The sequence below is a fragment of the Erinaceus europaeus genome, chromosome 15, assembly GCF_950295315.1.
Source record: "Erinaceus europaeus chromosome 15, mEriEur2.1, whole genome shotgun sequence".
In the NCBI taxonomy this organism is placed as follows: Eukaryota; Metazoa; Chordata; class Mammalia; order Eulipotyphla; family Erinaceidae; genus Erinaceus; species Erinaceus europaeus.
The window spans coordinates 20,770,841-20,878,928 of record NC_080176.1 but is presented as its reverse complement, the minus strand read 5'-3'; the positions used below and the strand labels follow the sequence as shown (position 1 = coordinate 20,878,928).

At 43.1% G+C, this 108,088-nt stretch overlaps 1 protein-coding gene across 8 annotated transcripts; it reads right to left on the bottom strand.

Annotated features, from left to right (window-relative positions):
- Positions 1-6,133: 6,133 nt before the first annotated feature.
- On the bottom strand, positions 6,134-95,892 carry LOC103119735 (BTB/POZ domain-containing protein KCTD7). Of its 8 annotated transcripts, none has more exons than XM_060173145.1 (12): positions 95,508-95,879; positions 92,755-92,924; positions 86,198-86,376; positions 85,033-85,432; positions 43,677-43,865; positions 38,512-38,678; positions 36,189-36,355; positions 25,864-25,945; positions 23,991-24,123; positions 22,460-22,551; positions 9,914-10,170; positions 6,134-8,318 (listed from the first exon to the last, which is right to left on the bottom strand). In XM_060173145.1, the coding sequence occupies exons 1-12, from the start codon at positions 95,649-95,651 to the stop codon at positions 7,920-7,922; spliced, it is 2,379 nt and encodes a 792-aa protein (XP_060029128.1). In that variant the 5' UTR covers positions 95,652-95,879; the 3' UTR covers positions 6,134-7,919. The 8 variants fall into 8 exon arrangements, with proteins under 8 accessions (XP_060029128.1, XP_060029129.1, XP_060029130.1 ...); XM_060173146.1 differs by having other exon boundaries at positions 85,033-85,405; positions 95,508-95,878; XM_060173147.1 differs by lacking the exon at positions 95,508-95,879 and adding an exon at positions 95,189-95,334.
- Between the last annotated feature and the right edge of the window lie 12,196 nt (positions 95,893-108,088).

Here is a 108,088-nt window from a genome sequence, read left to right as displayed (position 1 = left end):
ACTCATCTGTTGTTGGACACCTGGGTTGCTTCCAGGTTTTGGCTATTACAAATTGTGCTGCCAAGAACATATGTGTACACAGATCTTTTTGGATGGGTGTGTTGGGTTCCTTAGGATAGCAATTGGAGGATTTTCCCAGGAAAGCAATTGCAGGATCATAGGGTAGGTCCATTTCTAGCCTTCTGCGAGTTCTCCAGACTGTTTGCCACAGAGGTTGGATCAATTTGCATTCCCACCAGCAGTGTAGGAGGGTTCCTTTGACCCCACACCCTCTCCAGCATTTGCTGCTGTTACCTTTTCTGATGTATGACATTCTCACAGGAGTGAAGTGGTATCTCATTGTTGTCTTTATTTGCATTTCTCTGACATTCAGAGACTTGGAGCATTTTTTCATGTGTTTCTCGGCCTTTTGAAATTTAGTCATTTTTCTATGTGCACGTCTTGTTTCTGATGTTGACCAGAAGGTGGAGTTGTACCCCTCTCATCCTATGGTTTTTGTCAGTGTTTCCTTTTCACAAATAAAAATTATATATATATATAAATATATATATAGTCAGAGCGCTGCTCAGCTCTGGCTTATTGTGGTGCTGGGGATTGAGCCTCATGTATGAAAGTCTTTTGCAGAACCATTATGCTGTCTTTCCAGCCCCAATAGTTCCTTTTCAAATATATTTTTTAAAAAACTGTAAACATTTTTAAATGTACATTTGAAGTGTAAACATTTTGAAATACAGACAACTCAATATTTAGATTTAAAACGACCAAAAATAGATTACACGATTTCACCCTCATTCATAATCAAAGACATGAAGATAATGCAAGGACTTCTCTGGTGGAACTGTGGTCCGTAGTCACGGGCAGACTGTGCTCCCTTGACGCAGTATTAAAATAATACCACAACCAACTTCATGCAGCTGAGATTGCTGTGAAAAGTTGGAGAAACCCAGCACTGTGGACATCGCGCCACCTTCTGACGCTGTTGACTGGCTACGGAAGAAGGGCAAACGCTAGAAGAAGAAGAATTTGTATATAGCTGTGTCTTATAGAGTAATGCCACCGGTTGCTTCTGTTCTCCCTGGTATAAGCTTTTAAGAGAGTCAACATTTCAAAGACTCGGCCTATGGTATGTGCATTAAAAAGTTTGAGACATTCGTTGAAAAAAAGATCAGAAAAGAAAACACAAATAGAACCTGAAATGGAATTGGCGTATCGCACCAAAGTAAAAGACTCTGGGGTGGGTGGGTGGGGAGAATACATGTCCATGAAGGATGATAGATGACCTAGTGGGGGTTGTATTGTTAAATGGGAAACTGGGGAATGTTATGCATGTACAAACTATTGTATTTACTGTTGAATGTAAAACATTAATTCCCCAATAAAGAAATAAATTTTAAAAAAAGTTTGAGACATTCAATCAATTTTTCCCCTCATATTAATTAAATAGTGCTATATGACTAGAAGTTAATAGGAGTGTACATAAACACCATTCCCACCACCAAGACTGTGTCCCTTCCCATCCCCCCCCCAACCCCCAGTGAAACAGAACATCCACCCTTGTTGGGGACTGGGCCCACTGTTCGGGAAGTCCAGGCCATTGTTTCCATGAGAGTCCGAGCGGGTAGACCCCAGACCCTTTTGGATTGAGATATGGCAGATCCCCCCCTGACCTCTGGAATTTATGGTGGTTGGACCCCCGGACATGGACATCTCTCTACACATGCCACTCCTCCCCTGCCTTTTAAACAAAGACCATAAATTACTGTGTATGGCTAACTTGAAAACCGCCAGCAAACATCCCTTCCCTTCCTTGCCCTGCCCTGAAGTGCCTGCAATTTACCTCCAGAGAAATATGCACTGTGAAGCTTATGATCAAACCTTGTATGGTAACCTTTTACTTGTGATCAAATAGTTTGTAGGTCAAAATGTGACTGCATTGTGTTGCTTTGTTTGCGTTAATGATTATCTCAACCTTCTCCGCCCACCCCTGCCCCTGAAGCTATGAGTATATCTACTTGCTTTTATTCCCACAATAAATGAGATAACCCTCTGAGGCTTCTCCCGGAGCTGGTTGAGTCTGGCGTGGCTTCTTTCTCTCAGGGCACGCTACCCCGACACACAGAGTCACCCCAGGACTCCCAGGGGGCAGCTCTGACCCTTCCCCGCCAGTGGCTAGAGAGGTGGAGGACCCCAGCGACTGCCCACACACTCTCACCTAAACCCAGAGATTTTTACTTTGGTGCCCTACTCTGTGCTCTGGCCTTAATCTTTGTGTCTTACACTCTGTATTTCTCTCTCATTAAAATAAGTAAACAGAAAGAAAGAACGAAAGAAAGAAAGGAAGAAAGAAAGGGAAAAAGAAAAGGCCTTTTTTTTAGGAAGTTCGAAGTGATAAAGATTTCTACCCAAGCTTTTTTTTTTTTTTTTCCCCTCATGTTTTATTTGTGATTAATAGTGAGCTACAGGACTGTAAGTTTACAGCTATAATTCCACTGCCAAAGTTCTGTCTCCACCCTCCGCCTCCCCAAGATAACTACCAGATTTCTCACAGTCTTAGTAACTGTTTGTTTGCCTCTGTTGTATTTTGTTTTTGTTTCCTTGTCAGTTCATGTGTCAGTTCTTTAGATTCCACAGAGGTGAAACCATCCAGGAGGTAGCTGTCTTTCACCTATTGAAAAGGCACTTTGGGTGTTAACCCGAGACCCTCAAGCATGAGGTCCCAAGGTTGATCCCTGGCAGCACATGTACCAGAGTGACGGGTGATTCTTCCTCTCCTCCTATCTTTCTCATAAACAAATAAATTCTTTAAAAAGAAAGAAAGAAAGAAAGAAACAAAGAAAGAAAGAAAGAGAGAAAGAAAGAAAGAAAGACTTCACTGTGTTTGTAAGAGATGTCCCCACTCTGGAAAAACTGTAGCATCTGCAACTATTGAGACCTGAGTCAGCAAAAAAGAAAAAGCAACAGCTTAGCTCTGAAGAAGCCACACATCTGAACTGCACATAGGAACCCACCACCCACCACCAAATCTACCCCTTGTCCGTCACATTACAATTTCTGGAGGAAGGAACCAGAGATGAGTATCTGACTGTACATTCTGGCCCTTACGCCTGAAGAAGCACTGTCTGGTATAGAAAGAAATCTTTATAAGCTTTAGATCATGTGGTTTAACACCAAATGTGAAAGACATAAAAGCGACACAAGCCCCTTTATGTTCATAGCTGCATTATTCAAAATAACTAAGTTATGGAAGCGATTTTTTTTTTTTACCAGAGCACTGCTCAGCTCTGGTTTATGGTGGTGCGAGGGATTGAACCTGGGACTTCAGTGCCTCAGGCATGAGTCTCTTTGCATAACCACTATGCTATCTACCCCCACTGGAAGCAATCTTAATGCCTGTTGAAGGATGACTGGATAAAGTAGTTATGAGATATATGTCCAGGGGAATATTATTCTGCAATTAAAAAAATGATAGTTATGATACTGTTATGGAAATATTTGTTGCAGAAATTATCCTCAAACATGAGACCAGAGCCAGCTGCGGTGAAAAGAGAGGGGTTTTAATACACTGGTGGGTGAGAGAGCTGGATAGTTCTAGGAAGTTCTCTGCGCCCAACAAAGGCAGCACAGGCTTATACAGGACTCTGCATTCTGGTTATAGAGAATGCAGACACTGGCACACTGCAGGCACAGGATCTTCAGCCTTGGCCTTGGTGCTACTTATGGGGATCTTTTTTTTTTAAAAAAAGATTTTTAATATTTATTTATTTATTCCCTTTTGTTGTCCTTGTTTTATTGTAGTTATTATTGATGTCATTGTTTTTGGATAGGACAGAGAGAAAGGGAAGACAGAGAGGGGGAGAGAGAGACACCTGCAGACCTGCTTTACCGCCTGTGAAGTGACTCCCCTGCAGGTGGGGAGCCGGGGGCTCAAACCGGGATCCTTATGCAGGTCCTTGCGCCTTGCGCCACCCGGGCGTTACCGCCCGGCTCCGTTATGGGGGTCTTATTTCTTCTGGCGCGGCTGGATTCTTCCGTCTTGCTCAGGAATGTAGAGGGAGGAGGTACGGCAGCTGCAGTCCCTAACTTGCTATAAGGCATATTAGACATTAGGGAATCATAAGCTTATATTCATCTATTTTCCTACTTCATATTCATATTTCAGCTCAAATGTAGCCAAAGAACCGAGGCAGCCTGGAGGGCAGGGAGGTACGTTTCTTTCATCCCCCCCCCCCATTGTTGTTGTTGGATAGGGCAGAGAAATTGAGAGAAAGGTATCTCCAGACCTGCTTCACCGCTTGGGAAGCAACTCCCCCCTGCAGGTAGGGAGCTGGGGGCTTGAACTGGGATCCTTGAGCTTCCGCAGCATGTGTGCTTATTAACCCAGTGTGCTACTGCCTGGCCCCATGCTTATCTCTTGTTGGCAGGGTCTACAGCTGCAGAGACCTGTGGATCTTACTGTCTTTCTTACTGAATTTTGTATTTTTTCCCACATAAATCCCCCAACTTTTAATTATTTCAAGGAGATTTAATTCTGTTGTAGAAAAGGGTTTCGCATTTTTATTGCTAATAAGCTAGTAATGAGATCTAAAAGCCATTCTGGGGCCTGGGTGGTGATGCACCTGGTTGAGCACACAAGTTATAATGTGCAAGGACTCAGGTTTGAGCCCCCGGTCCCCACATGCAGTGGAAAGCTTTGTGAGTGGTGAAGTAGTGTTGCAGGTGTCTATCTCCCCCAACCCTATCAATTTCTGACTGTCTCTATTCAGTAAAAAGATGAAATTTTTTTTTAAAAAAAGCCATTTTGTACAGTTACTTTTTGTGACTAGTTTGGGATCTTGTCACCATTTTAGTGAAATGCAGTAAGTTGATTTATTTAAAATTTTAAAATATTTTATTTATTATTGGAGAGAGAGAGAGAAATTGAGAGGGGGAGGGGTGATAGGGAAAGAGACAGAGACACCTGCAGCTCTACTTCACCACTTATGAAGCTTTCCCCCTGCAGGCAGGGACCAGGGGCTTGAACCTGTGTTTTTGTGCATTGTGAGTGCTTATTTAAGCAGGTGCACCACTGCCTGGCCCGTTTATTTAATTTTTAATGCAGCATCAGGGAATGAGCCCAAAGTCTTACATATGTGTGACAATGCTGAGTTGCCTCACTGACCCCAATTTTTCATAATTTATTTGAGAGTAAGAGAGTAGGGAGAGAGGGAAAGAGGGAGGGGGAAAGATGGAGGGAAAGAGAGAGAGGAGAAAAGGAAAGACAGACGGAGGAAAAGACACTATAGCAAATCCTGCGAACTCCAGAGCTTTCTTTCCCAGTGCTCTCATCTGGTGCGGGGGGTCAGAACCCACAGCCTCAGTCATGGGAGGCACGTGCTGTTGGACAGGTCATCTTTCATCCCCCTAATCACAGTTTTCACAATAACTCTCTTGGGCTCTCTACATACAGGCATCACAAATACTAGCTACTACTTGTGCACTGAGCATTGCTAGTGACTGTTTTAAATTGTTTAATCCTTACAACCCTTTGAAGCAAGAACTGCTATTCTCCCCGTATCTTAGGTGAGGTATATGAAATACACATCGGATTTGCCCCAAGCTCAAAGAACGAGTAATAAGAGCCAAACTTCAAAACCAAATCCAAGACTTCCAGTTTGAGTTCATGTTCTGTTCTTAATTTTAATGGACTGTCTTGAATGTTTGTTTTCAAGTCTGATGATGGCTATGGCTTAAAAAGAAAACCCTCAAGTACAAGGATACTAATAATGTTATCTTTTTCTTAGAAATAGAACCAACAATCTAGTTGGAAGAAGGGGAAGTCATGAGGCTGTAGATAAGAACTTCTGTTCTAAAGATTTCTTCCAATCGTATTTACAAAACAAACTTTCAGTACTCTCCCTGAGAAAAAAAGCAGCTCTGCTCATGGTGTTATGCTGGTTTAAATGGGTGCTTGGTGTTACCATACATACACTAGAGCTGAGTCTGTTTCACAGCACAGCATTAGTAAAGTAAAATAAAAAAGAAAAGCAGCTTTTGCTAAAGCAAGGAAGCATACTTGTGAAATATGACTACCGGGGGTACAAAAAAAAATGATTTCAGCACCTGCTTTAAAGTAAGTAAATCAAAAGAAGCCAGCTTTTGTAGGGGCTGATATGCACATTTTATTTAACAAACATATACATTGAGTAAAAGAATTATAAATTCCCAGAATTAAGAGTGTACATACCTGGATTAGCACCTAGAATGTACATAGAAAAGGAAGAAAAAAAAAAAAAGGAGTAAGCTATTCACTCAAATCATCTGGGCTCAGGTTGCTAAAGAGTACATTCTCATGGGCTTTTGCTAGTAGTTAACTCACGTGTGGTCTTGCTGATCAGCTGTCCCAGTTAATTGCTTCATATCTTTGGTGGTTTGTGACAATGTGCATGTCAACTTGATGAGTTTATAGCTCACTTGGGAGAGGTAAAAGGTTTTTCCTTACCCTATTTTTATTCCAAAATTACTGCATGACAAAATTGGTGGTGTTTCACTAGAAAGCTACCAGAAAGGCAAAGGAAGTCTAACCAGTAGTGTCATGTAACCTTGTTCAAGAATGGTGCTCTGGGCTGGACTAGTGTTCCACTGACTCTGTTGAAATGGCCGAGTGAGAGAAGATCACAGTAGCATATGTAGATTCTGAAGAGTTTCATAAGGACTAGAAAAGGTCCCCTGCTGCCGGTGGCTGAGTCGATCTGAATGAGGTATCAGTTAACATTATACTGCACACCGAATAACACTCTGTGGTTGCATCACATTAACCACCAGGGGGATTCCCTTGCTTACAAAGTAAGTCAGTGGTTCTTAATGGGTAGCATTTGATGTCTGGAGATACTTCTTTGCATCTGCAGAGGACGCTACTAGTGTCTAGTGAGTAGAGGCCAGGGCTGCAGCTGAATCAACCCTCCACAACAGAAAGTTGTTGGGTCCCAAATGTTGTCAGTACTGAGGCCAGGAAACCCTGAAAGAGGTCCATAAAATCAAAATACACTAGGGAGGCAGAAAGGTATCCTTGTGCTTTCTGGCTATGGGAGTCCCTGCCAGCTGTCATCCACAGGGGCCTGTTCCTTCCTGGGCCAGCTCCTTGCTGTTAATGAGCTCAATAAATATTTGCCGTGTGGAGCAGAGAGGTGCAAGGACCATAGTTTAGAGTCATCAACTGACTATTCAATAGTAACTTTATGTGACCTAAAAAAAAATTAATCTGAGTCTTAATAGTGTCACAGTCTGACTATATAGGACCTCAAAGTTAGGGGTAGCATACTGTTCGAGGTGAATTCAACATTTTTAAGGGGAATATGTCTAAATACTTCCAGATTCATTTTAATGGGGCAAGTAGAAAAAGATGGTGTTAAAGGTAAACATTCAATGTACGTTCATTTTAAACTAAAAATCAGCATATGAAATGCCATGCAGGGTAGACATTCTTTTTTTTTTAAACATATTTACAATTTTACATATTTATCAATATATCATCTATCTTTACAACTATAAAATTACTTCAAACTGTAGAAGCAGTACCTTTTAATTTCCTAAAACATATATTCCTAGCATTCATCTGTCTCATCTTTTAAGAGGCAATTATCAATTATTTAGCCAAACTGAGACTATAGTGAATGCCACCAAGGAAGCATGTCAGAAAATTAAGAATAAAAAAGACTGACAAAAATTTTTACTTAAGCCATAAGTCAATGTTTTAGTAACTCAAATAAATAGTATTTTATTATTTACCAAGCTTCCCCTGCCAGGGAAAATGGAACAACCCCCATAAACTGTACCTTTAAAGATGCTCTGACATTTGTAAGCAATTAAGTTAGAGTCTGGATCCCAATCAGAAGGGCTAGCTACAAGTTAGGCCCCAGTAAATATGGCGTGTGTATATCTTATCATCCCGCATAAACTTGAGGTTGCAGTGGTGGAGGAAGTTTATCATTTTCAACATTTTCAGAGTCAATAGCTGCTAAAGATTGGTTTGGAGGTTTAATTTCAAGTGGGTATTTCTCTACAATGTCCTGGACTTCTTTTGCAATTCCATCTGTCCAATCTATTAGGTCTTTTTCAAGTTTTTTGGCTTCATTCATGATCCTTTCCTGTCGTTCATTCAGCTGTGACAGGAGATCCAAGTTCTTATACATTTGCTTCACACCCAAACATGCATCAGGAGACCAATTCTCTGATTCTTGCTTCCTGGGAGAAGTCTGGCCAGACATATACCGATCAAAATCTTCCTGACTTAAATTCAAAGACTGAGCATCTAATTTCTCAATGAAAGCCACAGCACAGCACTGGGGGATGGAGGGAGAGAGAGAGAGAAGATATCATTTACTAATATGACAAAACTGCAGATATTGAAGTAGATTTTTAAAATTCCCTTATTATGGAGAATTTAAAACAGTAAGAATAGTCTAGTGACCCTCCATGAACTTTAGTTTCAAAAATTACCAATTTATAATCAATAAAGCTTTTTAAATACTCTCATTTGAAATACATTTCTTCCTTTAAAAAAATCACTGTCATTTCATTGTCAACTCCCAGTGTCATAAACTTAATTCTCTCCTTGGTCTGCTTGAAGGTCCTCAAGTCTTGTACAGAAAGAAATAGTTGAAGAGGGACGTTCCCTATTTGTTCAATGCTTGTTGCTACAGAGTTTCCTGTGAATAAAAACTGAATGATTTCTCTCTCCTTCCCAGACTCCCGACTCCCCATGACTCGAACCTAGGTCCTTGCACATTATAACATGGGCGCTCTGGGAGTCGGGCAGTAGCACAGCAGGTTAAGCGCACATGGCACAAAGTGCAAGGACCAGCGTAAGGATACCAGTTCGAGCCCCTGGCTCCCCACATGCAGAGGAGTCACTTCACAAGCAGTGAAGCAGGTCTGCAGGTGTCTGTCTTTCTCTCCCCCTCTCTGTCTTCCCCTCTTCTCTCCATTTCTCTCTGTCCTATCCAACAATGATGACGTCAGTAACGGTAATTACAACAATAAAAAAAAAGGGCAACAAAAGGAAAAATAAACAAATATAAAAAAAGGCAAAAGGGAATAAAACTAAAACTAAATATGGAGGGCCAGGTGGTGCACATGGTTGAGTGCCCATGTTATCATTATTTTTTAATATTTATTTAAGAGATGCCTTGTAAAACAACATAAAATATTAATTCTCTTAATAAAGGAATAAAAAGAACCCAAGGCTGACTGATTCTTGGTTGAATCAATCTATGAGTGAGTGATTCTCTTTTTCATTTTTTAAAATTTGTCATCAGTAGTAGGTCACACAACTGACAAGATTACAGTGTGTAGTCCCACACCACACCCACCTCCAAAATTCTGTGTCTCCACCCTCCCACCTCCCAAAGATCGCCACCAGAGTTCGAATGAGTGACTCTCACACACAGAGCCTCACAGGGTGACAGCCAACAGCAGGGGAGACTCATCAGTATGGAGTTTTATTTAAAATTTATTAAAAAATTATTATTTATTTATTGGATAGAGACATCCAGAAATTGAGGAGGAAGGGGGAGGTAGAGAGGTAGAGAGACAGAGAGACAACTGCAGCCCTGCTTCACCACTCATAAAGCTTTTCCCCTGCAGGTGGGGCCTGAGGGCTTGAACCTGGGTCCTTGCGTATTGTGTGCACTTAACCAGGTGCGCCACCACCTGGCCCCATGGAATCTTATTTTTATGTTTTCCATAAATGTATCATAATACCTGGCCAAGTACAGAAAGGCGGGGTGCTCTGTATCATCAAGCAGTCACTCAGCTATGCTGACTCCTCAGCTTAGGAACTTATCACAAGCCTGTCAAGTTACCTGTCACACCCCCCCCCCCCCCAAGATAAATTACTTCACGGTTCTTGTCCATAACTAGGAAACTAAACACTTACCAGATTGGTGAAGTAGTAGCCATCCTCTCCAGTCATCAACCGACTTGGGTTGCAGAAGCGGGTGATATACTGGATGTTGGACTGAAGGCGTGGGGGGTTGCCCTTCAAGACAATATAGATGAGGGTGGGTAAGAAGTCGTCGGCTGAGGCTGGCTCGTTCTTAGTGATCTTGATGGCGTTGAAGATATGCTTGCTGCACTTGGTGATGCAGGCCAGCTTATCTCGAGGCACACGCTTTGAGTCCATTTCAATGATATCTGTAAGGCAGAAAAGGCACTGCTTCCAATGAGGAAATAATCACATCAATTATATCAGAATCTTTCTTTTTTAAAAAAATTTTTATTCCCTTTTGTTGCCCTTGTTGTTTTATTGTTGTAGTTATTAATGTTGTTGCTATTGGATAGGACAGAGAGAAATGGAGAGAGAAGGGGAGACAGAGAGGGAGAAGGAAGGAAAGACACCTGCAGACCTGCTTCACCGCCTGTGAAGCGACTCCCTCTGCAGGTGGGGAGCCGGGGCTGGAACCAGGATCCTTATGCTGGTTCTTGTGCTTTGTGCCACGTGCGCTTAACCTGCTGCGCTACTGCCTGACTCCCAGAATAATCTTTCTTAACCTAACAGGTTTACAGAGGTTTCCCTAAGCCTCGTTCCATTAGTTAACTTAATGTATGAAAGACAGAGTACGAGGAGTAAATATTAGTTTATACTTAAGGGACACCTGACAACGTGGCAGGTACTACAGTGTGCTCTACAAGCACACCCTTTTTTTTTTTTTTCTTTTCATCCTTCCATTAAGCAACTATTACTACTAATATTATGAGAACTGAGGTTGACATGACTTGTCCAGGATCCCACAGGACATGATGGAGTCCAACAGGAGGGCTGAGACAAGGCCTCTGTGGCTGGTGGCCTGGAAGTGACCCCATCCACAGCTAACAGCACTGGGCCACACATCAAGGTCTACACTCTTGAGCTAATCTGGATGGTTCAGGCACCATGTCCTCACGCCCTGTTTCTGTAGCCAATGCTGCTGTTTTTCTGTCTGTCTCTATATCCCCCTCTCCCTGCCTCTGGTCCATAGGCAATAAACCTCACACACATTCTGCTATGCCCTCTGAGTTAGCCTTTTCTTTTTTCAATATCCAAATCTTCCTTTATCAACTTATGAGGTAGGATTCATGCAGCACTGAAATTAGAGAGAAGAGAAAATTCAGGAACAGAAAACCAACCAAAAGCCCTGGAAAGTTTCCAAATAAAGTCGAGCTAGCTTCAATACTGGCAAACCCCTGAGAGAGGCCTTGCAGCTAACTAGTGTAGACAGCAGGCTATCAAAAGCCCACTTGCTGAGCTGCCCAGAGCTGACATGATGTCTGAAGGGGAAAAGGCTGTTGTGTATTGTGTGGCTGACCTCACAGACAGCTGGGCCCACAGTGTGAGTGTGGGGGTGCTCAGGAAACACCAGCAGGACTGCTAGAGTTAGCAGAGCCCGCAGAGAAGCAGTTGCCAATGCAATTTGTTTGGCTGTCACTACCAGCCTTCCCGTTGGCCCTAGAGGTGGCATCAAAAGCACAGGATGAAATAAGCAGGCCAGGGGAGGGACTCTGGTTGGAGCAATGCCTGCCTCAGTGTAAGGTGTTACTTCCTGGCCTCTTCACCTGTGTCTTCTCAAAAGCTGCTTGAAAAACACAGTATTCTTAAAAGTATATTTGTAATATTTTATTTTAACTAGTTGTTCTGTTTAAATTGGATAAATACATTGGGAAAAATAATTGAAACTTTGAAGGTTAATTTTTCCACTTTGTAAAGGATCACCAATTAGCCTACAACTGTGCTTTTATCAGAGGGTGAAATGTCAACACCCAGCAAGGGAAAAAAAGAAGAGCTGGGTCACTTTAAATTACCAGTGGCTCAGGGGTGGCGGTGGTGCACATGATAGAAGGCAAACAGTATTACGCAGGACTTGGGTTCAAGCCCCTGTCCACACTTGCAGGAGGTGGCAGCAAAACTTCATGAGCAGTAAGGCAGTGCTGCAGTCCCTATTTTCCCCTGTCTCTATTACATTAAAAAAAAAAAAAGGAAAGAAAAAAGGAGAAGAATGGCCAAAAGAGGAATAGGTTCATCCTGTAGGAACCAAGCAAGAGAAAAACCCTGGTGGCAATAAAATAGAATAAAGGGGCCGGGTGGTAGTGCACACAGCGCAAAGCACAAGGATCCGTGTAAGAAGCCTGGTTCGAGCCCCCGGCTCCCCACCTGCAGGGGAGTCCCTTCACAAGCGGTGAAGCAGGTCTGCAGGTGTCTGTCTTTCTCTCCCCCTCTCTGTCTTTCCCTCCTTTCTCCATTTCTCTGTCCTATCCATCATCAACAACAGCAGCAACAACAACAACAAAATAGGAAAAAATGGTCATCAGGAGCAGTGGATTTGTAGTACAGGCACTGAGTCCAAGGAATAACCCTGGAGGCAAATAAAATAAAATAAAATTCAAGTGGCTAGGGCAAAAATTGTCTTGAGGTCCTAATGTCACTGGAAATAAAAGTGGATGTGTGAGAAAAAAAAAATGAATGTATATAATGAGAATAAAAGAACTGTGTTTTCTGGATACATAAGGAAAAGAAACTTGAGTGGATGTGTTATTATTAGTTATTGCCATTTTATTGCAGGGGTCGTTTCCCACCTCCCTGTAACAGGTATTGCAGAACACCCCCTCAAGTTTGGTCCTTTTCCATCACCACAAACTAGGACCCCAAAGCCCTCCCTTCCCCTCCTTCTTCAGCCTTTCTGTATTCTCATGGTAGCTTATTTGGTGTAGTTGGCTTTACTACATAGGGCCTCCCTCTCCTGAATTAACTGTACTTTCTCCTCCTGCATATACAGTGTACGACCCAAGTCCTCAGTTTCACTGTTTAATCAACTCACCTACATTGGAAGCTGTTTTGTCTTTTAGTTATCAATTAAGGGCACACCGATGAGTTTCAAACCACTTGGAGGTGGTGAGCAGAACGCATCAGAATGGAACTCTTCTCACAACTGGACCCACTATTCAGTGGTGTCCTCCCCTAGCGACATGGTGGAAATCACTTTCCTTGTGCATGTTAGCTGCTGGGGTCTCCAATCCTAGTCTCGGCTGCAGCCTCTACTGGCACTGCTAAAGAGTTGACTGGCTCTCAGCCCTGAGGTCAGCTCCTTAGGAAATTCTCCCATGACCGTCAACCCCAGATAATGTGTGGGAGGGATAGGCGTGCTGGTAGCGCAAAGGTCTTATCTCAATTTAAGTAATGTTTTTTATTCCTATATAACACATCCATTGTGTGAACTATACTTTTTTTTTTGCTTATCTTATTGTTAAATTCCTTTAATCTGTTAATTCTGGGTTGTAATTACTGCTATCATGTCTCAGACTATTTTTCTTTTTTTATTTAGACAAAACTTCTTACAAAGGACTTGAGGGAAAGGTTGTTCTTTTTGTTTGACAATTATTATTTTTTCTTTTCTTCTTTTTTTACACACACACACACAGAGAGAGAGTGAGAGAGAAAGAGAGAAAGAGCCCACAGCACTAAAGGTTCCTGTAATGTGGTGGGGGCTGGGATTGAACCTGGGTTGTGTGCATGGCAAACAGTGCACTATCCAAGTGAGTTATTTTGCCAGCCCAGTCTGATAATTATTACTTTTATTTACCCTAGTTCATCTTCTGCCCTTCATTGTTGATTTTTATTGTCAAACTTTTAAATATTTTCTCATTAATGTTTATTCTTTAAAAATTTTAAAGTTTTTAGTTATTTATTTTTATTATTGGATAGACAGAATTTGAGAGGGGAGGGGGGAATAGAGAAGAAGAGAGATAGGGAGACACCAGCAGCCCTGCTTCACCACTTGTGAAGCTTTCTCCCTGCAGGTGGGGACTAGGAGCTTGAATCCTGGTATGTGTACTTAATATGTGCACTTAACCAGGCGCACCACCACCTGGTCCCTTAATTTTTATTCTTTTGTAAATTCTAAAGTTGGATGAGGGAGACAGCATAATGGCTATGCAAAAAAACTTTTATGTATGTCTGAGGCTCCAAAGTCCCAAGTTCAATCCCTCATACCACACCATAACCCAGAGCTAAACAATACTGGGGGGTGGGGAGAGTGGAGTTGGCAATGGTGCACCTGGTTAAGTACACGTTACCATGCATAAAGACCTGGGTTCAAGTCCTCATCCCCACTTGAATTGGGGGAAGCTTCATAAATAGTGAAGCAAGTACTTCAGGTGTTTCTCTCTCCCTCCCCTTTGAATTTCAAAACAAAACAAAATACTTTTTTAAAAAAAATTTAAATATTTATTTTTCCCTTTTGTTGCCCTTGTTGTTGGACAGGACAGAGAGAAATGGAGAGAGGAGGGGAAGACAGAGAAAGGGAGAGAAAGATAGACACCTGCAGATCTGCTTCACCACCTGTGAAGGGAACCCCCTGGAGGTGGGGAGCCGGGGGCTCGAACCGTCATCCTTGTGCTGGTCCTTGTGCTTCGCGCCACGTGCACTTAACCCACTGCGCTACCGCCTGACTTCCAAAATACTTTTTATCTAGATCCACGTGAGACTATCACTGCCAAGGTGCAGGGCCAGGAAAATAAGAGAGAAAAGAATGGAAGAAAGCTAAAGGAGTGGGGGAAAGGCCCAAGGGATTAATCCCATGCTCTTCATCATGCACCCTGCCTTACAGCCTCCACAGGCAAGTTTTCTTTCAGACACCACAGGCAGTGTGCCATGATTTGACTGTCCAGGTGCCTAAACTAGAAGGAATGAGAGGAAAGGTTAAAAAAAAACAACAAGCAACTCAACTCTCCCTTGCTTGATTAGAACTTCCAGTGACGATGTTCCTCTCCAGTTTTCCTGCTATCATTTGCTTTTCAGAATCCTCAGATAATTGTTCTGTGTTTTCTGTCTAGAGCTATCACTTGGAAAGATACAGCTGAGTGTGTACTGTACTTCTATTCTCAGCAGATTGTAAGACATATCTTTTTTTTTTTTTTTTTTTTTTTTGTGCTTCCAGGGTTATTGCTGGGGCTTGGTGCTGGCACTATTAATCCACTGCCCCTGGCAATCATTTTTTCCATTTTATTGGATAGGACAGAAATAAACCGAGAGAGAAGGGAAAGAGGGAGAGGAGAAAGAGAAACACCTGCAGACCTGCTTCACTGCTTGTGAAGGGACCCTCCTGCAGGGAGGGAGCCAGGGCTCGAACTGGGATCCTTGTGCGGGGTCCTTGCACTTCATACTATGTGTGTTTTACCCAGTGTGCCACCACCTGGCATATCTTTAAAGGGAGCTTGAAAATGAAATAAACTACAGGTCATGACTTTTCCATCTTGGCACTTCTGACAGTTTGGGAAGGACAATTTTTTGTTGACATGGGCATTGCAGAATGTTTAGTGGCATCCCCATTTATATGACATACAGCAATGCCTCGAGGCGAAGCCAAATGCCCCTACAGGGTAAAGGGAGGTGGGGTAGGAAGCTGACACCTGGCTGAGGATCACTGCTCTGTGCAGGTGGCTCCTAAAGCTGAGCCAAACTGTGCAAGTGGGTCCAGTGAGAAAGAAAAGCATTCACCAGTCAGTGTCCACAGGCCTTTCCAGCTTCCTCACACCCACACTCTTTATGTCAAGGCAAAGGTTTATCTGACCTCGTGTCTTCCCAAAGGCAGTATTCTCTTCCTTCAGTAATCCTGCAGATGGCAGTGGCACGCCTTGTTGAGCAGACACGTTACCTATTCAAGGACCCAGGTTCAAGCCCTAGTTCTTACCTGCAAGTGAAAAGCTTCACAAACCATGTAGAAGTGCTGCAGGTGTCTCTGTCTCTCTCCTCTATCTTTCCCTTCCCTCTCAATTACTCTCTGTCCTATCAAATTAAATAAAGTTCTTTTAAAAACTGTAATTCTAGGGCTGGGGAGACAGCAAAATGGTTATGCAAAGAGATTTTCATGCCTAAGGCTCCAAGGTCCCAGGTTCAATCTCCAGCACCATATGCCACAGCTGAGCAGTGTTCTGGTCTCTCTCTATCCTCTCTCATTAGAATAAATAAATAAAATGTTTTTAAAAAGTAATTCTAAGAAGAGAAAACACAAGTAGAACCTGAATTGGATTTGGCATGTTGCACCAAAGTAAAAGTCTCTGGGGTGGGTACGGAGGAGAGTACAGGTCCAAAAAGGATGACAGAGGACCTAGTGGGGGTTGTATTGTTATACAGAAAACTGGGAAATGTTATGCATGTACAAACTATTATATTTACTGTTGAATGTAAAACATTAATTCCCCAATAAATTAAAAAAAAAAAGTAAATTTAAATAGTATTATAACTGAACCTCATTACTGAGGGCCAGGAAGGTGGTTACAGCAGAATACATGTCTTACATATGCAGTGCCTCAAGTTTGAATGGCAGCACCACGTAAAAATAAAGGCAAAAATAAAACAACATAAATGGTAAAATGGGGGGCCTGGTGGTGGCACACCTGGTTAAGTGAACACATTACAGTGTTCGAGGACCCAGGTTCAAGCCCCTGGTCCCCACCTGCAGGGGGAAAGCTTCATGAGTGATGAAGCAGGGCTGCAGGTATCTCCTACCTCTTTCCCTCATTATCTCCCCTCCTGTCTCAATTTCTCTGTCTCCATCCAATAATAAATAAAGAGAAAAACAAATGGTAAACTGGTGCTTTTGTCTCTTGCTCATTAAAAAAAGGAAAAGAAAAAAGAAAAAGAAAAACTCAATTATTCCCCTAATCATTATTGTTCCTCCTTTTTAAAAAAAAAAAAAAAACACTTCTTTTTTTTTTTTAAATCAGAGCATTGCTCAGCTCTAGTTTATGGTGGTAACGGGGAATTAAACCTGGGCTTTTGGACTTTTTACATCACCATTATGCTATCTTCTCCAACCTTCTGTTCTCATTTGATAGCCTCCTTCTCAGACCAGAAAATCAGTCCTTTACCCTATAAGAACCTAATCTACCTGAGATAAGCTGACAGGCAGTATTTCCTTCCTGGTCCCGATATTCACTAAGCACAATCATGTTTTGCTACATTACTCACAACCTACACCTCAGCTTAGCACTGATGATTAGGTAGCACTGGTGACTATCCAAACATTCACTACCATGAACCATAGAAGATGAGAGTCCAGAAAGCTTAGAGACTCCTTTATTACCAACAACTAGTCATATAAAGACCGTCTTGGCTGAGATCAAATTAGTTTTTGATATTCAAGGCTGGTGGCTTCTAAATTTGGTAAGGAAAGGGTTCTCCTATGGAACAAGGCACTGTGTGTGTGTGTGTGTGTGTGTGTGTGTGTGTGTGTGTGTGTGTGTGTGTGTGTGTGTGTGTTTGATTAAAAGGTAAAACATAGTGATTTGCCACTTGCTAAGGATTTTAAAGAACCAAGATTGTGTAGAATTGTACCTCTCTTATCCTATGGTCTTGTCAGTGTTTCCATTTTATAAATTAAAAAAAAATTTTTTTAAATGAAGAACTAAGATTTAAAAAAATGTTTTTCCCCTGGAGGTGAGACAGTGGTTCATTGGTAAAGTACCTGCCTGACAAGCCTGGGGCTCAGGGTTCAATCCACAGCACCACATGGCAGTAGCAAGGAGAACTCCATGGACTCCTTATTATCTGTCTGTCTGTCTGTCTGTCTGTATCATTACATTGGGCCAGGTAGATGCACATGCATGGAACCGTAGACTCAATCTCTCATTAAGAGTGTGTGTGGGCCTAGATGGCTTTACTAATGAATTCTATATGACTTTCAATGAAGAACTAACACTGATACCAAACTATTCTAGAAAAATTGAAGGAGGGCAAACATGACCAAGCACATTCTATGAGGCGAACATCACTTTGATCCCCAAAGCAGAAAAGGACTCTACCAGGAAAGAAAATTATAGACCTATATCCCTGATAAACATTGATGTAAAGATCCTGAAAAAGACCTTGGCAAATAAAATCCAACCACATATCAAGAGAATAATGTACCAAAAACAAGTGGGAGTCATCCCTGGGAAACAGGAATGGTTCAACATCTGCAAGTCAATCAATGTAATCCATCACATCAACAAAAAGATAAGAATTACATGGTTGTATCAATCGATGGAGAAAAGATATTTAACAAGATCTAATACCCATTTATGATAAAGATCCTCCAGAAACTGGGAATAGAAGGGCCATTCCTCAACATAATAAAGACCATTTATGATAAACCTACAGCTAACAACATTCTCAATGGGGAAAAGCTTTTTGCCCCTAAAATAGGGAAACAGACAAGGATGTCCACTATCTCCACTGTTAATTCAACATAGTTCTCGAGGTTCTCACCACCATAATCAGACAAGAAAGAGATATCAAAGGCAAGCAGATTGCAAAAGAAGAAATCAAAGTATCACTATTTGCTGATGGCATATTATACAGTAAAGTAGCAGGATACAAAATAAATACACATAAATTGGTGGCATTTCTTTAAACAAACAAGAAATCAGAGGAAAGGGAAATAAAAGACTTGATCCCACATACAATGAACCCAAAAAGATAAAACACCTTGGGGTGAATCAACTATAAGACATTGCTAAAAGATATAGAGAAGGATACACAGAAGTGGAAGAACATTCTCTGTTCTTGTATTGGGAGAAAAAAATTATAAAAATGGCCATTCTACCAAAAGCAATCTACAGTTTTCAATCCCTGTAAAAATCCCAATGGCATTTTCCAAACAAATCTAACAGCTTGTTCAAAAATTTTGGGGAAACCACAAAAGGCCATGAATTGCCAAAGCACTTCTGAGAAAAAAGGAAAATATAGAGGTATCACACTTCCCAACTTCAGCTTATACTACAAAGCAATAGTAATCAAAACAGCATGGTATTGGGATAAAAATGGACACTTGGATCAATGGAGTAGAATCAAAAGCCCAGAAATGAGCCCACACATATACAATCACCTAAAATATGACAAAGGGGCAAAAACTATTTAATGGGGTAGAGTAGGTCTCTTCAACAAATGGTGCTGGGAAAACTGGACAGCCAATATAGAAAAATGAATATAGACCACCACCTAGCACCTTATACTAAGGTCAAATCAAAATGGATTAAAGATCTAGATATTAGACCAGAAACTCTTAAAATTTATAGAAGAGGGAGTTGGGCGGTAGCGCAGCGGGTTAAGCGCAGGTGGCGCTAAGCACAAGGACCAGCGGAAGGATCCCAGTTCGAGCCCCCGGCTCTCCACCTGCAGGGGAGTCACTTCACAGGCGGTGAAGCAGGTCTGCAGGTGTCTGTCTTTCTCTCCCCCCCTCTGTCTTCCCCTCCTCTCTCCATTTCTCTCTGTCCTATCCAACAACAATGACATCAATAATAACTACAACAATAAAACAACAAGGGCAACAAAAGGAATAAATAAATAAATAAAAATTTTAAAAAAATTTATAGAAGAAAATGTCAATGACACTTTGCAGGACCTTCACATCAAAAATGAATTTGGAGACTCAACTCTCTGGGCATGGAAAATGAAGACAAGAGTAAATAGATGAGATTACATGAAACTAAAAAGCAAACTACACAAAGATAACCAGACAACCCAGTAAATGGGAGAAGACATTTGCATACCACACATCAGACTGGTATCAAACATCTATACAGAATTGGTACAGATTCTACAAAAGAAGCAAAAATAACCCAATAAAAAAGTGGGCCAAAGAACTGAACAGTTTTCTTTTCTTTTCTTCTTATTTTTTAAGACACTATTCCTGAGAGAGATAGGAGGAGAGAAAGAACCAGACATCACTCTAGTACTGTGCTGCCGAGGATCGAACTTGAGACCTCATAGTTAAGAATCCACTTTATCCACTGTGCCACCTCCCAGACCACAGACAGTTTTCTAAAGAAGAGATACACATGCCCCACAGACACATTAAGAATGCTCCACTTCACATATCATTAGAAAAAAGCAAATTAGAACTACCACTTCACAACTGAATGGCTTACACATCAACAAACTGGGAAATGACAGGTGTTGGAGAGGCCGTGGAGAAAAAAGAACTCTGTTACACTGCTGGTGGGAATTCAAACTGATGCAGCACCTTTGGAAGACTGTATGGACAGTCCTTAAACAATAAAAGTGGAATTACCTTATGATACAGTGATACCACTCTTAGGTAATTACCCAAAGGACATTCAAACACTAATTTGAAGGGACATAGCTGCATTATTCAAAACAGCCAAAGAATGGAAGCAGCCTAAATGCCCATCATTAGATGACTGGCTAAAGAAGTTATGAGATATATATTCCATGGGATACGACTCTGCAATCAAAAAGATGACATGTTGTCCTTTGGGACAAAATGGATGGATCTGGAGGTAATTGTATTTAGGGAAAAAAGTGAAGAGATGGAAGACAACTACCAGATGGTTTCAACTCATATGTAGAATCTAGAAGCTGATTCACATGAACTTACCCAAAAAACAAACAACAACAAACAAAAGAACAGAAGCTGTTTCTAGGACTTGTGAGAACTATGGTTATCTTTTGGAGGTAGGAGGGAAACAGAACTTTGGTGGTGGGTGTGGTGTGGAACTATACATTGTAATCTTACAATCTTATACAATTAAGAACAAATAAAAAGTGTGTGTGTGTGTGTGTGTGTGTACATACACATTTTCTACATTTAAGATTTAAGACTTTTTTCCTTCTGGCCTCAGAGAAAAAAAATATCAGGTAGACTTCAGGCACCCCTCAACCTCCTCCAGTGGGAATTTGATTATGCTTTCATTCCACCCTACATGGGTGAAATGCAATCTGCTTTAATTCCTGTGATAATCTCTGTCAGTTTAACTGTCTTAAAATCTTTGTTCACTATATATTCAATATTCCCTAAAGCAGATATCACCATCTTTGATGCTCCAAATGCAAGGATATTTTTTTGGGGGGAGAGGGCTGCAATTGAACCAAGAAGAAAAAGAACAACTATTTTCCCATGAATTTTTTTTTTTCCTGGAGAAAAACATCAGCTGAAATGGAGAAACAAATATCAATTTGTTTATCAACAAAACTGATAGTGCAGACTAGTCACAGCTAAGTCACATTTAAGACCACTGTTATCAAGTGTCCTGATTTTTTCTATACTTGGATAATTTACATTAGGAAGAATGTGATTATGTAACCTTTGGTTCTCACAGAAGATGACTGTCTTTGCATAGATTTGTAAGATGAGAGGACCAAGATAAGAGTAAGAAGGCTTATATTTTCAACTCAAAAGATCTCTTGAAGCTCTGCTTCACATCTTAAGGGAAAAGTTTCACTTCTCAAATTATATTAATGAACTGTTGAATGTACTGAAATAATCTCTTTTAGTTCTATTTTTAAGTAAACATGGTCTAGCACATATAATGGCTGGTTTTCCAAGGTCTTTCTTGTGACTTTTCAGGAAAAAAAGTTGTCAACAAATTTCAATGAAGTACTTTTTTTTTTCTAACATAATTTTTATTTCCTCAGATCCCCTGTGAAGTACTTTTAAGTAGGTCAATTAGACTTTCCCTCCACAACTTACATGGGGAATTACAGAGAAAACTTCACTTAAGAACAAGTTAAAGTACAAAGATATATAAAAAGAAGCAGAACCTGAGAAAATGGAAGAATTAATGTTAACAGCAGTTAACCCAACCTTAGAAGGGTCTTAGAGTTTTCTGCAACTTCAGTCTTTGCTTCTTAAAAACAAAACAAGCCTTCTAAATGGTCTGCCTCCAACACAGTTAACATTAGCAGGTCACTTTCCTTTCTAGTAAACTTTCAGAACTACCTCTAAATGAGCAAATCTCGCCAAATTCTCTACTTAATTGAGGGGAAGCTGGCCAAAGTTGAATGCATTTTCCATTAGTAGTTGTTTTAATTTTTCTGTATTATATTTCTACCTCAATAATTTCCTTCTTCCTTAAAAAGATTTTTTTGAACATAGTTTTTTTTTTTTTTAATTTAAAAGTTATTTTAATTCCCTCCCCCCTTGTGGTCCAGGAGGTGGCACAGTGGATAAAGCATCAGACTCTGAAGCATGAGGTCCTGAGTTCAATCCCTGGCAGTACATGTACCAGAGTAATGTCTGGTTCTTTCTCTCTCTCTCTCTCTCTCTCTCTCTCTCTCTCTCTCCCCTTCTCTCTTCATGAATAAATAAATAAAATCTTTAAAAAAAAAATTCCCTCCCCTCCTGGGACTTGGAAAAGCAAAACCAAACTGACCTGAAAGCAAATGAGTTTTAAGACATCAACCCTAGCTATACTGGACCTTAGTTCAGGTCACTGTCTAAGAAATAAGAGACCTTAGTCACAAAGTGAAGGGGGAAAACAGTTTATCTGATACTTTGAGTGCTCCTAGTTTAAAAAATTAATACTCTTAAACACATTACAATATATCTTAAGTCTGAATCTTACAAATATTTTACTGTCTTTATGCTCACTAAAAAAGTAAGGATTTATGGGAGTAAAATGTTTACTTCAAAGGAAAAGCATTCAGATGTGAAAGTTCTGTTTCACTAACCTGTAATTGCTTTCACCACCATATCAGACACTTCTGAAATTTCTTCATTAACAGGGACACAGAGCATCTGAGGTGTAACCCAGTGCAGGGCTCTACAAAGAGAGAAAGAGAGAGTGAAAAAAATTTTTTTTCTAAGAATAGACTGCACTAATTTCCTCTAGTTAATGGAAAATATGGGGCACCGCTAACTAATCAGACAAACCTAGGGACAACTTCATACCCTGCACATACTAGAAGCACAGGTGATGTGCCCAAGTTCCTAAAATACTAGAGTGAGGTTTCTCTTCTGGATTGATCTCAAGAAAAGTAGCAAACAGTTTTACTGGCTAAAATGAGATTATACTGAAACTGAAAAGCACCTGGAATTTGAGAAGAGAGACCTGAGAAGAATGTGCTGCCCTGACGTCCTTAGGCTCTGCTCTGACTTCCAAGAAACATGGAAGCCTGTGGAGGAGGTCAACAAGAATGTGTTTCCTTAGTGTAAATCAGTCAGTTTCTTAGCCATAACCTAACTTCACCCCCAGAGACTCTACCGCTGACGTAATGCTTTCACCATTCTTCTTCCTTCTAACCTCTGATCCCATTTTCCCACGATCAATCTTTTCTTCTTGTGTGACACCATCCAATACAGATCTGCCAGTCTGAGAACTTCATTTGGAATTCCTTAGCCTATTTCTCCAGAAACACTTCTTCGTGGTCAGTTCGGAAGCTACTCCCACATCTTAGAGGGCCTATTTCTTAGGCGTTTCACTGAGATTACAACTCAGAGCACCCACTCTACTGACTAAGGTAGATGCTATATTCTCAATCCAGTGCTGATTGAAAGATAAACAACCCAAAAGAGATGAGTAAATATCCCAGTTGCCTTGACAGAAGTATTCATAGCTTCCTGCCTTATAGAGCAGTAAAAATAAAATGAGAAAATAATGAAATTTCCTCTTGTTCTTTGGAAAATTTTGAGATTTGAAATAATCTCAAATATGATTCTTATCAAAAGCAATTTAGAGACAGATAAATAAGATGATGGATTAAGCCCTTGCTTCCTATTAATGTATCATATTCCTTTAACACCACACACAAAACAAACAAAAAACAACTTTTATACTAGGGACCACAGGTACCCCAGTTGCTATTTGCTACCAAGGTTTAAAATGCAAGTGCTATGTTCCTCCATATTTTTCTTTTTTTAAGAAAATATTTTATTTTATTTATTTTTAAATATTTATTTATTCCCTTTTGTTGTCATTACTGTTTTATTGTTGTAGTTATTATTCATGTTGTTGGATAGGACAGAGAGAAATGGAGAGAGGAGGGGAAGACAGAGAGGGGGAGAGAAAGAGAGACACTGCAGACCTACTTCACCACTTGTGAAGTGACTCCCTGGCAGGTGGGGAGCCGGGGGCTCGAACCAGGATCCTTACACCAGTCCTTGCGCTTTGCGCCACGTGTGTTTAACCCACTGTACTACCGCCCGACTCCACATTTTTTCAATAGTGTGTAGTAAACACAAGAACAAAGCAGAATCAACTACCTGATTCTTTTTTGAATAGCAAGATCTTTCTTCTCATCGTCAGTAGTTTCTGGACAGAACACATATTTATAAAGCCGAGTCATAATGTACTTTTCAATTTGATCCATTATCTTCTCAACTCTTTCTGAAGGCACTGAAATACCCAACAAGATAAAGCAGCTTGAGACATATGGATATTTTTAATTAACAGTATGTTCTCAAATTTATTAGGAATACATAGCATACTCAAAAACAAAATTGTGACATGTCACATTAAAAAACACCCTTTTGGACCAGGGAGGTAGCTTAGTGGTACAGCATTTGTCTTATATGTGTGAGGTCCTGGGTTTAATCTCTGGCACCTCATAAAAACAAGAAGGAAAAGAACCTTACAGAACCTCATAAAATGGGAAAGCAATGCTTTAGTGTATCCACATTAAGCAAATACTCTTTAAGGAGGTCAGGTACACCTAGTTGAGCACACACATTACAATGTGCAAGGAATTGGGTTCAAGCCCCTGGTCCCTAGCTGGAGAGGGGAAGTTTCACAAGCAGTGAAATAATGCTGTAGGTATCTCTCTCCCTCTCTATCTCCTTCTCTTTCAAGTTCTGTATCTAATAATAATTATAATAATAAATACTCTTTAAAAATTACCTTATGACTGGGAAGAGGAATAGCTTACTGGGTGGGGTGCCTGTCTTGCCATGACCATGGCCAGGTTATAGTCCCAGTACAGAGGGAGTGTCATACCATCAGGTATCTATCTCTCTTTTTCTTCCTCTTCTGTCTATCTGAATAGACACAATTTCTACTAGGAGCAGTGAAATTATGCATGCATAAGAACCTGACTCATAAAAAAAAAATACTTCAAACTTTTGGGACAGCATTTTACAAAATCCCCACTTCTAGTTTAGGCTATGTTGGCAGTACCTCAGGTGTACTCCCAGAAGATGGGAAGACCTCAGCATGGGTCACTATTGTTACACTAGGGAAGCACCTGAAATTCCCCCAAACTGATGAGTACTAGCAAGACACATGCTTTCGTTTTTCTAAAGTTTACTATGGAATCTTACAGATCTGACCGAGGTACACATTAAGGGGCAGAATTCTCAAGTATGCATGTACCGTAGAATGCAAAAGTCACTGAAAGTCAAATTCAGTGAAAATCTCTAAAAACACAGGCATTAAAAAAGTGATTCTCAAATCCCACTCCACACCCCTCAACTCACCTATGGAATACATAATTATGAGCAGTCAGTCACCAAAACAGTGATTTTTAAGATGGGGAAGGTTCATTTAGAAGTCTCTTATGGGGGCCAAGAGGGTGGTTCACCCAGTAGAGCACACACATTACCATGCCCAAGGACCTGGGTTCAAGCCCCCAGTCCTCACCTGCAAAGGAGAAGCTTCACAAGTGGTGGAGCAGGGCTGCAAGTATCTTCCCTCTCCCTCCCTCTTTCTCTGTGTCCATCACCTCTATTAAAAAGAAAGAGAAGGAAGGAAGGAGGAAAGGAAGGAAGGAAGGTAGGGTAGGAGGGAAATGGCAACCAGGAATGGTGGAGCCATATAAGTGCTGAACTCCAGGGAGGGGAAAAAAAAAGGTTTCCCATGGTTTTTTTTTTTTTTTTTTTTTTAATTCATTCTGGCCCTTTATGGGTTGGAGTTGTGAAATGTTGCTCAATTAATTTTGATTGCTCTGATCACTTCGGAATGAAATATATGATGGCGCTGCTAAGTATGCTGACCAGGTACCAGAGTGTCAGAATACAAGATTATTAGATGGAGTGAGCCAACCAAGAGGTCATCAGAGGAAGAGAAAAATCACCAAGAAACTCAACAGCCAGACTTTGCAACTACCTACAACCCCATGATGGCTAACTTTCAAAGCATTACCTTTTCCACGAGTCTGCATTCTTTCAGCCACATTCTGGTAAAAATCCTGAGTACACTCCGACTGTTCCTCAATGCTTAACTCCTAAATAAAAAGGACAAAGAGGATGCTTGGTAGCTGAATGAAAATGCTGAGTAAAGCTCTACATTTCATGAAGTTTTTAAGAATCCACTTTTTAAAAAAAATTTCATTTTATGTTTAAAATATTATTATTACTATTATTATATTTTACTAGAGCACTGCTCAGCTCTGGCTCATGGTGGCGTGGGGGATTGAACCTGGGACATTGGAGCCACATGCATGGGAGTCTGTTTGCATAACCATTATGCTATCTACTCCCACCCTAAAACCCACTTTTTTGAGCTGGGTGTTAAAAATATTTATAGAAATTACAGTGGTCCAGGAGGTGGCGCAGTGGATAAAGTGTTGGACTCTCAAGTATGAAGTCCTGAGTTCAATCTCCAGCAGCACATGTACCAGGGTGATGTCTGGTTCTTTCTCTCTTCCTATCTTTCTCACTAATAAATAAAAAAAATTTTTTTTTAAAAAAAGAACTTACATTAGCTCTGCAGATGAGAAAAATGATCTTGTTTTTCACTTTTTGTACAAAATTTTAATAAGGCTATAATGCATATTTGGTAACTTACATATTTATCCAATCTATCTACTTAAGCAATATTTGATAATTTTACAATATTTCACAATATTAACCCATTTGTTTAATATACTTTACCACTTCTGTCACTGGTAGATACGGCAGGTACAAGCAATTTCTCATACATTTCCCAAAGGTGACACCAACAATCCTTTTTTAAACATTTTATTTTAATGAAAGATACAGAGAGAAGAATAGAGCACTGCTCAGCTTGGGCTTATGGTGGTTCTGGGGATTGAAAGTCTTTTGCAGAACCATTATGAGGTCACTCCAGCCCAATTCTTTTTCTTCTTCTTTTTTTTTTTTTTTAATTGGATAGAGACAAAAGAAACTGAAAGGGAAAGGGGAGATCAGAGAGGGACAGAAAGAGAGGCACTAGGTCCTTGCCCAGGCCCTAGCACTAACAATTTTATAAATATCAACAGCTTCCTAGGTCTCAATATCTATTGTTAGATACAGCCTTCAGAAAGATATTTCATCACCAGTCATGTATGCTTATTTCTCCATGGCACCTACAACATTAAGCCTTATAACTTTAATTTGGCTTTACTGATTTTATAGATGTAATATATGCATTTTCATTTGAATTTTTTTATTATTAGATATTTTCACCAGAACACTGCTCAGTTCTGGCTAATGAAAGTAATAGGGGTTGAACCTGGGACATTGAAGCCTCAGCCACTGTTTTTATTTTTATTTATTATTATTATTTGCTTCCAGGGTCATGGCTGGGGCTCGGTGTCTGCAATATGAATCCCCTGCTCCTGGAGGCTATTTTTTCCCTTTTGTTGCCCTTGTTGTTTATCACTGTTATTATTATTGTTGTTATTGCTGTCATTGTTGGATAGGACAGAGATAAATCGAGAGAGGAGGAGAAGACAGGGGGAGAGAAAGACACCTGCAGACCTGCTTCACCGCTTGTGAAGTGATCCCCCTGTAGGTGAGGAGCTGGGGACTCTACCGGGATCCTTACACCGGTCCTTGTGGTTCGCATCAAGTGCACTTAACCCGCTGCGCTACTGCCTGGGCCCCTATTATTATTTTTGTTGCATAACCATTATGCTATCTCCTCAGCCCTGTATTTTCTTTTTTTTGTCTCCAGGGTTACTGCCGGGGCTCGGTGCCTGCACTACGAATCCACTGCTCCTGGAGGCCTTTTCTTTTTTTTTCCCTTCCATTTTGTTGCCCTTGTTTTTGTCATTATTGTTATTGTTGCCTTGATGTCATTCTTCTTGGATAGGACAGAGAGAAATCGAGAGAGGAGGGAAGACAGAGAAGGGGAGAGAAAGATAGACACCTGTAGACCTGTTTCACCGCCTGTGAAGCAAACTGCCTGCAGGTGGGGAGACGGGGGCCGAACCAGGATCCTAACGCTGATCCTTGCGCTTTGCGCCACGTGTGCTTAAACCGCTGCGCTACTTTTGTTTTATATTTATTTATTTTCCCTTTTCCATGGCTGCCAGTTCTTAGCAACATCGCCCCGCCAGATATTCGTCGGGATGCGGCATCATCTAAGTTCATTTCCCACATCTACGCTCGACCGGACCTGCCAATATACACGGATATTTTTGCCCACCCTGTCCAACGCTTGACGTCTCGTCACCCAATCTGGTCCCCTACGCCTACACTGAACTTCTCTGTTCCAGTCTCTTGGAAACAGAGTTGGCAGTCAGCTGAGGTAAAGAACAAACACCTCATCACAGACCCCTGCAAGCGTCAACCCGGCTTTGACCTAGCACGTTATGATTGGGCCCTCCTCAATGGCTATCGAACAGGCCATGGCCCGTGCGCCGCTATGTTCCATCGCTGGGGAGCCAGAGACGACCCGAATTGCCCCTTCGGCTACAGACAGACTATGACCCACATAGTTAACGACTGCCACCTCTCCAGATTCAAAGGAGGTCTCGAAACTTTACATCAGGCTCAACCTGACGCTGTTGACTGGCTACGGAAGAAGGGCAAACGCTAGAAGAAGAAGATTTTCCCTTTTGTTGCCTTTGTTTTATCGTTGTTGTAGTTATTGTTGTTGTTGATGTCATCGTTGTTGGATAGGACAGAGAGATATGGAGAGAGGAGGGTAAGACAGAGAGGGGGAGAGAAAGACACCTGCAGACCTGCTTCATCACCTGTGAAGCGACTACCCTGGAGGTGGGGAGCCAAGAGCTTGAACAGGGATCCTTAAGCCGACCTTAAGCCGGTCGCGCATCGCGGGACCCCCCTATATTTTCCTTTTTAAACAAATTTGTATTCACTATTAGCCAATAAAATTACAGTGTAATAAAATTTAAGAGTATAGCTTCACACATACTACTCCCTACTTTCTTCCAAAGACTCAAGTATAGGCTCATGGAAGTGGCTTAATGGTAAAGCATTTATCTTGTATATGAGGACCTCAGTTTTGATAGTTGTTTTCATACGAAAACATCAGAAGCAAAATGAGTAGAACTGCCTCACTGCAGATAGACCAATGCTATGTCTCTGTCTTTATCTCTTGCATGCTCTCATAAAAATTTTTAATTAGGGAGTGGGCGGTAGCGCAGCGGGTTAAGCGCATGTGGCGCGAACCGCAAGGATTGGTGAGAGGATTTGGGTTCGAGCCCCAGGCTCCCCACCTGCAGGGGAGTCGCTTCACAAGCAGTGAAGCAGGTCGGCAGATGTCTATCTTTCTCTCCCCTTCTCTGTCCTCCCCTCCTCTTTCCATTTCTCTCTGTCCTATCCAACAACGACGACATCAATAACTACAATAAAACAACAACGGCAACAAAAGGGAATAAATAAATATTTTAAAAATTTTAATTAAAAGTGGGCTAGGAAGAAGACCCTGGGTTTGGTCTCTGGTATCATGTTAAATTTTTTTTCAACTCTATAATGAAATAAAAACACATTACAACACATTAAACTAGATGGTAACTTTAAAAATTCAAACATGGAGATAAACAGAAAGACTCAGGAATGATAGCACACAGATGTATTCCTTAAACATATAGGAGTTAGTCAAGAGTCAGCCTATAAAACTGTCTCTAATTAAACTTTCTAGCAATCATAACTAAAATGAAGATAATCACACCTAATCCAGTGTCTAAAATGTAAAGCAAATTTATGCTACTGGTGAAGTTCTTATACCTAAATCACAGATTTCTCCAAAGGGTTCTCATAAAGATGTCGTGGTCCAGGAGGTGGCACAGTGGGTAAAGCATTGGACTCTCAAGCATGAGGTCCAAGTGCCATCCCTGGCAGCACATGTACCGGAGTGATGTCTGGCTCTTTCTCTCTCCTATCTTTCTCATTGATAAATAAACTAAAATTTTTTTTAAGTATTAAAAAAACTGTCAAGGAAAAGCATGAAAGAGTAGCAGCCGAGTAGAATTCCATTGTGTGTATTTAAGCATTATTATTATAACTCATATCTGTTACCAAATGACCTGAGTTTCTCTGCAATACAACTACCAGATGGTTTCATTCATATGTGAAATATAAAGAACTGAAACATAAGAACTTGTAAAGGGGGGGAAAAAAAGTATCCCAACTGTCTCTAAGATTTTCTGTAAACTATGATGGTTATCATGGAGAGGATAGACATAGAACTTTGGAGTTAGGTGTGGTATGGAACTATATCCCTTTACCAGTTCAATTCTAGATGTTTTTCATGGTTGAAATATGTATCCTAAGAGCCTTTATTTTTTCTTTCTTATTTAGCACTTTCATCTATTTGAAATATCATGCATGTATATCATGTATATACCTAAGATGGAGGAAGAACACTGACAGGTTAATCTTAAGAAAGAAGGAAGGAAAGGCAACACACAGGATGCAACTAGTGCTGGGCATGGTCTGCTGCAGCAAGGCCAAGTGCTCTGTGTGTGGGGGGAAGGTGGTGAAGGGACTGAGTTGCCACTGGAGTCCCAATGCACAAAGGTGGAGGAGGACTTAAATTCGCAGGGTGAGAGGCATGAATTCAGCTATTACAGAAAGATGAGAAACGGTACTTATGTGGCGACAACTGTCTTATAAATCATTATTTCCCTAATAAAACAAAAGATAAACAAAAACTGAAATGACAATTATATATATGTTTGTTTGTTTGTTTGACCCTGCAGCAATTAGTAAAAAGTGATCCTATCCCCCCTTGTTTTCCCTGTTGTATAATCTGCTCCTGATAAACTGACCACATTTCTGGAATCTCTAGTTTCTTACACTGATAGTTTTTTTTTTTTTTTCAACTTCCAGGGCTATAGCTGGGGCTTGATGCCAGCACTACAAATCCACCACTCCTAGTGGCCATTTTTTTTTTCCTTTTTTAATTGGAAAGGACAGAGAGAAACTGAGAGGGGGAGAAGGGGAGACAGAGAAGGAGAGTGAAAGAGAGACAGACACCTACAGACCTGCTTCACCACTTGTGAAGCTTCCCCCTGCAGGAGAGCAGCAGCTCAAACCAGGATCCTTGCACATGCTTATTAACCCAGTGCGCCACCACCCAGCCCTGTTATATTGATCTTTAAATCAAAATCCCCCCTAGTTGTGATAAGACTCATTTTACAATATATTTTGAAGCCTGCTAGATTTAGAAAAACCTACCTCCCAAATCCCCCCTCCAAACAAACAAAGAAACCCATATAATGTGGTATATCTGCTCCCTTGCTTTAGGAAACAATAATGCCAGCTAAGTTTCATTTTAAGTGTTCATATTGACCTACAAGGTTAACTGTAAACCTGTTATTTTATCTTTTCAGCTAGATTCAGCATACAATTTTGTCTTTTATTTCTGAGTGAATGTCTAATTTTTCAATGTATTACACTATTGGCATTTTTAATTTTTATCTCTTAAAGTTGCTATTTTAAAAACTGTGCGGGAGTCGGGCGGTGGTGCAGTGGGTTAAGCGCACGTGGCGCAAAGCGCAGGGACCGGCGTAAGGATCCCGGTTCGAGCCCCCGGCTCCCCACCTGCAGGGGAGTCGCTTCACGGGCGGTGAAGCAGGTCTGCAGGTGTCTATCTTTCTCTCCCCTCTTTCTCTGTCTTCCCCTCCTCTCTCCATTTCTCTCTGTCCTATCCAACAACAAAGCAACGTCAACAATGGCAATAAAAACCGCAACGAGGCTGCAACAACTAGGGCAACAAAAAGGGGGGAAAAAAGGCCTCCAGGAGCGGTGGATTCATGGTGCAGGCACCGAGCCCAGCAATAACCCTGGAGGAAAAAAAAAAAATTGTGCTATGCTCTTGCTTTTTATGTGGTATCATAAAGAGTCTGCGGATTTACTGTGTTATGCTGCTAAATTTACAACTCTATTACTATTGTTTTTTCTTAGATTTTTTTTATTATTTTTCCTAATTTTCTTAGGATTACATTGCTATCCATTCATATTTATTTATTTTCCCTTTTGTTGCCTTTTTTATTGTTGTAGTTATTGTTACTGATGTCATTGTTGGATAGGGCAGAGAGAAGTCGAGAGAAATCGAGAGAGGAGGGGAAAGACAGAGAGAGGGAGAGAAAGACACTTGTAGACCTGCTTCACTGCTTGTGAAGTGACTCCCCTGCAGGTGGGAAGCTGGGGGCTCGAACTGGGATCTTTAAGGCGGTCCTTGTGCTTTGCACCATGTGCACTTAACCCACTGCACCACCGCCCGACCCTCCTCATTCTATCTATTCTTAAGACACTTATTAGATAATTAGTACAACCACCCAACTACTATAGCAGGTAATATAAAAGGATTAACAAAATGCTCAGACTCTCATATTGATGAGGATTTAAGAGCTCCAAGAAAGTAAATCCAAACTTAAGCTCATGAAGGTAGGTAATAATTACAATGGCAGGCAGCAGGTTAAGCACAGGTGGTACAAAGTGCAAGGACCAGAGTTAAGGATCCCGGTTTAAGCTCCCCAGCTCCCCACCTGCGGGGGTCGCTTCACAGGTAGTGAAGCAGGTCTGCAGGTATCTTTCTCTCCCTCTCTCTGTCTTCCCCTCCTCTCTCCATTTCTCTCTGTTCTTTCTAACAATGACAACATCAACAACAACAATAATTAAAAAAAAACAAGGGCAACAAAGCGGAATAAATAAATATTAAAAAATAATTACAATGGCAAAGGTAAAAGTTAAAGAAAGACTATTAAAAGCAGCAAGAGAAAGGCAGAAAGTCTTTTAGAGGGGAACTACTGTAAGATTATCAGCTGACTGGGACATGGGAAATATGCAACTTGTATGCCTGAGGCCCCACAGACCACAGATTCAATCCCCAGCACCACCTTATGCTAGTTCTGGGCAGTGCTCAGGTCTCCCCTCCCATGATAAATAAATATTTTTGAAAGACTGCCAGATTATTTCTCAACAGAAACTTTAAAGGATAGAAAGGAATGGCAGGGGAGTCGGGCGGTAGCGCAGCCAGTTAAGTACAGGTGGTGCAAAGTGCAAGGACCTGCTTAAGGATCCTGGTTTGAGCCCCCGGCTCCCCACCTGCAGGGGAGTCGCTTCACAAGCGATGAAGCAGGTCTGCAGGTGTCTATCTTTTTTTTCCCCTCTCTGTCTTCCCCTCCTCTCTTGATTTCTCTCTGTCTTATCCAACAACAACATCAATAACAACAACAACAAAAAACAAACAAGGACAACAAAAGGGAATAAAGAAAATTAAAAAAAAAGAGAGAGAAAGAACTGGCAGTTCTGACTTCAACTTGGTTATCAATCAGGTTTGAAGAAGCAATAAAGAACTTTTCAGATCAGCAACAGTTAAATGCTTTTTCTTCCAGTACAAAAAATACTAACAGGAATTAGCAACTTGAGAGGTGGCATACGAGCTTGAGCACTGGGCTTAAAAACTTGAGATTCAAAGTCCCAGGTTCAATCCCCTGCACCACCGTAAACCAGAGCTGATCAGTGCTCTGGTTAAAACAAATAAACAAACAAACAAACAAATAAATAAATGAGATTCTGAGTTTGATCAATGGCATAGCACATGCAAAAACAGTAGAGGGGATTATATAAAAGGAAAATACTAAATATTCCATCTCATATGGTAAATTAAAGAAACAAAGCAAGGGAACAAGCAAAGTCAAATGAAGACAAGATTTTGGTCTCACATATGCAGAACTGAGCTCATCGAGGGGTGTGGGGAGGATGGGTGGAATACGTTGCAAAGGTCTATCTGGTCTAGTGGACACTGGTGGAGGGATTTTGGTGCTCTGGGGAGGGGCTGGGAGAGTGTTATGGTAACGTATTTTGAAGAGGTGGGAAATTATATCTCTGAAATACAGTCTTGTAAGTCAAGATTAACTCAAACAGAAAAAACTAAAAAAACAAAATATGATGGCAAAAGTATTAGTATTCAAAGGAAGTCAATTATGTTTACTGCTTTTATCTTATTTTGATTTTTTTGTTTAAAGATTTTATTTATTAATGAGAGAACCAGACATCATCCTGGTACATGTGCTGCTGGGGACATCCTGCTTAAGAATCCAATGCCTTATCCACTGTGTGCCACTTCCAAGACCACCATGCTTCTTACTTTTTTTTTTTCCTTTCATGTTTCCTACTTTTAAACTACAAAGGAAAAAAATAATAATGGCCACACACATGTATAAACAAAGGGGATGGTTAGAGAATACTTAAGGACATAGATTCACATATATTGCCATACTTTGTTTTTCCTTGTAAAACTAAACATAAAAACTTTTCAGTTTTTGTATAACTTAAAATAATTTACCAGTACAAAGCTGCTACCTCTTAGCTCCTTTGACATGACCAGAGATTTGTGATGGGTCAGAGATTTGTCCTACTTATAAACTAACAAATTAGCTTGAGATAGTTTTTTAGATACTCTCAAAAACATTATGGGTCAAAAACAAAGGCCAGTTCACTACGCATAGCAAGAGCAGTAACCAGAATATTTTCGGATTTGTATTAGGGTAATACCTGTGCTTGAAGCAAGTTACATTATAAGAGGGGGAATGATTTTGTTTGACTCTGGCTCCACAGGGAAGGAATACTATACTAGACAATAAATAATTCACCCCTCTGTCACTTGAGGGAGGCACTTTCTCTAAGATTGTTTGCTATACAGTATTTTGAAAAGATAGTGGAGAACAAAGGGAGCCAGTGATTCTCATAAATTGTGCAGCAACATGAGAAATTTACATGGAAATGTCTTACAGTACCTTCATGGTATTTAAATGGAGAAAACAATAAATGACCATACTTATTTCTTCTTTCAACTCTACTGTCGAGCAACTGATGTGTCTAGTTTGTTTTGTTGTAGGCCCTGAAGATATGGTGAGGAACAGTGCCTCATGGAGCTAACAGTATAATGGAGAATATAAATAGTATAAGTTAAGTGCACATAGTACAAATCATAAATACCTACACAAGGATCCTGATTCAAGCTGCTGGCTTCCCACCTGTACGGGGTTGCTTCGCAAGCAGTGAAGTATGTCTATCTTTCTCTCCTCCATACTTTCTTTTTTTAATATTTATTTATTTTCCCTATGTTGCCCTTGTTTTTTAATTGTTGTTGTAGTTATTGTTCTTGTTACTGATGTCGTCGCTGTTAGATAAAACAGAGAGAAATGGAGAAAAGAGGGAAAGACGGGGAGAGAAAGACACTTGCAGACCTGCTTCACTACCTGTGAGGTGACTCCCCTGCAAGTGGGGAGCCAGGGGCTCAAACTGGGATCCCTGCGCTTTGTGCCACATGTGCTTAACTCCTTTCTTTCTTTCTTTCTCCCTCTCCCCTCTCAATTTCTCTCTGTCCTATCCAAGAAAATGGAAAAAAATAGCCACCAGGAACAGTGGATTTGTAGTACAGGCACCGCGCCACAGTAATAACCATGGAGGTAAATATATATAGATCTGTGATATAACATGGTGTTAAATTCTACAAAAAAAAATGTAAAATAGAATGAGGACAGAATGGTAAGAGAGCTGTGTTATCTCCTTAAATAATCAGTAATCTCTCTAACACGACCTTCATACCAGGAAGCTTTAGAGCTCATTCTAGGTACAATGGTATAGACTGTTACAACAAACTATTTACAAAATGGGCCCTTTTATAGATAGTCTTATAATTATTCCAACTGATATTAGAAGCTAAATATTACAGGTTAATCACATACATAGAAGGAAACATAAGTTCTTGTTCGACACTGGCAGAATCAAGCTGTGTAACCTTGGACACTTAACCTCTCTGGCTTTCACCTCCCCTATCTATAAAATAAAGGAACTGACCTTAAGGTCATTTTCAGTATCTAAATTCTAGCCTTCCTTTCTCTATCTGAGCAAGAAGAGAAAAATTAAAGGCTAAAACACAAAATGAAAAATGTTTTAAATCTAAAATGACGACTACTGGTCTAACAATTATTTGCTTTAGGTTCAAGGTCTAGAATAGTTCTTTTGCCATTTCATACAAGGTGACATGTTAGGAAAGCTTACTATATGCACACATAATACGAATGGCTTCCCTATCAGACTTTCCACACAAAGATTAACTAAACACTATAGTACTGCAGTGGAACACTACTAGCCTGGGAGTCAGGTTTTAACACGGTTCAGTGGTATTTCTTAGGTGAGGACATTAACACTTCTGCATCTTGAGTTTCTCAGGTGTGAAATGACAGAACTGTACAAAATTACCATTAAGACCTTCCCTAATATTTAAACTCTGTATTTTTTAAGTATTCAATGCCAACCTACCCTTTTGTAATGCATTGCTTCCAAAAACAGCTTGGTTTGCTTATAGATTTCTTGGCCCGTCTTATGAAAGGTCTTGAGAAATTCTATAAACTCTTTAGACACTCTATCTGTTTCAATGCTGGCTTGCCGGTGTATGGAAGGACTAGGAGCTTTTGTTTCCTGAATTTCTGTTGGAAAAATTAAACACAATTACTTTCATTATAGACGAGATCCACACATGAAATTACTTTAAGAACCTAACTTAAAACAAATCTAACTTAAAAAGTATTTAAATTTTGCTTAATGAGATAATGAAATCAGCCACTAAGTAAAATGGCAATCAGTAGAAGCAGCAAATATTAGATAACTTATAAAATGCTTTTCTCATTTGCCAAGAAGTCAAGGCCAATTTGCTTATAAAATTATCACCATTCAGTCCTAAAGTCATACTGTTCAAAGTGAAAGGCTGTATCCAAAATAACATAATGGCCATGGTCTGGGAGGTGGCGCAGTGGATAAACTATTGGACTCTCAAGCATGAGGTCCGGAGTTTGATCCCTGACTGCACATGTACCAGAGTGATGTCTGGCTCTTTCTTTTCCTATCCCTCTCATTGATAAATAAATAAGATATTAAAAAAATAATAACATAATGACTAAGACAGAACCTATATTTAGCTCAGGAGCCTGTAGAACCTCTAAGTCCCTATCAGTCTGAGCCCTTTGCACCCCATAAAGCATTCTGGTCCATACTCCCAGAGTGGAAGAAAAGTTAGGGGAAGATGACCCGAGGGCTCTGAACTCCCAATTCCATCAGGACCCAAAGAGAGAAGAGGAATAAAAAGGACATTTGGAAGTAGTAATAGGTGGAGGTGTGACTTAACAAGGAAGAGAAGGCAGGGCCATAGGGAGAAAAAAAGGGCAATATATATGAATATAGACAGACAGTTGTAGAAACAATAATCAACTGTGATTCTGGGAGAACTACAGCAGTGTCCAATGGAGGGAAAGGGGACATAGAACTCGGGTGGTGGGAACGGTATGGATTGTACCCGTTATCTTATAATTCTGTAAATCAGTATTAAATTACCAATTTTTAAAAAATACAGAACCTACAGCAAAGAGGCAGTGTAAACAAATAAAACACTATCCAATGAGTTGTGAATCAATTAACCCTTTCCCCTCTTGAAGTAAATACAGTAAAACAGAAATGAGACTTTCACAAACATGACATGAAACAACTGAAATAGAGTTGTCTGAAAATACAAACTATCAGTTTCTGATCACATCCTAAGTCTTTTGATAAAACATGATAGAGGACTTAAAGTACTTTATAACTATGACTAACTTTTATACATAAGATAGCAAGAATAAAAATCATTTTTGAAGGTATTAAAATAAAGCTTTATATATGCTTTCTCAGAGTACTTTACTTTTTCTTTTATTCTTTCTGCTGGGGCTTTATACATCTGCACAATTCCACCACTCCCAGCAGATGCCTTTTTTTCCCTTTCACTCACAGACAGCATGACCGAAAGGGCCTCTCCAAGACAATCACAACACCTTAGCCTGAGCAAAACATCTTAGGACAGAAGGGCTCACCCAACTAGAACCCACCCCTGCTGAGTTCCAATAAAGCGAAGGATCCTAGTACAGACCACTGAAAATAAGCAAATAAAATGTGGATACAGAAGAAACTGCCTTCATCAGGAGGTCAAGACACTAGCCCTGAAAAAGCTCCGAATACTCCAGAGATATGTAAGCCCACTGAAGAAGACTTCAGCACATTAGTCCTCACCATGCTCACTTGAATATTCTCATTTATTCAAGGAAAGTGTCATGTTTAGTTATAAGCAGTCTTTTATTTTAATGAAATAAAACAGGGCCCAGGAGATGGCTTACTCAGTAGTGGGCACACTGCCATGCATAGGGACCCAGGTTCAAGCCCCTAGAACCATCTGGGAACACCTCACAATGTGGAAGTTTCACCAGCGGTGAAGTGATACTGTGGTATCTCCTGTTTTTCTCTCCTCCTCTGTTCCTGAAAGGAGAGAGAGAAAAAAAAAAAAGTCCACTGGAAGTGGTGAAAGCCCCCAGAAGGAAGCCCTGTGAAGTCCCAGCAACAACTACAATAAAAAAAAAAAAATCCAACAATGGTAACTAAAGCCAAAATGGCTAACAAAAGCTTTAAGGAATGCTTTCTCAGGCCCTCTGTTCTTTCTCCTCTCTCTCTCAAGTAAATATATATACAAAAATAACGGTGGGTTTATATTCCCGGGAAGGCTACAGAAATTTAAAATGTGGACTGACTTTCATGTGTGCATAAAAGTAAAGAAGAAGCTCACCCTTCTTGGATCCAACCCTAGAAGAAGCACTGAAGAATTTCTTCACTGTGGTGACCTTGCGGGTCTTCTCATTGGTTTTCTTTTCTTCAAATTTAGAAAATGTGAGGGACTGGGCACCTTGGCTACTCTGACTGCTAGCAAAGGCCTCTTCTTCTTCGCGTTGAAGCCTGTAATTCAAGAGAGAAATAAGAATGACCCAAAGTGCATTCTCCAAATTCACGTATAGAAAAGCTTACTATTAAGAGAGGTCTAAAAGTTTGAGAACTAGATGGTGGCAGAGATAGCACAGCACTTGCATGCCAGAGACCCCAGCGATTGCAGTTCAGTACGTGGCACCATCTTATTCCAGATTAGACAGTAATCAGGTCTGTTTCATTCTCATTCTCTCTCCCCCTCACTCATAGTAAATCGATCTATCTTTGGACAAACTAACGAATTAAAAACATTTTATTTTTATTTATTTATTTTAAAAATATTTTTATATATTTATTTATTTTCCATTTTGTTGTCCTTGTTTTTCATTGTTGTTGTAGTTATTACTGTTGTTATTGATGTTGTCGTTGTTGGATAGGACAGAGAGAAATGGAGAGCGGAGGGGAAGACAGAGAGGAGGAGAGAAAGATAAGACACCTGCAGGCCTGCTTCACTGCCTGTGAAGTGACTCCCCTGCAGGTGGGGAGCCGGGGGCTTGAACCAAGATCCTTACGCAGGTTCTTGCGCTTTGCACCATGTGCGCTTAACCCGCTGTGCTACCGCCCGACTCCCTAAAAACATTTTAGAACTAGCAGTTAACTATAGCAAACAAGTCTGAAGTCTCTGATAAGTAACTACCCTAGTGTGTTACTTTGGTTTTTGAAAGGGACTTCTTCAGGGATAACATTCAGTCAGCAACTGTACTTGGACTGCATAAACTAAGTAAAGTCTAGTTCTTTTCTCTAATAAGCTCAAGGGTGAAAGGGAGAAAGAATTAAGCAAATAATGATCATATAATCTAGTAATCCCTATAGTAAAAAGTAAAATTTAGGTACTATAAGAATACAGGAACGAATAACTATTCTACTAAAAGAGTCCAAAATTTTATAAAGATGATAGGCAGGTATGAAGAGATGAAAAGGATTCCACTATGTTCCCCCCCCTTTTTTGTTGCCCTTTTTGTTTTATTGTTGTTGTTGTCATCATTGTTGGATAGGACAAAGAGAAATGGAGCGAGGAGGGAAGACAGAGAGGGGGAGAGAAAGACAGACACCTGCAGACCTGCTTCACCGGTTGTAAAGCGACTCCCCTACAGGTGGGGAGCCAGTGCTTGAAACGGGATCCTTAAGTCGGTCCTTACGCTTCGTGCCACATGCGCTTAACCTGCTGCTCTACCACCCGGCCCCCGGATTCCACTATGTTAGAGGGCATTCTAGAAGAGAAAACTCTTGGGTTGTCAGAAAAGTCATGACATAGTTTTTGCTATGTTCCTCTATGCAGAACTTTCCAACAACCCAGTATAAATGTGAAGGTACTAGAACAGGCTCAATGTACTCCAAGCAATGATGGTGTGAGGGACTGTGGTCAGATGTACAGACAGGTACCAGACAGTAAGAAACCTAGACCTCCAACTCCACTACAATCCTGGATTTCATCATGTGTGTGGGAACTAAGAAAGCCTATAAATCCAATAAGTTAGCATTATCAGAGGTATGCTTTAGGAAGACAACACAAGTAGCTGCAGAAGGACAAAGAAACCAGAAATTGGGACAACAATTAAGAATATATTAAGAAAACAGAGGGTTAAACGTTAATAATCATGGTGTCCTGGAGGTGGGCTGGCTAGTAGCACACCTAGGAGGGTACCTGGTTTGACATATGTGAAACTTGGGTTTGAGTCTGGGTTTTATCAAGAGCACCTTCAGTGCGCTGGTCAATCGTTTTCCTCTTTCTCTATCACTCTGTAGAGACGATCTCTATCTAAAGAGTCAGCTCAGAGCAGTGGAGTCCCCAAACAAGGGAGTGGGGTGGGATGAGTGTGAGCAGCAAGTCATTGAAAGGGGCTTGGGGACCCAGTGTCCTACAGTGGAAGAAGATGACAATTTGGAGGAGGATATGATGTCACCTGTATACCCTGGCTACAACAGATTTTTTTTTTTTGCCTCCAGTCACTAGGGCTCAGGGCCAGTACCATGAGTCCATCGCTCCTCATGGCTATTTTTTATTTTAATTGAACAGGACAGAGAGAAATGGGGGGGGAGGATAGAGAAGGAGAGAGACAGACACCTGAAGACCTACTTTACTGCTTGTGAAACATCCCTGCTTCAGGTGGGAACTGGGGGCTCGAACCAGGTTCTTTGTATGAGTCCTTGCACATGTGTACTTAACTGGTGTGCCACCACCCAGACCCTCAACAACAGTTTTGTTAATCAATATTTTACCAATAAAGTAATTAATAAAAAGGAAAGAATATAGTACATGGGTTGGAAGACAGAGCACTCAGCAGAGCACATGCCTTGCTGTGTACGCAGCCCTGGGTTCAAGCCCTAGCATCACCTGGGAACACATTGGGTGGCATTAGTGAAGTTATATGGCTGGTGCAAGATATCTCTCCTCTCTGGCTGTCTCCTTCTCTCTCCCTCTCCCCCTCCACCCTTAAAAATAAAGAATGGGGAGTTGGGCGGTAGCACAGCAAGTTAAGCGCACATGGCGCAAAGCGCAAGGACCACTTAAGGATCCCGGTTCGAGCCCCCAGCTCCCCACCTGCAGGGGAGTCGCTTCACAGGCGGTGAAGCAGGTCTGCAGGTGTTTATCTCTGTCTTCCCCTCCTTTCTCCATTTCTCTCTGTCCTATCTAACAATGACGACATCAACAACTACAACAATAACTACAACAACAATAAAAAAGCAAGGGCAACAAAAGGGAAAATAAATAAATAAATAAAAAAGAAAAATAAAGAATGAGGGGAAGCAACTACAAAAGCCAGAACTTCCACCTTCTGCACCCCATAATGACCCTGGGTCCATACTCCCCAAGGGATAAAGAATAGGAAAGCTATCAGGGGAGGGGATGGGATACGGAGTTCTGGGGGTGGGAATTGTGTGGCGTTGTACCCCTCTTGTCCTATGTTTTTTTGTCAGTGTTTCCTTTTCATAAATAAAAATAAAAAACATTAAAAAATAATAATAAAGAATGAGCAAGTTGAGTCGGGCCACTCAGCAGTACTGCACATGCATGACACCACTGGCTCATTCCCACACCAAATAAAGAGAGAGGGGAAGGGGGGAGGGGGAGAGGGAGAACATTATAGAGAGAAGATAAAGAACTGGCAAAGGGGGGGGGGGCTTAGACAGCATAATGGTTATGCAAAGAGATTTATGCCTGAGGCTCCAAAGTCCCAGGTTCAATCCCCGCACCACTATAAACTAGAGTTGAACAGTGCTCTGGTAGGAAGAAAAAAAGAAACCCGGCAAATGGGAATATGAAATTCAAAATATTTCTCTGAGTTAGAATATGCAGAACTTGCTCAATTAGTGTAGATTGTGAGAGACAGAGTGAATCATTAATTGATACAGGAAGAAGAAATGTTGGGAGTAGGGATTAGAGTAAATAAAAGCCATAAATTGGTCTTGGACAGTTGAGATCTTTTAAATGTCAAAGTTTATCTATAAAACATTGGTTTTCAAAGGCAAACAGAAACAGCATTACTTACAAGAAATATAGTACAGTACAGCTTGCAAATTTCCAGGCTGCACCCCTAGTCTACTAAAGTCAAAGATTCTGAGAGTGAGGCCAAGCAATCATTGTTCTTATAAGATTTCCAGGTAATTCTCAGACCTGGTCAAATCTGCAAAAGAGTACTGTAGGAAAGCCCAGGCAAGGCAGGAAGCAGTAGTAAAGTGCAACAGGTAGAGAGATGTTGTTAGTCTGAGAATGAAACCGGAACACACCTTTCACTGCAATAAGTGGAAGTTACTAATATGGAGAATATATATATATATATATATATACACACACACACACACACTTTATGCAGTAAGAGAAGAAAACTAAAAAGAACCTGTGCTCAGTTGCCTCTACTCTCTATGAAAAAAGGCTATTTCAACCACTGAGAATATCGCAGTACAAAGAGAAATTGGAACATTTAGTATTGTATATTTTTTTCTCCTTAATGGGTCATGAAATCACTAACAGTGGTATGCGTCACAAATGTTAGCAAAGTAGTCATTCAACAAATAGAGCTGATTACGTATAAAAACTATCAAGAACTGCCAGAGCTCAGTTTGACTTTTTTTTTAAAGATTTGTTTTATTAATGTGTGGGGGGGATGTATATAGGTGTACAAGAACCAAAGATCACTCTGACATATGAGATGCTGGACACTGAACGCATGGTGTCATGCTGGAAAAGATCTATACTCCATCACTATGCCACCTCCTGGACCACTTTTACTAAAAAAAAAAAAAAAAAAAAAAAAAAAAAAATTCTCTTTTAGTGAGAAATTTTATAGTTTATAGGATGGCCTGGCAAATAATCAGCACTACCCATGGCATTTTATCAATAAATTCCTAGGTTTGGTTTTTTATCAAAATCATATTTTTAGACAACACAAACTACTTTTGACTTACAAACACTATTTTTTTTTAAAGTCTTTATTGGGGGATTAATGGTTTACAGTCAACAATAAAAGAGCACAATAGCTGTACATGTGAAACATTTCTCAGTTTTCCACATTTCCATAAACACTACTTTTCAAGGAAAGTTAAATTTCTAAAATGTTAAAACTATGTATATAAAGCAACAGGCCTCATCATCACATGCTCATCAGTGTCCTGAGTGTAGGCTGGATGTGTCCTAAGATGAGGAGAATGACGCTTGACTAGAGCTGCGTTATGGCCTATGCCTGTCCATCACATGCATTAGTCCATTTAATCTCCACCATGAAGTAACGCTTATCTTCATTCTTGTTCTCCAAAGAATATGTCAAGAATATACCCCAGACACAAAATACTTGAAAGTTAAGACAAAATGAAAAATGGATTTAGGTCCAGTAAATTTTAACTGAGAAAAAAGAGGACCAGGAGTCCACCTTTCTTGATGTTAAGCTTAAAAGAGAAAATCTATTTTGACGATGATTGACCTAAGCATTCAGTTTTATCAGTGCTAAACTGGCCCTGGTACAATCCTCTTACCGCTCTGCCAGTTCCCAATCCTCCTGAATCTGCTTCTGCCTGGCTTTGTGGTACTCCTCTCTCCAGCACTTGGAGCAGAAACCCTGCCAGGCAGGGTTGCCATAGTAACCACATCCTTTCTTGCATAGGAGTTCCGACTGATCCACATGAATTCCTCGTCGTTCAGATTTAAGACTCATTTTCTTCCTGCTAACGAGGAGACAAAATGCAAAGTGTTATTGAAAATTCACTGTAATTCTACTGACATTATAGCAAACGCTAGAAGAAGAATAACAATTAAAAAAAAGAAAGAAAGAAAGAAAGTGAACCCACAATCTCCAAGCTATAAGAGGGGAAAAGAGGGAGTCGGGCAGTAGCACAGCGGGTTAAGCATAGGTGGTACAGCAAAGACTGGCGTAAGGATCCCAGTTCTCACCCCTGGCTCCCCACCTGTAAGTGAGTCACTTCACAAGCAGTGAAGCAGGTCTGCAGGTGTCTATGTTTCTCTTCCCACCCTGTCTTCCCCTTCTCTCTCCATTTCTCGCTATCCTATGCAACAACAACAATTACAACAATAAAACAATAAGGACAACAAAAGGGAATAAACAAACAAATATTTTTTTAAAAAGAGGGAAAAAAGAGAAAGGGGGAGCAGAGGAAAAGAAAACTTTAAGTACTAAGTAAGCAAAGCAATTTCTTTGCCCAATAAAACAAAGAACATATTGTGGTCTGGGAGGTCGCACAGTGGATAAAGCATTTGACTCTCAAGCGTGAGGTCCTGAGTCCAAGCCCCAGTAGCACATGTACCAGAGTGATGTCTGGTTCTTTCTCTCCTCCTATCTTTCTCATCAATAAATAAAATCTTAATAAAAAAAAAGAGAACATATTAAGGAAGAACATGTACTCAGTATTCATTTGTATGGCGACTAGGTTCCCTTTTAAAATTTTATACAAATGTATGGACTTATGTAAGATATAAAGTCAGAAAACTGATAAGGAGCACTTCCTTGCCAAAAATATGTCTTGAGCTGATTATGCAACCTAGGAACTTTTATCATTTTTCTTCTTAGACAATCAGCAAAATAATTTGGATATTCTGCAAAGCTACTTCCTAGCAAGAATCCTGAGTTTGCATGTTAACACAGTATTCAACTTTGGCAATCTTAGCAATATTGTTGACTCATTTTACCAATCCTAATTTTCTCCTTCTCCTCTTACTCTTGCCATGCCATGAGATGTATTTATTCTTTTTTCACTAATCATACTAATAATTGTCTATGATATCCCAAGGCAACGGGGAACACTAGGCAGGGACCAAGACCCAGTGTATGAGCACAGAGTGGCCTGGCTCACAATGCAGCTTGTCACTTCATGCAGGTGGTGCTCCCTCCACATCTCATGACTGGGGGCTTAAAGATGCTAGGGATGGGGAACCCCTCAGGTTCTTAGGAAATTCCATCTACTCAGTGGTCTCTTTGGTTGGCAGGTCTCCAGTTTGATCCCTGGCATCACATGATGCTCTGGTTCTCTGTCCTCTCTGTGATGGGGGGGGAGGGTAACTCTTTAGAAGGGCAGAGGGGAGGGGAGGTGGTGTACCTGATTGAATGCACATGTTACAATGTGCAAAGACCTGGGTTCAAGCCCCCAGTTCCCACCTGCAAGAGGAAAGTTTCACAAGGAGTGAAGCAGTGCTGCAGGTGTCTCTCTCCTCTCTCCTTCTCTATATCCCCCAATCTCTCGATTTTTGGCTGTCTCTATCAGATAAAGAAAATTAAAAAAAAATTAAAAGACAAAGTTTATCTTTTAGAACAAAATGAGAAATAAGAGTCTTTTCAACAAATGATACTGAGGCAACTGAAAAGTCATATGCAAAGGAACAAAATCTGGCTATTACCTCATACCATAGATTTAAAAAAAAAAAAGACTTCCAATGTATCAAAGACATAGAATAAAAACAAAAACTCTTGTAAGAAATAGAAGTAGATTTTTATGATCTTGGACACAGAAAATGATTCTTAGATATGACAGTAGGAACATGAATAATAAAAGATATAAATTATACTTCATCAGGTTTAAAACTTTTGTATTATCAAAGATCTCATCAAGAATGTGGCAAGACGGATGTGAGGGCGATCTAGCTGCGACATCTGTCACCCCACTGATCATCAGGGTTGGTTTGTTGATCTGGCTGGCTAGGTGGGTGTCCCCTCCCTCCGTCACCTCTCCATGTGCATCCCTCCCGAAGCTGCGCACAAAGTCAAAGAGGATGGTGGCCTTCCCTGAATTGAGAGGGACCGGTCTTCGGTCTTGGGTATATAAGTAGCTGTGCTTCCCTGCTAGAACCTCCAAACAAGTTCTCAAGAGTAAGGCAAGAGGGTTGGGGGTGGTGTAACTAGTGGCAGGTGAAGTGTGCTCAAACGTACTTTGAGGAAGTGTAAAACTATACCCGTGAGACAACAACAGACTTCTTCAATACAAATTTTTTTTTTAATTTTGTTTTGTTTTTAAGAAAGTGAAGAGAGTGAGAGAATGGGTAGAAGGGCAGGACTTGGATGCATGAGGCCCCAGCTCGGATCCCCAGCAATGCATGGACCAATTTGGTGGGGGGAGGGAAGGAAGTAAAGACACAATGAGAGAAAATATTTACAAAATGTACATCTGATAAAGAACCTGTTCCTTATAAATCTTTCTTAATATTTATTTATTTATTCCTTTTTATTGCCCTTTGTTTTTTATTGTTGTAGTTATTGTTGTTATTGATGTCATCACTGGATAGGACAGAAAGAAATGGAGAGAGGAGGGGAAGATAGAGGGGGGAGAGAAAGATAGACACCTGCAGACCTGCTTCACTTTACCACCTGTAAAGTGACTCCCCTGCAGGTGGGGAGCCGGGGGGGGGTGTGGGGGGGGCCTCGAACCGGGATCCTTCTGCCAGTCCTTGCGCTTTGCACCACGTGCACTTAACCTGCTGCGCTACCCGCTCGACTCCCCCTTATAAATCTTATTGACTGTAAAGATAACCCTATTTTTTAAAAGGGTAAAAGAAGTTTTCCTTTACATCCTCAACAAAAGCTAAGCCACAAAATATATACAAAATCCTGCAGATAGAGGCTTGATCTCAGACAAATTTCTATAGCAAAGGATTAAGGTAGTGAGGGCATAGATACACTCACCAAAAAGCCACCTGGTAGCACTGCAGAGTGTCATGCCACATTCAGCTACAAGCAGAGAGAGACCTAAAGAACTTTAACTGGTTGGGAGGTAGCACACATAGCACCAAGTGCAAGGACCGGTGTAAGGATGTAAGGATGGGGTTCAGTGCCTGCAAGATGAATCCACTGCTCCTGGAGGCCACTCTTTCTTTCTCTCTTTCTTTCCATTATAAAATTATAAAATCAATCAATAAATTTTTTTAAGTCTATTTTCCTAGTTATATGTATTTATTACCATGTGCTAAGATCCAGGTTCAAGCCTTCCTATGCCCCACCAGCAGGGGGATGTTTCATGTGTGGTGAAGTAGGTCTGTAGGTATCTACCTTTCTCACTCCCACTCTCTTCTCAATTTCTGTCTTGTGAAATTAAAAAAGAAAGAGAAGGAAGGAAGGAAGGAAGGAAGGAAGGAAGGAAGGAAGGAAGGAAGGAGGGAAGGGAGGAAGGAGAAGTGGCAGGGCCAAGGTGGTGGCACACCTGGTTAAGCTCACATGCTACCCATATGCAAGGACCCAGGTTCAAACCCTTGGTTCCCACCTGCAGGGGGGAAGCTTCACAAGTGGTGAAGCAGGGCTGTAGATGTCTCTCTGTCTCTTTCCTTTTCTATCTCCCTATTCTCAATTTCTGTCTCTATCCAATAATAAATAAAAATATTCAGAAAAATAAGAGGCCAGGCAGTGGTGCACCTGGTTAACTGCACACATTCCAGTGCACAAGGACCCAGGTTCAAGGCCCCTGGTCCCCACCTACAGGGGGAAAAGCTTCACAAGTGGTCAAGCATGGCTGGAGATGTTTTTCTGTCTCTTTCCCTATCTCCCCTTCTGCTCTCAATTCCTCTCTGTCTCCAATAGTAAATAAGTAATTTAAAAAACTTTAAAAAATTCAGAAAAAAAAACTAAAAACATACTCTCCCAAGCTCTTTTAAAAAGGAAAGAAGGAGGGAGGAAGGGAGGAAGAAAGGATACTGGAAGTGGTAGATGTGTAGTCCTGGCATGGAGCCCCTATGATAACCCTGCTGTCAATTAAAAAAAAAAAATCATACATACTATAATAGCATTCTTTAATTTTTGCTAATCTGAGAAACAAAATCATCCAGAAAAACATACACCTTGGGTCAGAACCTGGTACCACGTTACAGCACCATGCAAAGCATTTGAGACCTCCAAAGATGGTGCTTTAGTGTCTCTCCTTTCTGATCCTTGCTCTCTCTCTCTCTCAAAATTAAAAAAAAAAAACTCTTGTTTTAGTATGTATTTCCTTAAGGAGGTTCATCATCTTCATAGATATGTACTGGCCATTAGCATATTTTCTTAGAATAAATTAGCTTTTCAAATTCTTCATTTTTCTGTCATATTTTTTCTTTTTAGATGCCCTTTTAACAACATGTTTTACTTCTTGACTTTATATACATTAAAGACACCATAATTTAAATCAAAGACTATCTTTTAAATTCACATCCAAACTTCACCCATTTTCATGACATCTAATACAGTACTTCTAAAATGAATGCCACTGAGAATCAATGTTAGAGTCCCAGTGTTAAATATAACAAAAAATATAACAAGTATTCAAAAACAGCCTACTCAGAAAATTCCCAATGACATTCAAATTCATGGGATAATAGTTTGTTACCAGAATGAACAAAGCAAGAATAGCAACATTCTTAAGGAATGAAGTCTAGACAACAATCTATTGTACTAAGCCACTCCTTCAGTAAAGTGAAATTATGACTCCAATCTGAGCATGCCAGTCCCCAGGCTAACAGCTCCAAATCCCACGCCAAATTATCTGGCTGCTCTGACCTACTTCCCACCATGCTCTACCCTCTATTCCCTCAAATCAGTCAATTCCCCAACTGGTTAATCTATTTGATAAATAATTGACCAAGAATTATCTTTCTTAGCAGCCCAGGAGGTAGCACAGTGGATTCAAGCACTGGAATCCGAAACTTGAGGTCCCAAATTCAATCCCTAGTAATGAATGTGCCAGAGTTACATTCTAGCCCTCCTTCTTTCCCAATAAATAAATACATAAATCTTTAAAAATTACCTCTTAATTCCAACTAAATTAATAGCAAATCATAATATATACAAACCATTACAGGTTTCCTTTTCAGCTATATCTTAATTTTAGTTTGGATTGTTATGGTCAGGGGAAAATGACATACACTCATATTTCTTTTCTTTTCCTTTTTATTTTATTTATTCTCTTTTGTTGCCCTTGTTTTATTGTTGTTGTTATTGATGTTGTTGTTGGATAGGACAGAGAGAAATGGAGAGAGATGGGGGAAGACAAAGTGGGGGAGAGAAAGACACCTGCAGACCTGCTTTGCCGCTTGTGAAGCAACTCCCCTGAAGGTGGGGAGTGGGGGCTCGAACCAAGATCCTTAAGCCTGTCCTTGTGCTTTGTGCCATCTGTGCTTAACCTGCTGCACTACTGCCTGACTTCCCTTCTTTTTCTTTCTTACCAGAGCACTACTCAGCTCTGGCTTATGGTGGTGCAGGGGATTAAACCTGGGACTTCGAAGCCTCAGGCATGAAAATCTCTTTGCATAACCATTATACTATCGACCCCCCCACCTCTATTTCTATGAAATAAGAGAAATGTGAAATGCAGTGGCCTAGACTGAAAGTAGATTTATTCAATTATACTAGATGTCTCTATCAAATAATTATTTGTAATTTTTTTTTTTTAGGTTTTTGAGAAGAAGCTACTTGGTCATGGAAGCAGAGCCTGGAATGGCAGAGCAGCAAACAAGGAATTCGAAGGACTGTCAGCAACCATCTTTCTTAAAGCATTCAGAAAACATACACCTGCTGACACCCTGATTTCAGACTTCCAGCCTCTCCCAAACTGTGAAATAATAAATTCCTGCTGTTTCTAGCCACCCCGTCTGTGATCATTATAGCAGCCCTTTGAAATGAATAAGCCATGTGATGAGAATTGTTATTACACTTTCACAAAAATATTATAAAATGCTATCAATTTTATAAATAATTGCTTTCCACAATTTGACAGATCTGTGGGTTTGAAGACTCACCAATCCATTACAAACAGTATAACCACACATCCCAGTTAGCAAGAACCTGCTTGAGCCTGTTATCCTGACATAAAAGCCCTGGATAATAAATTATATGAGCCAATCTAGAATAGCCAGTTTTTCCACCTTGGAAGCCCTCCCTATTCAATAATATCTGATTCTCTTCTTTTCACTGATAGAATAATTCTGTCTCACTGGTTCCTACTGCATTTTATAAATACAGCTATTGTACTGTGCTTGTACTACAAGTCTGTTACTTGCTTACATGTTTACATCATGTTCTCAGGCACATAGCATAGTGCCAGGAGCAGACTAAGTCCTTAATATATGTTTTCAGATTTACTAGATGATTTATTGGGAGTTTAATAAAGTACCCACACATGGTTTTCTTATACTCTCCAGGCAGTGAAGGTAAGAGCGGAAAACTAAAAGCAAACAACTAACTTACAAAGCAATAGTTCTTAAGCTTTGGCATGTTTCAGTACCATTTGAAGGACTTGTTAAAACACAAGAGTGCTGGGACCTGAGGCCCAGGATTCCTCCATTTCTAACAAGTTCCCAGGGATACAGCTGGAAATTATTCTAGAAGAACCACTGTTATAAAGCACCACAATCATTAAAAGATTAATTTCTTCTCACTTTTCTGAATATGTAGTAGTTCTGTAGCAAACAAGTCAATATAATATATCTAAACAGAAACAGAAAAAAAAAAATCTAATAAGGGAGTTGGGCAGTAGCGCAGCAGGTTAAGTGCAGGTGGTGCAAAGCCCAGCGTAAGGATCCCGGTTAGAGCCCCCGGCTCCCCACCTGCAGGGGAGTCGCTTCACAGGCGGTGAAGCAGGTCTGCAGGTGTCTATCTTTCTCTCCCCCTCTGTCTTCCCCTTCTCTCTCCATTTCTCTCTGTTCTATCCAACAACGACAACATCAGTAACAATATCAACAATAACTACAACAGTAAAACAACAAGGGCAACAAAAGGGAATAAATAAATATTTAATTTTTTTTAATTTAATAAAATTACGAGGGGGATGTAAAGACAATTAGGAACACTGAGAAAAAGTTTATCAGAGTAGGAATACCGATAAAAAGTCTATCAGATTGTAACTGCAAGCTCAAAAGGAGAAAGTAAGTGGGTTAGAAGCAGTCAATATGATGAAAGAATGAAAACTTTAACTACAGAAATACCATATGGCCCATAAATACAACTCCTAAGTATTGATATTTACCCAAATACTATGAAAACACTTAACTTGAAATACTAAACACAGTCCTGTGTTTATAGGAGCATTATTCACAACAGCCAAAACATGAAAGCAACCTTAAGGCTGAACCACAGATGACTGGTGAAATATGTTGTGGTGGTTATACTACTTAAATATTTTAAAAGATGAATCCTTATCTTGTGGAAATGTGCTCCTGTGATAGTAACAATCCTACAAATCAATATTTCCTCAATTAAGTGATAAAGATATAAAAAAAGAAAGTCTCAAAAATGACTAAACGAACCCACAAATTTAAGAACCGCTGAGTCCCAAACAGAACACAGAGAAAACACACACAGTATAATGAAACTTTTAATAACTAAAAACAAAAACATACTCTTAAAGGTGACCAGAGGGGAAAAGACATATTATAGTGAAAATTATTTAGCAACAATAAAATTAATAGCTAAATTCTCAAAATAATGAAAACCAGACAACAGAAAAATATGCGTATCGCACTAAAGTAAAAGACTCTGGGGTGGGTGGGTGGGGAGAATACAGGTCCAAGAAGGATTCAGAGGACCTAGTGGGGATTGTATTGTTATATGGGAAACTGGGAAATGTTATACGTGTACAGATTATTGTACTTACTGTTGAATGTAAAACATTAATTCCCCAATAAAAAAAAAAATCAGAAAAAGAGAAAAAAAAGAGAAAAATACCATGATAGTACTAAAGTAAAATGCCTACCTAGAACAAAGAATTCAGTGACTATTTCCTTTAAAAATTAAGGTAAAATAGAGATTTGCAACAGATAAAGACTGGCTTAAGAATCCCGGTTTGAGCCCCCGGTTCCCCTCCTGCAGGGGGGTCGCTTCACTGGCAGTGAAACAGGTCTGCAGGTGTCTATTTCTCTCTTCTTCTCTTCTCTCCATTTCTCTCTGTCCTATCCAACAATAACAACAACAACGATAAACAACAAGGGCAACAAAAGGGAAAAAATAGCCTCCAGGAGCAGTGGGTTCACAGCAGCAACAACCCTGGACAGAAAAAAATGATTTAAATAGTTTATTATGAGCTTATGTTCATTAGAAGAAATATCACAGGGAACTCTTCGGACAGAAAACAAAATTACTATATCACAAACAGAAATATAGGAAGAGGGGCTGGGGAAATGGCATAGTGATTATGCAAAATGACTCCAGTGACTGAGTTTCTAAGGTCCCAAGTTTAATCCCTAGCTCCACCACAAGCAAGAGCTAAACACTGCTCTGGCAAAATAAATAAATCAATATAGGAGATGAAGTGTGGTCCGGGAGGTGGCGCAGTGATAAAGCTTTGGACTCTCAAGCATGAGGTCCCGAGTTCGATCCCCGGCAGCACATGTGCCAGAGTGATGTCTGGTTGTTTCTCTCTCCTTCTATCTTTCTCATAAATAAAAAAAATCTTTTAAAAAAAAAAAGAGATGAAGTGCTGTGGAAGGAATAAAAATGTAAGTACATATTATGTAGAGGATATAATACATATGAATATTGGTTATACAAAATATTAATTTCTGATGGTCTTTAAAGAGAAATAAAATGGTGAGGGTTATACTCATTCTTTTTGTTTCTTTTTTTTTTAACTTTTTATTTATTTTATAGAACAGAGAGAAACTGAGCGGGAGGGGAGACAGAAAGGGAGAGGGAGGGGGGGAGAGAGAGAGACAGAGAGACACTTGCAGCACTGCTTTACCATTCATGCAGCTTTCCCCCTGCAGGGGCTCAAACCCAGGTTCTTGTGCATGGTAATAGGTGAATTGGGAGCTCCATGTTCAGGACATCTAGTCATAGTTTGTAAAGATGGCGGGGAAATGCATCTTCTCAGCATCCATCAGGATTGGAGAAGTGGAAATATTATTTTATGTGTTTGCATCAATAATATATGCTTCTATTTCCTACTAATCTAGGTCATGACTTGAGTATTTTTTGCTTAAGCTTGATAACTAATATTCAGGTGGACTAAAAATATCTGGGAAGATGGTGTCAGAATAGAGAATAGAACCAGAAAGCTGGGTTAGGGAAGAGAGTAGCTCCCAAGCTTGAAGAAAGTATATAAATACAACTATTTACTCCATCGATATGACCGAGGGCCCATATATATATTCATATTTAGTTCAAGAGCCTGTATAACCTGTCAGTCTTTTTTTTTATTTGATAAGATAGACAAAATTTGAGAGGTACAGGGAGGTAGAAAGAGAGAAACCTGGGGGTTGGGCGGTAGCGCAGTGGGGTAAGTGCACATGGCGCTAAGTGCAAGGACCAGCTAAGGATCCCAGTTGAGCCACCCACTCCCCTCCCGCAGGGGGGTTGCCTTACAAGCGGTGAAGCAGGTCTGCAGGTGTCTTTCTTTTCCCCTCTCTTGTCTTCCCTTCCTCTCTCCATTTCCATCTGTCTTATCTAACAACAACGATAGCAATAACAACAATAATAATAACCACAACAAGGGCAACAAAAGGGGAAAAATGGCTTCCAGGAGCAGTGGATTCATGGTGCAGGCACTGAGCCCCAGCAATAACCCTGAAGGCAAAAAAAAAAAAAAAAGGAAGGAAGGAAGGAGGGAAGGAAGGAAAGACAGAAAGAATGAGAGAGAAAGAAAGGAAAAAGGAAGGAAGGAAGGAAGGAAGGAAAGAAGGAAGAAAGAAAGAAAGAAAGAAAGAAAGAAAGAAAGAAAGAAAGAAAGAAAGAGAGAAAGAGGAAAAGAAAGACAAACCTATAGTATTGTTTCACCACTTGTGAAGCCTTGCCCCTAACAGGTAGGGACCAGGGGCTTGAACCTGGGTCCTTGCACATGGTAATACGTGCCCTTAATTGGCTGCTCCACTGCCTGGCCCCTATCTGTTTATTTTTATGTGTTAACTGGGAAATGAACCCAGGTCTCACACATGCTTAATACTGCCCAGTGCTTTTCCTGGCCCATGTCCATCCATTCCTTCTACGTTTCCTTTCTTCCTCCCTCCCTCCCTTCCCTCTTAAAGATCTGTTTATTTATGGGTGATAAAGAACTACAGCATCAATATGGAACATGTAGTTTGGAGATAGAATTCAAGGCCTCAAGCTCTTCTGCTGTACCATCTCGTGGCTGCTTTTTTTTTTTTTTTTTTTTTTTGAGGGAGAGAGAGATACAGATAAGGGAGACACACCAAAGCACCACTCCACCGTCAGTGACGCTCACCTGTTGTCATCTGTAGTGCTCCCATGTGCTAGGTTTAAAACCCAGAGCCTCACCCACTGGAAAGTATATACTCTACCTGGTGATTTATGCCCCAGGCCTGTTGAAGTATTAATGATAAAATAGAGTTCCTACAGAATGTTACATATTGTAACCTAGGCTATGAAACTAGAGAATAAAGGACATCCGATTCACCTTTAATTAGTAAACAATGGATGGAACCCAGCCCGCCTAAATATAGTTATGTAGTGGAATGTTTCTTAATTGTATTTCCATCAAGCTTTGACATTGTTTTCTAAGTACGAATTGGGCTAGAGACCAAAGTTTTAATACGGTATTGCGAGGAGAGTGCAAATAAAAATTCAAAACAGATGTGCACATGTATATGTACACAAATAATTGTGTTTGAGAAGTATAATTCTTTTGAAGTTTAACGTTCTTAGATTCTGACAGAAACATTAATCAGGAGGTTGGATCCCCCCCCCATTTTTGTTGCCCTGGTTGGTGCCATTATTGTTATTGTTGCCATTGATGTTGTTAAGATAGGAAAGAAAGAAATCAAGAGAGGAGGGGAGACAGAAAGGGGAAAAGAAAGATAGATACCTGCAGACCTGCTGCACCATTTGTGCGGTGACCCCCCTGCAGGTGGGGAGCCCAGATCTCGAACCGGGATCCTTATACCAGTCCTTGCACTTTGTGCCATGTGCGCTTAACCCACTATGCTACCCCTTAGGAGGTTGGATTTTAAAAGCTTCCCCCGACCAAGCACAATTTCAGCAAGTCTAGTTTTATAGTTATGAATTTTAGCAATTTTATCAAAACTACCCAGTCCAGTAATGTATTACCCCAGAATTTCTTTTTAAAAATATTTTTATTATCTTTATTTATTGGATACAGTCAGTAATTGAGAGGGACAGGGAAGATAGGGAGAGAGACAGAGAGACACCTGCAGACCTGCTTCACCACTTGTGAAGCCTTAACCTCCTGAAGGTGGGGATAAACCTAGGTCCTTATGCACCGTAGTGTGTGTGCTTAACCAGGTGTGCAACCACACAACCACCCAGCCCCAAAATATCTTCTAATGGTTGTTTTTTGTTTTTGTTGTCTAGACTGTACTTCTTATTTGGTAGTGAAAACATTTTTGCACTTACATGAGCATTTAGTATAACCGCAGGGCATCTGTGAGCCATGAAGTATATGTGTTTTATAATAAGTACTGCACCAATGCTCAGTGTTTATGCTCTGTGTTGTCATATTCTACCCTCCTTTGTGTTGCCATAGGTTATCTGAATAAAATTTACAACCACTGTTTGCAAGGCCATTAGTAAAATTCTTCTTACTTAGCTTCCAGTGATGACTAATTCTTAATCATTTGGCTCACACTACAATTCTTCTGGCAGATTAACACCCTTACTCTTTCCTTCTGCAGGTGGGGACCAGGGGCTCGAACCTGGGTCCTTGCTCATTGTAACATGTGCACTCAACCAGTTGTGCCACCACCTGGCCTCAGACCCTTACTCTTTAATCACTAGTGTTTTGTGCCTTTAAGTCTACTTTGCATAATACCAGTATTGCTTGCTCTAAATATATACTGCAAGCTTTAACTTTTTCTGTCCTTATACCAACAAAATTGTCTTAGTTTTTTTTCTGTAGTGATAATTTTAGTCTTTAAATTAGAATATTTAGTCCATTTTCAATTAATGTAAATGTTACTATATTTGATATTACTTCCTTTTTTATGTTTTCTTTTTGACTCACTTGTTGCTTTTCTCTTGCTTCCTTTGAAACTATTTATAATTTAGTTTTCCCCATCTAGTGACTTCTTAGCTGTACACTCTTCTTTTATTCTTTTGTAATGGTTAGAGATTGTAATATGTACTCTTTATCATGACTTAACACAAATAATAACTTTTACTACTTCTCTAATCTAGAATTTTAAGCATTAATTAATAGCAAATATAAACTAATATTACTTAAAAGAGCATAATACAGATATACTAATCTACTAGACATTGCATTTAAGGTGAGTGTATCTGTTCTTTTCTTAAAAGTAAATTATGAGTCTGGGCTTTATGCTCTGTGTGCTGAATGTAACACCCCAAACCTACTTCAGAACACGAACCTAAACTGTATAGAATTGTACCACTGCTATCTTACAATCTTGTTAGTCATTACATCATTAGTAACAATTAAAAAAAAAATAAAACCTTGGTGGGGGTAGATAGCATAATGGTTATGCAAAGAGACTCTCAAGCCTGAGGAACAAAAGCCCCAGGTTTAACATCCCCCCTCCCCCATAAACCAGAACTGAGCAGTGCTCTGGTTAAAAAAAAAAAAATGAGCCTGCTCCTGCTGTTCACACACGACAGCACTATTTGCAATAGATCCCCGGTAGAGCATATGCCTTACCACCCTGGGTTCAAGCCCCACCACCAGAAGAGAGAATCATGGACAGCATAGGGAAACTCCTTCAGGACTCCCATCTCTGTCTCTAAATAAAAATAATGGAAAAGAGATCCAGAGAGGCCACTTAGTTCCAAAAGAGATCCTGAGAGGCCCCAAGTTCCAAAAAAATAAAGTAAAATATAAACAACAGCACAGAAAAAAATTATATAGCACTGCAATTAAAAAAATAGCGTAAGGGCAGGGAAGATAGCATAATGGTTATGCAAACACTGTCATGCCTGAGGCTCCCAGGTCCCAGCTTCAATCTCCTGAACCACCATAAACCAGAGCTGAGCAGTGCTCTGGTTTAAAAAAAAAAAAAAAAGTGTAAATTAGATATACTGGAGGAATTTGTCAAGAAACACACATTCAGTGTCCAACACTGATAAATTCAAAATGAATACACCACTGAGAAACAAAATTAAAATGTTTATGGGGAGCCAGGCAGTAAGTAGCCAGCAGATTAAGTGCACATGGGGCGAAGCACAAGAACCGGCTTAAGGATCCCAGTTCAATTCCTCCGGCTCCCCACCTTCGGGGGTGAGGGGGTAGGGGGTGGGGGGTGGGGGGGGTGGGGGGGGTGTTGCTTCACAAGTGGTGAAGCAGATCTGCAGGTATCTATATAACCCTCTCTCAATTTCTCTCTGTCCTATCCAACAACAACAGTAACAACAATAACAACAACAACAAGGCAACAAAAATGGGGAAAATGGCCTCCAGGAGCAGTGGCTTCATAGAGCAGGTACCGAACCCTAGCGGTAACTCTGGAGGCAAAAAAAAAAAAAAAAAAAAAGGAAGGTGACACGAAGAATGTGCAATTCATCTACTTATGTAGCTAATGTGAAACAGTCTAGAAAGCTAAGCACTTAGCTTGTTTTATTATGCTTGCAACACAACTGGTTTCCCTGTACTGTGTTCTGATTAACCTACACAATGAGGCAGTGAATAACTTTACTAAAGGGCAAATTAAAACACAACAGAGTCCTTTGAAATGCACACTGTATTTCTTTAAGGGTGTATCTGAGAAGTTTCTCAATACAAGGAGTCTTTGGGAACCCAAAGGAGAAACTGTTCTTTCATCTTATGGTCAGTGAACGATGTGACTGATAATGCTTTTCTCTGAACTGCCCACTTAAAAAAAAAAAAGTTAAACTATGCTCTTCTAACAAATAGATAAGACTTCAGTCCAAGTATCTTGTGTACAGATCTCATTCCTATTTCTAGCTCAATTTTCCCCCAGTTCTAAATCCACCACCCCCTTATTTCTATGCTACCAATAGTATGGGGTGTGTAAACTTGCAAGCCATTATGAATTTTCTTCTGGAACAAGATGTCATATAAGTATGTAAGTAAATAATGTGGCCCATTTACAAAAACAACTATACCATTCTCACTTCTAAGTGGGATTTATGAAACAAAGAGGAAACAGGATAAAACATTAATAAACATGGTCTATGTTGGCAACTCAAAGATTTCAAAAATGAGGGGGAGCGAGCTAAGAGGGGCTAAAGACCAAAAAAAAAAAAAAAAAAAAAAAAACCACCACAGCACAATAACAAAACATTGCTCTTCCATTAGTGAACATCTTATGAGTTCAGTTTCTTCTTTTCAATTTTTTTAATATTTATTTATTCCCTTTTGTTGCACTTGTTTTATTGTTATAGTTATTACTGTTGCCTGATGTTACTGTTGTTGGATAGGACAGAGAGAAATGGAGAGAGAAGGGGAAGACAGAGGGGGAGAGAAAGATAAGACACCTGCAGACCTGCTTCACCGCCTGTGAAGCGACTCCTCTGCAGGTGGGGAGCCGGGGGCTAGAACTGGGATCCTTACGTGGTCCTTGCACTTTGTGCCACCTGTGCTTAACCCGCTGCGCTACCGCCCAACTCCCTTGAGTTCAGTTTCTATCTTTTATATGTATCAGTTTCTATCTTTTATATGCTCCAAAGGGGAGGAGGGTACTTTAGCAAATATTATATCTAAAATCAGGAAAATATGGAGCCAGAGACAGCTCTGCAGGTAGGAAATCTGCAAAGCTGGTTCAAGCACCAAAGCCACATGGAATATGCTGGCAACAGGAGAAGCTTCAGTGCTTTGCTGTCTTTTCCTCTCCATCTTAACAAAAAGTGAACTGTAGTTTTTAAAAAGAGAAGAAAGGAGGGGAGTGAACTGAACATCTATAAATGGATCAGGCCCCAGTTCCACACACACAAAACTCACAATAAATTAATTAAAATTGGGAAAATCTAAGAACAGAGGACCTACAAAAAGTATATATTTTTAATTTTTTATATTTATTTATTTTCCCTTTTGTTGCCCTTGTTTTTCATTGTTGTTGTAGTTACTGTTGTTGTTACTGATGTTGTCATTGTTGGATAGGACAGAAAGAAATGGAGACAGAAGGGGAAGACAGAGAGGGGGAGAGAATGATAGACACCTGCAGACCTGCTTCACCACTTGTGAAGCGACTCTCCTGCAGGTGGGGAGCTGGGGGCTCGAACCAGGATCCTTACTCAGGTCCTTGGCTTTGCACCACAAGCACTTAACCTGCTGTGCTACCTACCGCCTGACTCCCTTACAAAAAGTATTTTTAACCTTAAAGCACATATAGAATTAAAAGATGTTTCTATGTGTAAAAAAAAAAAAAAACCCTCAGAAGGCATTTTAATTTTTAAAATACTGATCAAATCACCACAAATAAAGTTGGCTATTCAGAATGAAAACTTAAAAGACTAACTTCAAAAATAATTCACTGTCAACAGCACACGACAGTACACAAAAGTCCAGGTTCAAGACCCCAGACCTCACCTGCAGGAGAAAACTTCATGAGCAGTGAAACAGTGCTGCAGCTATCTACCTATCTCCCCACTTCCTTCTAAATTTCTGTCTCTATTCAAAATATATAAATAAACATTTATTTATTTTTATCTGAGCACTACTCAGCTCTGTCTTATCTGTAGGTATGGGGGATTGAACCTGGGACTTTGGAGCCTCAAGCATGAGTCTTTGCATAATCATTATGTTATCTACCCCCATAAATATGTAAATTTAAAAGACATAATAATAATAATAATAATAACAACAACTTCCAGCATATAATCTGATTGATTATACACATTACCAGGCTGAAGGGCCCTGGTTTGTGCACCCTCTCCCCACCTGCATGGGGACACTTCACAAGCAGTGAAGTAGGTTTGCAGGTGTCTCTCTTTCTCTCTCCCTCCCCTCTCAATTTCTCTTTGTCCTGTCTAATAAAAATAGAAGGAAAAAAAGAAGAAGAAGAAATGGCCACTGGGAGTGGAGGATTCATAGTGCAGGCACCAAGCCCCAGTAATAACCCTGATGGAAAAAAAAAAAAGAAATAGAAAAAGTCATAGATTTACCAATAGTTACCCCGTACAAAACTTAGAGGCCCAAAGAGGTTTGATATGTTCCCACTTCAGGAATCAGAAATCCCCTCGACATCATTTGAAAATAAATTAATAAACACCTTGAATACTCTCCCAGTTTGCAATTTTGGACCCATTTATGACTTCATACTTATCATTCCAATCATAACTTCCAGCTTTTAAATACATATTTATCTGATTGATTATACTAGTAGTTCTTTGCCCTTGCAGCAACTGTAAAAAGTTGCTCCCAAAAAAAAATATATGCTCCCAGAAAAAAAAATATATGCTCCCAGAAAAAAATATATACTGAACAATAGAAAAATATATACTGAACAATAGAAACTACATTTCCTACCTTCCAGACAATAATGTCATCAAAACAGGAATCTCAGAGGGGACTTGAAAGCAGCATCAATAGCCATGGGCCAGGGAGATATGCAGCATTAGCATACCAGACAAGGCCCCAGAGGTATCAGGTTCAAGCTCAGGTCATAAAGCTTTGTAGAGCTTTGTCCAAATATCAAATATAGAACCAGGAGATAGAACAAGTCTTACGCAAGGACTTTCGTTCAAGCCCCAGCACCACATGGGAGCAACATGGATGGCACCTGAGGAGCCACAGGTTGTAGTGTCTCTGCTCTGTCTCCTCTTTCTAAATAAAAAGTGAAAAAAGGGGGCCCCGGGGCCACTTCGCAGTACTAAACATACATGAGGCCTAGACTGAGTTCTCAGTGCTGTCCTAAAAAAATATATGCCAGAGGCAGAACTTTACAAAAATAAGACTTCTACTCTGAAACCCTTATTTTTAGTCTTTATTTTTAGTTGAGGGGTTAAGTTACTTCAAGGGGCCAGAAATAGATCATCTGAGAGATCATGCACTTTACCAAGCACAAGACTCTGTTTTAATCCTAACGCCATGTGGGAGCACCATGAACTGCACCAGAGGCAGCATTATGGATGGTGGACTGGTGTTGAGGTGTCCCTCTTGCCCTCTAAAGAAAAAGAGTGAAAAACCGGGGCAGGAAGGCTGCTCAGCAGTACACTGCAAGATCCTAAGATCATTCCCCAGCATTAAGGGGAAAAAAAGACCCAGGTTCAAGCCCTGTCTCCACCTGCAGCGGGGAGCTCACAAGCAGCGTGGCAGTGCTGCACCTGCCTCTGTCTCTCTCCCACTCTATTTCCCCCTTCCCTCTCGACTTGCGTCTATCCAATAAATAAAATATTATGAGTAAATTTGTTGGTATGCTTCTAAAAACCCCTTCTGTTTCATTAGTTTAATCCCCCTGCTTAACACTATTCTATTTATATAACCGCTGTGAACAAGCACCACCCTTCCCTCCAGGGCATTGGTGGTTCAGTGGTAGAATTCTTGCCTGCTCCGCCCCCTCTCCTCGTCATACCCTGATTTTCACCAGTCACTTTTCTCTCTACCCTCTCTGCGTTGCATCCTTTTCCCACCCTACTGGGCTAGTATATTTATAAGGACAAGATTGTTTGTAGTTTTAGTTTAGCTTAGCTTGGTATAGATTGCCCTGCGTCCTGCATGAATAAAGAGATACTGCGTACAACCCAGCCATGAGTCCCGGGTCGTCTGTTACCCGCCCGTGAAGGCAGCGCGGCGAAAACAACATAAATTGAACAAATAGTTAGCAGCATTTCTACTCTGAGTAACAGGACAGACAGGTATTAAGCTACACAGGTATCTCCCACATATTAGGAATGGACCACCTGTGCCAGAGATGTTTACTCTGCAACCAATAAATATCCAAATGCCAAGGCTGGGAAGACAGCTCAACTGGTAATGCCCTAGATTTATATGCCTGAAGGGCCTGGTCCAAGCCCTGCAAGCCCAGCACTGCACACACCAAATTGGTGCTCTCTCCCTTCTCCCTTACGTAAGGAATGAAACAGGATCCTAGTGTTTGTTTTTGTTGCTGGGCCTTCACACCTGTATAAATTTCACTGCTCCAAAACTTTTTTTCTTCCTTTCCTTTTCAATTTCAGATACGGAGACAGGGAGAGGCAATGCCATGGGCTCAACCTCAAGTCCTCACAAATTGTAAAATGTGTGCTCTACCGGGTGAGCTATCTCCTGGCAGTAGCTCCTTCTTACCTGCAGGGACCCCAGTGGATGCCTGAAACCAGATAGTATGGAATTATGTATACAATGTGCATATTATTTTTCCCATTTTTGTATACCTATGATAGCTTAATTTATGAAATTAGGTGTGCTAAGTGATTAACAATAATTACTTTTTTAATTTTATTTATTTACTTATTCCCTTTTATAGCTCTTGTTTTATTGTGGTAGTTACTGATGTCGTCATTGTTGGATAGGATAGAGAGAAATGGAGAGAGGAGGGGAAGACAGAGGGGGAGAGAAAGATAGACACCTGCAGACCTGCTTCACCGTCTGTGAAGCGACTCCCCTACAGGTGGGGAACCAGGGTCTGGAACCGGGATCCTTCCGCCGGTTCCTGTGCTTTGCACCACATGCACTTAACCCACTACACTACCACCCGACTCCCAATAATTATTAATAAAATAGAGCAACTGTGACAATATACTGCATTAAAAGTTATGTAAATGTGGTCTTTCTTAAACTTTCCCATACATATTCTCAAATTTCTGTTTATAAGAGCCCACAAATCACTCTTACAGAAAGAAACAATAAATAAGTATACAATTCAAATCAAGCACAGAATGAACAGAATAACTGAGAACACAAGCTAGCACATAATAAAGCACTATACTGGACATTAATGGCACAATGGCCCTACGTGCAGTCCTTACCGGGTTCTGTCACCATCAACGAAAAGCCCAAACTCCTGCACCTCAGCATCACCCTGTATCGCTTCTGCATCCTCTCTGCATCACCCTCTGCCCTGCATTTGTTAATTTTTTTAATATCTTGGACAGACAGAGAAATTGAGAAGGAATGGGGATAGAGAGGGCGAGAGACACCTGCAGCCCTGTTCACCACTTGTTAAGCTTTTGCCCTGTAGGTGGGGAGCAGGGGTGTGAACCTGGGTTCTTGCGCACTGTAATGTGTGTGCTCAACCATGTGCACCACCACCTGGCCTCTGTCCTGCATTTCATATATATATGTTCACTGGCTTAACAAGAGAGAACACACCAGAGCATCACTCTCGCATACATGATGCCCGGGTCCAAAGTCAGGAGCCTGAGAGCCCAGTGCTCTGCCCACTGTGAACCCCCCACCAGGCTACACTTCATTTCTCAGTTCCCACGTCCTCTTGTCCCACCCTCACATTATCACCTACCCCTAAAACTCCCACCCCACCTCGCTATTCTGACAGTAGTTCACTCTTCAAGATACTTCTAGAAAATGCTCCTGTACACCCAGACCTGGGCAGTGGGAGCTGGCTGGCCAGTCGGCACTGACTCAGTCAGTGCCTTCTGCCCAGCTTTCCCGGTTCAACTATTTCAACGAGCAGACTTTCCAAAACGACTTGGTGACCGGCCGGGGGGTGGCGCACCCGGTTGTGCACACCTGTGAACAGTGTTGCGCAAGGCCCCGGGTTCGAGCCCCCGGTTCCCACCTGCAGGGGGAAAGCTTTGCGAGTGGGGAAGCAGGGCTGCAATGGTTTGTCTCTCTCCCTATCTCCCCCTTCCCATTTCTGGCTGTGTCTATCCAATAAATAAAATTAAAACAAAAAAAATACTGGGTGACACCAGAGCACTGCTCCGGGCAGGCTTGTGGCGATGGCAGGGCTTGAACCCGGGGCCTCAGGCATGAAAGTCTGGTGCCCTTTCAACGACTATAACTCGCCAGCCCTAGTTAGTTTTTAGTTAGTTTTTTTTTTTTTTTAAGTGATGTTTATATCTTCACAGGGGAAATCAAGGATGGCTTTGTTTTGTTTTGTTTTGTTTTCTAACCTGGAAAAACAACAAGGAGAGAGAATGACAACAACTGACTGGCCGTGAGATAGTTCTCATCCTACCTGCTCTGATTTTGGACTTGTTCCATGATCACTTCTCAATAAGCGTTTTTGCTTTTCATTTAATGTGGCTACTGACTCAGGTCATCAGTTTACAGTTTAAATCTGTCGTTAGTTCGACCACGTCAACATAAACTGACAAAACAAAAATAAAAAAGAAAAGAAAGAAAAACAACGCCAACGCCGCCGCCGCCGCCAACTCGCCCCGGCGACTCCTCACAGTCGCCGCCTCAACTTCCGCGCGGGCACCGCCTCCGCGGTCCTGGGTCCGAGTCCCCGCGCCCGACGGCGGCGACCCGGGCTCCCGACCCCCGGCCCACACCCGCCGGCCATGAGGTGCGGCGCAGCCTCCCGGTCCCGGGTCCGAGCCCCCAGCCCGACGCCCCCCGCTCTACTGACAGGAGGCCCCGAGGCCCCGGCTCCGCCTGCCCCGCCGCCACCACAGGTGTCGCCCCTTCGGACTCCGCGGAGCGGCCGGCGGACAGGGCGGGGAGGGGCGACAAGCGCCAGCCGGTCGCGGCCCGGCCTGGCCGTGGTCCGAGGGGGCGGCAGGCCGAGCACTGAGGGGATCAGGGATCCCGGCGACACCCCGGGCTGGACAGGGGCCCGCGGCCCGGCCCGGCTCGGGAGCCGACCCGGCAGGGCGCATCGAAGCGAAACGGCCCGACGCGGGGGACCGCACGGGCCACCGGCCAGAAGCCCCGGGTCGGGACAGAGCCGCCGCCCCGCTCCCCGGAGCCGAGAGCCGCGTCGCCGTCCGTCAGTACCTGGTCGGCGGCTTCCCCGGCGTCAGCAGCGCCGCTCCCCAGTCAGCCGAGTCGCTCCCGGCTCCGCCGAGTCCACAACCCGCCTCACGCAGGCCCGCCCTCCTCACGCCCCGCCCCCGGAGCCGCACGTCACGCACGCATGGCGTCACTTCCTGTGCCCCAGCCCTCGGGGCGGACGAGCTGGGCAGCTGCTTCCGGCCGGGTTGCGGCGGAGCGGGGGTGACCTGACAGGTGGCACAGACGTCGCGGGAGGAACTGGGGACGGAGCGGCGCGCACTGGGAGCCGGTGGGGATGCTGGTGCCTCCTGGGCTCCCTGAGGACGACGCTGCCCGCTCGGGGCCACCGGCCGCCTTAGTGGCGCAGGGCGGGACCCCGGGTGGGCGCGAGGGGAGGCGGCGCTGTGGACCGTTGCCCACCCTTCGCGGAGCTTGGATTGGTCAAGGGTTTGGGCTAACGAAGTGCAGAGATACTAGTTGACCCAGAAGCCTGAGCATGATTTCATTTAGCCCCAAAGTTAGATAAGTGTGCCATGGTAAGCGCAATATTGACTAATGGGCGTGTGGTAAATGGAATCCAGCTGTGGTGACTCGTCTTTCAGGAATGTGGCGAACAGCTGCTTCTGCATCCTGGGCGCTGTCTGCGGTGCAAGGTGCAGCCGCCGTGGTCGGCGATCTCAACAAGGAAGGAAGATAACTTTAAAAAATAAAAAATAAGCTACTGTATCTGGGAGAAAGTTCCTGGATTGGGACACAGAATTTTTTTTTTTTTTTTTTTGCGTCCAGTTGCTGGGGCTTGGTGCAACAAATCCACCGCTGCTGGCAGCCTTTTTTTTTTTTTTTTTTTTCCCAATAGTACAGAGAGAAACTGAAAGGGGAGGGGGAAATAGAGAAAGGAAGAGAAAAATAGACACCTACAGACCTGCTTCACCACTTGTGAAGCGACCCTACCTGCAGGCGGGGAGCGAGGGCTCGAACCCGGGTCCTTGAGTGTATTCTTGCCAGTAGTACTATTTGAGCTTAACTGGGTGCACCACTGCCTGGCCCCCGACACATCTTTTTTTTTTTTTCTTTCTTTCTTTCTTTCTATTTTATTGGCTAGGATAGAAATTGAGAGGAGAGAGGGAGATAAAGCTAGGCACCTGCTTCTCGCCCTGCAGGTGGAAGCGGGTGCTTGAACCCCGGTCCTTCAGCATGGTAATGTGTGTGCTCAGCCGGGTGCACCATGGTCCAGCCCCCGGAATACCGTCCTTACTAAGTGCTTCCTCTCATAATCATAATCACGTCACCTACCTGCTCCGTGACTGGTTTGATTTGCAGGTTTTTCCTAAGTGTGAAAGGGTAGAATACGCAACCCCACCCCAGATACGCCTGTTATGATTTTGTGCTGACTAGCTGAAAAAGCTGTAGACACAAGAGAAACTGAAACAAACTGGGAAGTGGCATTTATAGAGGAAATGTTTTGCAAGAGACCTTTCTCTCTCACTCTAGCAGAAGGGAAAAGTTTAATAACAGAATCCTACCTCCCGGAGAAGACAGCAGAGTAGATTTAAATTAATTGTTTACCATTATTTTCCTCATCATAATTGGTCTCCTCACTACACATACCTTTCTTTTTTGTCACTACCTAGAGATGCTATTTATGTTGGTATTTTTTTAAAAAAATATTTATTCCCATTTGTTGCCCTTGTTGTTTCACTGTTGTAGATATTATTGTTTCTGTTATTGATGTCTTCATTGTTGTCTATGACAGAGAGAAATGGAGAGAGGAGGGGAAGACAGAGAGGGGGAAAGAAAGACACTTGCAGACCTGCTTCACCGCTTGTGAAGCGACTCCCCTGCAGGTGGGGAGCCAGGGGTGGAACCGGGATTCTACACCGGTTTGTGCAACCTGTGCTTAACCCACTGCACTACCGCCCGACTCCCCAGTATTCTTTCTTTTTAATACTCTTTTAAAAAATGTTTTATTATCTTTATTTATTGGCTAGAGACAGCCAGCAGTTGAGAGGGGAGGGGAACATAGGCAGAGAGAGAGAGAGAGAGACACCTGCAGACCTGCCTCACCACTTATGAAGCTTCCTTCTTGCAGGTGGGGGCTGGGGAGGGGGGCTTGAATCCTGCTCCTTGTGCACTGGAGCATATGCACTCAGTCAAGTGCACCAGAACCCGGCCCTGTATTGATGTTTTAAGCCCGGGTATCTCCCATCTCTATATGAGGGATACCAGTTTATATCATTTATATTGTGTTAATACATCATTTTATGGGGTTCTTGTGCAAGAACTCGTAGGATGAGAGAGTAGATTACACTCACAAGCACCTTTGCTGAGTTTACTGTAGAGGAGAGGTGAAGGAAGCAATAGTAATAATAAAAATTACAGGAGAGCCAGTGAAATAACTCACTTGAGTGGCATGCTCCTTTGCCACGCACACCACCCAGGTTCATTCTCTCTGCTTCTCAGTCTGTGCCTAAAAATAAATAAGTAGCAGGAGGAGATGTGCAAGGACCCAGGCTCAAGCTTCCACTCTCCACCTGCAGCAGGGATGTCTCAAAAGCAGTGAAGCAGATCTGCAGATTTCTATCTTCTTCTTTCTCTTTCTCTCTCTCTGTCTCCCCCTCCTCTCTCAATTCTCTTTGTCCTATTGAATGTAAAGGAGAAAGACCAAAAAAAAAAAAAAAAGGCCATCAGAAGTGGTGGATTTACAGAAGAGATCCAAAAGGCTGAGAAACACATGAAAAAATGCTCCAAGTCTCTGAATGTCAGAGAAATACAAATCAAGACAACAATGAGATATCACTCCACTCCTGTGAGAATGTCATACATCAGAAAAGGTCACAGCAGCAAATGCTGGAGAGGGTGTGGGGTCAAAGGAATCCTCCTGCACTGCTGGTGGGAATGTCAATTGGCCCAACCTCTGTGGAGAACAGTCTGGAGAACTCTCAGAAGGCTAGAAATGGACCTACCCTATGACCCTGCAATTCCTGTCCTGGGGATATATCCTAAGGAACCCAACACATCCATCCAAAAAGATCTGTGTACACATATGTTCTTGGCAGCACAATTTGTAATAGCCAAAACCTGGAAGCAACCCAGGTGTCCAACAACAGATGAGTGGCTGAGCAAGTTGTGGTATATATACACAATGGAATACTACTCAGCTGTAAAAAATGGTGACTTCACCGTTTTCAGCCGATCTTGGATGGACCTTGAAAAAATCATGTTGAGTGAAATAAGTCAGAAACAGAAGGATGAATATGGGATGATCTCACTCTCAGCCCGAAGTTGAAAAACAAGATCAGAAAAGAAAACACAAGTACAACCTGAAATGGAATTGGCGTATTGCCCCCAAGTAAAAGACTCTGGGGTGGGTGGGTGGGGAGAATACAGGTCCATGAAGGATGATAAATGACCTAGTGGGGGTTGTATTGTTAAATGGGAAACTGAGGAATGTTATGCATGTACAAACTATTGTATTTACTGTTGAATGTAAAACATTAATTCCCCAATAAAGAAATAAATTGAAAAAAAAAAAGAAGTGGTGGATTTAAAGTGCCAGCACCAAGCCCCAGCTACCAGAGGCCAAAATAAAATAAGTATACTTTTTTAAAACTCACTATACTGCATGAAATTGTGGTCATAGTTATGAAGAAAAATCAAGCAGTGATGGCGATAGAAGTTTATTTATGATAGAGTAGGAGAGAGAGAACCAGAGCATCACAAAGTACTTCTGGAGTACTTCCGGAACCTCATGTTTGATAACACTGCTACACCCAAATCACAGAGGGTAGAAGTTGTGATTGTGACATAAAACTGGGAGCTAGGAGGATGGATCTGCAGAGGTTTGGGGTTAGCCAAAAAATGTGGATATAGGGAGTCGGGTGGTAGCGCAGCAGGTTAAGCGCACGTGGTTCGAAGTGCAAGGACCCTCGTAAGGATCCTGGTTCAAGCCCCCCGGCTCCCCACCTGCAGGGGAGTCGCTTCACAGGCGGTGAAGCAGGTCTGCAGGTGTCTCTCTTCCTCTCTGTCTCTCAATTTCTCTCTGTCTCTATCCAATGACAAATAAAAAAATGTGGATATAGGGGGTTGGACGGTAGTACAGCTGGTTAAGTGCACGTGGTACAAAATGCAAGGACCAGCATAAGAATCCGGTTTGAGCCCTCGGCTCCCCATCTACAGGGGAGTCGCTTCACAGGCAATGAAGCAGGTCTGCAGGTGTCTGTCTTTCTCTCTCCCTCTCTGTCTTCCCCTCCTCTCTCCATTTCTCTCTGTCCTATCCAATAACGAACAACATCAACAACAATAATAACCACAACAAGGCTACAACAACAAGGGCAACAAAAGGGGAAAAAAAAAAAAAAAGGCCTCCAGGAGCAGTGGATTCATGGTGCAGGCACTGAGCCCCAGCAAGAACCCTGGAGGCAAAAAGAAAAAAATGTGTATATAATTTTTTTCTCTTAAGATTTTATTTATTAATGAGAAAAATAGGAGGACAGAGAGAAAGAACTAGACCATTCTGATGCATGTGCTGCTGGAAATTGAACTTGGGAACTCATGCTTGGGAGCCCAATGCTTTATCCACTGTGTCACCTCCCGGACCATACAGGACATAAATTTTTGTGAAATCAAGCAGGCCGTGCAGGAGTTTGCTTTCCTCCTCCCAACTGTAGTCCTTCCTCCCACAGTAATAGGAGGATGGAAGATTAGAAGAGATCATTCACATAAGTAAAAATACTGAGTCAAAAAGGAAATGACTGCAAGTGGGCATTAAGAATCTTTTGGGGGAGTCGGGCGGTAGCGTAGCAGGTTAAGTGCATGTGGCGCAAAGCACAAGGACCGGCAGAAGGATCCTGGTTCGAGCCCCTGGCTCCCCACCTGCAGGGTGTTCACTTCACAGGCGGTGAAGCAGGTCTGCAGGTGTCTCTCTATCTCTCCCCCTCTGTCTTCCCCTCCTCTCTCCATTTCTCTCTGTCCTATCTAACCACGACATCAATAGCAACAGCAATAACTACAATAAACCAACAAAGGCAACAAAAAGGGAAAATAAATAAATATAAAAAGAATTTAAAGAAAAAGAATCTTTTGGGGATCAGGCTATGTCATACCTGGCCTAGCATACATGTTAAAATGTGCAAGGATGCGAGTCAGGCGGTAGTGCAGTGGGTTTAGCGCATGAGGCACAAAGTACAAAAACTGGTAACGATGGTGCAAGCACCGGTTCAAGCCCCCGGCTCCCCACCTGCAGGGGAGTCGCTTCACAAGTGTTGAAGCAGGTCTGCAAGTGTCTCTCTGTCTTTCTTTCTCTCTACCCCCTCCTCAGTTTCTCTGTCTTTATCCATTAACAAACAAACAAAAAAATGTGCAAGGACCCAAGTTTAATCCCTGGTCCCCACCTGTAGGGCAAAAGCTTTGGCTGCAGGTGTCTCTTTTTTCTCTACAGCTATCTCCTCCTTTTTGATTTCTCTCTGTCTCTATCCAATAAGTAAATATTAGAGACCCGCCCACCTAGCTGCAGCCCGTGAGAGACGAATGGATGGATGGGTGTACATGCGTGTGAAAGCCTTGGGAGTGACAGAAATGTTTTTAAATTGAACTGTAGTGATGACTAGACTGCTGCATTCACTGAAAACATCAAAATGTAAACACAGCAAATGTGGATTGTCTTTCATTTTTAATATTTTATTTACTTACTTGACAAAGACAGAAATCAAGAGGGAAGGGGGAGACAAAGAGGGAGAAAGAGACACCTGCAGCACTGCTTTGTCACTTGTGAACAGACCTTGCTCAAGGGGGCTTGAACCTGAGCCTTTCCATATCATATGTGCTCTACTGGGTATGCCACCACCTGCCCCCATGGGTTGTCTTTTTTCACCTTTATGGTAAGTATTCTTTGCATAAAAATTTAATTTTAGGGAGTTGGGCGGTAGCGCAGCGGGTTAAGCGCACGTGGCACGCACAAGGACCTGCAAGGATCCGGATTCGAGCTCCCGGCTCCCCACCTGCAGGGGAGTCGCTTCACAGACGGTGAAGCAGGTCTGCAGGTGTCTGTCTTTCTCTCCCCCTCTCTGTCTTCCCCTCCTCTCTCCATTTCTCTTTGTCCTATCTAACAATGATGACATCAATAACAACAACAATAAAAAGAAAAACAAGGGCAACAAAAGGGAAAATAAATAAGTAAAAAAAAAAAAAAAAAAGGAGCAGGGAGTCAGACGGTAGCGCAGTAAGTTAAACGCAGGTGGCGCAAAGCGCAAGGACTGGCGTAAGGATCCTGGTTCGAGCCCCGGTTCCTCACCTGCAGGGGACTCGCTTCACAAGCGGTGAAGCAGGTCTGCAGGTGTCTATCTTTCTCTCTCTCTCTCTCTCTCCATTTCTCTGTCCTGTCTAACAACGACGACATCAGTAACAACAGCAATAATAACTACAACAACAATAAAAAGACAAGGACAACAAAAGAGAAAATAAATAAAATTACAAAAAAATTTTTAAAAACCAAGAGCAGCAAAAAGGGAAAATAAATATTAAAGTTTTATTTATTAATAAATTAATAAATTTATTATTAATTAATAACAGCCAACACATGGCTGACCTAGGAAAGCACACACTTCGTCAAGCACAGGGTGTTGGGTTTGGGCCCAAAACCAGCACATGAAAGCATCTCCTACAATGGCGAAGCAGTGCTATATTGGCTTTCAGCCTCTATCTAAAGGGAAATAAAGGTGCTGGAAGTGGTGGGCTCATGGCAGGTGTAGAACTCCATCGATAAGCATAGTGGTAAAAAAATATAATTTGGGGCCGAGTGGTGGCACATCTGGTTAAGTGCACAGAATATCATGCACATGGACTGGAGTTCAAGCCCCCAAACCCCACCTGCAGGGGGAGAGTTTCACATGGTGAAGCATCAGTGCTGGAAGTGTCTGTCTCTTTCCCTCTCTATCTCTCCCTCTCTTTCAACTTCTATCAATTAACAAAAATGAAGTTAAAAAAATAAAATATATAATTTAATAAAGTTCAATTTAAATTTTATTTCACTTTGCCTGGTTTTTTTTTTTTTTTTTTGGTCCCATATTTAAGAAACAGTTGCCAAACCTACAAATACAAAGATTTACCTGTACTTTTCCCTAAAAGCTTTATGATTTTAGGTTTTACACTTGGGTATCTGACCTAGTTTTAAATAATTGTTTGCATATGGCATCAGGTAAACTTTGAACTTCATTCATTTGATATGGATGACCAGCACCATTTGTTATAGAGGAATTCTTTCCTGTTGAGTAAAATATTAATTACCATAGCCATTGGATTTTACTTCTGGACACACAATCTTAATACATTGGCCTATATGAACAGCCTTAAGCAATGCCATACTGTTTTGACAATAGTAGCTCAATAGTAAAGTTTGATATTATAAAACTGGAATTCTTGACCTTTTTTTCCACTTTTTTTCTATTCTCCTTTTCTATCTCCCCCGTCTTCTTTTCTCACCCCTACCTTCCCTCTCACATGACTTAACCACTCCAGGCCAGCTTTTTCATATAGGTAGACTGAGACAGAGAGGAGAAACACGGTAACAGCTTTTTCATATAGGTAGACTGACTCAGAGAGGAGAAACACTGTAACAGCTTTTTCCTATAGGTAGACTAAGACAGGAGAAACACTGTAACAGTGGAAGTTCACCTGGGGTTGTGGCAGTTCCGTGTTATGTGCCTTGTCTTGAGCGTGGGTTGCACACATCACAAAGCAGGTACCCCCACCTGGTAAGTTATTTCTGATAGTTGGTTTGTTGTTGTAATTTAAGATTTTTATTTTTAATGTATTATAGAGGAGAGAGGGTTTCCCTTGAAGCAGAGAAAAGAGAGGCCAGAGAACCACTCCAGAGCACTACTTATGGTAGTGCTGAGGATTAAACCTGGGACCTTAGAGCCTCATGCATGAAAGTCTTTTTGCATAACCATTGTGCTATCTCTCCAGCCCCCAAACAAAATATACTCCAGCATTTGTGCCAAGGATTAGCTAGGAACCTCGGGTGTGAAAACTGTTCTCCGTCACTTAAGCTATTTCCTAGCTACTTGGCCCCTGGTGGGGCTTTTTCTTTTATTGTACTTGATTACTTTTTTTTTTTTCACCAGAGCTATCACTGGGGCCACACATATGTGTGATATCATAACTCCTGACAGATTTTTGTTCTCTCATAAAGGCAGAGATGAAGAGAGAGAGGAGATATAGCACTGCCCCACCTCTAGTGAAACATGTCCTGTGCAGGTGTTCCCATTTGATGTGCAGGGGCTCGACCCTGGGTCTGCATGCATGGTGAGCTGTGTGCCCTGACCCTGGCAGTGGCACTACAGGGTAGAACACCTAATTAGCCTGCATGAGTTTCAAGTTTGATCTTCGGTGTTGCCTGTGTTAGAGTGATGCACTGTTCTCCCTCCCCTCCGTTAATAAATAAATGATGAAGTCATCTCCTTGGTCTCATCTGGGATGGATTTTTGAAGGAATCATGTTAAGGGAAATAAACCAAAGGGAGAAAGATGAATAACATGATCTTGCTTATCATTGGAACTTAAGAACCAAGGAAAGAAAGGGAAAACATAAGATGAAATGTAGTTGGGACATACTGTATTGCACTGAAGCAAAGAACTCTGAGGTTGGGGGAGGTAACTAAACAGGGTGGAGAAGGTGCTGGGGACCTGCTGCTTGATGGTGGAGAAGAGCTAGTTGGGGGTGGGGACTACGTGCAGACACCTGTCATTGGGAGATGAGAAATTTATTCATGTGTCAGCGGTTATACTGGAAACCATTATTCCTCCAATAAAATAAGTTGGAGGGGGAAGGGGGACTTGGGCTAACAACAACAATGATTATTTAACATTTTAATGAGAGAGAGAGAGAGAGATAGGAAGAAAAATACAGACACCAGAGCACTGCATAGCTCTGGCTTATGATGGTGTTGGGGATTCAACCTGAGACCTTAGAGCCTCAGGCATGAAAAATCTTTTTCCATAACCATTGTGCTATTTCCCCAGCCCAACAACAAAATATTTAAGTATGAATTCTATTGTCTAAGCTATCTCCCAGCCCCTATTTCCTCTCTCTCTTTCTCTCTCTCTCTCTTTCATAAGAGATAGGTAGATTGAAAGATATCAGAGTCGCACTGTGGCATACCCAATACTAGGGAATCAAATTCAAGACCTCATGCTTATGAGTCCAGAGCTGTACTGCTGTACCACCTACTGGGTGTGTCCCCTATTTTATTAAAAGCTTATAGTTGGGGAGTCGGGCTGTAGCACAGCGGGTTAAACGCAGGTGGCGCAAAGCACAAGGACCGGCATAAGGATCCCGGTTCGAACCCCGGCTCCCCACCTGCAGGGGAGTCACTTCACAGGCGGTGAAGCAGGTCTGCAGGTGTCTATCTTTCTCTCCACCTCTCTGTCTTCCCCTCCTCTCTCCATTTCTCTCTGTCCTATCCAACAACGACGACAACAACAATAATTACAACAATAAGACAACAAGGGCAACAAAAGGGAATAAATAAAATAAATATTTTTAAAAAAAGGTTATAGTTGAGCAAGAGGGCCAGCTCACTGGGTAGGAAGCATGCCTTGTCATGAGCTGGCCCAGGTTTGAGTCCCAGAACTACATGGGAGTACCACATGCTACTTACCCTTACGCACCCTACCCCCACCCCCGTCTCTAGCTGAATGAAAAAGGAGCCTTTCAGGGCTAGGCAATGGTACACCTGGTTAAGTACACACTACAGTACACAAGGATCTGATCCCCACCTGCAAGGAGAAAACTGCACGAGTGGTGACATAGAGCTACAGGTATATTTTGCCTCTTCTCTTTCCTTCTCTCTTTCCCCCCTCCCCTCTCAAGTCCACTCTGTCTCTATCCAATAATAAATTTAAGAGTTTTTATAAGGGTGGATGTTCGGCTTCACTGGGTTGGGGGGAGGAGGGGATGGGATACAGTCTTTTGGTGGTAGGAATGGTGTTTATGTATACTCCTATTAGCTTCTAGTCATATATAGCACTATTTAATTAATATGAGAGGGGAAAAATTGATTGAATGTCTCAAACTTTTTAATGCACCATAAGCTAAGTATTTGATATGTTGACTCTCTTAAAAACTTAGACCAGGGAGGACAGAAGCAACCGGTGGCACAACTATATACAAATAATGTCAAAGGACATAAATTATGGTGATGTTGTGTATGATACAGCAAATCCTAACAAAGGGATTTTTCAAAGTTAACCCAATTACCAAATAATGTGATTACAGCAATAACTATCTATTGCCTTCTTAAGCCCTAAAACAGCAGGAAACTCCTGCTTCCTCTATAGAGCCTATATTTCCCCAGTTCTGGAACCTCTAGAGTGGGGCTCACTTTCCTGCATGCTTCTCTCAATTCATACCAATAAGATAGACACCTTCAGACCTGCTTCAATGCTTGTGAAGAGATCCCCCCACTGCAGGTGGGGAGCCGGGGGCTCAAACTGGGATCCTTACGCTGGTCCTTGTGCTTCACACCATGTATGCTTAACTGGGTGTGCCATCTCCTGGCCCATGAAAAATACTGTTTTTAAAAAATATTTCTTTATTGGATAGTGACAGAGAGAAATTGAGAAGAGAGGGGGAAATAGAGAGGGAAAGAGACACGTGCAGCACTCCTTCACGGCCTGTGAAGCTTCCCTCCTGCAGATGGGGACCAGGGGCTTGAAGCCAGGTTCGAAAGCATTGTAACACATGCACTCAAACAGGTGTACCATTGCGCGGCCCCTCAAAAAAAACTGTTCTCTCCTTCCCAGGGGTAGAGAGGGCTATACTAGCTTGTCTGCACAGTGAGATAGGACCAGCATCTTCTGTTGCCACTGCGGAGGCAGATACAGACCTTAGAGAAGGGGGGATACCAGTGCTGCCCACATCCTAACAGCCCCAACGAGAAAAGTTGAGTCAGCTACCTGATGCCGTGGCTGGTGACCAGGTGTCAGAGGTGCTGCCAAAGTGGCCAGCCTGTTTTTAAAAGTTATATTTTATTTATTTTGGATAGAGACAGAGAGACATTGAGAGGGGAGGAAGAGACAGAAAGGGAGAGAGACACCTGCAGCCAGGCTGTAGGTGGGGACCAGGGATTTGAACCTGAGTCCTTGTGTACTGTAATATGTGCGCTCAGTTGAGTGTGCCACCACCCAGTCTCAATCAGTTGTAAAGTGGTGAAGACAAGGGGGGGAGGAAGAATAGCATAATGATTATGTAAGCAGACTCTCATGCCTGAGGCTCTGAGGTCCCAGGTTCAATCCCCTGCACCACAATAAGCCAGAACTGAGCAGTACTCTGGTAATAAACAAACAAACAAACAAAAAATTTAAATGATGAAGACAGGATACTTATAAGTGGGGTAGGGTAGCTGAAGATGACAGGCTAGGAACAGAGAAGTAGCCACACGTGTACAGAGATGGGAGCCTAGAGCACGGTCAGTAAAAGTACACTAGTGATCAAGATGTAATATCAAGAGACACAACTGGGGCTGGGCAGCAGTGCACCTGATTAAGCATACATGTTACAGTGCCAAAGGTCACAGGTTTAAGACCCCGGCTCCCACCTGTATAGGGGAAGCCTCACTTATGGTGAAGCAGGGCTGCAGGTGTCTCTCTTTCTCTCTCCCACTCTATCTCCCCCTTTCATGTCAGTTTTTTTCATGTCTTTATCCAATAAATAAATAAAGACCCTAAATAACTGAAGGTGTTTCCCAAAGTTGATATACATTCCAGGGACTGAAACATACGCAAGATACCATCTGACTCCCTATACAAGCAAACCAAAATCACACATACAACACACACTCTCTCTCTCTCTCGATTTCTCCAACTCCATTCTGAACCTTTCTCTTTCCTATCTTTTTTCCCCCTTATTTTGATAGGATAGAGATAAAGTGAGAGGGCAGAGGTAAAGAGACATTCTTGCAGCACTGCTATGTTATCTTGAAGATTCTCTTCTGCAAGAAGGGGACCAGGGACTTGAACCCAGATCTTTGTGCACAGTTACTGTTGTTTCTCTTAGTGGAGACCAACTTCCAAGGTTTGTGATTTTGGGGAGGGATATTTCTTTATTGAATAACAAGTATGGATACATCCAAATTAAGTATCTATTGGGGCCAGGCCATCTGCCAAGGTTGTTAAAGAAAAAAAAAAAATACAGAGTCTGTAATATATTAGGAGAATCCTCTAGAAGTCATCATTTGTTGAAAGATGAATCAGGATGTTACCAAGTTTACATAAGTGTGGAAAATGTGCATCACAACCAGACTGCAGACACTTTCCTGGAGCTTTTTCAATGGTTCAAGTAAAAGACTTCCCCACAGCTGTGTTAGACTGGGTTCCCCCCCCCCCCCCGCCCCAAGGTGCACAAAAGTACTATTTCCACTTGGTGTCTGGTGACTGGAGAAGGCAGAGTCTCAGAATCTCTAGGTCATGTGGTCTGACCTCAGGGAAAATAAGAGTATGAAAGAAGTCCTTAGTCCAGGAATGGAAGCAGACTTTTTAAATTATCATTTCTTTCTTTTTCTTTTTTCTTTTTTTTTTAATTTTTAAAAATTTATTTATTCCCTTTTGTTGTCCTTGTTGTTTATTGCTGTAGTTGTTATTGATGTCATTGTTGTTGGATAGGACAGAGAGAAATGGAGAGAGGAGGGAAAGACAGAGAGGGGGAGAGAAAGACAGACACCTGCAGACCTGCTTCACCGCCTGTGAAGTGACTCCCCTGCAGGTGGGGAGCCGGGGCTCGAACCCGGATCCTACGCTGGTCCTTGCTCTCTTTTTTCTTTTCTTTTTTTTAAAGATTTATTTCAATGGTGAGGGCCAGGGCCAGGGAGAGGGGGAGAGGAGAGAGCAAAGGGGAAGGGGAGGAAGAGAGGAAGAGACAGGCCAGAGCAGCACTCTGGAACATGTGGTACCAGGGATTGAATTCAGGACCTCATGCTTCCAAGTCCAGAATTCCTTGCACTTTGCACCATGTGTGCTTAACCTGCTGCACTACCACCTGGTACCTTTTTTTTTTTTTTTTTTTCCCAGAGCACTGCTCAGCTCTGGCATATGGTGCAGGAGATTGAACCTGGGACTTTAGAGCCTTAGGCTGAGAGTATCTTTGCATAACCTTTTTTTTTTTTTCTAAAAGGAAGTAAAGTTAGCTAAGAGGTCATCCTCAAAATGATGAAAGGCAGGGGAGATAGCATAATGGTTATGAAAACAGACTCTCATGCCTGAGGCTCTGAGGTCCCAGGTTCAATTCCCCCACACCACCACAAGCCCAAGCTGAGCAGTGCTCTGGTAAAAACAACAAACTAAAATGATAAAGGGAGAACACAGGTAGTAGGATAGAGACTCAGAATCCAAGGCTGTGAACCCCAACCCCCCTCCTCCAATGCCCCATAGGTTAAGAGTCAGGAGACACTGAAGGAGGGCTGTGGCCCTGCATCTCCCCACGTGGACAGGTCTCATGAGCACCTTTGTGCAGGAATCTATGAGACTGGGCTGTCCTCGGTCATCCTGACATACCCAGGGTTGAGCCAGGACGCCTTAGTCACCTGCCAAGTCATCTGCCCCATAAGCAGCATCCTTTTACCCACCAAGTGGAGATTAAGAAAAGCAGTAAATTCCTTCTAGAATATCAGCTTTGGAGTGGGGAGACAGCATAATGGTGATGCAGAAAGACTCATGCCTGAGGCAACAAAGGTCCTAGTTTCTATCCCCAGCACCACCATAAGCCAGAGCTGAGTAGTACCCTGGAAAAACAAACAAACAAATGAATACAGAATAAAGTAAAGTAAAATGTCAGCTTATCAAATCTTTATAGGTCAGGTAGAGGGAAGCCTTGGCTGTGGGACGATGGGCTGCCAAGGAGGCAGGCTCTGCTGTTCATGTTGCAGAGGATTTCGGCAAAGGTTTGAACGGGGCTCTGTCACTTACTAACCATGCCCTTGGTGACGCCTCTGTGAGCTCCGGTGTCCTGCCTGTAAGCTCATATTAGTGTATTATCATTTTAGGTGGCTAGTGTATATGCAGGTCATTAGGTCAAGGAATACATTTGACACAGATGATATCCTGCTGTTGTTTGAAGAATCAGAAGGAGGGGCCAGGAAGTAGAGCATCCAGTTGAAAACACAAGTTATCATATGCCAGGACTCAGGTTTAAGCTCTTGGTCCCCACCTGTAGGAGGGACACTTCACAAGTTGTGAAGCAGTGTTGCAGATCTCTCTCTCTCTTTAAAGATTTTATTTATTTATTAGAAAGATAGGAGGAGAGAGAGAAAGAACCAGACATCACTCTGGTACATGTGCTGCTGAGGATTAAATTCAGGATCTCATGCTTGAGAGTCCAGTGCTTTATCCACTGTGCCACTTCCCAGACCATGCAGATGTCTCTCTCTATCACTGCCTCCCTCTCCTCTCCTCTCCTCTCTCAATTTCTCTCTGTCCCATTAAATATATGTGTGTGTGTGTGTGTGTGTGTGTATTTTTTTTTTTTTACTAGAGCACTGCTCAGCTCTGGCTCAAGGTGGTATGGGGTGGGGGGGGTAGATTGACAGAGCCTCAGGCATGAGAGTCTGTTTGCATAACCATTGTGCTATCTACCCCTAGCCCAATAAATATTTTTTAAGTTTTTTTTTAAAGAATTTATTTATTTATGAGAAAGATAGAAGAAGAGAGAGAAAGAACCAGACACCAATCTGGTACGTGTGCTGCTGGGGATTAAACTCGGGATCTTGTACTTGAGAGTCCAATGCTTTATCCACTGTGCCACCTCTGGACCATCAATAGATATTTTTTAACAGTCAGAAGGATCAGATTTCAAGGTGGTAGTCAGACAGTGAAATAGTATTTCAAAATTCACCCTTCTGAGTGACTCCAAGGAGCATTGTAATGAAGACACTCATAGCTAGAAAGGTATCAAACTGTTTACAGAGGAAGGGCAACTTGTAACCATTTTTACTCCAGGAAAGGGTTTCTTCTTATTTTATTAATTTTTAAAAATTATTATTAGTTTTGGCCTCCAGGCTTATTGCTGGGCTCCGCACCTGCACTATGAATCCACTGCTCCTGGGCATCATTCTTCCCATTTTGCTGCCCTTGTTGTTGCTAGTTATTTTTGCCATTGCTGTTGTTGTTGGATAGGACAGACAGAAATCTAGAGAGGAGGAGAAGCCAGAGAGGGGGAGAGAAAGACAGACACCTACAGACCTGCTTCACCATTTGCAAAGCGACCTTCCTGCAGGTGGGGAGCCGGGGACTCGAACCAGGATCTTTGTGCCGGTCCTAGAACTTCGCACCATATGTGCTTAACCCGATGTGCTACCACCCAGCTCCCGGTTTCTTTTTATTTTAATTGCCACCAGGGTTATCATCAGGGCTGAGTGCTGGCACTATGAATCCACCACTCCCAGTGGCCATTTTCTCTGTGTTTTATTTTATTTTATAGGACAGAGAGAAATTGAGGTGGGAGGAGGGAGACAGGGAAGGGGAGATAGAAAGAAAGGGAGAGAGAAAGAGAAACACTTGCAGACCTGTTTCACCTTTTGTGAAGCTTCCTCCATGCAGGGTCCTTGAACCTGGGTCCTTGTGCATGGTAATGTGTGTGCTTAACCAGATGCACCACCACCTGGCCCCCTCCAGGAAAGGTCTTAACTACTGAGACTCACACAAACCTAGAGCCACTGACCAATCTCTCAGACAGAAGTAGTGATGTGACAGGAGAAAATTCTCTCTGACCTACCTGCCAGGGTCGTGAGCTACACAAGTAATGGTGCAGCTGTGGCATCTTCTTTTCCTGGACAGTGGCCAAGAGAGGAGGTCAAAGCAGTCGGCCTGCGCTAGGAGACACGGTGACAGTGACTGCAGAAGGGACTGTGTGATGTATCTTCTCCTTGATTGCACATCAAAACAGAAGTTCAGCTTCTGGTCTCAGGTAAGAGCCTATTTTATTCAGTGTGGCATTCTCCCCCCCCCACCAAAAAAAACCAACACATTTTAAGCAGAAACTGAGACATCTTTGCTAACAAAGTGTGTGTGTGGGGAGGATAGATGACTGTAAAGTTTTGGGTTTTTTTTTGGGGGGGAGGGGAAGGAAGGGAAAAAAGGCACAGCACCCAGGTTCTAATTCTTGACTTTAATATCAGCTAGATGAAGCTCCACGCACCGACGTGCTCACAGACGAGTAATGAATGAACACAAGAAGTATCACACTGATTACACAACACTATACAGAAAGAGAAGACCATGAGCCCACGTGACTTCCCATACTCTAGAAACAAAGACTGTTCCTACACTCCCTATGCCCATTTCCTCGAACCCCATGCCTGTCCTCCCTTCCCACTTAACCTATATAGCAACATATATTTCTTCCAGAATTAAAAAAAAAAAAGTGCTTCTCTCACCCCAGCTCCCATCTTTCCTATTTCTGATGAATTAATGTTCCTTCTCTAAAGGATCATACAGCACGCACCACCTTCATTAAAGAGCCTCAGCAAAGTGACACCCAAGAAAGCTTAATCACTAAAATTAAACAAATACGGACAGAAGGTGTACAGAAAGGTGATACGTGAGACTCTTAACTAGGATCGAAATGCTCAGAGTAGTTTTTGTTGTTGGTCTTAACCTCACAGAGATCCAGCTTAACCCAAAATCACACACTGCGGTTAATCCCACCTTGTAGCTTTGCAGATGTCTGCTTAGGAGCCCAGAAAAAGGAAAAAAGGAAGATTCTATCATCTGACCAGCCTGAGGCACAAGGCTCACACAGATCCCCAAATATCCCTGAGCCCTCAACAGAAGAGATAAAGACTTTCAGAGCACAGCTGAGTGTGTTCCACATGAGAAGCATGGGCAGTCTAGTGAATTTAACCAGTGAGGGAGCCGGGTGGTGGCATACCTGGTTGAATGCACAAGCTCCAATGCACAAGGACCCAGGTTCAAGCCCCCGACCCCCATCTACAGGAGGAAAGCTTCACTAGTGGGGAAGCAGGTCTGCAGGTGCCTGTCTCTTTCCTCTCTCCCCCTCCTCAATTTCTGTCTGTCTCTATCCCATAAACAAATAAATAAAACAAAAGATAGATTAAAAAAAAGGGGTTGACCAAAGAGGATGGTGATGGCTCCTCTAGTCCTACTCAGAGCATCAGTGAAAGAATTCCTGTTTCTCATTGTGAATTTGGTTCAGTCTTTTCCGTTACTATTTTCTCTAAGCTTTTACTGAATCTTGTTATGCTAGCATTACACCACATCGTCCTATCTCTTCAAACTTTCACCCACTCCGCCAGTGAGCTTAGCACCTGAGAGAAGAAGTGCCCAAGGTCAGACATCAAGATGACCCATAACAGGCACTTTTGTTTGGCCCATTTACTGTAGGATGAGTTGGATGAAAGGCATTAGTTGACATTATGCACAGGCTTTCTATGAAAAAAAAAACTTCTTTCAAGAGAGAAGTATTCATCCTGTGGATTCCCTCCTTCGTGATCCAACCCTTCTTATGTCCTGGGCTTGGTCATCTGGAGTTGAAAAGGGGTCCAAGTGAGGGAAGTCATTTCCTAGAGAGAACCCTTTATCTGGAGGCCTTTACAACAAACCAACACTTTCAAAGCACTTTTTAGTCTGGTTTTGACTTCTTATCAAAGAATGGCCAGAAAGAGGCACAAGGACAGGGTCCCTATCCAGTGTCCCTGGAGCCCCAGTCAAATCTTCAGGGCCTCTTTCTGAGTAAATCCGTCGCTCCCTGTCTTACATGCATGGACTCCATATAACTAAGGGTAGTGATGTTCTTTGCTGGGGGTGAGACAGAGAAGGGACCGAGGGGGGAGTGCTGGAAGCATGGACCTTACTTTCTGTTGTCTATGTACACTAGCTTTGCCCTGAACAGCTGGCCCCAGTGTCTGTCAAAAATGAACTCTTCTAGGTGGTAACCAACCATCAGAGCAACTCAAAGAAAGACTTTCATGGTAGAATATGGCGAGAACCAGGCTACTTACTGGGTTAAGCTCCACACAGGGACATCGGCTTCAGAAAAAGTGACACTTCATTCATGGATGACAATACAATGAAGACACATCTTAGAGTCAGAACGTTCTTTACCTTCCTTGTTGGGCCCGGCCTCTGCCTCACTGGCTTAAGGATGTAATATGGCATGCTTTCACACTTTTCAGTGGTCAAGCCCTAGCTAGCCATGCCCTTGCTTCCACAGAGGGTTCTGGAGGTCACTGCCTCATTAAGAAACTCAGGGGGGCCAGGCAGTGGTGCACTTGGTTGAGCGCACACATTACAGTGCGCAAGGACCTGGGTTCGAGCCCCTGGTCCCCACCTGCAGGGGGAGAGCTTCACTAGCCATGAAGCAGGTCTGCAGGTGTCTCTCTGTCTCTCTCCCTCTCTATCTCCCCCACTGCTCTCAATCTCTGGATAGCTCTATCCAATAAATAAAGATAATAAAAAAACTTAAAAAAAAAGAAACTCAGTACTGGTTGGTGGCACACTTGGTTGAATGCACACATTACTATGTTCAAGGACTGAGCTTCAAGCCTCCAGACTTCTCCCTGTAAGGTAGAAGCTTCACCAGCACTGCTACAGGTGTCTTTCTGTCTTTCTCCCTCTCTATCCCTCTATCCCCCTTTCCTCTCTGTCCTTCCTATCCAAAAAAAAGCCACGGGGAGCAGTGGATTTGTTGTGCAGGCAGCGAGTCCCAACAATAACCTTAGTGGCGATATTAAGAAAAATAAAAATAAATAAATAAATAAATAAACAAACAAACAAACAGAAATTCGGTCAAGGTTCTAGGGCTCGGCCCTCACTTCACTTCCTCAAATAAAGGTAGCTCCTCCTTACCCAACTTACCAATCTGGTCTACCAGTAAGATTATCCTCAGGTTTTTACATACTTAAAAACCTCCCTACAAGCACACCCAGGAATAGTCAAGTACAATCACAATTATAGAAATGCTATTCTCCAATTACTGGCACAGCACAGCTCTTTCTTTAGGTCACGAAGCTCCACACAGGAGCCCCAGGCAGACAGAGCAAGAAGGAACCATGATGGAGACTGATCTTTGTGGACCTCTATCTCTCTCTGAAGTACAGGGAGCGAAAACAGAATCACCCCTGATGCTGTCTCCCTCAGCTCTAGGGCTGCTGTTCCTCTCACTCAGCCCTTCCTACTTTCCCAGAAAAGACATTCTTCTTGAAGATGAACAAGATGAAGCAACACGGTCTAAGGAATGGGTTCCCACTCAAGAAGTTCACCACAAATTGGATCTGAACACATGAGCTAGCAGCCAAGGAATTATTCTGAGGCTCTGGAGAGGCTGTTACATTTGGAACGTGACAGAAGGCATCTTGCCTGTGTGATTTAGAGAATCATTAAAAGGAGCCAATGGAACCTGTATGTCAGGCCTATGAGAAAAGTTGATGGAAGGTAGAAGCCCAGGCCCCAAGGCAGGGCTGTAAACATTGTGCTCTTCTAAGGCCAACCTGGTGCATGGCTTTGGCAGCTATGGTTATATTGCCAAAATGTGGTGAAGGGAATGTGTTCTGGGAGGAAAAGAAGTCTTGTCTTTCCACATCCTGAAACTAAGCATGGGCTATTCTGGAAGGAAGAGGGAGTGCACTGGGACAGAGATTCTCCCTTCTTCAGGGGCTCAGGTGGCCACTTGACACAACCCCCCCTCCCCCATCAGAGTCCGTCTATGTTCATACCAACGCACTGGGCACAGGGTTGAGGGAGTGATTATGCTTTTGATAGTATTTTGGTAAGGTGGCCCTTAAAAGGGGGGGGGGGCACAGAAACTCTCTTGCAAGGTCATGAAAGCAACAAAACCTCTCTGAACTTCCCGGTCATGCCCTAGCTGGCCAGACCCCGAGCCTCAGGCAAAGACCGCTCCGCCCAAGGGAAGGCCGGTAAGTGCAGGCACCAAGTCCCTTTGGGCTACAAATCCGGAGCCTGACCCTGAGGTGCAGCTGGGGAGGCTGGAGCTCTACCTCTCTCCTCTTTGAGCTGTGCCTCAGAACTCGGTCCTCACCTCAGCGGGTTCTGGGGCAGTCGGTAGCCCCTCCGGAGACTCTTACTCCCAGAGCCACCAAGGGGAAGGGACACCTTCCCTGATGAGACTCTTCCCTACCAGGGCTACTCACCACCAAGTGATCTTGAACTCATAGATGGGGCGTTTGCAGTAGTAGTGATTGATGAGGTGCTTATCGCACACCCCAATGCACTGGTGGTCCACAGTGAGGCCTTGGGCTGAGAGGTCCGTGACCAGGCAGTGCAGCAGGTCATACACATCGGCCACAGCCTCCCAGGGCCCGAAGGACACATCCACTTCGCAGTGGTGCTCAAAGAGCTGCCCGTCACTCTCACTCCGCTCGAAGCGCAGGGAGTTGAGGAGCGGACACTCGTAGGGGGTGATGGGCATCTCCTCCTTGAAGACACAGACCTTGAGCTTGGCGAAGCGGGCCTTCCGCTGTACTGCACGCAGCCGGGCAATCTCCACGATCCGTTCCAAATGGTCTATGGGGGTGAACACAGCACCTGTCACTGGGGTGGGGATGGAGAGGTAAGGGGGTGAGGCAAGACAGTGGGTGGGGGAAGGGAGTGACTACGAGAGAGTCGCAGTGATGGCAGGGTGGTGGGAGCAGAGGCAACAGGTTCCTGGGGGAATGGGGTTCTGCGGGTCTGGAAGGGCAGAAACTGGAAAAGGAAACTGATGAGATAAGAGGAGGGCTATCTTTTAGAAACCTGATTTGGGTGTAGGGAGATACATAATGGTTCTCTAATATTAGATTTCTATGCCTGAGGCTCTGAGACCTCAGGTTCGATCCCCAGCACCACTATAAGCCAGAGCTGAGCAGGGATCTGGCCCTTTGCTCTCTGAAGCTTTCTCTCTCTTTAAAAAAGAAAGAAAGAAAATAAATAAATAAAAAAGAAAGAAATCTGATCTGATAACCATCACAGAGCAAGTGAGCCTGCTGAACCTAAATCTTGTGCCAAGGAAGCCAGGAGGAGAGAAGGCTCCTCCTCCTCCCCTTCCCCCTCCTCCTTTTTTTCAGGTAGAAAGAGATTGGCTACAGCACCAAAGTTGCCTTCTTCAGTGCAGTGGGGGCTGGGTTCAAACCTGGGTCACGCACATGGCCAAGCAGTGTGCTACCCAAGTGAGCTATTTCACCGAGACTGAGTCTCCCACCCTGCCTGGTGTAGATCGCCTTGGGTCAGTGTTCCAGTGAGGACTTAGGCACTGACTGATGCCTTTAAGCCTCCTCTCTGCCCCCGCGCCCCTTCCACTGCCCTCAGTGGACCCCTCACCTTTGTAATAGGGCATAAGTCCCAGAAACGCCTGGCGGACCTTCTCCCCCTTCAGGGGTTGCATGTTCTCCAGCTGCTCCAGGAGGGGCCCAATGGCGTAGTACTGGGCCTCTTTGTGCACAGCCCGCACACGATCCCGGGGAGGCAGGTCCCCCGAGCGTAGGAAATTCAGCACATCTCTGAGCGGGAGGCAAGAAGGTGGACAAGGAGGAGAGAGAAGGTGCTGTCAGCAGGGAGGAGGCGAGTTATGAAGGTGTGAATCTGAACCACATTGTCAGCTCTGTTACCTCTGGCAAAAGAAGTTAACCTCTCTGAGCCCAGATCTTCTCCTCTGGAAAGCCAGGAAAAGTGGAAGAGGAGTGAGAAAACTACCTTGGAATGTTAGGAGGAAACTGAATGACGGACATGTAAAAAATGCTTTAAAAATCTGGTACTGAGGAAGCACTAGGTGTCAGTGATTGTTATCGGAATCAATATTAGCATAGTTGTAATTATTATTAGCCATAATATTAGGCATCATTATTAGGTTCATATAGCAAGAATGGAATATGTCTAGCTCCTCAATACCCATACAGTTAGGATATAATTAATAGTCACTAAGTGTACAAATCTGAATTACACAGTTCAGTTAATGTTTATGTATGAATATACAAGTACAACCACCACTGAGATAAAGATGTAGAGCATTTATATCTCCTTAAGATTTCCATTTATAGGAAGTCTGGGCAGTAGCGCAGCGGGTTAAGCGCACATGGTGCAAAGCACAAGGACCCACGTAAGGATCCTGGTTCGAGCCCCCAGCTCCCCACCTGCAGGGGAGTCGCTTCACAGATGGTGAAGCAGGTCTGCAGGTGTCTATCTTTCTCTCCCCCTCTCTGTCTCCCTCTCCTCTCTCCATTTGTTTCTGTCCTATCCAACAACGATGACATCAATAATAACTAAAACAATAAAACAACAAGGGCAACAAAAAGGAATATTAAAAAAACTATTCATATAAAAAAGATTTCCACTTATTTATTTATTTATTAGTTTTAAACTAGAGCTCTGTTCATCTCTGGCTTATGGTGGTTTAGGGGACCCAACCTGGAACTTTGAAGGCTCAGGCATGAGAGCTCTTTGCATAACCATTATGCAAAGACCTCACCCTCCTTAAGATTTCCTTATGCCTCTTTCTGGTCTATCTCTACAGAGGCAAAAAAATCTAACTTCTATGACAGAGGTTAGCTTAGAGGAGTCGGACGGTAGCGCAGCGGGTTAAGCACACGTGGCACAAAGCGCAAGGACCAGCATAAGGATCCCAGTTTGAGCCCCCGGCTCCCCACCTGCAGGGGAGTTGCTTCACAAGCAGTGAAGCAGGTCTGCAGGTGTCTATCTTTCTCTCCCCCTCTCTGACGTCCCCTCCTCTCTCAGTTTCTCTCTGTTCTATCCAACAAAGACAACAATAATAGTAACAACCACACCGATAAACAACAAGGAAGGGCAACAAAAGGGAAAAAAATGGCCTCCAGGAGCAATGGATTTGTAGTGCAGGCACCAAGCCTCAGCAATAACTCTGGAGGCAAAAAAAAAAAGAGGTTAGCTTAGTAGTGGTTTTATTTTTTATTTATTGCTAAGTATTATACCAATGTGTGGGTATTTCCTTTTTTTTAAATCTTTTTATTTATTTATCATTGGCTAGAGAAAGAAATTGAGAGGGGAGGGAAAGACAGAGGGAAAGAGACAGAGAGACAATTGCAACCTTGCTTCACCACTTGTCAAGCTTTCCCCCTGCAGGTGGGGACCAGGGGCTTGAACCTGGGTCTTTGCACATGTAATGCGTGCACTTAACCAGTGGTGCCACTGTCTGGCCCCTCTAACCTCAGAGATGACTAGAAAATTAGTGTGGTCCTTGACCTTGAATAGAATGACCAGGGAGGCAGACACTCCCCAGCTGCAATGTTGTGCTGTGCTGACCTCCCAGCAGAATCACCCACATCAGCAGGAGGGTCATTTTTAACCTCAGGAAGGAACCTCTGGTAGAATAATTTGCTCTGAAGCATCTGGGCTTCTCCCTCTGGGCCCTTACATTTTCTTGATGATGAGAATTGCAGCTGTTCTCAGTCTGGGGCTCTTACGAGTAGAACTATGATGACTTTTTGTCAACATGAGCACCAATTTCTCTTGGGTGAGTTAGGCTGTTCAGTCAGGGTAAATACATTTTTAAAATATATATATATTTATTTATTGGATAGAGACAGGGAAAAATTGAGAGGGAGGGGGGAGACTGAGAGGAGAGAACTATAGCTCTGCTTCACCATTCATGAAGCTTCCCTCCTTCACGCAGGGATGGGGGCTTGAACCTGGGTCCTTGAATCATATGAATTATAACGTGCACTCTATGGGTGTGCCACCACCCAGTCCTGGTAAGTACATCTTTAAGAAAATAGCTGCATTTTCCGCCGTGCAGAAATGTCCTACACTTTCTACATGTTCTGTCAGCATTACTCTGTAGCTATAAGGAGGAAATCAGATACTTAACCCTAACACTTGAGTGGACTGGTTCAGGGAGTGGATAAAAATACATACACTGTTTTCTTTAAAAAAAAAATCATTAAAAAACCTCTTCAGACTCTTTAGTGAGAAGAGAAACTGGCTACATCACTGGTGAGCGTGGGAGGGGCTCTTCTATAAGGATATTCAAGGAAGCCCCAGGATCAAGCTGCCATCTCAGTGACTCCTCTATGACCAGCTGATACTATGCACGAGTCTGTGCCAGCCGCTGCTCATGGGCTGTTCCATTGAACCCCCCCTTTTTTTTGCCTCCAGTTATTGCTGGGGCTCAGTGCCTGCACCATGAATCCACTGCTCCTGGAGGCCATTCCCCCCCTTTTGTTGTCCTTGTTGTTGTAGCATTGTTGTGATTATTATTGTTGTTGTTGATGTCGTTCGTTGTTGGATAGGACAGAGAGAAATGGAGAGAGGAGGGGAAGACAGAGGGGGAGAGAAAGACAGACACCTGCAGACCTGCTTCACCGCCTGTGAAGCGACTCCCCTGCAGGTGGGGAGCCGGGGGCTTGAACCAGGATCCTCATGCCAATCCTTGCACTTTGCACCACATGCGCTTAACCCACTGCGCTACTGCCCAACCCTCCATTTAACCCTTTTAATGACATTATGGGAGAAGGACCTGGGTTCAAGCCCCCAAGCCCCACTGGCAATGAGAAAGCTTCAGGAGCACTGAAGCAGTGCTATGTATCTCTTTTTTCTCTCCTCCTCTCTACCACCTCTGTCCCTCTCAATTTCTCTCTTTCTGTATCCAAATAAATAGTATAAAGAAAAAATAATAGCTGGATAGGATGCATGCTATTTTATGTGCCTTTTATGAACGAGGAGAAGTGGGGGTCAGAAATGTTAAGGAACTAGCATTAGCCAGAGGCTCAGCTGCAGACAAACTGGCTCCAAGACCTCACCCTCGTGGTCTGGGAGGTGGTGCAGTGATAAGACTTTGGACTCTCAAGCATGAGGTCCTGAGTTCGATCCCCGGCAGCACATGTGCCAGAATGATGTCTGGTTCTTTCTCTCTCCTCCTATCTTTCTCATTAATAAAGCAATAAAATCTTTAAAAAAACAAAACAAAAAAAGACCTCACCCACAGCGACCCAAACGTTAGTTCAAAGTGACAGCACTAATCACAGCGGAGGAGGTGCAAGCACCACGGTATATAGCAAGTGTTGTGGGCACATGAAATGTAACCCATCAGCTGCCCTAGACTCCTGATTCATTTGATGAGTCTCCAGCGTTCTCTGCTGCTGCTGTGGCTGAATCACAGGTCACGGGAAACCAGCAGCCTGAGGGTAAGTGCCATAAGGTCCTGCTTTCTGCTTGCCAGGCTCTGCCACTCTTTAGCGATGGCCACTTGAGCACTGGGCAAGTCAGTCTAAAGCCAAACCCAGCCCCCTCTTTCCCACCACCCCTCCCAAAAGCAGTCCTGCTGGATCTTAAGCAAAGCTGAGTGAAAATGGGAAAATATAACCTCAGGGCAAGGCCCAGCTAAGACTGTTGTGGGAGCTGCCAACTGGGGCCAGCACTTTCCACTCCCAAACAGCCTGCAAACAAAAATCTTTTTATAGCTCAGCAGAGTGATGTGACACTTTGTTTTCTCAGCAGTAGAGGCAGCTGACAGCCCAGAGGGAGAAGCCCAGATGCTTCAGAGCAAATTATTCTACCAGAGGTTCCTTCCTGAGGTTAAAAATGACCCTCCTGCTGATGTGGGTGATTCTGCTGGGAGGTCAGCACAGCACAACATTGCAGCTGGGGAGTGTCTGCCTCCCTGGTCATTCTATTCAAGGTCAAGGACCACACTAATTTTCTAGTCATCTCTGAGGTTAGATACAAGGGGCAAAGAGTTTCAGCTGCATAGTCTAAAAGGACCTGACCAGGGGTCAAAGGCTCTTTTATTAACCTGGAAGGCAACTATAATGATTTCTCCTTTCACAAAGAACGACATAGATTCTTGAAGCTCTTATTCACGTGTAAGTGGTCCGAAATCCTTTCTGGGGAAGGATTCTTGTGAGATTGTTCTTCTATGAGTTAGTGCTAAAAGGACAACAATAGGAATTAATTAATTAATTAATTAATTTCCAATTATTTATTTGTTATTGCAGGGGCTTGGTGCCAGCACAACAAATCCTCTGCTCCCAGAGGCCATTTTTTCCATTTTGCTGCCATTATTGATGTTGTTCTTGGATAGGACAGAGAGAAATGGAGAGAGGAGGGGAAGACAGAGAGGGGGAGAGAAAGATAGACACCTGCAGACCTGCTTCACCGCCCGTGAAGCAACCCCCCTGCAGGTGGGGAGCCGGGGCTTGAAGCAGGATCTTTATGCTGGTCCTTGTGCTTTGCGCCATGTGCGCTTAACCCAATGTGCTACCACCTGGCCTCCAGAATTTTTTTTTTTTTAAAGGATGACAGCCTTCCTTATCTTGAGTGGCCATTCCCCTCAACTATTTTATTTGCTTGTTTGAAACTTTTGGGAGAAGTCTGGGAATTACTGCATATCATGTTTTCCACATATCATCCCCAATGGCAGTGGCAAGAAACCTTTTTTTTTTTTAAATATTTATTTTATTTATTTATTCCCTTTTGTTGCCCTTGTTGTTTTATTGTTGTAGTTATTATTGTTGTTGTCATTGTTGGGTAGGATAGAGAGAAATGGAGAGAGGAGGGGAAGACAGAGAGGTGGAGAGAAAGATAGACACCTGCAGACCTGCTTCACCACCTGTGAAGCGACTCCCCTGCAGGTGGGGAGCCGGGGTTCGAACCGGGATCCTTATGTCGGTCCTTGTGCTTTGCGCCACGTGCGCTTAACCCACTGCGCTACAGCCCGACTCCCTCAAGAAACCTTTTTTAAAAAGCTATTGTCATATCACCACTAAAATGTAGTAAGACACATCTAAAAACATGTTTGCCAGAATTTGAATTCTTAGAGAAGGGCCTCCCTCAGCTCTTGGCAGAACACACATAGATGAAAATTTTAACTTTCAGGTCTTCAAAGTGTAACAGTGATGAACCTGGCTGAGCACGCACACATGTTACCATGTACAAGGACCTGAGTTCAAGCTCCCAGTCCCCACCTGTAGGGGAGGAACTTCATAAAAAATGAAACAGCGCAGCAGGTTAAGCACAGACGGTGCAAAGCGCCGGGACCAGCTTAAGGATCCTGGTTTGAGCCCCCGGCTCCCCACCTGCAAGGGAGTCGCTTCACAAGTGGTGAAACAGGTCTTCAGGTGTCTGTCTTTCTCTCCCCCTCTGTCTTCCCCATCTCTCTCCATTTCTCTCTGTCCTATCCAACAACAATGACATCAATAATAACTACAACAATAAAACAACAAGGGCAACAAAAGGCAATAAAGAAATAAATATATTTAAAAAAGTGAAACAGGTCTGCAGGTGTCTCTTTCTCTCCTTTCTCTCTATCTTCCCCTACTCCTTCAATTTCTCTCTGTCCTATCAAATAAAAGAGAGAAAGAAAAAAAATAAAAAAGGAAAAGAGGACCCAGGAGAGAGAGACCTGTCAGGCAGGCACTGAAGCCAGTGATAACTCTGATGGCAATGAAAATAAGAAATAAACTGTAGGGGGCTGGGCAGTGATGCATCTGATTAAGCTCACATGTTCCATGTGCAAGGACCCAGGTTTAAGCCCCTAGCCCCCACCTGCAGGGGGAAAGTCTCCCAAGTGGTGAAGCAGGGCTGCAGGTGGCTCTCTGTCTCTCTCCCTTTCTATCTCCTTCTCCCCTGGTGATTTTTCTCTGTCTCTATGCAGCAGATAAATTTTAAAAATGTGTAGACTAGATCATATTCAGCCAGTGTGCATTCTCTGGGATTTCTACAACTCTCCTTATCTCCTTTGGAGAAGAAACTAAGACTCTGGTTCCAATACAATTATTACACGTATTAAATTCCATCAATGTGTTATTTTCTCTTCTATGCACTGTGGGCGATAGCGATGCCCCATACTGAGGACTAAGCCACTCATTAACGAGGATGCTACAAAGTTCCTGGTAAGAGGGAAGACATACCCAAAGTGTGTACCATCACGGTCAATAAAGTACCGGCCCTCAGCGTCAGTGGGGATGTAGTGCCGCCCGCTGAACATGGCCGCCAGCATGGTGTCTTCGTACCTCCGAAGGGTGGACAGGCGTGTAGTGAAGTGTGCTCCTCCAATGTTGAGAGGGACAACCTCAGGAAACTAGAAAAGAACCACCGGGTACTCTCAGCCAGGCAGGGGGAGTGAGAGCTGGAGTCACTCCATCTTCCATCAGCTTGAAGTCAGTCAGTTTGTCAGTCAGTCAGTCAGTCACCCAAAGCCCAAACCCATGTCTGTCCGTCATTCCTTCCTCCCTTTCTTTCTTTCTTTCTTTCTTTCTTTCTTTCTTTCTTTCCTCCCCCCACTCTTTCTTTCTCTTTCAGTGGAGTGGGGGACTGAACCTGGGACTCTGAACCCTCAGGCATGATAATTTTTTGCATAATCATTATATTATCTCCCTGACAAACCCAGGTCTTTCTGAACATGTTCCTCTCATCCGCTGCTCCAAACTCAACAATCCCCAAGTCTTTCCCACTCTCCTCCTATCAGCTTTGAAATCAGGTCCCAGCCCTACCATCTCTGTTCTAGAGTTCAAAGACTGTGAGAGATCTTGGCTTGCAATCAAATGAAGACCAGACTGCTGTGGGAAAGCTCCAGCAGTCAAAGAGTTAAAACTAACTCTGGCCAGAGGAAACTGTTTGCCAAGAGCCACATAGAGCTGGACTGAGTCTCGGTGTCCTCCAGAGATAAACAGGAATAGACGGCGGGTGTGCACTGCTCGAGCCAGGAGACAACTCGGTGATCTATAATCAAATTATAGAATAAGTGGGAGGCAAGTCATTTTTAACTAAAACAGCTCTCCTTGCATTCATTATAGAAGAGATTGTGCTCCTAATAAACTTTACCTTGGATCTATCCTTGGTCTCTGCCGAATTTCTTTCAGTGCCTCTCCACCTCGGGTCCCCAACTCCCTCAGAAGAATTAACAAAAGACTTTGCTATTTTTTTCCTCCTTTTACCAGAGCAGTGCTCAGCTCTAGCTTATGGTGGTGCTGGGGCTTGAACCTGAGACCTCAAAGCCTCTGGCTTGACAGGTTTTTTTTTTTTTTTTTTTGCATAACCATTATGCTATCTCTTCTGTCCTAGAGTTCAAAGCTCTCTTTTCTTCCATCTACTTCCTGGCTCTAGAGAGAGCTTGCATATTAAGACAATCCAGGCTAGAGAGATAGCATAATGGTTACGCCAGGACTTTCATGCCTGAGGCACCTTAGGTACCAGGTTCAATCCCCAGCACCTACCCTTATAAGCTAGAGGATCTTAGCAGTGCTCTGGTAAAAGAAAAGAAACAAGAAAGAAAAAGAAAAGACACTCTTTTTCTTCAGTTTTCAAGTCTACTGCAAAAAAAAAAAAAGTGGTATATGTTAAAATAAAGTTACTCCCAGGCCTGTGTGCAGTGTGTGGCTCACATCAGAGACTCAAATATGCTCTGAATGAAAGAATGAAATAAGTGCTTACTGTTCTGCGTGTACACTGTCACACTCCTGCACTCCCAGGAGAAACCACCTTCTGCTTATTCTGTATTTCCCCTGAAACCAATGCATGTACACACCAATAACTCAAATCTTCTGGACTAACCACACAAGTTTACATTTCTGAAAAAATCTTTAATATTTCCTAATTATACCATGTCAACCCAGGTGTTTGCTCCATGTTGAAGATGAGAAGAATGAAGCAGAGAGGAAAAAGCAAAGTAAAGCCTGGGACAAAGCAATAAAATCTATGGGGAGAGAGCTCTGAAGTGTTGGCCCACAATTTCTGGGGGCCTGCACGCTCTCTCTCTCACCACATGCTTTTCCCAGTGACAGTGTACACAACCAACCTAGCACAGCTGTCTCTCTAAATGTTACTCATCTTCACAACCATCCGTGATGTTGGGGGTACAGGGTTCCCAGCGCCCCCAATCGCACGATCTCTTTCAGGAGCCTTTCCCAGCCCAGCCCTCTGGGCCTGTCTATTCTTCTTTTTTTTTTTTTAATATTTATTTATTTATTCCTCTTGTTTTAATGTTGTAGTTATTATTGTTATTATTGATGTCATTGTTGTTGGGTAGGACAGAGAGAAATGGAGAGAGGAGGGGAAGACAGAGAGGGGGAGAGAAAGACAGACACCTGCAGACCTGCTTCACTGCCTGTGAAGCGACCCCCCTGCAGGTGGGGAGCCGGGGCTTGAACCGGGATCCTTACGCTGGTCCCTGCGCTTTGTGCCACCTGCGCTTAACCCGCTGCGCCACCGCCCGACTCCCGAGCCTGTGTATTCTGAGAAGGCATGGATGCCAAGCTCCCTCACCCGCACCACCTTGGCCCCTTCCTCCTCGCCTCCCTCTGCACAGGCCAACATCGTCCCAGCGCCATGCCAGGTGTCACGCACCTGAAGCCAGTGCGGGGCTCCGGGTGGGTGTGGACACTGCTACGTGGCGGGCACACGGGCCCTTGCCCGCACCCTGGATTTGGGCAGCCCTCGAGGCAGCCGTCTGGATTCTCCACAAGTCTCCGTCATCCGTCGGGGCTCCCCGGTCCCCTCCCCACGGCCTGTCCGCCGTCCCCTGGGTGGTGAAGGTGGGAACAGAGGGGTGGAGGGGTGCGAGGGGCAGTGCCCGCGGCGCAGGGGCCGACGTGGGTCCCGTCAGGAGCTGAGTGGCTGCCAGGGGAGCACAGCGTCCACCGCGCCCGCCCGCCCGTCCAGGTACCTCCTGCGGCAGCAGGGGCAGCGCGTGCCCCGCCTGCGTGGCCGTCGGGGTGGCCGGCTCCAGGAAGTCATCTTCGGCGTCGGAGCTGGACATGGCACCGTCCGGGCGACGGCTGTCTGGCTCCCGCCCCGTGACTACCACCATCCCTCTGACTCTGGGCAGTGGGCGCGGCTGTGGGTGGGCGGGCGGACCGCGGCCTGGACTCTAGCTCCGGGGAGCGCGGGGCATGACGCGGCGCGGCCGGCGCGGGCGGGGCGGGGCGAGGGGCAGAGGCGCGGCGCGCGGGGCCTGTCGGTGGTGGCTCCTGGGCGGGCGCGCGGGGGGCTCGCGACCACCGCGCCGTCCGCAGGCCACCCTGACCCGGCCGCCTCTGGTTATTGGCTGAGCCCCGTCGGCTCCACCCCCTGGCAGGAAGCTCGACCAATGGCGGGGCAGGCAGCGCTGTCAGCCTGCGCCCGAGTGGCCACTAGAAAGCGGGCCTGCTCGCATGCCCGGTTCTGATTGGTCTCCCGGGGGCAGGCCCGCCCCACCCGCTGGGCGCGCCAGCTGGGTTGCAGTTTCCACCGCCTCCTAGCGGAGCTCTAGTCGCCGCGCTAGAAACCGAGTTAACCGAGACGGACGGGAGGCCGCGACGCCACCAGGGCTAGAGGGCTGTGCCTCCGGGGGGCATAGAAGGCTAGTAAACCCCCGAGGGGGTGGGGGGCGCTAGGTCACCTCAGTGGAGGATGTGACAGTAGAGAGGATGGGCCTCAGCGCGACAGGGGCCACCCCATCAAGCAGGGTTTCCACTTCTTCCAGGGACATTGAAGCAGGAATCCAAAAAAGAAAACTCAAAATCGAGCCGCTGAGCTCGCTTGCAGCCGGCGACGCCCTCCCTGTGCGCGCAGCTCCTCTGGGAACCGGGTCGCCGAGTTCTCACACCGCTGGTCAGAGAAGGAAACTGAGGCTCCATGGAAACAGCAGTGGCAGGACCGCCCCACTCTCCGAAGGGAGGCTGGGTCAACATACTCTGCCAGGCAAAAACTAGAGGGTCATGGGCCCCTTGGAATATACCTAAAATAGACCTTCTAGCTTTTTCCAGAACGGAGACCCCTCCCCCCAAAATCTTCATCTACAATAATCTTGCTATCAAGGGAGGGGATTGGATGGATATGGAGCTCTGGTGGTGGGAATTGTGTAGAAATGTACCCCTCTTATCCCTATGGTCTTGTCAATATTTCCATTTTATGAATAAAAATTTTTTAAAAACCTACCACTTGAGGAAGATCGGTTCCCAGCTGTGACTATGACCTGCAGCTCAGACCCACAGGGATGCAGGGGCTACACAGCCTTCGGTGCTGAATATGAATAGACATGGGCCCGTGGTCAGATGGATGGGGTTTGCAGCTAATGGTATTTATATACCTTTCCCATATTTGGGAGCCATCTCTGCCCTGATCCAGCTTTCAGGTCTTATTTCCAACTCTGACACCATCTCCCCAGATAGCTTTAGCCCACCTGCATGTTAGCTGTGGGGCCCCTTGGAATATACCTAAAATAGACCTACTAGCTTTTCCCAAAATAGAGGCCTCCAAATCTCATCTGCTATATTCTTACCCTTAGATTCCTGATTACTAAACAATATATTCTGCTTTATATCTTAATGCTTTTCAGCCATCAGTTGCAGATGTTACCATGATGCCAACCTAACTTCCCTGAGCAGATGACCTCACCAATGTGCCTTGGAACCTCACCTCCCCAGAACCCTGTCCAACTAGAGAAAGATAGAGACAGACTGGGGGTATGATCAACCTGTCAACGCCCATGTCCAGTGGAGAAGCAATTACAGAAGCCAGACCTCCCACCTTCTGCACCCCATAATGATCCTGGGTCCATGCTCCCAGAGGGATAAAGAATAGGGAAGCTTTCAAGGAGGGAATGGGATATGGAATTATGGTGGTGGGAATTTTGTGGAATTGTACCCCTCTTATCCCACAATCTTGTCTATCATTATTAAATCATTGATAAAAGAAAAAAAAAGTAAAAAATCATAATAGGAGCCACTGAGCTCACTTGCTGACAGCGACCCCCCTCCCTCTGTGCACCAGCTCCTCTGGGAACCGGGGCAGGGAGCTGGGTGCTGGAGCTGACTGCGATGCCTGCTTGCAGAGGCAGGCGAGGGAGCCCCAGGAGGTGTCAGCTCTCTTGGACCTCAGCTGATTCTAACGCTGCTGTGTCAGAAAAAGAAACTGAGGCCTAGAAGATTAAAGGAAGATCAGCTGTGAGCCTGGGGCTTTGCTGGGCTAATTGCTCCCTCCAGGTTCTGGAGTCTCCTTTTCAGTATCTTCTCCCACCTCAGTAGCACAAGGGCACCTTGTTAAAACTGAGCTTGTCATAGTGCAGATCCCAGCCCCACCTCCAGAGGAGGCATTTGGACAGCCTGCAGTTGAATGTGGGTTGCAGTCTGTCCCTTAAATTTGCATTCCTGACAAACTCCGGGTCATTCTATTCTGTGAGCCACACCTTGATCAGCACTGTTCTTCTCTATCACTACACACTCCAGCCTTTCTCAAATATGTCAGTAACAAAATGTCCTCTTTTTCCTTCTTGAGACAATTAATTAGGGTATTTCATCTGCCACAGAAACTACAACCAAAAGTGGTTTAAATAAGTTTTTTTTTCCCCAGTGCAGTGCCAGTCTTGCAAATGCACAATTCTACTGCCCCGACTAAGATTTTTTTTCCCCTTTATTTTGGAGTGAGAGGGAGAGAAAGAGGAAACACACCATTACACCGTTCCACCATCCATAGGACACCACCAGTGTTGTCCATGGTGCTCCCTTTGGTGTTGGGGATCAAACCCAAACCCAAGGCTCCTAGCTCCATAAATTTTATTAACTTATACAGCAAGAAGTCCAAGTAGATTCTGAGTTTACTAAGTAACCTGGGCCACTATCCTTCTATTTATTCACTCTGCCAGGAGTCCTCTCCTAGGAAAGCCACAGAAGAAAGGGGCAACAGTTGTTTCAACACTTTAAAGCTTGGCTGTGTAAAGAAAATGGGAAAGGGGTCCCAAAGGCCCAGGGGTGTATCTTGTAGTTTTTGATTTTTTTTAATCTTCCATTTCTATTGGGAGTTTCCTTTTTAAAATTTTTTTTTTTTTTTTTTTTTGCCAAGAACACTGGCATATGGTGGTGTTGGGGATTGAACCTGGGACCTCAGAGCCTCAGAATTTGGCAGAATCGTTATGCTATCTCCCCAACCTGAGGGTTTTCTTTAAGTATGTGGCTTCTCAGTTGGCTCTGTTCAGGACAGTGGGCATCATCTAAGTTCATTTCCCATGTCTACTCTCCACCGGACCTGCCAATATACACGGATATCTTCGCCCACCCTGTCCAACGCTTGACTTCTCGTCACCCAATCTGGTCCCCTACGCCTACACTGAACTTCTCTGTTCCAGACTCTTGGAAACAGAGTTGGCAGTCAGCTGAGGTCAAGAACAAACACCTCATTACAGACCCCTGCGAGCGTCAACCCGGCTTTGACCTAGCACGTTATGATTGGGCCCTCCTCAATCGCTATCGAACAGGCCATGGCCGGTGCGCCGCTATGTTCCATCGCTGGGGAGCCAGAGACGACCCGAACTGCCCCTGCGGCTCCAGACAGACTGTGACCCACATAGTCAACGACTGCCACCTCTCCAGATTCAAAGGAGGTCTTGAAACTTGACATCAGGCTCAACCTGACGCTGTTGACTGGCTACGGAAGAAGGGCAAACGCTAGAAGAAGAAAGACAGTGGGGGGAGGGGGAAATCCAGCCAGCATCCTGGAATGAAGGCTTGCTGATTGGGTAGGAAGGGGTTGAAGTAGGCTTTCTGGGAGTTTGCTGACAGTATCCAGCCCCACCCCCCAGGGAATGAGAGGCCAGTTCAGTTGAGAGCTGCAGAGAGATACCAGAGAGACTGAGAGAGGGTTGGGTTGTTCATGCCCGTGGAGAGGTCAAGGCTGCACTGAGAACACAGGCAGTTCCGATCCTCAGATTAGTTCTCTAAGAGTCTGCCAACAAATAGTCCTATTCTTTACTAACCTTGAGGCTAGCCAATTGGATTCTGTTCTCCATGCATTCCCCAAGAAAATTAACTTTTGGAAGCTGACCAATCTTCACATTGCTGATTCAGCTCCTGAAATGTTCTCTCCTAATTCTGATTTATTGAAGAGATTTTACCAATAAAGGAAATCAAAACCGGAACAAAAGCATCCACTTCCTTTTTCACATTAAAGCTAGTTTCATTTTGATTTAGTTCTCAAAAAAGTAGTTGCAGATAATAATAAATGTACTCTGACTAAGGATTCTGGTTCGAGCCTGCAGGGGAGTCGCTTCACAGGCGGTAAAGCAGGTCTGCAGGTGTCTATCTTTCTCTCCCCCTCTGTCTTCCCCTCCCCTCTCCATTTCTGTCTATCCTATCCAACAATGCTGACATCAATTGCAATAATAATAAAAAACAACAAGGGCAACAAAAGGGAAAATAAATATAAAAATAAATAAAAATAAAAATACTTAAAAATTTTAATATTTATTTATTTTCCCTTTGTTTTTCATTGTTGTTATTGTTGTTATTGATGTCATCCTTGCTGAATAAGATAGAGAGAAATGGAGAGAGGCGGGGAAGAGAGAGGGGGAGAGAAAGATAGACACCTGCAGACCTGCTTCACCGCCTGTGAAGTGACTCCCCTACAAGTGGGGAGCTGGGGGGCTCGAACCGGGAGCCTTATGCCGGTCCTTGTGCTTTGCGCCACCTGCGCTTAACCCACTGCACTACCACCCGACTCCCAAAAACAAATAAACTCTTAAAAAAATAAATGTACTCATCTCCTAGCATGCAACACCATTATTACAAATAAATTGCGTCTAAATATATCTCCATACTATCATTCACCTCCCTCCCAAATCTGGCATCATTCCATGCATATTTCCTTTTTTGATATGGAATAGTGAAAAGCCATATATGTGCAGTTTGAAAAACGATCGCAAAGAAAATATCCATATAACCACCACTCAATAAAAAGATAGGACGTTGTACTCCTTCCTAATGAAAACAACCTTCCTTGTCCCAGAGATTATCACTACCCTCACTTAAAAAAAAATACTGGGAGTCGGGCTGTAGTGCAGTGGGTTAAGCGCATGTGGCGCAAAGCACAAGGACCGACTCAAGGATCCCGGTTCGAGCCCCCGGCTCCCCACCTGCAGAGGAGTCGCACCACAGGTGGTGAAGCAGGTCTGCAGGTGTCTGTCTTTCTCTCCCCCTCTCTGTCTTCCCCTCCTCTCTCTATTTCTTTCTGTCCTATCTAACAACGAAGACATCAATAACGACTATAACAAAAAAAGACAACAAAGGTAACAAAAGGGAAAATAAGTAAATAAAATAATAATAATAAATAAATAAATATAAAATACTTATGAGAAAGGTGGGGGAGAGAGGGGGGGAAGAGGGAACAAGAGCATCACTTTGGCACATGCGATGCCAGGGACTGAATTTGAGACCCCATATTTGCGAGTTCAGTGCCTTACCCACCATGCCACCCCTCAGGCCATTATCTCCACTTAAAAAAAAAAAAATTATTCCCTTTTGTTGCCCTTGTTGTTTTATTGTTGTAGTTATTATTGATGTCGTCGTTGTTGGATAGGACAGAGAGAAATGGAGAGAGGAGGGGAAGACAGAGAGGGGGAGAGAAAGATAGACACCTGCAGACCTGCTTCACCACTTCTGAAGTGACTCCCCTGCAGGTGGGGAGCCAGGGCTCAAACTGGGATCCTTACGCTGGTTCTTGCGTTTGCGCCACCTGCAGTTAACCCGCTGCGCTACAGCCCAGCTCTCCATTATCTCCACTTTTTAACAATTGTTAAAAAAAAAAAGGGTGGGAGAAAAGTTTCTTTCTTTGAACTCTACTGACGCTCTTTTCCAGCTCTCTTCTCTCAAATGCTTTTCTATCTCCTTTGCAGGCCCTGTCCCTTCTCATATCTTTAGTGGTGCTGGCTCCCAAACATTAACTTTTGGCTTTCTTTTCCATCCTGTATATGCTCTCAAAGTGGTTTTTCTTTTTTCTTTTTTTGCCTCAAGGGTTATCTCTGGGGCTTGGTGCCTGCACTATGAATCCACTGCTCCTGGAGGCCATCCTCCCCATTTTGTTGCCCTTGTTGCTGCCATTGCTGTTGTTGTTAAGCCACTGCGCTACCGCCCGACCTGGTTTCCTACGTTTTTGATCATATATATGTATATATTTCCCCCCCCAAATTTAAATCTCCAGCCTATTTTTTTTCTTCTGAACTTTTGGTCTTTTACTTACTTATTTTTGTTGTTGCTAGAGCTTCCCTGCTCCAGGCTGACTTTTTTACAGATAGAGACAGAGGAATACACACACACACACACACACACACACACACACACACACAGAGAGAGAGAGAGAGAGAGAGAAAGAGAACCACTTCCCTTAGTGCAGTGAGGACTTGGCTTGAACCTAGGTCACACACATGGCAGAGAAGACACCTTCCCAGGTGAGCTATCTTATTGTCCTAGTATTCCAGATCCTTATCATATATGAAACCAACTATTGACATCTTTAATTAGATTTCATCAAGGGCAATCAAGGGCATCTCAAGCTGATTTTTTTTTGCTTTTATTAGTAATTTAATACTATTTTACAAAATTATAAGATTCCAGTGGTATAATTTCACACCCACACATGATGTGTCTAAGTCACCACACCACCCACCAAGTTCTGTGCCTCCTTCTCTCCATGGACACCGTAGTTCTCACAAAGACAAGTAGTTAGTTGGGATTCCCCCACCTCCTTCCTTATCTCCCTCCCTCCCTCCCTCTTCAGTTTAGTCCTTTGTATTCCGTATCTGAGGGAAACCATCTAGTAGTTATCCTTCATCCTTCACTTATTTTACTTAGCACAATCACTTCCAGTTCCATCTAATTTGTTTCAAATGATACAATTTCATCTGTTTCTAATGGCAGAGTAGTTGTTCAGTGAATATATGTCCCATGACGTCTTTATCCAGTCCTCCATCGTTGCACATTTAAGCTGCTTTCACACTTTGGCTATTGTAAATAGTGCAGCTATGAACACGGGTGCATATCCTGTCAAGTTAGTGCTTTCACATCCTTTGGACAGATGCCCAGGAGTGGTATTGCTTGATCAAGAGGTATTTCCATATTTATTTGTTTAAGTATTCTCTCTCTCTTTTTAAAAAGAAGTTTACTTTTTAAAATTTTTATTTACTATTGGATAGGGACAGAGAGTAATTGAGAGGGGAGGGGTAGACACAGAGGGAGAGAGATAGATACCTGCAGCTCTACTTCACCACTTGTGAAGCTTTCCCCCTGCAGGTGGGGACCAGGGGCTTGAACCTGGGTCCTAGCGCACTATAGTGTGTGCACTTAACCAGGTGCACCACTGTCTGGCCTCTAAGTATTCTCCATACTGTTTCCTTCCTTCCCCTCCCCCTCCCCCTCCCCTCCCCTTCCCTTCCTTCCCCTCCCCCTCCCCTTCCCTTCCTCCCCCTCCCCTCCCCTTCCTTCTTCCTTCCTTCCTTCTTCCTTCTTCCTTCTTTCTTACTCTCTTTCTCTCTCTCATATTTATTTATTTACTTATTTTTTATTGCTACCAAGGTTATTGCTGGGGTTTGGTCCACAGCTCCCGGTGGCCATTTTTTCCTTTCTACTTTATTTTATTTGACAGGAGAGAAATTGAGAGGGAAGGGGAGATAGATAGATAGATAGATAGATAAAGTAGACACATGCAGACAGACCTCTTTCAATGCTCATGAAGTGTCTTCCCTGAAGGTAGGGAGTGGGGGCTCAGACCCAGACCCTTGCATATGGTGATATGTGCATTTAACTTAGTGCGCCACCACCAGGCCCCCTCCATACTGTTTTCCATAGGAAAGAGCATCTCCTGCTTAATGTGTCCCAATAAACACTTTCCTCAAAATCTCTGAATTCCTTCTTCTCATTCAAGGGACACAAAAGAAGAAATATGGTTGAGATGGTGGAGTTGGGAGGCTGGTCTTTCCTTATTCTCCCAGCCATGAAGAGAAAATTGTCTGCCAACAGTTCCCCCCAAAGACAAAAAATTTGTTTAATACATTTGCTCTGGTGGACCCCTGGTCATCATCCATGATTATTCCTTATCCTGGGCTTCTCTTCCCTCAATGCTGAGCACACACATTACTGTGTACAGGACCCAAGTTCAAGCCCCGGGTCTCCCCTTGTCGGAGGGAAGCTTCATGAGTGGTAAAGCAGAGCTGCAAGTCTTTCTCTCTCTCTCTATTTCACTTTCCCTCTCAATTTCTTTCTGTTTCAGGGGCCAGATGGTGGCACACTTGTTTGAGTGTGTATGCTACAATGCACAAGGACCCAGGTTTAAGCCTCCAGTCCCCACCTATAGAGGAAAACTTTGTGAGTGGTGAAGCAGTGCTGCAGGTGTCTCTCTCTCTTCCTCTCTCTCTCTCCCTCCTCTCCTGATTTCTGACTGTCTCTGTTCAATAAATAAATAAAAGATAATATATATATTTAAAAATCTCACTCTTAATTTCTTTGGTTTCTATAAAGTTTTTTTTTTAAAGAAAAAAGAATGAACATTAGAAGCAGTGAATTTGTCATGCAGGCATTGAGCTCCAGTGATAACCCTGGTGGCTACCGAAAGGAAAAAGAAAGGAAAGGAAAGGCATTTGGAGGAGGGGAGTGAGCTCTGGGTCAGTGGTCATTTGTCTAACTCAAATAGTTAAAGCGTAGAAACTTTTCTTTCTGCTGTAGTTGTAGCAGAGGTGCCAGTGTTGGTGTCTTGGGTGTCAAAAAAGCCCCGGGGGGGGTGCATTATGCTCTCTGAATGTCTTCAGAGTCCAGTACAGTGTGTGGCACACAGTAGGAATTTAATAGATGAATACATCAAAGAAATCAGAACTCTAAACACATTCCAATAAATTATCTGTCCATAGATCTCCCCACCCCCTTGTCTGTTTAATTAGCATTATCTGTACTGCAACCTTGAGAGTGCCAGGTGTAGTCCCAAACCAGATCTTGCATACAAATGGAAAGGGCAGACTTCAGGGAACAAAGGGCAAACTTCTCCATCGTGGGTAGGTGACAGTTTTAATAACCAAGGAGTCTTCTTTGCAGGCTTTGCCTTGCATGGCCTTGACAAGAGTTTTCTGCATCCGATCTCCAGTTAAAACATCTATACAGTGGTCCAGGAGGTGGCACAGTGGATAAAGCATTGGACTCTCAAGCATGAGGTCCTAAGTTCGATCCCCGGCAGCACATGTATCAGAGTGATGTCTGGTTCTTGCTCTCTCTCCTCCTATCTTTCACATAAATAAAATCTTAAAAATTATCTTTAAAAAATCTATACAAAGTCTTAACTGGATTTAAGTATGTGCACTTTCCAGATCGTTTCAGCAATATATATATAAAATCTTAGGGATATCATGAGGGGCGGGGCTATGGTGCACCCTATAGAGCACATGTGCTACCATGGGCCAGGACCCCAGTTCAAGACCTTGGTACCCCACCTGCAGGTGGTGATCTTTATAAACGACAAAACAATGCTACAGGTGTCTTTCTCCCCCCCCCTTTTTTTTGCCTCCAGGGTTATCGCTAGGGCTCAGTGCTGGCACTATGAATCCACTGCTCCTGGAGGCCATTTTTTCCTTTTTATTGTATAGGAGAGAAATTGAGAGAGGAGGGGAGATAGAGAGGGAGAGAGAAAAGATAGGCACCTGCAGACTTGCTTCACTGCTTGTGAAGTGACAACCCCCTGCAGGTAGGGAGCTGGGGGCTCGAATCCAAATCCTTGAGCGGGTCTTTGCGCTTAGTACTATGTGTGCTTAACTGGGGATGCTACCACCCGGCCCCTCGCCCTCTCTATTCTCTCTTCTCTATTTCTATCTCGATCAAAATAAATAAATGAATAACTATGTAATTAAAAAATGTTAAAATATTCTCAGGGGTATGTCCTTGGGCACCTTCTGGGAGTAGGAAGGCAAACAGTGAATGTCCTAGGTGAGAAGCAAGAACCAGGAATTTCCAGTTGCTGAGTTCCAGCTCTCTGGTCAACCAGCAGCCATGCTATTATTATGACTTTTCATTTTATTACTGACTTAATACTGATTTACAAACAGCCATGTTCTTTTTATGTGTCTTCCCCAATGGTATAATTTGAACAGAAGGCCAGGAGTTGCTGTTATTAATTTCTTTTTTTTTTAAATATTTATTTATTCCCTTTTGTCGCCCTTGTTGTTTTATTGTTGTAGTTATTATTGTTGTCATTGTTGGATAGGACAGAGAGAAATGGAGAGAGGAGGGGAAGACAGAGAGGAGGAGAGAAAGATAGACACCTGCAGACCTGCTTCACCGCCTGTGAAGCGACTCCCCTGCAGGTTCTTCTTCTTCTAGCGTTTGCCCTTCTTCCGTAGCCAGTCAACAACGTCAGGTTGAGCCTGATGTCTGCTTGTTGCTGGCTTTGAAAGTGACTGGGATCCATGTGGATTCAGTCGGCTAGGAAGGATCGTCAGTTTCCCCAATAAATGGGTACTCACGGGATGCACCACGAGAAGGTCGATCCAAGAGCCAGGGTTCGAGCCGGGATCCTTATGCCGGTCCTTGTGCTTTGTGCCACCTGCGCTTAACCCGCTGTGCTACAGCCCGACTCCCGCTGTTATTAATTTCATAGTGGCAGGGAGTTTCAGAATGCCATCATACTGGGCGAGCAGAAAGGAGCTGGGGCTCTCCTTCACTTGTAAAAGACTGAGGTGCTCTTTCTTCCTTTCTTTCTTTCTTCCTTCCTTCCTTTCTTTTCTTTTTTTTTTTTTTTTTTTTTTAACCAGAGCACTGCTCAGCTTTGGCTTATGGTGGTGCGGGGGACTGAACCTGGGACTTTGGAGCCTGAGGCACGAGAGTTTCTGCAGAACCATTATGCTATCTACCCCCGCCTAAGAGTAGAGGGTCTTACTGAGGGAAGATTCAGGGATGATAGAGGTTTGAGATGCACACTGAGATGCACAACTTTTTTTTTTTTTAAATATTGGTGATTTAGTATTGATTTGCCAAATTATGAGACAACAAGGGTCTAATTCCACACTGTTCCTATCACCAGAGTTCTGTGTCCCCATTCCCACCACTGAAAACTGTTAAGAGTTCTCCCAAGGGAGAATATGAGTTGACCATTATTTCTATAACTGTCTGTACTTATATATATATTTGCCCATATTTTTTCTTTTTAAAAAATTTTAAAAATATTTTTATTTATTTTCTCTTTTGTTGTCCTTGTTGTTTTTCATTGTTGTTGTAGTTATTATTGTTATTGATGTTGTCGTTGTTGGATAGGACAGAGAGAAATGGAGAGAGGAGGGGAAGACAGAGAGGGGCAGAGAAAGATAGACACCTGCAGACCTGCTTCACCGCTTGTGAAGCGACTCCCCTGCAGGTGGGGAGCCGGGGGCTCGAACCAGGATCCTTATGCCGACCTTGTGCTTTGCGCCACCTGCGCTCAACCCGCTGAGCTACAGCCCGACTCCCGCCCATATTTTTTCTATAGCCCTGCCTTCTCTTTATTATTTTTTTAAAATTCTTTCTTTATCCCCTTTTGTTGCCCTTCTTTTATTGTTGTTGTAGTTACTGCTGTTGTTGTTGTTGATGTCATTATTGTTGGATAGGACAGAGAGAAATGGAGAGAGGAGGGGAAGACAGAGAGGGGGAGAGAAAGAGAGATACTTGCAGACCTGCTTCACCGCCTGTAAAGCAACCCCCCTGTAGGTGGGGAGCCAGGGGCTCCAACCAGGATCCTTATGCCTGTTCTTGTGCTTTGCGACACCTGCGCTTAACCCGCTGCGCTACAGCCCGACTCCCCTTTCTCTTTCTTTCTAAGTCAAACCCATACCTATTACTACTTCCGAATGTCCTTTTTTTCCCCCTCTCCTCTCTCTGGAATTGGGTTTCAGAACCCTCTAGTCATCTTCCCCTAACATTTCTTCTCCTCTGGGAGTATGGACCAAAATTTTTTCTGGGGGTGCAGAAGGTGGGAATTCTGGCTTTTGTAATTGCTTTTCTGCTGAATATGGACATTGGCAGGTGGATCCCTACCCCCACTATGGCCATCTTCACTGTGCAGTCACCCCAAGCTCTCCACACACAGATTTTGTTGTTTTACACTTTCTGTTACTTAATTATAGTCAAACAAAAAGTTAATATCAAACATAGATTAAAAAAAAAGTAACTCATATGAAAACCGTGCTTTATGGATTTGGTCTGAGAGTCGCAGCTGTCTGTTACTCACCCCTCATGACTGTGAGCTATCGTTCCACCCACCTTTAGAGACATAGTCAAGTTTCATTTCCTCAATTCTCCCTCCCACCTCATGCCCAGTTTCTCTGGAGTTTCTACTAGTTTAGCAGTTCAAGTTTATGAACTTCATGGCTTAAATTCACTTCACTATAATTCTATCAAGTGAAAAGAGAATTTAGCTGGAAATACATACCCCACACCCTGTATGAAATTCAAACTGATCATCGAATGTCCCCATCTCTGGGGGTTCCCTACA

Coding starts and splice junctions, on each gene's coding strand:
- LOC103119735 (XM_060173145.1), bottom strand. CDS start 95,651: ATGGTGGTAGTCACGGGGCGGGAGCCAGACAGCCGTCGCCCGGACGGT. Junction 25,946..36,188: donor AAGCAATGCATTACAAAAGG/GTAGGTTGGCAT, acceptor CTTTTTATTTAG/GAGTTAAGCATTGAGGAACA. Junction 10,171..22,459: donor GGTGGTGAAAGCAATTACAG/GTTAGTGAAACA, acceptor TCTGCCTTACAG/ATATCATTGAAATGGACTCA.